This window comes from Amblyomma maculatum, chromosome 3, assembly GCF_055883805.1.
Source record: "Amblyomma maculatum isolate TAMU_Amacu chromosome 3, ASM5588380v1, whole genome shotgun sequence".
NCBI classification, from domain to species: Eukaryota; Metazoa; Arthropoda; class Arachnida; order Ixodida; family Ixodidae; genus Amblyomma; species Amblyomma maculatum.
Window position 1 is genome coordinate 147,970,202 of NC_139346.1, and position 144,179 is coordinate 148,114,380.

Genomic DNA, 144,179 nt, shown 5'->3' on the forward strand with positions numbered 1-144,179 from the left:
CCTTGTGATGCGCGATGTTAGTGCACGATAAAGAACCCCAGGTGGTCGAAATTTCCGGAGTCCTCCGCTACGGCGTCTCTCATAGCCTGAGTTGCTTTAGGACGTTAAACCCCACTAACCACAAACCAGAAATGACCTTGAACAGCCACGAAGAAGAAAAGAAGAACAACAACACTTGGTCACCTGCAGCTAATGCTTTCGCTTCATATTCTGTTCAGTAGCGTTAAACCCTTCTCATTTTTTATCCATGTTTTGCTTTTTGTTTAAGCTCAGTCCTGTTGTTTTATAGCTGAGCGAAATTTATTTCCTGCCAGGGGTCGTGAATTTATGCAGGAAAATCCGAAATCTGAGATCCGCTCTGTTTCATGCCGGTTCAGCCTGTGCAGTAAACCGGTATATCGAGTCTGGTATGAAATTTGAACACGATTTTTAAGTACCGATGTCGTGTGTCGCTTATAAATGCCGCAGATGACGTAATTCAGTTTACATAAATTGTGAATCAGCAAAGGTTCAGTATTTAGCTTTATTGATAAGTTTTATTGTAATTTTCCATCTTGAGTTGCGCAGTCTGAGCACTTTCCATGATATCAGTAGTTTAGCATGTCCTTTTTGCTCCGCGCGCCTTGTTTTCCCAACGTAGTGCATGACTATACAGCTGGCTCCAAAGCTTCGCCTCATAGTGGCGTATATCCACAACCTATATAATGGCTCAAACCCTCCTAACTGGTTGAAACAAACTGATCGAAAACAAACACGCTAAGCGCCCTAAAGCCAGCAATCTCGTACTGGCGAACCGCCTGAACACCTTGAATTCGTGTTAGTAGCAGCGCTCCCTCCGTTCTAGCCGCTCCATCATCACGAAAGCAGTTCCCAGCTGCAGCAAATTTTCGATGTCAAAATACATCTCAATATTAAGAGACCGTGCGCATGTGCCTGTTTTGATTTTTTTTTTGTTTTTTTTTTTCGTCCTCATCGATCTAAGTTCTACCGCGCTCTTTGTGTGGTGACTCCTACACACACGCGATACTCTCTCTTATGAGGAGGCTCTACTCGTGCTGCTCTGAATTGCAAAACTGTGGAGAAGAACTCTCGCTAGCATAACTACATTTTTCTACCGATTCTGATAGTGTGCTTTTATTGAATCAGTGGGCGTATACAGCGGAACATACTCCTGACGGCGCTGCTTTGTTCTGAAAACGAAACGAGCAACACATTCCACCCAAACTAATAAAGTGGGCATCACAAACTAGAATTTAGAAATTTTCTTACGGCCATAAGATTATATGATCTTGGGATAACTCGCTCATAGCGCAACTATGATGTTTTATTTTTATCTCCTATCTTTATCAGGCAGCACCGCAGGCATAAATATGAGCATTTGTTTGTTGCCTACGTACTTGCAGGTCTCTTCTCTGAATGGTTACAGTAACACATGAAGATTAAAGAAAGTGTTCGAGATTTTATTTTGGTTGTGTATTTTTATCGGAATTGGTCAGTAAGTCAGGCAAACACTTTTCTTGAGTGCAAGTGCCGAAATCAAAAACAGTAATAATTTTTCTCTTTTAGGCCCTTTCACACTTCCATTCATCGTAGAACGCTTCCTGGTAGATTTTTATCGATTGGCCTAGAAATGGGAGCCTAGACATAACTGAATTACGAACACTAGCTGCGTAGTGAACAATATAGTTACAATATGCCGAAAATAAGAGACTTGACAATGCACGTATGTGAAATGCTTCTTTTTGGATGGAAGTGATCAAAATCTAATATCTGTTGGAGTGATACAGCCGGAACACTGCGCTCCTCAAAAGTAGGATTTTTTTATGCTCTGAACTTAAGCCGGTCAATACGCCGGCGCCCGCGCATGCTATTTTTGTGAACAGACGGGGCATTTCGGTCCTCTGCTGTAGGGCGAAATTCGTTTATCGTGCTGTGTGAGGATTTCCTTCAGCTTAAAATAATTGTTTAATTGAAGCGGCAGTATTCAAGAGGGAATGTAACCTGTACGGCAGCCAGTCGGATAACACGAGAATCTTTCATGATTACGACAAACACCCAGCGGATAGCTGGTTTTCCAGGGGTATATAGGTCTTTTCAATGATCATTTGTCGAGGCACTTTAATAATTTATTAGTTCCAAAAGGATGTGGCATAGCTTGTCGCAATTTTTCTTCAAGTCATTCGCAAACTTTTACCTATCTGCCCTGTCTATTGGTTCTCTCCTAAATCGTAAAATTATTATAGGAAGTTTCTTGTTTGCACTCTATAGGCCGTGCTCCGGCCTTGTACCCCCTACATTTCACGGTGTTTTAAAAATCCTTCGCCTATGTAATGAGGTTTCATTGTTTCAAAACGTGTTCTACGATGTTCATATATATGATGAGGTGGCTTATCTATGCTTGCTAAAGAGTACGTGTCAGATATAGGCACAAATAAGGGACTACTGACTAAGTGTAGTGAAGTGCATGTACGGTATGGTACACTGTTCTAGGGAACGTGCAACGTGGCAAAGCGCTGCCGCCCACAACTGGAGAGAATGGGTGGCACCGTGTCGTGCTTGCCGCGCATGTGCTTTATACGATCGCTTGTCGGCGGCTCTCTCGGGAGTGCTTTGCAAAGCGCGCCTGTAGCGCAGTCTCATTTTATCTAACTTTGGACCATGCTCTAAGCAAACAATGATGTGCAAGGGTTTGGTCTATGGTGTTTAAAATCCCAAAGCGACTTATGCTATGAGACACGCAGTAATGGAGGGACACAAAAATTTCGACCACTTGAATTTTTTTTTACCGTGCACTGACATTGTACAGGACACCGGCGTCTTACTTTTCGCCTCAATCGAAAAATAGCTGCCGTGGCCGGGATCAGATCCCGCATGTTTGTTCATAATAGTCGAGCGCCCTAACCACTGCACCATTACGGCAGGCGATGCGCAAAGGGGAGCATGAGACAGGAATAAGGTGCGCTGGCGCAGCATAGTACGTCTTAAAGGCTCTGAGTAAATGCCCCCAAATTTTTATTTTGCTTAAATGGGCTGGCCTTCTCAAGTGCTTCAAGAATTATCGTGTTCGTTCACTGCTAATCTGAAATTCAATAGATTACTACTGAAAGATCCACTGCACTGCTTCCACATGTAGGACCTCAAAAATAGTGAATGCAGACACCACCAAAAAATAAAGGAATAAGTTTTTTTCCACAAAATACCATTACGTAAAAAGGTGTTTTTTTTTTTCTGTCTACAGTGCGTTTATGTTCTCAGTTATCCCCTGATGCAACTAAAAAACGAAAAGGCAAATGGTCCTCGAAAGAGGCCCTTTAGCAATGCGTAAACCGGCGTTTACAATTTACACAACTAATTCACTAGTTAGTGGCGAAGCTCCTTACATTTACCACACCATACAATATCACGCTACTAATTCTAAGCGGCCAGTAGCAAAGTATAGCGAATTTGCTGCTGTCTCAAAACTGAGCGTCGCTCAGAATCTGTAGGGTAGCCGAGCAAGCTTATGTTATCTCTCACTGGACTCTTGTTCTGGCTTGTGGTGGCCCAGGCCAGAAAGCGCATATGAGTCATTTTCTGATAGATTTTTCTAGCTTCGTGTGCCGGATCAGTTCAACTGTTTAGTAGCCCGGACACGACAAATGTTTTTGACACATTAGGTTCAGCAGCTGTCGCAGGGCTTTCTTTCGCCTCCGTTCGCTCCTCCAACGAAGAAGGCCTGGAGGCTCCAACCTCTGTCAAATAATCTGCGCTTGTACCCCATTCCAGTGTGACCTAAGTTAGCCTGACTAGCAACCCGTCAGGTAACGAGCCCAATCCTGCCACCTCCCGTTCTGCAGTTCTAAGGTCCTAAGGATCTACGAAGCCCAGAGGAATTGTCAGAGTTAATTAGTGGAATGATTTATGTTAGAAATATATGACAAAAAAATTTGTATACCCTCATGATTATTTTCGAGATTCGACTTGCGACACTGCAGCCACGGAATGTTGTGACTTGGGGAATCTTATCTGGTAGCGGCGCGAGCAATGCGCCTATGCGTCTCCTGTGTTGAAGGCGAGGGCGACCTTGTATTAGGCAGTGAATATGCTAAATTCCGAAGTAGCAAGGCTACAATTGCTGCCCGAATAACATACAGAAGAATATCTACAAATACCAGGAGAGCACGGAATTTAGGCAAGTAGTTTCAGAAGTTCGTCTTTATTACAGTGGGGCGACTAATAAGGACGTATGTCCTAATATTTAAGGGTGCCTGTGCTGACCTTGATTTCTCTTCACTGTAGCTTGTTAATTTGTAGAACTGAAGCTTAATGACAACAGTATTTTATTTTTGACTTCAAACTGCAGGCGCTACTTTCGACTGGTGGTGGCAATACACATTCTGCTTAGCTTGCATGGACGTAATATTGTAGACTGCATCGCTTCAAATTTTCATATGCAAAAATCTGACCATATAACATATTTTCTTGATTCCTATAAAGTTTAGTGGTCAGAGCCCAATGCATACTTGACATCGAATGATTAATTCCGACGAAGCTTTCAGCTGTAAAACAAAATTTACCAAAAAGCAATCTAATTAGGGTAGTGAACAGAACGACAATGCCTATATCGAAGGAGGCGAAGTTGCAAATCAGCTTGCATACTTCTAGAGCGTGAGGAGCAACCGCTGATTTGCTCTGGTCAGATCTATTGAAATGTTATCATGGCTTACATCTATTAAGTCACGACCTCTCTTGAGTGAGATAAATATCTTCACCGATATACAGGGCGGAGATTTCTTGAAATGTGAGGTAGCTGAAATCTACAAACCGGGGAACATTATTGTGTGAAGGTAAAATTTTGAAAACCACAGAAAGAGAATAATTATAACTTTCTGAATAGTCACATTTATTTACGAGAGAAATTTGCGGTATTGTGTAGCAGCCAGTTACGGACATATTCACGGGAACGGTCTATCTTCCAATGTGCAACAAAATAATGTATTGGAATTCTCTCCTACCTTGCTCTAGCAAGTAAGGTAGTGCTAGAGGGGGCAGTTTTTCCGAATAAATCGAAAAAGAGAACAAGAGTCCCGAGCGAAAGCTGCGGATATAGTAACCATGGTGCTACCTTTCGATTCGCCAAAAAATCAGTTCATAAACCCCTGTTTCCTGAAAAGCATTTCTTTTGCAGAGAATTACTTGGCTTGTTCTATAAATTTGCTTATTTGTCAAAACAGAAGCATTAATACCTGCATCCTTGGGCTTTGCCCGAGTGGCTGCGAGGCCTCTTGAGAGCAGACGCTCAAAATAAATACCTGCAGAAATTTACTTCCAACCAACTCCGAGACAGGGATCAGCTTCGCAGGCCGTTGGGTTAAACAGTTTGTCTTCCTCGCTTTGTGTTTCATCACAGTATTTTCTACAGTAAGCAATGTTTTATATGCCCAAACGTTGCACATACTATTACTAAAGCAATATAAAATCAAAGAAGTGAAGAATTCGGCAAATCTAAGCAACACTAAAAACAAAATAGGCACTGAAGTAGACGCCGATACGAGGGAGTGCTACCCCAGTTCAAGCTTAGCTCGGACATACACTTCTTTTAGGTGAACAATTATTAATGTTAAGTGTTCTTTTTCTGAAACAGCAGATTTCGCTGTGCACTATTGCGCCTTCTCCAGAGAGTATAGACGCAAATGGGAAAGAACATGTCTATCGCATCAACAACAAATGATAATGCGGTGAGATATTCTGTAGAGCTTGGTGTCAAATTAAGCCTGTTTTCAAATGTCTGTTGCAAAGCGCATTACAGAACAGTACTGCATTTTTGCAAATATTGAATCAAGGCGCAATCCTTTTTGGACTTCACAAAGGCGGCATCTTCTTGTAGCTACAAAAATGCCTTTTCTTTGTACGTACGTTTTTGTGTAGGTTGTAGAAAACAGCTTTGTACATGGAGACAGGGACATGGTACTTATGCTTAGGAGTAAGCTATGTCCCCGTAAACCAAAATGGACTGAGCGGTACAACTCTGCCGGCTCTGTAGCCGGTTTCTACACGTGCTGAATAGCTAGTCTTGCAGCTGCACTTCAAGTGCCACCGTCTTCACTGGCTTCACATTCTTTGACAAAGTGCACTAATGGCCTTATTTAAGCCTCCTTCACCGTAATAAGTGTCTCAAGCACACGTTAAATACTTAACTAAACAAAGCAAGACGACGGAAAGTAAAGCAAAATGAAAAAACACTTACATAAGCAACTACCAAATTTTGCTCCCGCAGTGTATTTGTGTTGAGGCAAGCTAAAGCACCGCTGAAAATTTTGCATGCTTTTGGTTCTGGAGAACATACATTATCCAAAAACAGAGATAGGCAGTGCCAGGGTGAACCAAGTCTACCATGCACTTCTTGCAAGCACACCAAGATGTCTGCTATGAAGGCGCGCTTCTGTACGGCTTTTATTTTTATATAAGCTAGATTAATGGATGATGTCTGTAGCCAAGATGGTGAGATATTATCAATGGCCTGCCAGCTGAATTTTGTTTGCACAAAGGAATGGCCTTTTCCGCAACCAAAGGAGCAATTTGGCAATGCATCAAGCTGTGAGAGAGAAATATCGCTGATTAGCACTGCGCCAAGTTGGTCTCCATTTCCGGATAAGGCAGCTGAATACTAATCGGGCCAAATACAGAAGTGCGCTCCTCGTACAACAAGAAGTCGCACTAAGAGAACTCTGGGCATCTTTGCATTCCGAGCCCCTGAGAAGCATTGCATTTCTTAACACTATTTTATCGCCTGTCGGTTCAAGCATCTTTTTTTTTTTTCTGTGATCACATATTTAGGTTTTGTTTCAGAGATGCGTTTTTGAGCATGCCTCATTATTTTGAGGCCGACCGTGGTGGCGCAGTGGTTACGGCGCTCGACTGCTGCAGGCAAGGATGCCGGATCGAATTCCGGGCACAGGGGCCATTTTTTGATGGTGGCGAAACCCAAGGGGTCTACTGTGCAATGTCACAGCACATTGAAGAACCCAGGAGGAAGAAAGTTCCGAAGCCCTCCACTACGACCTCTCTCATAACCTGAGGTGCTTTGACTTTAAACTCCACAAACCAAATCAAACTAAATTTGCACAGAAATTTGCACAGAAAAATTTGCACAGAAAAGACATTCCTTTATTTTTTTTTATTCCAAGACTTGCCGTGCGGCATAGAATGGGGCCGTCCTTAACTTTAAGTAAGTCGTGTAGATTAAATTAAGTTGTGTAGTCTATTAACTCGTGCTTGATTTTCCCTTCAAAGGCAGCGTACAGCCATTGATCGTATCATAGCTCAGTACTCGGTTCACTTGGAGAGTGGTTTTCAGCGAGGCGCTCCGGTGCAGCAACTATTTTATACATGTGCTCGGGCCACAAGTCTGTTACAAGAGCCAAAAATATTTCTTGAGAAGTCGGAGACTCCCTGGCTGCCGTTGCGTCCACACAGCGGCGTTGTCGCCGAATGCTCATAAGGCTATTCGAAACAAAGCTTTCCTTCAGCCTAAGGCCATGATATTTTTCTACTACATTTGAAGCGACACCGAGCTTTGATGCCTGTGGGAGATGAAGCAGGTATCTAATAAATAAATAGAGACATTGAAAGGCCCGGCCTGACAGTGATAACTATGATAATTATTGATTGATAGCACTACAAAGTATTCACTAGTGGAGATTATTGTTAAATATTCATTGCATGTATTGATGCAAATTGATAAGCAATAATGAGAGAGAGAGAGAAAGAAAGAGAAAAATTTATTAAAGATAATAATTCATAGAGATAAATGGTTGGAGCCCCTACTCCAGTGTTCCTTTGGCGGCAGCTCACTCGCAGATTAGCCGAATAATCAAAGGTCGCTGGTGCAGATTGCAGGTGATATGGGCCGGCTCCATGTGCTTGTCTGTCGACTGTAGGACTTCTAATTTTCTATCCGGTTTGTGCTGGCATTCCCAACAGTGATGGTAGAAAATAGAGCTTATAGCGCCCGCCGACGCTATGAAGCGGAGGCGCTGAGATCAGCGTTACCAGCCCGTGCTAGAGGAAAATAAAGATGTACAGCGCGTGCTCGGAGCGCAAGCTCGGCACGGGCTGTTCAGAAGGAGAAGCCTGCCACGCTGGTCATCTTGCTCTGGTACTCCGCTTCGACCCTGCAAATTTACAACAAGCTTACTCTGCATCAAGGACAGTAACTTGGGTATTCTGGGAGGCTAATCGTGTAAAATGTGAAGATTAGGAAATGTATTAGTCTCTAATCTCCTGCCGTCTGTAGCGCCCGAGGAGGATAGCTGTTTGTGTGGTAGTGAGATATGTCGTCTATCTAACCTAATGTGTTGTAGCCAGTCACCATACCGTCCACGGGTTGGATGGGGTAGGATGGTAATCCATGCATTTTGTGCTAGCATGGGTTATAGATAATTGGCAACCTCGCTTCCGCCAAGGTCTTTTCTTTCAAATGTCCGTGTTATGTCGTGTGAGTAGGAGAGTGTATTGAAAGGCGTGTTCACCTTTCCATGAGGTTTCCTGAAAAGCTAATCTTATCAGGCTTCTTGAGAGTCCTTTACTACGTTCGATGACTGATCCCTTTCGTCTAGAGGCTTTTGTTGATGGTTATGGCCAGTGATTCTACTTCCGCACGATACTTAGTATTGATCGAAGCCCGAATATCTGGCCTCTATTTCACTGTCGAGTGCAGGTATTGGGAACATGCCTGACTCGGCATAGGCCTGATTTCCACGTCCGCTTCCATGTCTTTGGACAGTTGGTTTCCAGAGCTTCTACTCTGGCGTTCTTTATACCTTTCTGCCGTTCGGTGTGCAAGTGTCTGCGTATGGGATTCACTTGAACCATTTCTCTTTCGGGTGTTAGCATTAGGGACTTGTCTTCATTATAGACATTAGTGACTGCCGTAGCCCCAGTCACGAAAGGATTTCCCTACCATCCTCCGTTGTTAGGCGGTGCTTTCGACTCAATAATACCCCCTACCTGAGCTCATCAAATGTGTTGAGTACGCCGAGTTGTTTAAACCATTCTATTGATGGTTTTGTGTGTTGGGGGGGGGGGGGGGGGGTGGTAGGTTTGTTTTACAGCTACCCTTATGGTAGTGTCACTGGCCCTCTGTATCAACGAAAGGCAATCTACAGGGATAGATAAGCAAGAAAAAAATAACTGTAAATACACATGTCGTACGCCCGCAGCATTGATAAAAGCTCAGCAAATTTAAACACACATGTTTTCAAATACCTTCAGTGAGTGTAGCTCACAGTCAATAAAGGTATTAAAGCTCCCATGAGCGTACAGCCTGCTTCTGGAGTGCTGCTAAATATATTTCCTTGTAATTTCTGTTCATGCTTTCAGAGGCTTTATTTAAAACACTGCCGTCCCCTCAAGCTCTTTTTTATCAAATAGAAAAGAGATTTACGAGTTAGTAGTTGTTTGCTCATGTGGTATCCTACTTTCCGCATACTGTGTCTCAAAGCTTAGTTGCGCGCGCCTCTGTTTCACGATAACAAAAATGACGCTACTGTTCTCTACCCAGACCTAACCCAATGGTGTTCTGTAGTAGGGACTTTCACTCAACGGCATAACCTAAATCATTTCAGTGTATGAATAAATATTTTCCCCTCATACGCCTCCTCGGGTAGGAGGCGCCTGGTGCTCACCGCGATTACAACAGAAATACCGTTCACGCCAATTTCGGTCCGCATCGTTAGCTATTTCGTTGACTATCACTGGACACGACATCTAAAGTAGATACTGATTGCCTGCCAATAAAAGTGCAAAGTAAAAGACAGTAATTGAGGTAAGTACGGAAGTAAGCAATAGCAGCAGTCAGGTAGGTAGGTAAGTATATCTGAGTTTGCCTGATTTCCATATATAGTTTTCTCAGGGCTAAGGTAGCCCTATTGAGATCGCATGTGTGCACTACACACCACATCAGTAAGCTTTCATGTATCGTCACTTTTACTTTTTATATGCTGCAAGGCTTTCTCCCCGCAAAAAGTGTTTGACCGCGGATAAATCACAAAGAAAATAAAGCCTATCCTACAAGCACATGCATGTCTTTGATTTCCCTTTATAGTGCTGGTAACCCTCTAGTATTCGTACTTTACTTTCCTTCGAAACCCTGCTCATTTGCTCTAGTTAAATTGCACATTTTTTAAACATAAGTGACTTTATATACGGATCATTTTCTAATTACGAGATGTATTTTCATTGTGTAGTTGTACTAAGCATACGTTAAAAACACAAGGCACACATGCAGATGATTGTGCATACATTTGCTAAAAGATCTAGAGGCAATTTCCGTCCGCAGGCATTTGACCTGCAGTACATAAGAAACTGTACTCAGGGGACACGATACTGCACTTACCACGGCCTAGCTGAACGAAATTGATACACCAAGCCGCAGCTTTAATATATACAGGCCTCCGATATTTTTTTCTTGGCGGGTAAACGCCCAACATGTTCTTGAGCCCATAAAAATCACTCAGGCGGATTGTCTTCGTTCAGGCACAATGATGAAGACCGCGGTAAGTGGGCACGAACCGTAATTTCGTCAGCAGTACCACCATTGTGTCATCAAAAAAGGCCGCGTGCTAATTTTGTCGGCCAGCATACCTACTCACCTCGACACCATACCTGTATCTTGGCCATTTGATTTTCTTATGTTCGCTGGCATGTCTGTTGATCACTGCGCTGTGAAATAAATAGAATTCTCCTTTTCGTGCTTCTCGCTCCTACACAGTCTTGCCAATGTGCTTACATTAAGTGCCTTGCTTTTCGCATTTTTTGTTCCATCTATGTCTTTCCCTAGAACGTTGATTTGAAGATGTCCTCCCTACCCTTTACGCAGTAAGTTCGGGACACCGATTAGAAATAATTCCGTTAGTTATGCCTTGTTTTAGTACACAGAGATGCCCCGTACTGCAATAGGAAGCACTCAAAGGGGTGGCCACGGCCCTAAAAGTCAGGATTGGATCCCACCGGAGTCAGGATTGGATCCCACCACACCACCCGCTCGCCACAGCTTTCATGCTCCTACTTTACCTCTCAATCGTTCATTTCCGAGGCGCATAGGCTGTGCTATAGGCCCGATCCGCTGGTGGTACATTAACACTGACCTGAAGGCATATATAACATACATAATTTTGTGTGTGGTTGGACAAACAAGACACCAAGGATGTACAGAAGGTGCGATTTACGTTGTTCCCCTTTCGCGTAGTGGCTCAAAAGCGGCAAACAAAACAGATGTGGTTTATTACGTGCTTTACCTTTCTGTAGTAATTGACTAAACCTCCTTCTCATGTCTTCTAGGCTGTTTGCTTCTATTCGCATTTTGGGTGGTGGGAAAATATCCGGATTTCAGCGTATAGAAATTGGATTATCATTTGTATTTTAGAGTGACCCATGTTTTCTAGTGTTTTTGTATCCATTTTTCAGTGCTTTCAATGGGAAATATAAATCTCTAATGGCATGTGGCGATAATACGTGACGACACACCACGCGAAAACACCAAGGGTATCGCTCATGTTGCGAATTTAGAGAAACTTTTGATCCTCGCTCGGAACCATCTCTCGAGAGTAGAAAATCCTGGAGGCCTTTGCCGGCAAATCACTAAAAATACAACTATTTTGTGTGCGGAGCTTCTTTTCCAGCATGGTAACGGTGAAGAAACTGCCAACGCTCACGTCATCTCAGGCTGGCTTTGTTCGGACCATTGTTTGATCCATGCACCGAGCTTGTCCGATGAAACCGTCTTAACAATAACAGAACAAGGAAGCCTGTTACGGCTACAAAGCATAAAAGAGTGCGGGGCGGAGGAGCACGAGAAAACGTTTATTTAAGCACTGAAATTAGGGAAAGATGTGGGGATGATTGCGTCCCTGCGTGGAAGAAGAAATTGACTTCTTGCAAGTCTCGGCCCTGCAAAATGTGGCACCCCTGCGCTACCTGTTTCGAATTGCAATGTATTGTCAGAAGCCCTGTCATCTCTGCTTTTTCGTGTTTCATAATCTTTAGGTTTAGAAGCTGGGAACTAGTAACGCTGATATATGGGTAAGTTGGTAGGAACAAATTGCTTACAAGAGTACGGAAATACAGATAGCTGAGAAAACTAAAGGGACACCCAACTGAAACAAAGCTAAACTAAGTGAAATGATGCGTACCGATGCGCTTCCGCACGCAACAGGAGCTCAGTTATAGCTAGACCATTTTCACCTAACGAAACACTGTGTATACTTTACAGACGGTATGTCGTAGAACGACCATAGATAGTTAGGTTTGAATAACTTTATTAAAATATCCGCAAACGACGTACGGTTTAACGCGTCGGGACTTTGGCCAAGCGTCGACCCGATATCCTTTCATCATCATCATCACCATCATCATCATCAGCCTGATTATACCCACTGCAGGGCGAAGGCCTCTCCCATATTTCTCCACTTAACCCGGTCCTGTGATAGCTGCATCCACTTGTTCCCTGCGAACTTCTTAATCTCATCCGCCCACCTAACTTTCTGCCGCCCCCTGCTACACTTTCCTTCCCTTGGAATCCAGTTCGTTACCCTCAGCGACCATCGGTTATCCTCTCTTCGCACTACATGTCCTGCCCATGTCCATTTCTTCTTCTTAATTTCCACTAAATTCCTTTACTTAATTAGTAAGCTTTCTAGGACAGCTGGTGTTCGGCGTCATTGCTTTTAATTTACATTTCTGTTAACATACCACTTTAAAACAGTTTATTCTCGTGTAAAATTAGCTACCGATGCCTCGTATGGGCGACAACAAATGAAAATATAAACAAAGTTACTGCTTTACCAAAAAAAAACGGTTCGTATGTAAGTCCCATATTTTTATCCCATCGCTGGTCTCTTTTCAGACGCATAATATTATATTAATAAAACCAATATATAACCATAGGCTGTGCTATAAATAAAAACTTGCAAAAATGAGAAATGATCGCACCCTGAATAAACTCGCTGGGTTAGAACAAAAATTGTGGCCAGCCAATGATGCAGCACACGTTCCTGGCACGCTTAAACGGACTGTACTGCCGTGATAATCTTGTTCTGCCATCAATAACGTTCAAGTAACTTCGCGAAACCTTCAAACTGTAGTTCTGGTAGCTATTGCCATTTTGCCTACTCGCGTCCCTTCATTGCTTGATTATCTCCACCCCCTAATCCGCTTGGGTATTCCTTTTGTATAATGTGTGTAACAGGGAGCAGGTGTATTCATCGTTCATTTTCTTGTTCAGCATATAAACGTACAATATCTATTTCCTCTACTAACCTACTTTTGTAGTCGTCAATGCTCCTTTGTAAAAAGTAAGTCGGGACCTGTCAAGCTGTTTATGCAGCTTTTTCTCTGGCCTCCTTGCAAATACTGGTTGCAAATAAATTTTGAGCCTTTAACCTATTTAAGAGTGATCGTCCTTCGGTAAGAAAAGTTCAAGGTAAAATGTTTGCACTGAAACTAGTTTAAGCATTATATCTCTGTATCATAAGAAAGCCTCTTTGATTTACTTTGAACGAGGTTCATTATTATATAGGCTACGTTAATATGAATGTGTTTAAAAGCTCGTATCTATGTCATGTGAGTTTAAAGCAAAGCGCTCTCTTCTACTGTTGTCGCAAATTCTGTTTTTAGTTTTATGGCGAATCCCAACTTCATTTTCTTATCAGCCAGTTTGTGATATGCAGCCTGGAACCCTATTTGCTTCCTCTCAAATTACCCTCTTTTTCATGGATATGCTTTCGCACCTGATCACCTGTTTACAAGTTTGGAATCAAAGTTTATATACATAAAATACATTCGTGGGCCGCAATAAACCCGAGCTTTATCTCACAGTGACCTTGATGCTCTGAAGTTTACAAACTTAAATGGCCTTCAAGTCACATCGCTTCAAATGGCATACATAACAGAATAAGCCTCCATTTAATAACAGTGAGGCCACCAAAACAGCTAATCCTGTAAGCTGAACTCAGAGGTTACATAGATAGGATTCAGTATGACCGAGGGTTCTTACCAATCATACACAAGGCACGTATCACATAGGCAGTGATGCAGGGCATGCGTAGGTGTACGAGCGGGTTGAAAAATTAAGTGTTAGTGCGCAATCAGGCGTTTCCCCTGACTTTAACCTTCGATGACGAAGAAATTTACGACTTTTTTTTTACACGTCACGACGCAGCGATGTTGCGCTATGCGAGCGTAGCAAAAATAAGAAGACCTCAATTCTCACTCGCTAGCAGGATTCGCTTTCAGAGGACAGGTTCCCTCTGTTGCCAGGCAAACTCAGCGTGGTATATTTATCACGTGGTCCATATATTTCAACAAGCACCCTCTGCTCTTTCTTATTCCCTGCTTGTCTAATTGAAGTGCAGAACGCGCGCTGTTCCACCTGTCTTTTTCAATACGCAAAGAAGATGTGTCTTCCCTTGCGATTATGGCAGTGCGGGTTTATTTTACTTATTTTGCGCAGGTGAAGTCGGGTGACTCTGCCAATGTAAGCGGATCCTATAAAACCCAGTAGAGATCAAGGGCGCGTAGCAGTTGAACCGACAGAAGCTCTGAGGTAGCCAGCCATGGTAAGTGATGGTTTTCTTGCGACTAATCTAAAAGAAATTTGTTGCGAATTTACTTTCAACTCGGTGCTTTGGCTGGTCGCTAACTATTGTAAAAGAAGGTATATAATTACAACAGGTTTTTTATAGCATTTCGGATATACGAGAAAACAAAACGCTTCTGCCTGAAGGAACACCTGAACTATTATGCGACATTGTGAAATCTTTAGTTATAAATTCGGACTTTTATTCATGCAAACAAATACGTACTTCTGCGTTAGAACTATTCACGTATTTACGAACTTGTGAGTGTGTTTAAAATCATAGCTTCTATAGCTCTCTTTATTATTGTTATCTATTTCTCGTCCTGTCCAGTTCTGAGTGAAGAAAAATTATTCCTAAACAATCTGCCGCTTCCCCCTTTCTTTCCCAGTTTCGCGCGTGCGTCTTTCTCGCACTGGCCAGTTCCTCACTTGCTGGCTACATTGGCGCTGGGTACGGCCTTGGCTACGGCATCAGCCACTTTGGCGTGGAGCATGGCATCGGCTATTCCGGCCTGACAGGCTTCGCCCACAGTATCGGATACGCACCACTGGCCACCTCTGGTTATGCTCTACTTCCCGTTGGCCCTGTGGCCACACTCGCTCCCAGCCCACTCGTCGCCGCCGCACCTATCGTCGCTGCACATCATGCTGTGGCTCCCGTCGCCACTGTCCACGCAGCGCCGGCTCTCACCACTATTGCTCATACCCCCGTTGTCGCTGCTCCACCAGCGGTGACCAAGGTGGCCACTTCCTACCATGTTGCTACCCCAGCTGCGCACGTGATAGCTGCACCAGCTGTTGCGTCTACCACCGTGCACCACGCTGCACCCGCCGTCGCTACTCTCGCGCCTGCAGCCCCATCCTACGGCTATGGGGTTGGAACACTTGGTTATGGCATCGGAAACCTCGGCTATGGCCATGGCCTTGGTATTTACGGCCTGAACTACGGATATGGTCTCGGCTCTGCTCTGGACTACAACACCCTTCTGCGAAGAAAGAAGTGTACGTATTCTTCGCTGTTTACTCAGTCGGATGTAATTGCTGCGGATCCAATAACAGAACATCATTTTACTGTCCAAAGATAGTGAGGAAACAAGTGAAGAGAAAAGAGTCTCGCTAAAGTCCAGAGCTAAGCAGGTTATTGTTCTCCGATTGTTTTATAATGTGAAAGCGCGTTAGGGTTGCCCAGAGCAGTGTGCTGATTACATAAAGGTTTGAAGAGCGACCGAGAAATTTTAACAATACTTCTGAGTAGTCTGTAAACTTTCATGAATGCGTAAATTACCATACCTTCTTCCAATTCAAACTAAGAAACCCGAAGGAAATGTATAGGATTAAACAAAAGAAAAAAAAAGCCTTCCGTTTTTAATCATCTGAAGCAGAACATAAAGTTGGCCATAGACAGGTATCGCTGAAATCGTGGTGAATGCTGGCTAAAATGATCCATTTTGAGCCATTTTGTTTAAAGTGGCTCTTCACTCAGTGTACCTTTGCGATTACAGTGATTGCAGTCATTACCTTGGTGGGAATTTATAGCGCAGTAAATTTATCCAGCAGATTTAAATGTTTTAATTTTTCGCTACGTAAACTGCGTCCCAAATGAACTTATTTCTGCTGCCCAGGAGATGTTTATATGAGTTCATCTCATTCTTATTGATTGGTAAGTATCAAATATTGAAATTTATGTTCGATGAATTTATCTGTAATTTCAGTTACATACTGTATCGCTTTAAGCATAAAAGTATTCATATTTTTCTAGTCCATTTTAAATTTACTTGCAGTTTTTTCCACGCGGTCAGAATGTTTCACGAAAAATGAAATCAAAATAACCACATTCTGAAAATGCGCCAGAGCTGGCCATTTCCGGCTGTGTGATATTTGTTTCCCATCTTGGAAGCTGCATGATGTGTCGAATTTTGCCTTAGGACAAAACGCGTATGCGACATTGAAACAGCCTTCTTTAAATCACAGACAGGGTTCTTCACATAAGACCTGAAGATATAAAATATTTTTGGAACGAACCTGGACTTTCAGAAGTCACATCCTTGTGTGACTTAATCTACTGTTTAAGTGAGCGTCACAGTATCTACAAAACTGCTTTCGGGGGGCTGATAAGCTTAATTGCAACATTCTTAATTCCAAACGTACCAGGAATTATATTGTTTTCTTTCAACGAGCCAAAGAAATACATTATTTTATTGTGGTAAGATGTAAAACTAAAAGCTCGCGTAACAGTGAACACCCAGTGTAAAATGCAAATCATTACTTCAGAGGTGCATTTCTCTTTGTGGTACCAAAGAATTCTGTGTACTTCCGACCATGATGTCTGGCATATATTTTTTAAGAGTTCCTTGTTAACAAAATATTCAACGCACAAAAATATACCTTCCAAATTAGAAATGTGTTCCTTCAACAAAGACAGGCGCAAATTTTTCCGTTTGTCTCCCTTTACACTACAAGCGTATAGAACAACCGGGTGCTTTAAACTTTTGAGAAGTTGTACACATTTTTTTACACCTGTCAAAACTTACAGTGGCGCCCACTAAGGTAGTGAGTAGGTATGTACTGATATGGCCCTGATAATTAGGGTACTCTCTTTCTGCCTTGACGCTGACCTCTGCTGCTTTCATTTCTCTTGCAGAGGCGCTCTTATCACCTGTATATATCACCATCGTGCCGAAGATGCCAACGTCTCTTTCATTTTTACACATCTCCTCCAGATTTCTGGAGTAATAAAAGAAAAAAACACTGATTGGTGGATTCTTACACACTTCCAACTTTTTGAGTGTGCCTTTTTTTGCAATGCATCTATCAGTAGATAGACTGATTTTACTGCAGAACGCATATTTGTATGTAGTAATTATTCACAGGCATACAAGACGCGGCCAAGTGCTTATTTGCGCAAGTTTCTTTTTGCAGTCTTGCAGTACCAACGGTAAGTTAAAAGCATCTAAATCAATGCTGTCATTCTTGTTTTCACATAAGTGCTCATCATCGGCCACGTATATATGCACCAAAGGAACTGTAAAATATATAATTGTCAACTGATCCGAATGGATGCTACATGCCTGCCAGATGCTAGAGCGCATGCATAGATGTGGCATTCTAGAGTACATTTGCAAGCTCAACAAAAAGATCGTAATAGCGGTAGTGAAAATGAGCGCATGTTTTTTTTTTTTTTTGCAATCGCGAAGAATAGCTTGGCAAATTTTAGGCTCGTATATGTGCTCTTGACGTATTGAAGGACGTATTGAAGTTAAGTAGCACCCGGTACATGAATACATAAAAAAGCACACTGTGATGTTTTTGTGTAATCTTTTCTGGCTAGCGAGATGCATACGTGTGTTACTTGTATATAGTGGACTCAGACACCGAATATCGAACCGTGGTTGAAGACGTGTCATGTGAGGAGAGGAGCCTGATCGGTTGTCCCCGCAGTCGTCAAATGCGCATACTGAAGATAACCACGGAGGCTACATACGAAACCACTGTACCAGGTTCCCCAACTTAGCCAATCTATTATGAATGATGGGGTGTCCTATCCCATTGAAACCAATGGAATTATCTTTGCACTCGAGCGGGCTTGTCACGAGTATGCTTTCGTTCTCAAGAGTTTTATATTCGGAAACACAAAATACATATGTTTACTAATTTTGCTTTAGGAGCAAAGTGTGAATTTGAAAATCTGGCAAGCATATTTAATTGTAGCCATCCACACAGCAATGTGCCATTTGGAAAGCAGTTTTAGTATCCAGCCGTAAAAGAAATTCTCAAGACTCAAAAGCTTTCACGTTACAGCGATTCCGCTTGTGCAGCTCAAGGTGCATGTCTAAGAAAAGCTCCGCTAAATTTTGCAAGCCTCTTTATGCGCCGTAGGCGTAAGATAGGTGCACTCCGAGCTGCTACCCAGACGGTTCTTTTTTGGACTGGCAAATAAATCTGTGTAAATCGCGCTTGAGTGATATATTTCAGCTGCCTGTTTTTCATAGGGTCAACAACTTCAAGATTGGCACTTTATGGGTAAAGACAGTATTATTAATCATTTTTTTAAACGAAAGCACAAGTGCTAAGAACTGTCCTTTATTGCCATCAACCAGATTATATAGACCCTATAGGTTCAAAACAACAAAACGAAGAACCAACACAACACATCATGCACCCGGGGCACTATTATCGTCATTGTCTCCAGTTCCTCCAATCTTTCATCTTATCATTAGCGTTCAGAAATGACATTATTTATTTTTTACTAAGGTGAGCAGAGCGGTTACTAACACATTTTTGTGCACGTTTTGAGATTCCCAGAGCCTCCCTTGCGGTGGTATCCTGGCACTTGCGAAGAATAGCTGTACTTTCAAGAGCAGGGTGCAGCCCTCACATTGGCTACAATGTAAAGCAAGTTCCCCGGAGTTTGAGTCTCTTAAGGTTCTTTTATATTCTTGCAATACTGTGTTAAGGCACCTCCCTGTGAAGCCTATGTAGGTATTGCCGCATGAGAGGGCAATCGAATGCACCATATCTTTTTCGCAATCTGCTAGACGCGGACGATGCATCGTCACTCAGTCTGGCTCACGTTCGGTGTCGGAATTTACACCTTTTCACAACTGATGCAGTTTCTTTGGGGCCGAGAAGAAAAATCAATCCCCGGTCGATTTTCTTTTCTTTTTTTTTCAGTTTGTGTGACACCGCATGTACGTATGGTATCACAGCTGCCTCTACCTTTGTTCGACATTAATTGTGGTGGGCCCCTTTCGTGATAGTTTAGGCTTGCTACCCGCAAGAACAATTAGGAGATGCGCTGATTGTCCAGCTTGTTCCAGGCGATGCACTTGGCTCTGAAAGGCTTCTTCTTTACGGTGTACACATGTCTTCTCAAGCGCGCCCGCGAAGCACGACTTGACAACGGCGCTCTTTACTAGCTACGAGTGCGCTGAGGCATACGGGAGGACTAGCTTGTTACCACTCAGCTCACAGGCACAACAACGTGTTCAAAGCCAAAGTAGAGTCCCAAATCTGCGAACTTAATATGGCCGTCGGCGTGACGCAAGTGTCCCCGTCAACGGTCAAATACACTCTGGAAACAGCAAAACTTTGTACACACGTGTGTTCACACAACCATTGTCGTCGTTCAGAATCCCGAAAAAATTTACAACAAACTGAAACACTTTGTTTATTGCAAAGCACTTGTGTTTGAATCCTTCTCGCCTCGTCCCTGTTACTGCTGCGTTGCAATCTCCAGTAGTCAGAAACTTCAAAACGTTAGACCGGACGGTTCAACAGCATTTAGTTCGCTGGTCTGTAGGTTTGGACACTTCGTCTTATTGGTCACCTTTAGCCAGGCAGGTCAATTGCAATATACACGCGAAGGTTCAGAATCTGTGAGCTCGTACGAGCTGCACATGCTAGACTCAACGGCAGCCATAGCAACGGGAAGAAGTTTTATTTTGTTGAGTGGTCCTGTGCAAGTTATTGAGTAATCACCAATAAACGCGAAACCTCCCTTCAGTATTTAAATCCCACCGGATGCACTCTACACTTTATCAAGCATTGTTAGCTGCCATAAAGTAAGTAACACTCAGTAAAATTTAAGAATGCATTGTGTTCCATCGACAATTGGCACATTGGAAGACTTGTTAAACCAAACGTTCCTGGAGATATGTGTTAGGCCTGCTATTTCCAAAACAAGCACAATATTTGGCCGGGGGTCGATGCTTCCTGGGTAGGTTAGCGCTGTGCACTGCTACTCTTTTCCTGACAATCCTTTCTTGAAGCTAAAACTCATAGCCGCTTCTTTGACGAAATGGAATGCTTGCACGCCTAAGAGAAATAATAACCTCAGATGGGTATGTGCTCACAACCAAACCTACTGTAAAACAAGAGAACAGGAAAAAGAAATACATGTTTAAAATCTTGAAATACATTTTTTGGGGGAGGGGAAGGGGCACTTCAGTTCCGCCGGCTACGGCGCGATAGTTTAAAACGCTACCATTCCCGGTTCCATTTGCGGGTTTTTTTTTTTTTCGCGAACTTGCTCTGGTGCTGCTCGCTTCATTGCTAATCCTTTAACATGTACCTCTATTATCTCCCATGTGCTGATTCTTTGAAAAGCGTTATTTGCCACATTATGCGAAATGCTAACCCCGCTTTAACAAAGTCGCACTAATGTATACCTGCGGGGCTGTAAAGTATCGTGCTGTTTTGGAATCCAAATGCCAGGGCGAGATTCCGATCTAACCTTCCCGTCTGACAAGAGCTACTCGAGATGGCAGCGCTTGCCAGCTCGGCAATGTATTGCTGTCTTTGAAATTGACACAACACTCTGATCCAGTGTGATCCAGTGTCTGGCCATGTAGCTAGCAATATGGCATGCCAGCCGCATGTTCTTCATTTCTCGCTCAAGACTCGGACTGTACTAATCGCCGGGAGTTCCGATTAACGCGAAATTTATCGCTGTCTTCCTACATATCTTTGCCAGGAACACAAACCAAAAATAAAGATTAAACACATAGAAACCGATAACCCAAAGCACAATACAAAGCACTTCTGGGCAGCTGCCATTCTGCTGAGCTGCTAAGCCGGATCGAACAGCAATACATAGGAATCTCCTGTTGTTTTGTCGAGGAACTCGTATACGTTCCGATCCCGCTAGGGTGGCGCAGTGGTTACGGCGCTCGACTACTGTTCCCAAGCGCTCGACTACAGTTCCCAAGGACGTGGGATCGAATCGCGGCCTCGGCGACCGCTTTTCGATGGAGGCGAAAAGCAAGGCGCCTGTGTGTTGTGCGATGTCAGTGCACGTTAAAGAGCCCCAGGTGGTCAAAGTTTCCGGAGTCCTCCACTACGGCGTCTCTTATAGCCTGAGTCGCTCTGGGACGTTAAACCTCACAAACCACATACGTTCCAGTGCTCTCTAGACTCGGGCAGTATCTGAGACGAATGGTCTTTAGTCTTTCCGGCAGCCGCAGCCTCATTTTGATGCGATATTAAACGGAAAAACCTTTTTGTTTAGGAAAATTTCACATTTTCCCCAAGAGAGAGAGAGAATAATATGGATGGAAAGAAGATTAAAAAAGCGCCCTTGATCGTCATGATGCGCCTTACATCAATAGTTTGTATCTTGACTAAAGCGAATGACACAAATATTAATGCTGGGCTGTTATCCAAGACTACTTCGGGATGCTAGATCCTGAAAACCATCAACCAGCCAAAGAGTCCCTTCGTTCGAAATGAATGCAGAAAAATGAGTAATCACTTTATTCTTACGCCTCGCCGCTATTGAGACATTCCAAACACTTGACTTGATTTTTTTGCACAGCTTTGGAACAATTCGGGGAACAGTGAGGCAATTCAAGACATTTCCAACGAAATAAAAACGCAAGCGTATGTCGCCGGTTTCGTCACAGTGTGGGACGTCAAGTATAAGTAACGCGTTCAAAGAGAATTACCAACAAGCTGTAGGTGCCGCTGTAGCAAACTGTATTGCTTGTGCTCGAACAGTCCTTGCACGAAAGGTAACATACTGGCAGTCAATAAAGTTTAAACTTTTGTTCAAATACTAGCCCACCTTCATAAGTACCGAAACTCGCTCGATGAGCCTAGGCATTCCTAGCCTTCAGTTGAGAGGACATTTTGCAAATGAGATCGTTAAACCAAGGAAATTAGCGCATTGTCCTTCCATGGCACGTCGGAGGAAAATTGTGCATTCTGATATTCCCGATATATGCCCGTTAGTGCGCAGGGAAAACGAAGAAAATGTGACATGAATATCGTACATTGAATCGCATTTTGTATGAGGAAAGCATCAAGCAGCACTGAAGGAAAATACACTGAGGGCAATAAATAAATATTCAGAAGCATGTAGAAAGGCACTATGTGAGATTGCCTGATTTTTGCTATGTCACAAGTACTACAGGTACAAACTAGGCAACAATTTAATTAGTTCATGGTACATATCGCTTATGATCTCCCTGCCTTTGCAAGACAGGACCGTTTAGAGTTAAACGGATGGTTCTGATGTCGCTGAATGACCATAGCCTTAGTTCTGATATACGCTTCATACTGAAGAGCCTTATGTTGTATCTTTTACAAATTTTGACAACAGTATAGCCATTGATTCATTCGGGGATTCAGTCATTACTGATTGCAAGTAGTTTTGTCCTCAGGTCTCTTTCCGGGCCTGTATAATGTTGCGTGAACACGGAAGATACCCCCTTCCCTCATTAATATCATGCGCTCTAACTGCTTCTTTCAGAAATTACTTCGAAAGTAAAAAGCAGCTGAGCCTGGTGGTACTACGCGCCGACGTCGCAGCATTCGTTGCGTTGTAAGGCTCCGACACTAAGTGGTCTGATAAGCTTGCGCAGCTTGGGTACGTCCGCAAGGATATTCTGAGCATGTAGCTATGACTGCACCGGTCCGGGCGGAGAATGCGAACGCCTTTCGCATAGAAATACACAGGCCGTTACTGAGCCTTCGTGTGTTCGTTCTCACTGATTTTCCATAATCGCTCACTTCATTTTATTTCACGCACACCCTTCTTCATTCTGCCGGTACTTGGCATTATTGCTTATTGAACTGCCATTCAGCGTTCTGGCAATGTTCCCTCCGTCGTAGAGCGAGCTGAAGTGAAATATGCGCCGCAGAGGAAGAAGTGGTTCGGTGCTGTGTCTTACAAATATATCCGGACTTTCCTTATTCAGCTCATAGTGGCCGAAACAGGACAGCGACGCCAGTGCGAGTTTCTGCCGCTCCGAAGCAGCCTGCACCGAGGTACGTTTGTACATAAGAACATGTCGAACATCCACGTAACCGTCTGTTGTTCGCTCCATTTCCGGCACTCAGACATATTCGGCGAAACCGGTTCAGTACAAGTCCATTCGCAGCCAAGGGCAGACGCAAGTCTATCATGGTGAGTAGGGTTTCATTCCTCCTGCGTTTGAATGTTTGCGGAGCGAAATGCCTTTTATTGTTGCAAAATACATTTTATTTGTTCCAGCACAAATTTCAGAATAGAATGAGGCCAGTGCTCTTAAAGAAATGAGTGAGAGGGTTGTTTGCTACTGTTTGCTAACCTCTGTGGTCTCGGTCACTGTTCATTGAAAGCGCCAAATTAAATTGGGAAGGCCAATATTAAATATGCATTTTTTTCTTGAAAGTTTAAGTAATTAGAAGAGTCCATGTAATACAGGGCAATCTAGTTTTGGTAAGGCTAATTCAAAATTCATGCAAATACTTGCTATGGTGAACTTCAATTCAGGGAACGCAGTGCACAAATTGGCAGAATTAATGACATTTACAATACTATGATTATCAGGGAAAACTATAAGAATTGAAGTCCCTTATATTGGATATTTATATTTTATAACAGAACTGCAGGTCTTTTTACTAGAAATTAATGCGCAAAAAAGAAAAAAGGAAGTTAGTCAGTGTAGACAACATGCATAAAAATGCCGCCTGCATGGGCATTGAGTTTTATCCTCGCTGAAAATCTGGATAGAGTACTCATGTGCAGGAAGCCGTTCACAAAAAATGAAAGAGAGTTATCGCTATATTTTCGCACCACAAAATTACAAATTAATGATCTGAGTTCGACAATCAGTTTTATTATATATATATTTCAGAAATGGCTCCCTAATGTCTTTAAACTCTCCGTAATTCCGTAACTAGTTATATAAGGCAAAATGTATTAACAAGCATGTATTAACAAGCATGTGAATATCGTTTTTTGGCACAAAGACTAGCCAATTTCTGCTTAGAACGGCAACCGGCATTCAATGTGGGGTTTACAAAAAAAGAAATAAAAGCAAATAGCACAAAATATGTCCAACTAAATCAGCACCACGGAAGCTATTCTTACCAAAATGTTTATTTCTCTTTTAAGCTCTCTCGGATATACTAAATAATAAATACTAAGTTGTTCAACCTTCGGAGAACTGGCTCATAGTTGAACAAAATACATCCCAAAAGAACAATGTTGCCAGTAATAATTTAGAGATGCTGTACTCATTCCTTCTTATAAATGAAAGCAAATATATCAGGATAAAAAATTACGCTGAAAGAACTGGGCACGTTTAGATGTCATTGCAAATAGCCCTTGTACTCTGCAATACTAATGCAAAATTATTCGAATTACAGTAATAAAAGTACTGTAATATATTTATTTTTTCGGTAAATTGTAATGTAATAAATTACTTTTTCGGTTTGGTAATTTAGTAATGCAATGAGTTACTTCTTGGTAGTAATTTCACATCAAAAGTAATTAATTCCTTTCGAGATTACTTTTACTAAAGTGCGCCACTACTCCGTCAATAGACAACAAAGTAGAGGGTCGCGAAAGCAGGAACTACATGCGGCAAGCCGAAGCCAGCGTAACGGATCGGCAAAAGGAAACAGAATTGAGCAGAACGGTGCGTCTGAGACCTCGTGTGTAGCAGGGTGACTTAGTGCGGCAACATTTGGCAACATTTATCCAAGCAGCAGGATACAAGGCGCCAAGAGAATGCCGAGAGGAAAGATGGTGGACGAATTCCGGAGTTGAAAGCTAGTTGGGAACGCGCGGCGCAGTGGCACTCCCTGTTGCGTCGGCTATGGCACAGTGGTGCTTGATTACACTCGTCACCACGGGGCGAGGGAAGATTGGGGTGATATAGGCGGAAGGGTCCATGGAGTGAGCCACCGTGGCTTGAGCGTTACTGAGCAGTGAGCACAAGGTGCCGACGTCGATTCTTGGGATTGCGGAAGCAATGAACAACTTAGCTTCTTCGGGCCTTCAAATGGCGGAGACAACTCCGGGCAAGCAAGACGCTGGGTTCGCAGGTCAATTCACGATCGTTCGACCATGCTTCTGCTTTTGTTGTTGTTGCTGTTTTGTTTTTATTTTTTTGCTATTGTCTTGTTTTGGTAATTCCAAGTGCTGTAGAAACGTGGAAAGGAATAGCTCTCTGGGATTGAATTTGGCGGGAAAACGAAAGTTTTTGCTTCGTGTCTGGAGAACAAGTTGCTGTTTCGTTTACTAGCTTTACCTAATTTTTGCATGGACGGAAACTAGAAAGTAATTTAAAAGTAATTGAATTATTCTGCAGAAGTTATTGTAATGCAATTTCATTACTTTTTGGGAGCAGTAATGAGTAATGTAATGTAATTACTTTCGGCGATTTTCTGCAAAGTAATTAGTAACGTAATTTAATTACTTTTCAAAAGTAATTCTGCCATGTATGGTCATAGCATAGCGTCCAAGCCAGAAGGTGCTCTGACAACACGAAGCACTGCAAAATTAAACGCTCTTCAAAGTACCCATCTTACTGGGGCTTCGTAAGTTCAAGCCGAACCCAAGCAGGAATAGTATCGCGTCTTCAAGCGCGTCCTGAATAGACAGCCTTTACTAATTTGCAGCTTTATGTGCCAGCCAATGCGCGAGCACTGGTATGCGCGCGGGAGTATAGAATTCTGCGCCTTTGACTGTCCTGTTGCAAATGCGGCGCTATGCTCAACGCGAGGCTGACTCCCATATTACATTGCAAATAGCGATGCCCGTGATTGTTTATGTTCTCTTGGACATTTGCAACAGATTACAATATAACAGTAACTCTAAGTGTGGTGCTTTACGAAAACCAAATAAGGTTATTCTTCCCGGTACAAAATGCGGGCAAATCTGCTAATGCTCGGCAATGGAAACAGCAGCGTTTACAATTCGACGATGAGAATGCCATAGAACTTATGCGCAGGAAAGACGAAGTGTCGACCTGCTGATGTGTAGGATGTGCAGGAAATTTGTCTTGGGAGTACCAAGTCCACCAATTTATATCTATGCAGGCACCCAACATATCATGTTCGCTTGTGGTCAGCGATACAATGAAAGTGACTGCCATGCGCATCATATAGAAGTGGCAAAAATCCGCGGTGCCACTACAGAAACCATGTTTAAAATGATTTTTCGTCGAAACTACATTATTAAACCATTACATTATTAAATAGGCGCTAAATAGAGATAAGAGCATTTGTACCGCACAGGGCGTAGTTTGGCTGATCGTTATGTTATACTGATGCTGATAGCATGAGAAAAGCACATTTTGAGCAAGGAATAAATAGCCCACGGCCGCGTTCTGCCAGCTGATGCTATATTTTACTCCCATTTACAGATTGCTACTACCTGCATACTGCTGTCCCTGGCTGCGAAAACCTTTGCCGGCTACATAGGCCCCAACTACGGCTTCGGCTACGGCATAAGCCACTTCGGGGAGAGCAAGGGTATCGGTTACTCCACTGTGACTGGATTCACCCACAGCATCGGGTACACACAGCCACACGGGTACTCTCTTGTGCCTGCAAGCCCAACTCATGTAGCAGCAGTACCGCTAGTCACCGCGCATGCTGTTCCTTCTGTGTCCTCCGTAGTCGTACCCGCGAGTGTGACCACGGTTACCACAACAATACATCCCACAGTTCCAGTCGCCACCATTGCTGCAGTGCCTCTGACCACTACGTACCACAATCCTGTGGTATCCGCGGATATACACGTGGCACCAGTCTACGGAAACAAGATCGTTACCCTCAGCTATGGCACTGGCCATTACGGCTACGGTTATGGCCTGGGAACATATGGCTTGAACTATGGTTATGGTCTCGGCACTCCAACAGAATACATCATACTCCTTCGCCGGAGAAAGTGTGAGTATACTATCCGCTGCAGCTAGGTTTCCAAATCAGAAAATGGCTCTGTGATAGAGCTTATTATAATGGCACGCGTCCTTCTCTCCCTGTTCTTTTTCTTTCTTCTCTACTTTCTCTCTTCTGTCCGCACGAGGCAGCGGAGGTGGCTCAGCTACAGTGTCAGTAGCAGGCCCGTGCATTTTATTTTCCTTCTTCCTACAGCCACAACAACAACAACAACTGAAATATGTAATGTATAGGTAAAAGTGGCTATCAGCGTAATTAGGTATTTAAAGTGATTTGAATGCATAGGAAGCGTGGTGCGTATAAAGACATTTATGTACTGCCGGGGACAAAAGGTTCTAGGATGCATCATGAGGAAACGAAGCCAATAGGTCTGCTCTGCTCTTAGCCGGTGTCCGGAGAACAGGCTTAACAGTCTGAAAACAACCTTCATGCTGTGACAGCCGCTAGAGAAATCAAGAGGTTTCCAAATAATGTGGCGCTTGCACGCCAAATTTTCTTTTCGTGCGCACTGGAATAATTAGTTCCCAGTAGTACATTTTCATTTTTTTTTATTTACGTATTTATAAATTCGCAACAGTTGACCTGGAAAAGATTGAGCAGCAAAGAAATCATTTTGCGGAACACGTGGCGTAAGCTCTCGTGAACACTTCGATACACTTACTTCGAACTAGCGTTCATGAATTTAGTATTTGCACCTCTACCCTATGCTACATTTCTCTACTAAGTACAGAGAGGAGCATACAAATATTTCCTTGTGAGCGGCAGCTCCAGCAGATTTTCTTACCATATGTATTTCTTCCCGAGAATATGCAAACGTTGCGTAGCAAGATGACCTTGTTCAACTCCAAAGCTTGATTTGCATTCACAAGCACTTATTTTGCAAATTCTTTGTCAAGGGGGACTTTCAGTACCTCTTGTGCATCACTTGTTGCTTTGTCATAACGTGAGGGTCGTGATTTGAAAAGGCAACGAACTAATTACTAAGGCTGGTTGGATATAGAGACGAAAAATTAGGAAATACTGTTAGCGAGATAAAATAAATTTGAAAGTGAGTCATTTAGCCACCAGCCACTGTGTTCTGCTCTACTTTATTGTTACTCAGGAGACATATTTACCTTCTTTCAAGCTGTCTTCCGTTTGCATTTGCACCAGAGACAAAGCCGAGGAAAGGAATTACTCCAAACATCACAAACAAATCTTAATCCGTAGAAAGCAGAGGTTTTAGTTCGCATGTTGAAGTGGTGGAATGACGTGACTCTGGCGCCGTTGGTGATGGGCGTCCGAAAAAAAATTGATGCATAGATTCTAGGTGAGGGATTAAATTATATTAGAAATTTATTACGAAATAGCATCCTGACTATGTTCTGGCAGAAGTCCGTTATTGAATTAAAAGGAAACGACAACAATTACCTAAGGATGAGATGGGCTGTACGGTAACGGTTTTTCAGCATTTACTGTACTTTCGCGTGAATAAATCTTACAAAGTGAGCATCCGAAGTTTCTTTAACAGGTGTATGCTAGTTTTGTTCTCTCTGACATCAGCCCTCATGCGCTATACAATTCATTTAGCTGTAGTAACGGACAAGCCACTTATGCATTATCAGCATCGTCATTCCCTGTTGAGGTGATCATATGTTATTTGCTATTGTTCTAGGATCATCGCCAAAAAAATACGTATTTATACATCAAGCGGATACGCATTAACATACTTATATGTATTCTTTTACAGAGGACTCCGGATGCCACCAGGACCAAAGGGAGTAACGATGGTTGTTTCACTGCTGAAGATTTTATTCGCAATACAAGTCGGTTTTATTTGACGGTTTGGCCGCACGGGAAAAGGGGACAAGGGGAAGAAGAGAGATAACAGGGGATATGCGCTTCTTGTTCATTTTCGAAAAGAAGAAGCAGAAATCTTGTTTACCCGTGCTTTTAAACCGGAAATAAATACCCACTTGCCTGAAATAAAGTGATAATTCAGGTCGGTATTTTTTCAGTACAATTTATTAAATAAACAGTTATCTAGTCAACGAAATCAATAGCAATGTTTAATTGCCTCCAATTGCCTACTTCCACAAAAGTGCAGGCGAAATACCGCAAGGGAAATAATTTGGCTTTCTCGTCAGTCCTCTTGATTAGCGTCGCTGCCTCACCGAGTCGAAAGAAATGCCAAATAAAAAATGAAGGCACTTTATGTTCGAACAGATTGCTAATAATATAGTATAGAGAACTGGAACCTTCCCACAATGCTCGAAAGGCGATTGGCGGTATCCCTGGAGACATAATTTTGGTATGTTGTGTAGAAAAAGAATGAATATATAAGAGCAGCTTTCTCAAAAAATCTCAACACAGGCGTAGGAACGCTCACGTTTTACACACTAAAGTCAAACTTCCGGAACGCTGAGAATTCACGTTATCAAGTTTTCTAACATGTCTGACGCATTTATTTTAAGAAACGATCTCTACAGGTTTGTTCGCGGGGGATGCACAAGTTTACCACAAGTCGAAGCTCTCTTATCTTATTCCCTAAAGCATTAAAAAATCAAGCGATTTGCAGAACGCATAGCGACCCTACAACATGCGCTTCTTTAGTATGCCATTTATGTAGTTACGACTGGCTTCAGAAAGGACACCTCTTAAACAACCCACAGCTTCCTGACCTTATCCAGTGTTACCTAACTCCTTACCCAGGTACATTTCGAGTTGGACGGAAATATTTGTTCTGCGAATAAAACCAAGGGATTCTTAATCAAACTTTAAATGATGCGAAGTGTTTCCTGTTCCTTTGCTGAAATGCTGATGCTCTTATCTGCAAGGAGGCTTCCTGCCTAATAAAAAGAGGTCAGATTTTTTTTTTTTGTCCCAGGTTGGATGCAAAATATTAACCATCCCACGTCCCAGACAATGGTGAGGGACGAAAACAGACAAAAACAGCGTCATATTGCCTCATCAGCGCGACAATAGTGACAGTTCAATAAATACGACAGGGAAAACAATTAGCTGTGGTTTAGCTCATGGTTAAACCTGGAGTTACGCCAGAGCTATCTGCATGGATACGTTTAGGTCCAGCTTGAAAGTAAAAAGGGAATTTTCCATAGTAGTTTACTCTATGGTTTCAGCTCTATTTACGCCATGATCACTAAGCTGCGATGAGGCGAAAGTCTCTATCACGCGGTGGTACGAAGCCCTCCACTACGGCACCTCTTTCTCTCTGTTTTCATTACCACCTTCGTGATGATGCGATAGCGTTAACTACCAGCCAACATATAAAGCTCTGCATTAACCGAGCCGTATGAACGTGCCTGCGTGGCCTAGGGATAACGTGAATGCAAGGGTTTTAGCAGGCTGATTGTGACATCAACCTCCCATATGAAAGGAGAGGCCCGAGTTGGTAGCTCCTACCAAACGTAATGTCCAGTTAGTGCTCGGCCATGTCAGCTGCCAGCTACCGCCTCCTACGACTTCTTCTTCTTCTTTGTTCTTTGGACTGGCACGAACAGGCACGTCGAAATGGTGAGACATGTGGGTAATGTAGCTCACGCTACAAAATGTCAGTGAGATGTCATTTAGAGAAGAACTAGAGAAACAACACTGGTAGCTCTCCAAAAACATCTAATAAGCCTAGAGCTGGGACCAGAGAATAGGGCGAGTTTTGTTTTCAACCTCTTTGAGTGCATCTTGATAAGCGCCATTAACACTTTGTAGACAGTTTTCACCCCAATAAAGAAAAATTAGCTGTGATTTAGCTTGTGGCTAAACATGGAGTCACGGGAGAGCTATCTGCATGTCAACGCTTAGGTCCAGCTTGATTAAAAAATTAGTTGTGGTTTAACTCTCGTTAACCCTAGTTGAATCAAAGGCGGAAGCTTCTTCTGTCTGCTACATTATTCCCCTATCACGCCCTATCAGTGTAAAGTGCTACATCATTGGGGCACTTAAGCTTATCCTTTAAGAGTATGACGCCAGAGCATAAGCTACCAGTCCACATATAAATGAGAAGGGTTCAATGCTGCTGAGCCGAATGTGGAGCGAAAGCATTACCTGCCGGTGACCGAGCGTTCTTCTTCTTCTACTTCTTCGCGGCTAATCAAGATCAAACGTGGCCCTTCCCGGGACGATGCGATGGGCCGAAGCCTGGCGCAGTATGGCTATCGCAATAAAACACATGGCTTTTGCACATGGTAGTTTACTCAATGGTTTCAGCTTTTTTTTATGCTATAGGGGGTACTTTTGACCACTAAAGTACGATGAAGCGAAAGCCTCTATCGGGCCGGGGTCCGAAGCCTTCCACTACGGCACCTCGTTCTCTGTTTTCCCTCCCACCTTCACGATGACCTCATATAAAGCCCCGCTTTAACCGATCCGTATGTACGTGTCTGCGTGGCCTATAGAAATAACGTGAATGCTAGAGTTTTGGCAGGCTGATTCTGATATCCCCCTCCCATATGAAAGGAGAGACCCGAGTTGGCAGCTCCTGCCAAACGTAATGTCAGGAAGCCCTATGTCCAGTTAGTGCTCGGCCATGTAAGCTGCCAGCTACCGCCTCCTACGACTTCTTGTTGTTCTTTCTTCGCTCTTCAGACAGGCACCGGAGAGGCACGGACAGGCACGGCGAAATGGCGAGACAGTGGCCAATGTAGTTCTCGCTACAAACCTTCGGTACGAGACACATTTGAAACCTTCGTTCTGGGTTAAGTTTTGATGCGAGATTCATTCCAAGAGCAATTTTATATGCTCTAAACATCGGTAGGTTTGAGCCACACGGCCGTGAAACTGCAAAGTGTGCGACCTGTTGTTGCGTTGACATCGGCATACCTTGTTTATAATGATGCAGCTGAAATGCACACTGTCTGTGCTTCCTTCGTTAGCGTGCAATCATTGCCTAATATTAAGAGACAAGAGAACTCTGTGCTGATCACCAAAATAAATGGGAACTAGGTCCTCTGTAATTTCCTGCGGAATCTCCACATAACTACGTTATTCACTGAAGGGAGCGACGAAATGAAATATATAGGTCGCACGACGTTAACCCGTAGTGGCACAGTAGAAGCAGAATTAAAAATCCTTGCGGCACTTAAGGCACCTTGAGAGCGATACGACCGTTGGAGCTGGTTCCACTGTTGCATTCTTTGAACTTAACCCCGCGGATCACACGGCGCAGGCCACAGGCTTCTTCCGTGCCGGATTCGAGGTGAGTAGTGCCACTTGGCGACGATGACGCGAGCTAGTTCCAGCGCATGGTCTTCGTAGCTAGCGGCAGATGCCGCTCACCACGCTCCTTCCTGGAGAACGGGGTGGAAGCGTCGTCGTCACGCTAGTGTTGCTTCTGCCGCCGGCGATCCGGTCGTTTCGGCGAAGACCGCTCCGGGCGGTATGAGAGAGCGCTGCGTGTGAGAGGAGCGCGATGAGCGCTAAGCAGAAAGCTGGGTGAACTGCCTCCGTGTCGCTTTGTGTCGTTTTAGCTCCTACACGCTTGACTAAATGTATTAAACCGATTCTGTTCATGAATACAGAGACACGTTTCCTATAAAAGCGGCCGTCGTCAGAGAAATTATGTATAAGAGGCAAAGCGCACTCAATGAAAGATACAGATTGCCGAAGAACTGACAAGAAACAGAAAGTAATTTACTAAACGTATTGGGTACTTTATTGAACGTCAAGCGGAGGTCCAATGACGAGTGCTTATCGTATCTGTATGATCCCACAAATTTTAATTATCGGATCCGCCAGTTTCTGCGGGTTGGACTGAAGTCCTCCAGCGACGCTTGGGCAATGTAAGGAAAAAAATATAAAGGAAAAAATTTAGATTGTGTAATTGATGGATTCAGCAATTTAAATATTTCTGAAATGAAGCGTTAGAAAAAAGGGGTTGAAAGGTGTCAAAATGCTCGGAATAAAAAGCCAACACATGGTGATACTAATTTAGAAAACGAAGTGTGCAATTGGTTAATTAACTGAAATAATTGAAGAAAGTAAAAATCCGAAAAAGGAGGTCGAAAGGTGTCCACATGCCCGGGATGAAAAGTCAATGCTAGCAGGTGCTAAACAAAAAAATTTAGAGTGTGTAATTGATCAAATAATTTTTTGAAATGACTGACTGTCTTGTGCTATTAGAAAAGGCGGTTCAAAGGGGCCAAAATTAGTTTGACATCGTTAAAGGCACATTTTTCATTCCACACAATCATTGAAACTTTTAGTTGGTCACTTTTAAACACTTTCATTTTTTCATTATCATCATCAGGCATTTACATTGTATTGTGTGTATTTGACCCCACTTCATAATTTTTCAATTTTTCCTTTAATTCAAATAAATAATCGATCAGTTTCACCCTCTAAATTTTTTTGATTAGTACATTCAGCATTGACTTTTCGTTCTATGCAGTTTAGCACTTTTAAACAGCATTTTTCTTTTTCTTTTTAATATTTCAATTACTTAATCAATTATACACTTTAAAATGTTCTTTATTAGATCGCCCAATATTGACTTTTCATTATGAGCATTTTGACACCCTTGAAACCCTGTTTTGAATTTTTAAAATTTTTTTTATAGATTTCACCTTATTAATTAGTCAATTACATAATCTAAATTTCCTATTAATATCATCATCATGCATCGAATTTTCTTTCTGAGCATTTTGACACCTTTCAACCCACCTTTATCCAATTCATTCATCTTTCTTTTTTTTAATTCATCAATTAATTACAATGATTTCTTTTCCTCGCCATCGCCATCACACACTACTCAAACATCAATCACCAGAACCCCGAATTACCATGGTATGAGTTCTTGTACGCAGCCCACGATTATTTCCGACAAGCTCTTCACAACTGAACGAAGCTACTGGTAAAAAAACAACAAAAAAAAAAAAACATATTTAGGACCTTAGAACGCTTGCTTTGCACGAAACAGTTGAAAAAATGACAACAAATTTTTCGCGGCAGTGAGGTATGGGAAATGTGCGTTGAGGTCCTGTGGAGCGGAGATTGCTTTGTTTAGCCTGACGTCTGCATATGCTGTATGGCTCTAGACATGGTTGTCTCTAACTGAAGTGGAGATTAAAGCAGCGCTACGCAAAACGGGACAAGATAGCAACAACGTATGCTTATGTTTGACCTTCTGTTGTCCAGTCTTGGGTAGCGCTGATTTAGCCTCCTCTTCAAAATGTACCAAGTAACTCATATTCGTCCTCTTCTAGTTTCTTACACCCGTTGTCACTCATTTACTTGTTTATGACTACTGAATTATTTGGTAGGCAAGTAATTATTAACCCTGAGGCTATCTGTTATTCACAGTTATGTCGGCCCAATGAACTCGCCTTGGAATGAAGAATGACAGTGGACTGGCATTCTCGTTTCCGGACTGTTCTTGCATTTCACCACTCTGGCAATCCGTCGGTTGGGCTGTGTTATTCTTTGCCCACAGTGTCGTTTACCTCCATGCAAATATTGAGCGCTTTCCTGGTTATGGTCCTTGCAAGTTAGCATGCTGTTAGCTGGCCCCTCAAAAAGTCGAATAAGTAAATTATTAGTGAAACTTTGATTTTGGAATTTTTATCCTACACGTCAACTACACGTAACAGTAAGCGGGTGAAGTTCAGAAGTTTGCCGCAGTCAAATGTATGCAGCTGGCCCAGGAGTGGGTTAATTGAGCAATATTGGAGGCCTTGTCCCTGTAGTAGCTTAGACCGGCTGATGGTGACAACGACGAGGATGATGATTATGATGATGATTGCAAACGGCTGAAGAGCGCAATCGCAAAATTGCCAAAGGCATATTGCGCCCTTAAATTATTTCTTCATAATTTGGAGCCATAGAAAATCTTCCGCGACACGTAGTGCATGTCAGAAATAACCGACCTGACTAATGTGTTATACTCACTGTTCAAACGTTTCTTTACAATCGTAGGTAAACGCTCTAAATCGTGAGATGTGTTCCTGATTGAAAGTTAAACTAAATATAAACTAAAGCTAAGAAATTTTTCTTTAAAAACGATAAATTTAAAGTATTCCTCTATCTTTCTAGCCTCGCTTTTAGGTTATTTTAAAAGCATCCTATTGCGGAAATTCATGTCAGCTATTAGCTGACAGGATTTCTTCCGAACTATAAAGGCTTTCCGCTAATGTCTAGGTAAAGGGCACAAAAAGTAGAAAAAGCAAGTAAGAGGAGTCCCACTACTAATCTGGCTCTTATCGATTTAACCAGCGTAGAACACGTGTACAATGCGGAGGCAATGAGCAGGAAGTGGTGAATTTTTCCTATTGTCAGGTAGAAAACTTATCCTTCCACATAAGAATAGTTATCGACATAGAAGAAAGGCAAGCTTCGCAATGTGTAGGGATACAATGTATCTTTTCTAATCGACCGAGTAATATCGACCACTTTAAAATTTTAGTAGGATTGGCTTCAAGGGTTTCACATTTACAACAAATTATTTATGACATTTCACAGAACCTTGAAAACAACACCACTCAGGGCCCACTTACATGTCACACAGCTAATGTCATGTGATACGTGCTGATACTTGAAAGTACTGCTTGAATGACGGGTCCAAACATCTGTGCTCAGTAATAGCTGCCTCAAAGCTGAAATCATATGTAAAAAAATTACAAATATAATGATAGATATTGCTCACCTGGATTACGTCATATATATTTCAGAAAAAGGACTCATTTGACCGAGACACCATATCAGAGCAGCAATATCTTATTAACAATCATTCTGCAAGTGACGCATGTGCTTTTCAAATCACATTGAGATATTTGCGTAATCGCCAAGCCAAATGTGTAATCTGGACTGCACTTTCAATCATTACTAACTTAAGTAAGCCGCATGCTTACCTCTACTTCGCATTTTATTATAACTGCAGCATTTCATGGTTTCCTTTACTGCACTCACATTAACTAAAAAACTGTACAGCTACTAACGTGTACAGCTACTAACGTGGCTGTACACGTTGAACTTCACTACCAATAAAAATTACTTGTCCTGGCAGGTAAGAAGGGTAGAACGTCATTTACATTCGGTGCATGTATCTGCGCTCCTGAAAGAATTGGGTCGAAAAGAGGATTGGTTACTATTATGTATTGATCTACAGAAGGCCTCCTTCCTCTCACAACATTTGCCACCAAACCAGTGTGCGCGCAGAATTAACTGAATGAGGAAAAAAAAGCAGTAAAATTCAGATAATCCGGCAGCTGATTTCGCCTTAGCCACCTTTTCAAGCCGCCTTTTATTCTTCAAAGTATAGCTCCACTTACCTACTTTCATCGCTCTTCTTAGTCATTTCTACGATTTCCTTCTCTGCTAGAGAGTTTAGTCGCTGTGGTCAAGATATTTCACATGCGAAAGGAATTGAAAAAAAAAAGTAAAGAATAAAGATGAGAACGTATTTTTAGTTATTACGTGAATTTACCTTACTGAGTAAGAAATTTCAGAATAGGTAATGACGCACACTAAGCTAGCTGAAGTGGATATCCATACACCCCCTTCCCCCAGTGCAGGGTAGCAAACCGGTTGCTTTTACGGGTTAACCTCCTGCCTTTCCTCCTCATCTTCCTCCTCCTCCTCCTAGCTGAAGTGGGATGAGTTCCAGTGTTTCATAAAACAGAAAATGCCTAACTGCAGCCTTCTTAACCCTTAAGAGCCAAGTGAGAGCTTCACTAGATGATCTGGCAGTTTGAAATACTGGCATTGAACTTTAGTTGGTTCTTCCAGAGCTGTTCTCTGGGATGGCGCTGAAAGGGAACAGTGAAACTTGATCAGAATAAGACAAATTAAGTGAAGTTTATGCAGTGAACTATACAACTTTACCGCAAGGTTAGACAAAGGACAACATGGGTCTAGTTAGATCGAACTAGTTGAATATTTAAACATCAAGCCATAGCTCCCAGCCCTCAAAAGAAAACTTGGGCTCCGTTTTAATGCCTCGGGACCGAGCCTACATTCGCATCATATCCAAATGCCGGAAATGACAACATGGTTCCTTTCTGGCTGCCTACCACTCTCCTTTAACTTTCATAAAGGTAGTAACGCTTTCAAAACGCTAGTGGCTGGAGCCGACATTCGGATGCTGAGTAAGAAAGTGATGGAGTAGGTACTGCAATCTCCATATCAAAAACAGGATATTGTATATTTCGGTACTTATTTACTCTGGCCCTTATCTTTTAATGCATCAAGGTGACCATCACCAAGTAAAAAAAAAAATGCATGACGGCGTCAGCGGTACTTGTCGGCCTTTTAAAGCTTCGTAACTAGATGCGTCACGAGCATGCATCTAGCAGGTGGTATACTGGCAAGTGACATCCTATACAGCGCAGGCTTCCAACAAGGACACTATCTCCCGCAATAAATGGTTAAAACGGAGTATTGACATTTCTGTTGTTTTTACGTAAGCGATTACAGCTCAAAAATTCCAACTTTTCAGTATGAAACACACATGCAAGTGCAGCCATATATGCAATCATTTGTGGCTGGGTCAATCATTTATGTGGCTGTAAATACCACAACTGAATTGCACGTCCTTGTCAATGCCACTGTCTATCGGCATGACCCACTGTCACAAAGCCAGTGTTGCCGACACACACATAGCAACAACATTTTACAGCAAATGAAAACCAGAGGTGCAGTGGAAAAGTAATGCGTAAAAGACCGACACAAGCGGGTGCCTATCAGGGAGGTGTGGCAGAAGAAAGCAAAGGGGATTCGGCGCTTTGAGCAAGATGCTTCTGTATTCGGCTGCTAATCTGAAGTTCGCCGCATAGTTCATCCTTGCCGTGCGGGTGTACTTTCTCCGAGGCGTAATGCAGAAAAGCTCCATTAGTTTTGCGATATTAGCGCGCACAAGAGACCCAAGGTGAGCCAAATGAATCCGCAACGCTGCGCTAATTCGTCTCTCAAAGCTGATGCCTCGCATTAGAATGTTAAACCCGAAATTCACAATTGACAACTTAAGCAAGAAACAAAAATGCCGGAACTGACATAAAAATTCAGAACGGATAACCGGAGTAAGGAAAACTACAAAACTTGCATCATAATTCCACTGGAGACGATTCAAATCAACCTGCCCAATTTGTATTGAAAAATCCGAAAATATATTTTCACTTGCATCCAGGTGCAACAGAGCGTTGTCTTAGGCACCTGGCCTTATTAAACTACCAAGTTCTAAGCATTCTACGGTCTGTTTCTTTCTTGCAATCATATAGGCATGAACAAATAAAAATTACAACTGCAGGCGTATAGCAGCGCGTACCAGTAATATTTATTTGGTAGAGGCGCTAACGGTCGTTCTAGAGATTATGCAGCGACATAGCATCCCCTGTCTCTTCGCCAGGCTACTCGTTTTTCATAACTAGCAGGATATCGCACAAGTCAATGAAACGCATTGTGCAAAATTCTACCTTCCTTTTTACCACTGTGGTAAGATTCAGGAAGGACCGCTGTTAAAAGCTATGCAAGGGGCTTTGACTTTTTGCAGGGCCGAAAATTAAACGGCCACTCCCAAATTACCCCAATCCTAAATCACCCTTTGCGAAGTATTTTCAATTTAAGACAAAGTATAGTAATCGTTTACTCCTAAAGTTCCTGCCGCGTTTGATCCGCATAGTTTATTTCACGGCGCTTAGTTTTGTCTGAATAATTTGTAGAGTTGTCTTTGCCATCTGCTCAAGGGTGTGATATAGGCTGGTGCGAACGTATGTGACGACCGCTTGAGCACTGACACAGGCCACCACCACTCGCCACCTTCGTCATGGGTGGAAAGGGTGGTCGTTACATGACGCCACCATACACTTCAAAACCGTTGTCAGAGGAAGAATATTATATCCGCCAAGCAATATCGTATGAATTACCTTCTGCAATGGATCTGTTTTTTTTTTCTTCTAGGCGGCAGCGACAATATCTACTTAATGATGCACATTACCGACGTCGTGTCTGCGACCTTAAGTCAACGTTTTTAAATAGCTATGATGGACGACGTGAACTACCTTAAATTCTCAAAGTTGTGCAACGTAACCGAGATCACACATTAGGGCCCTTATTTTTGTTCGCCTCAAAGTAGGCATATTCCAAATCCAGCAAATATCGCTTAGGACTAATTAACGCTTTGGTGCAAATGACTATTGGACGTTTTAATCATGATGTCGCTCAGCATAAGGTGTAGAAAAGCTGCCTTGTTTGCGAGGAACTGGCCTGTGTGGCCACTTTTATGTGTCTCCTGCGCATGTGTCCTAAAGAATTCTGCCTTTTCCGTAATGGAAAGAACTGTTCTAAGCGGAATTCACAAAGCAGATTCCAAAACCCCTATATACTTATTGCGAAGTCTAGTAGCTTAGTGGTCTAACGCAGCATACTGCTTTAACCACTTTGTATGGTAACGGCTCACGTACGCTGAGCGACAAGCATAATCTGAAGTATAAACATTGTAGCCTGTTTCGAAGATTTCTAGACTGAATACAGATTTCTTTAGGACTTTGATATGATTCAGCAAAATAGGGTCTCTCAGCGAGTACCTCAGCATTTAACGGCCGAGCACACTAAATATTGCCGCGAAACCTTCAAAATCGTATTTGTTGTTTTTTAACAGCCGCCGGCATACAGGCTTATCACTCTGATTCTGGACAGCGTATCAGTTCCGTAATCTTTGTTTGTTAATGCTCGATGTCGCGAGTCACACCTTTATCAGTTTCGTTGTAGCGCAAGATGCACCGAGATCTGTCTCGAAGGTCCCGGTCAATCGGGTGTCTCTCCACAATGTTCCAGCCCGTGCTGGTAGCTGTTTGCGACGTTATCTAGATTGTTCTGTGCAGCCTTTCAATTGAGCGTTGCCGAGTGTGACGGGCATTCTTCGTTCGACGATCGACGAGCACGTTTGCTTCTATCGCCGCCGCCGAGTTGCTTAGTTCTTCTGCGGGCGCAAGTCAGCCCAAATAAAGAGTTTCTTTAGTGCAATCATCGACCCCTTCATTTGTGTCGTCGACCTCGTCGCCACTACGTGACATCTGGTGGAGGTGCTGCATTTGACCCTTCAAGCGAAGACCCCAGCCGTGTTCCCGTCGCCCTGGAAGACCAGCCGACAGGTCACCGAGCCAGCCGCCGACTTCAAGGCCTACAACCCCAACACGGTCTGCTGCCTGACCCCATTCGATCTCGGAAGGCATCGACGCTGACAATGGCCCAGCCTACAGCACCGGTTGTTTTCGTTCAACCCCGTGAGCCCCCCTGCTTCCATGGACTACCAGATCAAGATGCGGGAGATTGGATGGACCTCTTCGACCGTGTGGCAGATTTCAACGGCTGGATCGACACTGCGAAACTCAGGCAGGTCTACTTTGTTCTTGAAGGACATGCCCGAATTTGGTTTGAAAATCACGAGACTTCTTTCAAGGGTTGGGAGATATTCAAAGCACAGTTCTTGATGGCCTTTACAAGTTCTGTCCGAAAAGAAAGAGCTCAGGCCCTCCTCCAATCAAGAATTCAACTACCAAACGAGCCCGTCCTGGTCTACGTAGAGGAGATGAAACGCCTGTTTCGCCGCGCCGACCCTAACATGGCCGAAGGTGAGAGAGTGGAATTCCTAATGCGAGGAGTTAAAGAGTCGCTTTTTGCGGGGCTTGTCCGGAACCCGCCGAAAACTGTGGAAAAATTTGAAAGTGAAGCATCTACCATCGAGAAGACGTTGGACACCCGGATGCGCCACTACGAGCGACCACTTCAACCAGACTACTCATGCCACTACCCCAGCGCATCTGCAAGCGGAGAGAACCTTCGGGACCTCATCCGGGAGATCGTGCGAGAGGAGCTCTGCCGAATGCTGCCATCATCGCAACAACCCCAGGTGGCGACGCTCGCGGACGTCGTCCGTGAAGAAGTTCAGCAGGCGCTGGGCGTTGCTAAAGCGACGACTCCGACGGCTCCAGTGCATGAATCAGCAGCGTTGGACTATGCAGCTGCATTATGTCGTCCTGCACCCCGACGCGACCTCCCAAGTCGAGCGACCTCCCAAGCCCTCGTCGCTACCGTCCTGTTCCTGAAAACCGCCCCTTGGCCCCCGTGCAGCGTGCAGAGGAAGTCCGACGACTCGCACAGCTGCGTATTATGGACCAACAGCGCACCGACAGCCGACGATACAATTTACGACGACGCCACGCAGAGTACAATCCAGGAGACCAAGTGTGGGTTTGGACACCAATTAGCCGTCGCGGATTAAGTGAAAAAGTTGTTGCGTCGATACATTGGGCCATACAAAATCCTTCGCCGCGTCGGACCACTGGACTAGGAAGTCATTCCCGACGGAACGTCAGCATCACAACGGCGACGCGCACGCCCAGAAATTGTACATGTTGTACGACTGAAGCCATATTGCGCGCGTTAAAGAATCTGTGGTGTTTAAACTTTGCAGTCTTTATGTTTGTGTTTCTTTGTTTTGGAACATCGAGGCGATGTTTTTTTAAGGGGGGAGTAATGCCGGAAACCTTCAAAACCGTATTTGTTGTTTTTTAACAGCCGCCGGCATACAGGCTTATCACTCTGATTCTGGACCGCGTATCAGTTCCGTAATTTTTGTTTGCTAATGCTCAATGTCGCGAGTCACACCTTTATCAGTTTCGTTGTAGCGCAAGATGAACCAAGATCTGTCTGGAAGGTTCCGGCCACTCGGGTGTCTTTCCACAATGTTCCAGACCGTGCTGGTAGCTGTTTGCGACGTTATCTAGATTGTTCTGTGCAGCCTTTAAATTGAGCGTTGCCGAGTGTGACGTGCATTCTTTGTTCGACGATCGACGAGCACGTTTGTTTCTATCGCCGCCGCCGAGTTGCTTAGTTCTTTTGCGGGCGCAAGTCAGCCCAAATAAAGAGTTTCTTTAGCGCAATCATCGACCCCTTCATTTGTGTCGTCGACCTCGTCACCACTACGTGACAATATTTATCAACATATCTAAACACGTGCGCAGATGAGCAGTCTTGTCAAGACGGATCAAGTTGACGGAACGAAAGCGGAGAACTTCAATCCACTCTGGTGCTCTCACAAGGTGAATCAATCTAACCGCCACAAAATGATGACATCATATGTGGTGAAACAGGGCAGTGGGACGCGAACAAAAAGTAGCAAAAAAAAGCTGCACTACGGCGTGATTAACAAACGATACTTTATTCGAATCGCCACATCTAAGTACATAATAGCGTCTTCCATGCTAAACAAAAAGGTAGTTAGAGACAAATCGCGAAACCCAGAAAGAAATACAGCTACACATTGACTTTTGGGCTGCATTTTCATCAAGGCATGCATAAGTTATGGCGACACGTATTTTCTTGATCGAAATATAGATATACGTTGCTGTAGTGAAAAGGCATGCAGAAGCAAAAAAGGCTTATGCCAAAATAATTTAATAAGTTCTATTTGTTCTGACACAACGGCACAAAAAGCGATCATAATCGAAAAACTCTCAAGTTTGTACTATTCTGGCTCTCATGGAAATTAAGTTACTGCTCTCACTAAACGGCTGTAGAAAGCAATTACCCTCTTGTAGAACCAGCCTGTGAAATCATACACAATCAAGAAAGCTACATATCAGGGACCTTTCTAGTTAATACTGATGAATAAAATCAAGGCGAAGTTAGATTAAAAACCCATTTAAATCTACAGATATCCCGATAGAAAGCACAGTTTTATGTAGATTGATATATTTTACCATTAGTTTAGCACGTTCTCCTATTTGATTTACTCTAAATTGAGAACCCTACTAAGGAGGGTTATTAATTCGAGATTACTGACAAACGTCGATAGCGTTTCATAAAACACTTCCTCAAAGTTAAATAGAACGGACAGCAGGCTGCAATTTCATCTTCGCCACCAGCTTTATCAACAGCCGTCACGCAAAACGGTTTGCCGGCATTAACACCGCAAGGAATTATTAAAATGGGCACTATATTAGTACGTTACGAAATTCGTAAAAGACATATATGGCTGGTTCTTTTAAAACAAAATTCGCAGCTTTTACAATACAATTCTCTATATTAAGCGTATTAATATGTCTTAGATCCGTATTTGTGGGCACTTTAAATTAGTTAGATGACGGCTTTGCGAAAGCTGCCAGTATATACACCTTTTTTTACTGGGTTTTCTACAGCAAATAAATTAACACAGCTAAAATTTAATTATTGGTTTGTTCGTCGGCCTCTAAAAACTATGACACATGCCCAATACAGTGCAATGGCCAACGCGCAGGAGATAGGTGGCACGAGATAGAAGCGTTTTGGAAAAAAATAAAAAATAATTTTTGCGAAAATATTTTAATAATAAGATTATTATTATTATTATTATTATTATTATTATTATTATTATTATTATTATTATTATTATTATTATTATTACTATTATTATTATTATTATTATTATTATTATTATTATTATTATTATTATTATTATTATTATTATTATTATTATTATTATTATTATTATTATTTCTTATCTTCAGAAGTTATTTCTCTATTCTCCTTCATTTCACTTAGACCTTCGTATGCGATCAGACTTCACGTTAGTTTATTGCGTTCGCAATTCCGTGGATCTTCTGGGGATAAGTTCGTAAGTGGTAGGAACCTTGCTTATTGGAAATATTTCAAGCCTTTTTAGGGGCCTCAAGGGCATAGTTCTGTACTTTTGCCCATCCAGTTTGGAAACTATGGGTCGGTGTTTGTGCAAAATGGTAGTGCATACTTTTTTCGATTTGGATCCCATCGTTGTGTGTTAGGAGTTACAACTCTCGATTGCTGATCTTAAAGACACAGGTTCTATCAAAGCCACGGCGGTCTCTTGAATGCATACGGAGGTCACGAGGCCAGTGCACTGTACAGTCCCGGCCATAATAATACGAAGCAAGCCTCGGCGATATATTATTTGTCACGCATAACCTAGCGAATATTAGGAAATACCTTGCCAATGCTTAAGCATATGCCACTGGTGCGCTCGCGTACGGATCCTAGTAACCATCGTGCCTTCTCTACAAAAGGCATGATAAATGTTATAACCCTAGAAGTGTGTTCATTATGCATAATATTATGGCCGTACCTGGACGCTGTCAGCACACATAAAGAACCCCTGGGGAACGAAATTATGTAGTCATTAACGGCAGCGTTCCCTATCACGTGAAGCAAGCAATCGTTGCTGTGAATCATCGGAAGCGGCCCGATGGCGGCGATATAACTTTGACTCACACGGTGTGATCCCTGGCTCCCTTTACATCATCGCGTGACAGCGATGAGCGAGCATGTGGTCGTCCGAGGCAGACTACGCGCAACGCTATCTGTTGGAATACAACCAGCGCCATCTACTGAATAGATACTGTGCTGATCTGGCATACCAACACTGCATCCAGATGAGGTGTTGTATATGCACCTTCGCTATATTCGATGTACTCCTTCTTCGTATTCGAGATGAACGCTGCGAGCCAAATTTAGACACCAATTTGTACAGCGCATATAGCGACGAGTCCTTTGATGCCATCCAGAAAGTTCTCCTGCAAGTGATTCGGCCGCAATGGCCGTTTGAAGATCCCCGGGGAGCATGGTTTGGGAGAGGAAAGGTCACCGGTGCGAGCCCCTTGCATAGACTAGCTCCGGATCAACAAGAATTTTTACACTCCGTGACCCGCTGAAACCTTTTACATCACTCCGGAACCTTCTGCGCCTAACGGTAGCCCACAAAGTTTGCAAAGGGAGGTGCAAAGGGATCCAACCTCGAAGCCCCTCAAACGAAAGCATGTCAAGTGCGCCGTTAGAGCACCGCCGCTACCTGTCCGTTCTTGTTTTGCATATCTCGTGTATTCACGTGGCATGGTGCCATTATGCTCGCGCGGTATATATACATTGTTGCTGTGGGGCGGCCACGCTAGTTTGCTATTTTCAATTTATGACTCGCATGACTTTAAATTGCGGAAAACATGACTAAGAAAAGTAATTTCTAGAGACTTCGCTCTAAAACACTGCGCGTTTTGGGAGCAGCTTTAGTTAGCTAAATATTTTGCCTATCTAAATTCGAAAACATGGACCGCAGTTCTTCGTCCGTGTAATTAGTGATAATCCAGCCAAATTGAGAGGCACCTATTATTTAAGCAGATATTTCTGACACACGCAAAAAAGCCGTTAAAGCTCATTCATTGCCTTTTGCAGACATCAGCCATAATTATATCTTGGAATACAGCTAACTAAAATGTAACAAACACTATTTGTGGATACCTTCACTTCAAGCGAGACGTAGTACCTAGTGGCCATGGCATCCCAATACAATTGTTATTTCCTGCTAAGTTACACGTGTGGGGATATCTGCATTTATATCGCTCCATACCGAGGCCCGTTCAGCTCCGAGAACTAGGTTACTCTACATGCAGTGCCTGTATGAATGCATAAAAGGTATGCAAAATTACTTTTGAATGTTTGTGAAAAGCAGGCATTGTTTGATTATTACTGGGTCATTCACAACGATGTCATTCACATCATGTGTATCACAAGTGACTAACGGAAGTTTTGCAAAACTTGTAAACGTGAATGAGTTCTCTGCATATGCTGCAGAAAAAACAACTTCGTTGCTTATTATCTCAAGTTGCTGCAAATGATAGCTGCTGAAAAACGGATCATGTTCGTTCGCAGCCTGCCAAGGTGTGACACAAAAATATCATAACTTATTGTACCCTAGACAATATAAAGAAGCCACCATTTACATAAATCTCATTTCTCGTGCTTTTCGCTTCATGAGAATTGATCAAAGCTGAAATTCTAGAAATTCGTAAGCGGTAAGTTTTGCAAATATTCGCCGAACTATAAACGTCTTTACACGTTATTTATTTTCATTACCTCGTACACCTTGAAAGAAATCACATAACCGATACACCAAGCATGCATAAAAAGATCTGGTTACTAATCTTATTAAAGCGACTCATGAGCTAAAACCAGATCTTAAAAGTGCATTTTTTTCCATTACCAGGAGTGCAGACTATTTGCAAGCCTATCGTGCAAATCATTATATTCGCCGTTACGTCACCGTTATATTCACCGTTACCGTTACATTTACTTTTCTTTTTTTTTCCTGATTCTGCAATGCATAAAGACTTTTGCGGCTTTCCTACTGGTGTGGCCGGCATGACTGGTCGTCTTGGCTTTAAACGCACAGTAAAAATTGCCTGTCCGGGTAAGGTATACGGGTGGAGTCTCATTTTAATTCGTCGCGTGTAGCTACTTAGCTCTGCACAATATGGTGAAAACAGGATTCTTGCCAATAAAGTGTTGAACTATACAGGACTTACTTCTTATCATACCTCTCTCCATCTACTCAGCATATTTCGTGAAGTGGTATAAAAAGGGCCGTAAAGTTTACTCAAACCAGCAATTTGTACTCCAGCAAGCAAACAGTCATGGTAAGCCGGTTTCTATTGTTGCAAAATATGGTCGCTCTATACGGCCGCAAACAGATATATTTCCATCCTAAAGAGTGTTCTGTATATTTACTTTATTTTGTTCAGACAGACCCAAGGTACCTCTTCGGCTGGTAGTACTGCCTCTCGAACTTTAGATATAAGGAGCACAGAACACACAATTTTTGGGCAGTTAAATTTACTTAGCGGATGAGCGAAGTCATTGCTTCGAAACACCTAAGAGAAAAATTTGTTTTAATTATGATTTAAGCTGACTGCAGTGCGTGTTTTCCTCTAATTGTCGCTTTATGAGAATTTTGGTATTTGCGTTATTAGGAAAAGGAATCTAAGAATTTAGTATTGGAGCGAACGCAGCACTCGCATGGCAATAACAGTTTTCTTATTTTCCACGCATTCTAATACCGCACACTAGAGGTTGCTAAAAATTGAGACCAATTTAGCAAAGACGACTAATCGCTCAGTTGGTGCGAAAGCTCGCCACTTATCATTTCGCTTCCGTTTTGAGACAAAAAAAAAAGATTTCAATGCCAAACTTCACGCAAAGATCGGTGAAATCGCTGACCGGACGTCTCACTCCTAGCCCACTCTGAACTCTCCGGGCCCTTGTGCACCTGAAGGAGGCAATGCAGCAGAGGTACATATGAATTTATTGCGCTTGAATGGAAGTCTGTGAAGACAACGACACAGCGCGAGAAAGTAGTTGGTAAACGAGCGGAATGATAAGGCGAGGTAATGGCTACGTTCCGTGTAACTTTCCACAATAAATTGCTGAGTTTGAATTTGCTGCGGCGTGTTTCTTTTTCTTTCTTGTTAATGTGTAAGGTCCAGACTGCAGTGCTTTGGCACTGAAAATACTCTTTTCACCTATACAGATCCGCGCCTGCATCGTCCTGGCTATGGCCACCAGCGCCTTCGCTGGATTCATTGGCACCTCCGGCTATGGCCTCGGACTGGCTGCCGCCCCAGCCGTGGCGAGCTATGCCGCTGCTCCAGCTGTGACTGCTGTTCACGCCGCCCCAGCTGTTGCCACCGTCGCTCACGCTGCCCCAGTCGCCACCTATGCCGCTGCCCCAGCTATCGCTGCCGTCCACGCCGCTCCAGTAGTTGCCACCGTTGCTCACGCTGCTCCAGTCGCCACGTACGCCGCCGCTCCAGCCCTCGCTGCTGTCCACGCTGCCCCTGCTGTTGCTACCACCACCGTCCACCACGCCCCAGCTGTGGCTACCGTTGCCCACGCTGCCCCAGCCCTCGCTGCCTACCACGCCGCCCCAGTCTACGGCTACGGCGTCGGCACTCTCGGCTATGGCGTCGGTCACTATGGCTACGGCCACGGTCTCCTCGGATACGGCCTGAACTATGGCTACGGTCTTGGCACTCCATTCCACTACGGTGCTCTCCTCCGCAAGAAGTGTAAGTACACTTGTCACAGATGGCTAGTATTACTAACATGAAAAAAAGATTTGAAGTGCACAAGGTAGGCTCAAAAACTGACTCCCACCAGGCGACATTTCTCCGTCAAGCGCATTGAGAATTTCTTGCGCATATTCTCTAAGGACTAAGTTGTCTATTTTTGGATGAGCAAATGCAAATTACAGCGTGATCATTGCATTGCTAACTTTAGTAGCTACATTCCATCGCATTAGTGTGTGGGAATATAAATGGTAGAGTGTCGAGAGGACGTACGTCACTATAAGCTAAAATAATGAGACAGCAGATCGGTTTTAATTGTGGTCTTGTGTTCAGGTTGATGCAATACGTCGTTAAGAACTGGAATTCGTATTTTTCTCTTTCAGAAATATATGTTCCTGTCTGAAGAGTATCACTCGAAAGTGCGGAAGAAGTTATGTCGAATTGTCTTTGGGATTCAACCGAAGATGGTGTTCACAACAAAATAAAAAAAAATAAACACTTCTGATTTGACACTTTGTCGATCATCATTATCTCAACATTTTGGCTTTCATTAGACAATGCAACGTCTTTTATATCCCGCCACTTGCATTATGGCGTTTTCTGCGGGTACTTTGTCGAGACGTATAAACTGCCCGTAAGAGAATCAAAAGGATGGCTCTGAGAGGGTGTGGTCCGCTATGCCATTTGACAATAAGTGGCGGCCAGCCCTGGACTAAAAAAGCACGGCCATCTAGCGATGTGGCTCAATCAATTCATCGGGAGTCGTATGAGCATTAAATGCGCAAAGACATTTTTCTTGTAAATAATAGTTGTTGCCGGTGCGCTTAGAGTCCAAGAAATGTTCTCATACACCTGCGTCTCTAAATTTTATTGAATAATTGCCCATGATACATTTCCAGTAGCTCCCTAAGTGATTTTTGTCTTTTTGTCAAAAGGATCAATATCTTTGTTGGCACACTTGTCTTTAACGTGATATGTAGGATCATTGCTCTAATGTCGCCTAAAGCAAAGAATGTAGTTAAAGACAGGCACCACGCATACCTTTATTGTCGGCGTTGCAATCGGGTTTGCTTTGTGTAAGAGCAGTCGCTTAGTTGCTGAGAATCAAACATGATTCCTTCAGCTATTGAACGCTGACATGCTGTGAATAATGGGAAAATAGGGTAGCGGGGATGTTATGGTCTCAGGTGTTCATCGGACGTGGGGTGACCCGGAAGCAATATCCGTATGCGTATATGGTGACAGTGATAGGCAATGCAGTGACCTTTTATTCTCGGATTCGCATGAGTAATCCTAGGTATTTGAGGTGAATGTCTCCTTTAGAGAGCAAATGATGATTTTAGAAGTTGAGGACTGCGACATTCTCAGTTGGGCCTGTCCTTCTACCCGTCCGGGCCACCTAGCAGCAAAGTTTCAACAAAAGCGCACGATATGACACCGTAAGGAACAAGGAATTTGTGATAAATTAAGAGCATTTGTCGCATTAGTAGGCCTCCTGTTCCTTTGTGTCTTAATTTAGTGTGGAAACCACAACTTGTTCCCTGTCGGAGCTTTCTATGTTATTTTGTCATCCTTTCGGAGCCCTTCCTCTTCCTTCCTTCTCGCCTTAGACACTCGGAAGAGTAAATTAAGATGAAAAGGCGGACTAGGAGAACAGGATCGGAGAGCACGCGTTTAGGGGTCGGCTCGCTGACGTGCATTGGGCCTTGAAAGAGGGCATCCTTGTAACATGCAGGTTTAAGGGATATGGGGTAAGGCACAAGAACGAGTGACTGCTCTGATTTCACATTATATGACAGGGTGACCAAGCAGCACATAGTTTTGATAATGTAGCCATTCTCTGTCATTTGAATAAGTACCGCTGCTTACGATGCATCAGAACAAAATGCATTTGTGTAGCGCAGAAGCGTTGATGCATGCACTACTGGTACACAAAGACAGTACTCTGAACGAAGGTACGAAAGTAGCTATAACTAAAACTCCAAGCGCAATCGGCACCGCAATCAATCTGGATAAGGATCAGAACTCACAAGAAAGAATACATCAGAAAAATGATTTCCGCAGCTTCGCTAGAGAAAGCAAGATTAGAGCCGGGCCATTTGTAAGCAAACCACAGACCTAACTTGTAGGAAGTCACCATATTCTCAATTAAAACCAATCTGAGGAAACATGTGCTCGCATGTTAGCATAACACAGTCAAATATCGGAACAATGTGCAGAAAAATGGATAATGGATGGATGGATGGATGGATGGATGGATGGATGGATGGATGGATGGATGGATGGATGGATGGATGGATGGATGGATGGATGGATGGACGGACGGACGGACGGACGGACGGACGGACGGGTTGATATGTGGATGAATGAATGAACGGGTGGGTTGATGTGTGGATGGAGTTGAATTATTATTAGCTAGTTCTATCGACAGCCCTGCGATACTTACACAATTGCTTCCCTGCGGTGAAGCATAAATATTAGTTGCCAGAGTTTTGCACCTAGCTCTGGCCCCTTTCTATGTGGCCTGCTTTCTCGCCAGAAAACAATGTCCTGAAGTGTTGTGTAGGCATCTTCCTTTTTCGAAGCAAGCGAGTATAGCACACCTCTCCACGTAGTAATTTGGGCAAAACATTAGGTAAATTTGCGATAAATAAGCAGCGAAGCGCAGATAACTAAGTGTCAATATCGCAGACATCAATCTACGCTGTAACCTTTGAGGAGACGATTTCCAAAGCGTCAGGATGTGAGAACGTTGAGCTGTAAAAAATTGCGCTGCGTATATGCCTCTCCCTCTCCTCCATTCCAACGTTTGCAGCTGTCCTGGAGAAGACCAGCCAAGCAAGGCTGAAGACAGTGCTATATTTGCTCCCAACGTATCTGAGCCCCACCATAAACGGTGAAATGAAGCATAAGCGCCACATCTCTCATGCATTGTATGTGCCGGGATTTAACGCAATACAAGCTTCAAGGGCTTCTTGCCCATGTTCACTTCAAGAACAGTTGTGTAGCGAAAATTACACTATGCTAACCTTGAGAATTTTGCCGGTGTAGGGTCCCTGAGAGTCTTGTTGCCTAGCAACCAGTTTCGCCAACTCGGGTCGCTCTTTTCATGGGGGAGTGCGACATTGGGATCAGCCTGCCGTGAACTTGAATTCAAGTTACCCTTATGCCCCGCAGGCATGTTCATACGGCTTAGTTAATGCGGGCTTTATGCGTTGGCTGGTAGCCTCCGCTACCACGTCATGCCCTTAAAGGCGCAGATTAGGTGTGAGCCATAATTTTGTAGCGAAAGGTACGGTTTCTACCCTTGAGCATTTCGTCGGTGCCTGAAAGAGTGTCCCGTTGACTAGCAACCGTTTCACCACTGTTGACGAGAAACAATAGCAAGAAGGGGAAGACAGAGAAACTGCTGGTAATAATAACAACCGAATGCGGTTGTTGTTAATGAATAAGTTTTGTACGGAATAAAAATGGATTGTGCCTACAACCCCGGTGAACTTTGATGCGTTCAAGGGAACACTGTTTGCGTTCAATGCAACGCTCTGTCGTCCGATGCCAAACCTCTCGCTCCACATTCTGTTCAGCCGCGTTGATCATCTCTATATTTTTTTGCAGAATGTGGAGACATTGCGCAAACCTTGTGCAAGTGGCGAGAAGCTCGCAGTCACCTGTACTGATGCGCCATTGCACGCGAGTGAGCATTTAGAAGAAAAATGGCAACAGGAGTGGTGTTGCAGCCTCTACTGGCTGAACACCCTCAAGTAGCAAATGGTGATGCGATAAAGGCGCGTCCTCCGCAAAGCATTTCCGATTGAGTATATAGGCAAGCACGATGCTCATCTGAATGCCTGTGTAAACGAAGCCTGGTCAGGTCATAAAGAAGACGCTTGAGGTTAGCACAGGAGTCATACGTGAGCCGCGATCTCTAATTCGATGCCGTATGTCCTAGCTACAGGCGAACCTGACAGCGATTGTGGCCGTGGGTGCCACACATGTGGAGGCAGCGTAGCAGCCGATCGCATCTTAAATTCGACAGGAGGTGGAATGATGATTTTGACGTAAGAGGCGATAAGGCATCTACTTACGCGTCGCGGCAAATGCATCCGCAAGTTACCTGATTTGGCCTAGCTAGGAACCTGGCAAACCACGTGAATTAATGACGGAAAAGACCCAATTTAGGAAGAAAACTCAGCCTAAGCATTATGTTAATGCTCACCCAACCCTTCAGTTTATCGAAGGTAACATCACCCCTCAGCTGTTACGACGACCATACATTTGTGAGGAAGGTGCTGAAGGAATAGTTCGCGAAGTAACGGGTGTGTCGCCGAGCAGTTGCTTCATGCGAATAAAGAACTTAGAAATACAGGGGTTGCTTAGAAAGTATAAGAAGAGGATGCGGGAAGGCAGAGATGTTAACCTGAAAAGGTGTTCTTATTAGCTACTCTGCACTGTGGAAGAAGAATGAAGAGAATAAGAAGAGGAAGGCAGAAGGTGCCCGGAACACAGACACAATTTCTCACTCATTACAGAGTCTCCGAAGAAACAAAACAGTGACTTGTAGGCTTTCAGAACAACCGAATTCTACGACCACGTGCCTACGATCATATCTTCTGTTAAAGGGCGAGAGCCGAGACGATGCAGAGCACAACACAGCGTTTGCCTTTCGCTCGCATAAGTAGAGCACTCTAAGAGGAGATGAACTATTGTCTCTTCGCAACCGGGCATCTTTCAAAAGTACGGCTGTCGGCCATCCCCATCCGGAAAGCACATTTGCTCGTAACAGCAACATCGAGCCCTAGACGGTGCAGAAATATTGTTTCACGATGAGCTACATTTTAAAGAAAACGAAATAACAGTGCAGGATCCAATGCCTTGGGTGATGGCCAAAAAAGCACTCCCGTGTTCTAAGCTGAAAGTGTGAACTACGACGCTAAAGTGTGCAGCTGACAGGCTGCGTCAATTCTAGACAGCAAGATGCTGACTTTACGTCCATCGTTGTAGAATAAATGGGCACTATCATCCGCCTCGTAATTTTCTTTAGTGTGGTAGTGTTCTGAGAGCCACAGAAAAATTATATAGGACCCTCTCAATGTGGCGGCACTGTACAACTTGAGGATCTCTGCAACGAGACGCTCATGCGACCCGTGCTGTAGTGCAGCTTTCAGGCGCTACAGGACATGCAGCTAATGAAAAATGTCCAGTCATGTGGATATTCTTGTATATTATCGTTTTTATCGTTTGTTGTATATTTCCTTCAATACCTAGATTATTGATTCTTCATCTGTTTATTGGAGCATCTTGGTATTATGAAAAAAAAAACTGTTTCTCTTTGTGGTCTATGTTCACCGACTCTTCAGCAAGGGAAGATGTTCACGGAGCTTGACGGTATCTTCTTCTTCCCTCAAAAGGGCCGTACTCCGGCGAAATTTGGAACGAAAACGTTAGGCACTTAAGCTATCTAACGATGTTAGGTGACAGCCTTATTAGCTCCCAACTGCAGCTCATCTTCTAGCTCCTCGTTCGTTACTTGTGTTGAAAAGTAGTGCCTTCACAGAGCGCACCAGCAGCCAACAGGATATTGTGCTGTAAAGGAAGAACATTTACAATCACGTACTTTTATAAAGGAATACAAAGGAGGCTATGTGTGCAATGAATGGTAAGCAGATAAATCTTTGACAAGTCGGGACATGCAAAAGGGTATTAGAATTCGCCTGCTGCGCCTTTTCGTCGTGTTTGCCTGGAAGACTTCCTCTCATTATCTATTTAGCTGACTGGTATGTTAGACAGTGAGCACAATGGTCACTGTGATATCCTTTTGCTTAAACTGGGGTAAGAGACCTGTTCTCTGAGCATATGACGCCATTGATCCAGAGTACTATGTTAAGAGAAGCTTGTCAACTATGTACCATCGGTGGATACCCGGCAGCACTGCGGATTGAACCCTGCACATTTCTCATTTTCCTTGGCTTTTTGTGAGTTTTGTTGTTATTTTTAATTCAGCGTTTCTGTTCTCGTTGGTCCATGGCGTAATTTTGGATTTGCTTTGCTTTCCAGGCGCTTGGAATTATTTAATGCGTGTTTTCGTTTTATTATTTCTTTATTTCTTTCTGAAAATACTCAAGGTTAGCATTGTTGTTTTAGTGCAGACTTTTGTGTGTGCTTTTTTCTGAATTTCAAGGTGTAAAATTTATTTCTCCAAGAGCAGTTTCTAAGACGCAGAAACCCTATATATTATTCCACTCTCAAAGACCTTCCGTCGATTGTTATGTATGAGCCATATATTATTATTCACGCAAGCTCGTGCAACTAGGCTTTGAAGTTGTTTCTGCTTACCGCAGTTGACAATGTGAATCCGTGAGATCTTAAATATATTTAGATGGACATAAAATAACCGCCAGCACACAGTTAGGAAAGTGTCCTCGGCCCAACTCGCAAGTAGGATATAGTCAATGTTGTTTCAATGCTTAAATAATGTCACATGAAGTGCTGACGACGACTGAAAGATGCGGAAAAAAAGTGCACAGGGATTCCATCCCTCGCGACACTTAGGTAAAACTAATGCGACCCTCATATTTTAAATGTGCTCTGACACGGGAGCCTTAGTTCTGTCTCCGGAAGTTACAATGGTAGTTGAAGGTGCTGCAGTAATTCGAGAGGCTGGACAACAATTGCAGTGTGTTTGTGAAAATTACGGAGTGTCAGATTCTCCCGTACAGACGCGGTACGTTCGCGACCCAATGCTCGCTGCACCTTGCTGCCTCCCGGCTAGAGGGACTTCCAAGCCACTATTGCACTGAAGAAAGCATAGCGAATATTGCAATCTCACGAAAGCTCCAGTAATGGAGATTAAAGGACCCTACTCTAGGCATATATTGAAATAAGTATTGTGAAAGAAGGCTAGGTTGAGACGGCAAGGTCGTGACGGCAAGGCCAGCGATGCCTTGTCTAGCGTTTTAATCCGGTGACAAAACCCAGGCGCGTGACGGAGCCGGCGCCGCGGGACGATGATGATGGTATGTACAAATGAAAGAGGAAGATCATGGCATATACAAATTAAAGAACATCCACGGAAGGCTCACACAATCTTCCCGGGGGGTCGGAAGCGGCCAGCCTGGCCGCTCCTACCTAACCGATGCATCGCGGCGCACAAACGGTTTCAGGCGAGACACATGAACAATTTCAGTTCCACGGTGGCGTCGATCAGCTGGGGGATCAACAGGCGTCACTTTGTAGTTCACTGGAGAAGTTTGGCTTATGACCTCATAGGGACCTACGTAGCGGTGGTGGAATTTGTCACTAAGGCCAGGGCTGCGCAATGGTGTGTAAAGAAGTACTACGTGACCAGGACGAAAAGAGACCACTCGATGTGCAGAATCATAGCGACTTTTGCGGACTTCCTGGCACGCTGCCGTGTTGACGCGGGCAAGATGACGGCATCTGGCCACACGAGATAAAAAATGGGTAGGTACTGATGTGGAGTAGTCGGACGTAGAGAAGAAGGAAGCATCGAGAATTGTAGTGGGAGGACGGCCGTAAACAAGGAAAAATGGAGAGTAACCGGTAGTTCGCTGTACTGCTGTATTATAGGCGAATGTGACGAATGGTAGAATAGTGTCCCAATTTCGATGATCTGGTGTGATGTACATTGATATCATGTCCGACAAGGTGCGATGAAATCGCTCAGTCAGACCGTTAGTCTGGGGATGGTAGCTTGAGGTTGTCTTATGAAGGGTGGATGAGGCGTGAAGAACTTCGGCAACGACTTTCGATAAGAAGGCTGTACCGCGGTCACTTAGGAGCACCCGAGGAGCGCCATGACGTAATAGAATTGATCGCAAAAAGAAATTTGCTACTTCTTCAGCGGAACCAGTCGGTACAGGTGCAGTCTCAGCGTAGCGTGTGAGGTGGTCGACAGCTGTTATAATCCAATGGTTACCCCCATAGGAGAGAGGTAGGGGACCATATAAGTCGATGCCGACTACGTCGAATGGCGTGGTGGGACAAGGAAGAGGTTGTAGAAGGCCAGCGGGTGAAGAAGTCAGCCGTTTGCGACGTGGGCACAGAGGGCAGGATGCGACGTATTTGGCAACGGTGGAAGATAAGCCAGGCCAAAAGAATCGTTTTCTCACGCGGTCGTAGGTTTTGTCAAAACCAAGGTGACCTGCAGTAGCGTCATCGTGGAGAGCCGCCAGTATACGTGGGCGAAGCACACGCGGCGCGACTGGGATCCGGCGAGTTCCATCAGGGCAATACACGTAGCGGACTAAGATGCCATCTTCGAGCTTGAAATTGCGAAGCTGTCGGCGAAGCCTAGCATTGGGAGGGTCCGAAGCGCCGATAAGGCGGTCGATGATAGGACGGCAGTAGGCATCGGCTAATTGCTGTGAGCGGAGAGCGTGCTTGTTCTCAGAGTTGTCAAAACAAACGGTTGTGATATAAGTCGGGCAAAGAGATGGTCGGCTCTGGTCAGAGGTGGAAATGAATTGGGAAGAAAAGCAGCAAGTGAATTCCGAAAGGGGACAGCGAGAGAGAGCGTCGGCGTCTTGGTGTTGGCGGCCAGATTTATAAGTGACGTCGAAATGGTATTCTTGCAGGCGTAGAATCCAGCGGCCAAGTCTGCCTGTCAAATGTTTGAATGAAGACAACCAGCAAAAAGCATGGTGGTCGGTCACAACTGTGAAGTGCCGACCGTATAGGTAAGAGCGAAATTTTTGGACAGCCCAGACGACAGCAAGACACTCCTGCTCGGTAATGGTGTAGTTTTTCTCAGCTGGAGTGAGAGTCCGACTGGCAAAGGCAATCACTTTCTCACGCGTTGTTGCATCACGCTGCAGAAGTACAGCGCCAAGACCGTGACCACTGGCATCGGTGTGCAGGATAGTTGGAGCGCTGTCACTGAAGTGGCCAAGAACAGGATCTGATGTGAGGGCGTGCTTGAGGTCATTAAAAGCAGTTTCGCACTGCTCAGTCCACACGAAAGGGCTGCGTGCTTTTAGTAGCTCATGAAGTGGTGCAGCAATAGTTGCAAAATGCCTTATAAAACGCCGGAAATAGGACGCGAGGCCTAGGAAACTGCGCAAATCTGTAGTCCGTTGTGGACGAGCAAAGTTCAAGACCGCGATAATTTTTTCAGGATCAGGGCGAATGCCGTCATGGCTGACCAGATGTCCTAATATTCTAATTTCCTTCTGTGCAAAGTGGCACTTCTTGGTGTCGAGCTGAAGGCCTGCCGAAGCGAGACAGGTGAGGACTTCATTCAGGCGCGTGAGATGGTCATTAAAGGTTGCCGAAAAGATAACAATGTCGTCCAAGTAACACAAACAGGTTCTCCATTTTAGGCCACGAAGTACAGTGTCGATCACTCTTTCAAATGTTTCTGGTGCGTTACAAAGTCCGAAAGGCATAACGTTAAATTCGTAAAGGCCATCGGGTGTTGCGAAAGCGGTTTTTTCTTTGTCGTCCTCGTGCATAGGTATTTGCCAATAACCTGAACGAAGGTCCAAGGTCGAAAAATATTCGGAGCCTTGGAGGAAGTCAAGGGCGTCATCAATTCGCGGCATCGGATATACATCTTTGCGGTTATGTTTGTTGAGTGCGCGGTAATCAACACAAAAGCGTACCGAGCCGTCCTTTTTTTTAACTAGCACTACTGGGGAGGACCATCGGCTTGTTGAAGGACGAATTATATTGCGATGGAGCATGTAATTTACATTTTCTTCAATTACTTTTCGTTCAGAGAGGGAAACCCGATAAGGCCGTCGGCGAATGATAGAGTTACCTTCAGTAATGATGCGATGGTGCGCAACACTAATCCGTCCCAGAGGTGTGGAAGTGGCATCAAAAATGGCTTGGTGGTGTCGAAGCAATGTCAGCAGTTCTTGGCGTTGGTTCGGCGGGAGTTTAGGATTGATAGTCTTTGCGAGAACAGAAAGAAAGACGTCTGTTGAAACACGTTGCTGAGGCGGAGGGGCGGTGAGCACCATCAGGGAAAAAGGTTGAGCATCCACCATACAATTCAGAGAAGTTCCTTTTGGGAGCACGAGGGTTTCACGTGAAGTCTTAGTGGCCACTACTGTCGCTGAGCCGTTGTGGAACCGGACAAGACTTGACGGGAAGGCGATGCCGCGTGGAAGATGACTATATGATGGTGCAATGAGTACGTCCCCGTCAGTGATGTGGTCAGAAACAACAGTAAGCAGTTTTTCGCACTGAGGAGGCAAAACAGTATCAGCGGCGGCAACGAGGGGATGATGTCGTTCAGAAAAGGCAGATGAAAAATCGCTTTCTGTCATATGGATAACACGGTCACCACAAGAAATTAACGCTGAAGCGGTTGACAAAAAATCCCATCCGAAAATCATGAGATGCGCACAAGGTGAGAGCACAGCAAACTGCACATGATGGCGGATACCGTCGATAACAACTCGTACGGTGCACTTCGCTGAAGGGCGCAAAGGGACGTCATTGGCTCCACGGAGTTCAGGTCCATCATATGGGGTTTTCATTTTTCGCAAACGGTAGCACAAATCAGCGTGAATGACAGAAATTGCAGCCCCTGTATCAATCAAGGCTTCAACCGGTAAACCTTCAGCGATAACAGCAATCACGTTATACGGGCGATCAGGAGGACTTTTAGTAAGTTCGCAGAGTGCAGTTTGACCTCCGGAAACTGCAACACTTAGTTTTGCGGATGGCGGACAGGGAGAACGGCTGCGGGGCGGAGAGGGGAAACTGAGCGGCGGTATGGGGATGTGGACCGGCGTCGGGATACTTGGTTCCCACGAGGCTCAGAGGAAGATACTGGAGGTGGGGAGGATCGTCGAGGTGGGCTTGGAATAGACCGGCGTTGATAATATGAGGTTGAAGGCATGTCGCATTCGAAGGTGTCGTAACCACGGCGCTCGTTCTGAAGGCGGCGACGACAGAAGCGGGATATATGTCCTCTAATACCACAGTAATAGCAGACTGGTCGGGGGGGACGCCAAGGTGCGTAATTGGGTTGTGTAGGTTGAGCCATCGCCATTGCATTGACGTGGTTGTATGTTGGTGCTGGTTAGGACGGGGGAACCAAAGAAGGGGAGGATGCAGCGACGTGCGCGTAGGTCGGCGCTCGGCGGTTTGCAGAAGGTTCGGTTGTCATAGGGCGGCTGATGGTAGCTAACTCTCCTTTAATCATGTTACGGAGAACGGCGTCATTAGGAGGTGCGGAAGAATGATCGCAGCCATGTCGACAGAAAGGATTGAGGGCTTGAAGCTCCTCGCGGATGATTGCTCGAATTATTGCCCGCAGATCAAGGTCAGCAGAGGTCGGACCAGTTGTGAAGCCGGGCTGTAATCGAGAGGACTGCAGCTGGTCGAGGCGTTGACAGGTCGCAATAATTGAATCAACACTTGAAGGATTCTAGGCAACTAAGGTGTGATATGCCATAGCATTGATCCCTTTTAAGACGTGGTGCACACGTTCAGGTTCCGTCATGGTGGGGCTAATGCGCCGACAAAGTGCAAGAACAGCCTCTATGTAAAACGCATATGATTCATCGGGACCTTGAAGGCGGGAAGCGAGCTTGTTTCTCGCGATCTCAGACCGAACTGCCGGGTCGGCGAAGTATTGGCAGAATTGCTGTTTGAAAGTGGTCCAGTTAGTAGTGGGGGGTTCGCGATTAATGAACCAGTTTCTGGCGACCTCAATTAGATAGAAGGAAACGTTGAGGAATTTTAAAGCATCGTCCCACCGGTTATAGGCACTGCAGCGTTCATATGTGTCAAGCCAGTCATCCACGTCTTCGTCACGACGACCAGCGAACAGCGGTGGGTCGCGTTGACGTGTGGGCAGAGTCGGAGGCATCGGTGCAGCTGAGGTAGAGGGTCCGGCCGGGTCGGGATTGCTCTCGGTGGACATGGTTATGGTGGTAGTTGCCAAACGGCGACCGGAACGTAGCTCCAGCGAGAGGCAGCAAGGGGATCGAATTCGACCTCCACCACTTGTGAAAGAAGGCTAGGTTGAGACGGCAAGGTCGTGACGGCAAGGCCAGCGATGCCTTGTCTAGCGTTTTAATCCGGTGACAAAACCCAGGCGCGTGCCGGAGCCGGCGCCGCGGGACGATGATGATGGTATGTACAAATGAAAGAGGAAGATCATGGCATATACAAATTAAAGAACATCCACGGCAGGCTCACAGTATTCTCATCTGAAGCGGAAGCTTATAAGGCAGCCAACTCGAGCTTTCAGCATCAGTGCTGGCAGGTGCCTGAAAGAGCGCCAACTCGGGTCTCTCCTTTCATGTGGGATGGTCACATCAGGATCATCCGGCCATGACATTCGAATGCACGCTACCCCCATGCCACGGACAGGAGCTGCCAACTCGGGTCGCTCTTAGGGTGATATCAGAATCAGCCTGCCGAAACCTTTGTATTCAACTTGCCCCTAGGATACACTGGCACGTTCATACGGCTTGGTTGAAGCAAGACTTTATATTTGGGCTGGTGGCTTACGCTCTCGCGTCATACCGTTGAAGGCCAAGTTTAAGTGTCTTTAATAATGCAGCGCCCTACATTGAAGGGCGTAATAGGGGAATAAGCTTGGTGGCAGGGAAAAGAAGCTTCCGCTTCTGTCTAAGTTTAACCAGAGCTATATCACAGTTAATTACTTTTAGGCCAGAATAAACAATTAAAGGCCACCTGACTGGCACCTTGGGCAACATAAAAAAGTTCGCACGCCACACGGTAACACAGGCATTCTACGTTAGCCGTTATGAAAACTAGCGTTGATGGTGAAATTTCTCAAAACTAGCAACACCAAACATAAATTCCCCCGAAAGTATAAGGCTCAAAAGCAATCGCCAATGCGCTGCTGCTCAAGTGCCAAATACACTATATACAGAGATCATGAGTTCGTAACTTGTAACTACGTGTGATTGATTTAATTCGATTGCGTTATAAGTCTGTTGTGGACTAAAATAATGGTGATTGCTCTGGCAGGTGCTAGTTGGCAGGTGACCGGGCTGAATTATGAGTGTTCAGTGCGGTGTGTGGCGTCACGGAACCACATGACATGGTAGGTGCTGCCAACGTAGGCATCGAAGTTGAAATAAGAGGCTGAGATGGGACTCAAACCTTCCAGCACTCTGCGTCAAGTTGTCATACCCGTTAATGCTACGCTACACAGAATTATCATTTTGGGTTGTTTAAAGCGAACTTCGTAGATATTCATGTGTGCTGGTTTTTCAGACATCTGTGCGGCCTGCGACTGCACGCTAATGAATATATACGAAAAGCAGAAATGAAGTATTCGAACGAAATAAGATCTCCGAAACAGCCCACACAAGGGCGACATAAAGGCATATCAAGTCATAACATTGAAAGCAGACCTTAGGAGTTGCCCAATATGTCTTTGTTTTCTACTGTTTTATCATCATCCTCATCGTCATCATCATCATCATCAGCCTGACTATACCCACTGCAGGGCGAAGGCCTCTCCCATATTTCTCCCTTAACCCGGTTCTGTGCTAGCGCATCCACTTGACCCCTGCGAACTTCTTAATCTCATCCGCCCACCTAACTTTCTGCCGCCCCCTGCTACGCTTTCCTTCCCTTGGAATCCTATTTGCTACCCTAAGCGACCATCGGTTATCCTCTTTTCGCATGTCCATTTCTTCTTCTTAATTTCCACTAGAATGTCGGTAACTTGAGTTATTTCTCTGACCCACTCTGCACGCTTCCTATCTCTTTATGTTGCCCCAACCATTTTTCGTTCCATAGCCCTCTGGGTTGTCCTCAACTTAAGGAGAACTCTCTTGGTTAGCCTCCTCGTTTCAGCCCCATAGGTGAGTACAGGTAAGATGCTTTTATAATTTATCCCTAATATGTAGGCACTACCTATTTCCCTATATAGTGAGCCCAAAAAACAGGAATGTGAACATTGTTTTCTGCTTTTTAATGTTTACTTTGACCGGTGGCTTCCTTAATGTGAGTAAAGAACAACTCTTGACTCTTTTTATTATCATTGTGTGCTCATTGTTAGGAGTCACATCTTGCATTAAGGCAGCATTAGCAGCCTCAAGGGGTACAAATGCGGCGTCAGCCGTCATTGTTTTGAGGGAAGTGATGGCAAAAGTCACAAGTTTCTGCGTACCTTCTTGATGTCTGTGTACTCACCACTAGACATTTTTTGCGGGAACATCCATCTGCCAGCTAGATATTATTTAAAGTTACCTGGCTGGGTGCCTACAGATGTGTGAAGGTCTGCAAATAAAATTGTGCCCGAATAGCACAAAGCTCGATGTGTACTGCGCGATAAGCTTCTCTGGTTGCTGCATGCTATTTCGTTGAAAACACACAAATGTAAATATATGTCAAGCAATGTTTTGTTAAGGATTCCACTATCATGCACAGGGGCTTTTCGTAGCATTTTAGCCACTACATCCCTGGAATGCTTAATATAATAATGATGAACTTTCTCGACCGTGATTGGAGATACCAAAGCAATTATGAGCTGCAAAATGCGGGCAAGATTTCAACAACATATTGTTTTCAGTCACAGTGATTCACGATATACATGCTAGATAACCATTTTCGCAATAAACGGTATCACTTTTCTTTCTGTCCTCAACTTTTTTCGAATCTGTGCTTTGAGTTTCCACTGAACACTTTTGTAATTTATTTTCCTCATTTTGTAAAGCACTAGGTACTAGGCGATATCACTTCATACCTAAAAAGTGAGGCTTCGAGATTCACTTTGAGCGTTTTTAGCCACGTGAGCTTGTCTTGGCGTGGTTCGAGTTTGTTGCGGACAACTACAGCAGCTCATGTGTAAGGCTTTTCGTTTGATTTTAATTGAGCGCAGCCGATAGTGGCGGTGATTTTCTTTGGACGACCATCGAGAAAATGTATTGTCGCCACCTCTTCGCGGTAGTTAAATTTTTGATAAGGCTTGCTTGCACAGAAATATCTGGCAGCACCACTCGCAACAAAGATATAGCAGCGTGCCTGCGCCTTTCATCGTGAAATATCACCAATGCTTAGTGATAACGTCAATTGCACTTATACCCTCTTATTGCGTTACACAAAATGAAACTGATTAGTCAGTTGTACTAATCAGCTCGTTATCAGTAAGGTTTGATCTATTTTAACACTGAGAAATGAAATAAGGCTAAAATGATAATTGTAAAATTAAGCTTACGAGACACAATATCTGATTTAAGGTGGCTGCCTTCAGCACCACGAATAGTGAAAGCCACCAGCGGCCAGTCGTAACCTACTGTTCAGGATAAGAATTAAAAGAAACTGCGAAACTATTTCTGAGCAATATGGGGCAATACAGTCAAGCAAACTTACTACAGCTGCTGTTATAACAGCTTGCTGCGAACGAAGGCGTTGCAAGAAATGTGTATTATGCGTATGATACTGCATGTGAGTCAAGAGCAGAAACTGTAGCCGAGCCTCTTGGATATACCAAAGGAGGAAGCATTGTGCACTCGCCCCACAGGAAAAACATGCGCACACTCCACACTCACACAGAGGCCAATAAGCGTCAAGAAGTTGTCCTGTTCCCTCTGAATAAAGGGCCTGTCGCCCCCCTTAACTCGTAATCCAAAACAAAAAACAACGCTACATTATTAGCTGCCTTCAGTTGACCACCAGGCTAGCGCATTCCGACAGGCTAAAAGATGAGCTAGTGTGTGCGCGCGTACAGGCTTTGAAAACGTTCGCACAGAACGGAATCAGCCTCGTCATAAGCGCGAGACGGGGACAGCGTTCGGTCCCGTTACTGAATCCATCGACGAGGAACCTTAGGCACTGAGCGTTTCTTAGTCAATTACGAGATATAACTTGCTGGCCCAGCCGGTCACATAGCGCGCGTTCCCTAGGCAGTGGAATCTCCATCGTTTGTCCAAATACTTCAGGCGAACAGAGAGCAAGCAGGAAATTGTTTTCATTCTATTTCACACAATATTGCGCTGCGGAAGCTTCACGGCACCGCTTTTTCCGTGGGTCGAAGAGGAGTATTCCTACCTACCACCAACTGTTGTGAACGCCTCAATTGCTACGACTAATTGGCTATTATCGCGTCAGTAAAGCGCCTTCTCCGCAACATGATCAGCTGCTCTGTTACATGCATATAGCCGCATTCGAGAGACTAGATACTAGGCGAACATATTACGCTTTGAAAAGAAAAAAAGAACCAAAATGGATGTTTTACAGAAAGGCTACATTTCTCATTGATTTGTTTAATGTAATAGGCGGAGGAGAGTTTTTACCGACAATGAATGAAACGAACTTTATCCGCCTAACTGTGAAGCCCGACTGTCTTCCTGTAGCTCCGTTTTGAAGATCCATGAGGAAATTGCGCACCAATTATATTACGTTTCTTGCTGCGCATGAGTTCGTCCTGCGAAGTGGAAAGAGCAAAATAGGCTCATGCGAGAAAAACGAGCTGAAGCCAGTCTGTTTGCAATAGCTTTTAACCTACTTCAAAAACCGTTTCGCCGTCTGTTAACGCTCACTAAAAAGGGCTGTCGCAAAATCGGTTGGCTTGCTGACGAAATTGCGTGACTAAACGATGCGCAATTCTTAATATTTTATTAGTGGGCAATTCGGACATTCAAGGCAAAATGATTCCAGTAAAATACACAGACGCAAACAACTTGCAATAAAAAATTGATTCCGCCTGGCAGTCTCGTTGGCATTTTATGGCTTTTAGGCCGTAGACAAAAATCATAGCCTGCCGGCTGAAAACATGATCCGGCCAGCAGTAATGCTGTAGATGACTCATTCGACAAACCGGGTCTCGAACACGCGTATTACTTTTTAAGCCATGAGTCCACTCTCATTTGCAAGTCTAGTGCACAATCCATAAAAAGCTTTGTAACATCCCTACGGCTCCAACAGAAAAGCCTTGCCTATAATTTTCCATTTATTTCTCGTTTAGTATCCACATCCTTTTTTCTTAGGGTACGAGTTCCGTCTTTGATTTTACCTGCTTGATTGGACTCCGTGAACTTCGACGCGTTAGGCAAGGAACTCGTCTTTGGCGTCTATAAGGGGGGAGCCTCATTTATGTTCGGCACGCGTAGCTCGCCGTCAGAAAGCGATGCGGTGCAAATAAAATTACTGGCTCTTAACGTATTGCGCCCTAAAGCAGCTCTTTCTCATTTTTTTATTCTACCTGCTAATATACGTATACTGAGCTTCAACTGAATCCGTATAAAAGGGAGAGGAAATTACCTACAGCCAGCAGTTGGTACTACAGCAGCTCTAAGTCACCATGGTAAGCCGCTTTTCTACCTTTCAACGTAATATCTATCTTATCGAAAGCAAATGGGCAGCTATAATTTATGTGGACACTTCTCAAAGTTTGTTTTCATTGCTATCTATCTCATCGGAAGAAAATGGGCAGCTATGAATTATGTGGACACTTCTCAAAGTTTCTTTTCATTGCTAGTGGGTGGAATGAGTTTGTCCACGACTACCCGAGAGTTGGAAACAGGGAACACAGGAAAATAATTTACAAAATATTGCGTTCTGTTAATTTAGCTGCGAACTTCATTATATCTTCCAAAATACCTCTCAAGCTAAATTTAGAAATATAGCCTCCTACAATGAATATTGCTCCTTTGTTCTATTATCTAAACACAAAACTTTTATATCAGCTTCTTTTACACTGAGAACCACCTACATTTTTCTGCCTTTGTCCGTACATGCGAGTGTTACTCACCCTTAAATTCAAGCAAAATCTCCAAACAACACTTTAGGTATAGCAGAAAACGCCTTTTGTAAGTTCAAGCAACATAAGGAAGACTGCCAGAAAGAAATCATTAAATGACACACAATATATTGAAGTTTTACATAAAAATCTTCAATAGTCACAGAGCTGCCAGAAAAGTAGGAAGAAATTGATGAAAGAAAAATTGTCTTGATCGTCGACAATTTACAGATCCGCGCCTGCATTGTCTTGGCTCTGGCCACCAGCGCCTTTGCTGGATTCGTTGGCACCGCCGGCTATGGCCTCGGTCTGGCTGCTGCCCCAGCCGTGGCCACCTACGCCGCTGCCCCAGCTGTGAGTGCTGTCCACGCCGCCCCAGCTGTTGCCACCGTCGCCCACGCTGCCCCAGTCGCCACCTACGCCGCTGCCCCAGCTATCGCTGCCGTCCACGCTGCCCCAGCTGTTGCCACCGTCGCCCACGCTGCCCCAGTCGCCACCTACGCCGCTGCTCCAGCTCTCGCTGCTGTTCACGCTGCCCCAGCTGTTGCCACCACCACTATCCACCACGCCCCAGCTGTGGCCACCGTTACCCACGCTGCTCCGGCCGTCGCTACCTACCACGCCGCCCCAGTCTACGGCTACGGTGTTGGCACCCTCGGCTACGGTGTCGGCCACTATGGGTATGGGCATGGTCTTCTCGGATACGGCCTGAACTACGGCTACGGTCTTGGCACCCCATACCATTACGGCGCTCTCCTTCGCAAAAAGTGTAAGTAAACCAGGGAAAGCATACTACCCAATTATATCCCACGATTATTCGCATGCAGGGTTTCAAGAGGACATTTCTGTATGCCGACTAGCGGGTTACATTTTTTAGTTGCCTATAGGTCTCGCAATGCTAAGAAATTTCCGTATCCTGTTACTCAGATGATTACAATAGCATATTCTTGACTTGGGAAAATTCTGCAATTACAAGAGATTGCAATTCTTTTAGAGCGGCCACACCATGAAATATTAAAGAAATCTCATTTTAGTGTCGCAAAAGTGTAGGTATAATTTAGAAATATAATGTTCGCTGGCTTGAATCAATTAAGTGATATTGATTACCTCTTTCGTTTGTGTCCATTTCAGAAACCACTCATCTGAGCGGCACTATTTAAGATGCTCTTTCGGGCGAAATTACCAGATATTTTCCTCGCTGGATCTCTACCGACGAAGAAAATCTATATTTGTACTAATAAACACGTGCAATAATTCGGCACCTATGCATGAACTGTCTTTATTTCACACCTGGCGTTTCCTTGAAACCTGTTCGTGAGTTCAATAGGAAAGGCCTCCTTGTGGCACTGTCTTCTTTTCGCATCTATTCATGCCCATGGCCTGCAGGCAACAATGCATTGAATAAGTTCCCAAAGTTACATTTTTCCTCCTAACTTTACAGAAGACTTCTGGTTCTCGACTTCATGGGATATGCAGAAGCTATTTCAAAAGAGTGGCGTTACATTGCGTTGCAAAATGTACACTGACTTAAGTGTGTCTGGGAATGGCTCCTGTGATGTCAATTTACTTGGAACGAATTCTGTCTCAAGATTGTCCTTAGACATTCTGAGAACTATATCTTGCATTGCGTACTTGCGCTGTGCTAAATCAGGAAAGTAGAGCTGCATTCCACCGCAGATATTTTAGCAGTTTAATATATGGTAGTGAGAGCGGCCTGCTTCGAGTAGTGTAAGAGTGGTCGACTAACAACGCGTAGATCGGCTGCATGGCAAGAAAAGAGTAGAGAAGAATCGAGAACAGAAGAGAGAAGCTACATGCCTATCCCTCCTAATTCCTTAGTTCACCAAACGGCGGCCGAGAGCCACCGCTTCCATTCGAATAAAGGCTTTATTGATTCATTCATTTTATAACCTAGATAAGGAACGTCGGCTCCATTTGCGCATGTTAGTTCTAGAGCAAAGTTGGTATCTTTTGCATGATGAAAATAAATATGTATAGATATTATTATTGAGAACTAATAATATATCTTTCTTTTCTTTTAAGAGGCTACATAGTGTATTGTAAAATCGGAGGTTATGGATTTAATTGCTGTGTCTCCTTTTTAGAACACAAGAACCAGATGGCGAAATATATGCCATTGAAATCCAGATCAGTTCACCTGCCGCAACGCATTTTTATTAAGCTACATCACATGCATTTTGAATGCAATAAATGCAGATGTTGATGTTCGGGAAGAAATTTACATGGTCTAGAAACAACACAATGCTCTGCAATAACAATATATAAGATTTAAAGTGGGAAAGCCAACAAACCAGCTTTCAAACATGTAAATTAGGCTTTTGACACTTCGAAGCATGTTATTAAGAAATCTTAAAGCCTGTGCTAACATTTAAGATTCGAGACCTCCGATTTTCCATTATACCAGATTCCGTTTAGAATCAAAATAACTAGTCTTTTTTTATGTTTCTTTAACTCTTTGCCTAATTACTGTAGTCTGTTATGAACCATAATGATAATTCCTTCATGCTGTGCAATCTTCTTTAAACAGTAATAGACCGACGCGGCAGTCTCAGATTTCAGGATGACGAATTTTAGCTGTTTGAAAAATCATCCGTTATATATTAAGAGGTTGTTTTTGTCCGGCTTGCTTTCACGCAGCGGTCATATTACTATCAAATTAACGAAAGAAAACTAAACATCAACAGTACGATGGCTCATCCATCTCTATTTACATTGATAGTCGCTTGAGCACTATCGTTGCATATGTAATTTCATTCATGCCAGCAGTACCTGCTGCAGCAACCAGAACAAGACCCCTCATGTATCCTCAAAACAATTTTTTTCGCGAATGTCTGGTAAGTTCTATCCTCAGTACAGTTCACCCCAAAAATGCAAGTTAGAATTTCAATTAAGAAAAGAGCACCTATTGTTGCTGGCGAGCAGTCTTCTACTTTTGAAGGCAGTCAGTTAGTGCAGCGGGAGAGAATCAAATGCCGTGTATAGTTTGTGCACATTTACCTTTATTTTGTTTCAATTAAGATCCCAAATGCTTCTTTGGGGTATGACATAAGGAATAGGCTGCTGCACTTTCTCCACGATTTTCTCCATGAATACCGTCACGTGTTCTGAAGGGATGTAGTAAAATGCTTCAGCAAGAATGCGATGGGAGTCTCGCCGTCTGAGCAAAGAAAGTGCGGACATAGAAAGTTTTGCATCTAGGTTGAAATAGACTGATTTGCTCTCAGTATGCCGGCAAGAAACACACTGAGTAAATTATAAAGGCACAGCTACAAGTGCAACCTGCAAAATGTGTGAAAAAAATACCGCCTATTTGCATACGTATTCAAATGAGAAGTAGTTGTGTTATCACTCCTCAGCTCTGCTATACTTTTGTATAACCATTTTTACGCTTTGTCAAAGGCACGGAAGCGCTTGAAGGCGAGCGCCCGTTAATGGGCGGAGGTGAGCGCAAGCTATTTCACTATGTAGCGTGTAACGCGTAATCGAGGTCTATGGAGCACCAAGCGTATATGCTTGCTGTCCGAGAAAGCCGAGAGGTTGCTAACATGAGGGAAGACAGGCCTTCAGAGGGCGCGAGTGATGCGCGACTGCTCAGTCTGGGGTAACAGGCGCTCTTAAAACACTGCGCCGGGACCGCCACGCCGGTTTCAACTGTGGCACACGAAGTTTCTCCTTTAGAAGATTTAGCATAGGGGGATCCTCCCGGTTAGGGAGATAGGGTAATTTCGGGTTGAAAATGCGCACTCGCGGAGTGCTGTGATGTGAGGACAAAGGGTACGGCTTTAATACTGGGCAAGCGTACTCTTGAGCCACGCCTCGCTAGTCCCCTATTTCCGTAACCGACAGGGCCCCCTATTCTAAAGCTCGCTATTGGTTCCAACTGTGTGGCCGCTCCGGCTCCTCTTTAGCTAAGCCGCACGCAGATCGTGCGGCTTGCAGTTTGCGGAGGAAGAGAGGGAAAGAGAAGGCTTCGAACAAACATCGGCGAACTCCCTGATTGCAGCTTGTAGTGCTAAGTACTAAACGCCATCGTATCGGTCAAGCTGCTCATGCCTTCGAACCGATGGTTAGAGGAAAACCTGACTCACACCCATCCTGTCATGTTCTTACTTGGGCATCTGCTTTATGTGCGTCTGCTCTTTGCCGTTCGTCCCAAAGGCTCTACACCAGTGGTTGGCATACTGACAAGATGCGACAGAGACCCTGACAGAAGACTTGGCCGACCATACCGACATGCAAAAGAACGCCTCGGTTCCACCTAACACCTGCCCTTCTGGGGGCTGGTTCATGTATGATTTTAAATAGACGACACGGAAAGAAGTAAGACGATCACAGCTCATCTCTGTCGCCAACTCCACCACCGCGGAGGTGACGGCTATCCACTGGGCCTAAGACATCCTAGAGCCTTTTCTGCCCAGCAAGATGCGGCAGTGCTAACGGACTCCAGGGTTACCCTGCAGATTCTGCGATACCCGCAGTGGCCACTGCCAATCTCTCGTAAATTTGCGGGCTGTTTCAACAGCCTCAGCTCACTGAGCCTTTCCATACAGCTCGTTTAGATCCCTCACCCCGTCCATGGTGATGAGGTTGCTGACACCCTGGTCACAGTAGCCCATAACAGCTCTACTTATTGCTGCACTTCCGGGGTTCCTCTCGACGTGGCAGGTGTCATCATGCAGCGCCAACTCCTCCTGGAACACAAGGAACCAAAGGTCGCTGGGGATCCCCCTCCCAGTAACTCCTCCTATGCAAGGGTCTCAGCCCCGGCTGTATAGATTCTTCCTACTGCGCTTCCGAGTGAGCTGCTCTAGGACTAGTACCCGTCTGCACAGAAAGGGGATGGCACCTACTGCTTGACTTCCTCTACTGCGAACATCCGGAGGAAACCGTCGACCACGTCCTCCAGGAACGCTCACACCTTTATTGGCCACCGAGAAAAGTTGACCGCGATTTACAGGGCCCTCGGTCTCGTTGCTTCTACCTACTGCGGCCACCTTTTTCCTGCTGGCCAATCAACTTAATTGGAATGCCCTCCATTACATCCTGACTTTCGTGGAAGACACGGGCAACCTCTAGGTCCCGAGTATGACCCGGCTACGTCTGTAGCTGCACGCGTATCTCCAGACACCTTTCTGCATCTCTGCCTCTCCTCCCTCAACTATCTGCACACCGTCAGTGAGGGCTGAGACCAAAGCCAGTCACAGTCCGTGCATCTTTCTTATTCGTTTCTTAAATTGTTTACACAGTACGGCAATTTCACAGTTCAGATTATATTCGGTGCCAGAATGAATACTTGATTAAAAGTAGTTGGAATGAATGACTTTTCAGCGTTACTTTGGAACGAGTCGATAGAATCAGAAAGATTTCACTGATTATAGACGCAAAGTGCGTATGCGTTTTGAAGGTTTAGACGACGGAGGATTACAAAGGTTAACGGGTTTAATAAAGACGCAATTCGCAGGTTACGGCGGGAACAATCAACCACGCAAAATCTTTCTATGTAATTTAAGAAATGTGGACCAATATATATCCGGACTAGAAAATGGAGACATCAAAATGTTTTTAAAGGTACCCTGCGGAAGTATCGGAATGAGAGGTATGTACTTATGTGAAAGAAAACTGTGTTTGGCGAAATTTGAATACCTGTGTAGCACAAAGTAGACTACAAGGTGCAGATCCCCTCTTAGTCAATTGTGGATAATCGGTGTCAGCCTCAATAAATTCAATGTGACATTTGCCATGTGGCGTTTGCCATGTGGCATTTGCCAAGAGGGTCCTTGTCCGCCTTAACTGGGCTTGCAGCGAACGCCCTAAAGTGTTCCATTACGGACCGTGAAGGCACCCATTGGGAGCCGTTTACATGCGGCTTGAGTTCCTTACTGTGGGTAGCCCTCCCAGTTCTGCCATCGGTTCTACTTTAGACACACGTTAGAAGGCCCCGTAGACGGAATTATGTTTTCTTCTTAGACGTACCCTTCCGAAATGACATAGAGCCAACGCGGGTTCTAAAAGGGAAGCCCGATCCGTGCTTGCGCAAATCTTTCCTGCAGAGTACTGATGTGTGTATGCTATGACAGTCTAACATGCACCCCATCACAACCTCAGATCATATCATGCAATGTTGCTCTCAAATATCAGCCTGGTACAGAATTATCTCAGTGCGCTTGAACACTATGGGTGCCCTTTATGAGACTACGGGGCTTGTAGTGCAGGAAACACGTTTTAGCTAAGCCATGCACATTCAGGAAAAGATTATTTTAGCGCTTAATATAACTGAAACCGGTGGTTTCTGGTGCAGGCTACCAATTTTTTCGACACCAGTGTAGGTGTTGGTCATTTGGACAGTCCACAGCAGCCTTGTAAATTATTTGAATAATTGCTGCGCATTATCTGATAATTAAGCGCAATTTACGTGGAATTCGGAGCCCAGAATTACAGTTATGACAGATCAAGGATGCTGAGACGTTTATAACGAATCGTCTATAACACTAAGTCATATATACACATTAAATATATAAACAAAGTGAAAAAATGCATGCTTAAAAGAAACGAAAGGGGCCTCAGTGGGGTTAGCTATGCCACAGCTGGTATGCCAGAATCTTCGGCATTGCGTCAGCCGCATGATTTGACCATACTGCGCTTTTGGTTTCTGTTTAGAGCCCGCATATTCACTTTATATCTGCTCTCATGTCCCCGAAAAGGGATAGACAGGGCCAGCAAATGGCTTTGCGATACTTCCAGTCCTGCAATTTCAGATTTAAATCCATAATTTTTTCGGCACCTCCATTTAAGCTTATGTTGCTATTTTTTGTAGAGTGCCCAGATTTATTGCGCACCTACCAACAAGTGCCCCACCAGAGTCCACTACGGAAATAATCAGGGCATTTCTAGCCCCATCATAGTCGATATGGAACTCCAGTCGATATGGAACTTGTGGTGGGTTTGTGTGGCGAGCCCCACTTGGGCTTCACGATGTATCCTCGCACAGAGCAGATATTAGTTTTGTACCCTCCCTTAGAAGGAGGAGCAGAAGAAGGAGGGTGAGAAAGAAAAAATAAAGGAACGTTAATAAGCAAAAAGAGCCGGTGTGCTGACAGTACTTAATTAGTGCCCTTGCAAGAACAAAATTTGGTCACGTTAGTTCTCCAGCCCCATCAAGATCAATGTTTGACCTAAGGCAGTCATTTTTGCAAGCCTATTCCGGCTAGTATATGCCTTTATGAGAAGAGCCAGCTGAGGACGAAAACTGTACAAATTCTGTTTATTCAACTATGGCAATATAATTAGGGGCAAGGCAAACACAGCTTGGTGACATGTACGTAGGAAAATCTGAAAGGCAATCGTCAAACTCGCGGTAAATGCGGATGAAAATGCAATTTCATTGCTCTGCCCCTTACACACCATGAATATAATTGCAATTGTCATCCAGCGATAATTACTATATTAAATAGATGACGTAACAGTTTGCTAAAATTATCTTTGGTCCTGTCGAAGCGCCTCCTTAGGTAAAAAAAATTTTAATAGGAAGTGTGCTTGGACGTAGCAGTCAGTGAGTGAAAGGTTCTGTCGTTGGAGGGGTAAATTTCCTAAAGATGAGGCGTTTAAGCTTTTAGTTATCGGATAATGCCTTTCAATATTGTTGTTTAGCCTTTCTAAAGTAGTGTTCAATCAAGGTGATATTCATTGCTTGGCATAAAATATGTACGTTTTTAACTTCATGCATTTTGTTTTTAAGGTTACCAGTTATTTGTGAAGAGGCAGTGCCGAACTTTGTTAGGCACAACGAACTAAGCTCACAGAACTTCATATTGACTCATGCGCACGCAATTACCATTTGTATTATAATGTTACACTATTTTGACAAGAATCTATATAATGGCTTGATTTTTACCTTCCTTTTCTTGTCCTTTTACACACCGTGAGCAAATGGCTGTCTCAACCGGTCGACATAATTTCGGAAATCAGTCAGACATATTCAAACTGATTCCATATTTCTCAGGGATATTCAGGATATTCATTCAGTGGAATTAATGAAGTTCAAAAGTTCAAATGAAAATAGAACTTGGTTGGTTTAAATGAGGTGGAAACTACGCCTAATATCTGGTTGATATGCAATTCATAGGCAAGAGAGTACGGTTGGTTCAAGCTCCTTAGAGGGGAACTATTGACTGGGCGATGCCTATTGAAGTGACCTAACAACACAATTTCGTTGAAGCTTTCGCACATGTATATACAAAGCCACAATACATTGTATAATTTCATCTTATTGTGAATGCGGAACATTCTCGCCATACATCTTCCGGTCATGTACCATGCTAGCGAAGAAGAGTGATTCCAGCGGACGACATAGTAAACACATTGAATTATTTGTATGCCCTCAACATGTCACATATTACGGCTCCCAGATGCCGAGTGAAGCACCGCTGTGTGCGTCGAATATGCAGGGGTGCACTCCGAATACAATACATGCATTAAAAACATACGCGCACTGAAATACTATATCTGAAACATTTAATCCATGGGACAGCAATGATTTTGCTTTGATTCATGTAAGCAGTCGTAAGGGCCTCCGCCAAATGCTTTAGCCGTCGCTGGAAACAGTAGCACCGTCTTCCGACGACACATAACGTTGGTGCCTTTCTATGCAGTGGCACAAAAAGTGATTTCACATTAAATCACTCTTGCGAGATAAAGGTCTGGCGATAATCAAAACAAATTTCGATTGACTCTACACTACTGAGGAGCATTATTCAGTGTGATAACAAGGCAAGAGCCTTCCTTGCCTCATGAATGGCGAGGCCAGAACGTGTGAGCAGGAAGTGCACACCGAACTGATTATGCAATAAAAATAAGAAAAGAAAATAAGATGTGGGCATCCGGGTCCGGTCAGCGGAATGCAGCCCCGGGGAGCTGCCGCACACCCACGACGCTTTCCTTTTTACTGCTTTACAATAATTGCAGTGCAACAAGCAAGTAATATATCTAGGGATGTGATGTGCCAAATATCTATTTTTACACAATGCTAAAGGTTCTTCAATGCCGTCAATTTGTCCAACAGGCTCAGCCATTCAGGCAACTCGGGCTGAGCCCTGAGAAGTGCGAAGCTACGTAAAGACTCGTCTTCTGAATGCACAGTTGCCTTAAAGACATTCACCGATCTGATTACAGAATAACAAAGGAGAATATTGTGGTCTATGTAGCACTTAGAACTCGTGCCATTGGTGTGCGAGACAGGGACGCTGCCACTCCGCAAAGATGCTTTTTTTTTTCTTTATTTCGTAGCTTTAACACAAAATACATCACAAAACGTGGCCCCGATTTCAACATAAATAGCACATGGCTGTGTATTCATTATAGTGGCATCATGATCAGCCAGTTTAGCCTGGCGTCGTGACAAACTCCCGCCACAACAAAAGCTCTACCCTTGAGAGTCAGTCTGGAGGTTCTGCAGCACCTTTCTTATGGCGATAAACCAGTGTACGATCTCACGAAAAAAATCCGGCCGGGTCTTGCATGCAAGTCAAGCGGTACCCTGCCATTTTCGAACGCAATATACACTGTAAATCCTTAGGCATAACTAAATCAAATGAAACACCTTCCTCATTATCTATGCATAAACATGGAATGCCGTGTGAGCCTAGTGAAACCTCCTTTATTGCTCGTTGCAATACAAACAAAAATAACCGTCTTCCCAACAATGTAAAAATAAGGTCTATTTTTTGCGTTTCTTTTTTTGCAGATTATATAATGCGTTCCTCACGGTAAAAAAAAAATCTCTTCTCTCCCAAACTTTCTTCACTAATAACATCCCGTTATGTAAATTAAAGAAATATGTCATAACTTGGCAGCACCTCCGTTTTTTTACCCCTCTCTAAGACGTTGCTGTCTAGGCCTCCCGTGTAGAAGGGCCTACACAAGGGTTTTGGGAATACGATAATGCGCAGATCGCGGTACAGCTTTACCCGCTTTGAGTTCGCCACGACTCTTCGACATTTGGAGTTGAGTAAAAGCACGTCTGAAGAATGCACAGTTGTTTTAAAAACATACTTGGTAGTTAAAAGCGCATGACGCAGTTGAACCAAGCTGGCGCAAAGCCCCACGCACAAACGTAGGCATTAGAAGAAGCGGCAGCAAAAGTTAGGCCGCCAAGCCAGAAAACGCACGCATATACGGTTTCGCATAATCGCACCTAAGGAGACTTGAGTGCCCTCCAGAAGTTCTGAGATGCTTCATATGGGGCTACCTCATACATTATAGTGCGGTGCGTGGAGTGGTGCGGTGTAATGACAAGTTGTTACGCGTGAAACTATCAAAGCAAAAGCACTGCTTCACCGTTGCCAAAAATGCCAATGTCATGCGCTTTCTGTGTCCCCGAAATGAATTCTATAATCCTAGTATTGACTCGCAAATTAGGGTGATGTCATAAAGCGGATGCATGACGCGAACAACAAATCGCGCATCTACTAAAACTCCCTTGTAGATGCACCCACGCCCGCCTTTGGCGAGGCCACTACGACTTTAGTTCGTCTGTATAGAATTGCAAATGGTGAACCTCCACGTGGCTGCAGTTTCTCAGTTTCAGATGAATTGTTTGATGCGAACGTTCAATTCCTCTTTGCATATAGCACACATCTACGAGCCAAGTATATAAAGCACGCTTTTCCGTTCAAATTGAAATCACGCCTTCCACACTAGAGATAAGAAAACAATATTTGTCCACGTGAAACGGCACTGGCGTCTAATATCGGTTTGCACCTAACACAACCGCGAGTTTCAATTATGTATCGCGTGAAAATAGTAGAATTAAAAAGCGTGCTCTGTAAACTTTTGTCTCGCACCAGTACGTGGAGAGCTCACGACAGGACTGAAATTGGCGACATATTTACGTACAATCCTTAGTTGTTGTCTTTTTTAAATTAAGGTTTTGGTGATTATGGCGCTTAGAATGGGCGTGAAGCATGGCATTCTACGCCTATTATAGAAACACATGCATGCACCAAATAGAATAGCAGAAACAATTGGTCTGGTGCATGTGGAAAATTACATTAGAGACCATTTCACTCACGGGACTGCAATGCTTTCGTATTATTACATGTAAGCAGCTTTATTTATTTGAAAATACCTTTGAAATTACGACCATTAGAGTACTGCTATAAACACTGCTAGAAATTACTACTACTAGGCAATACCGATTAGCACAACTAGTCGCCTCTACAAACCAGCACTGCTAAAGGGCACTTGTGCATAGTCCTACAGTGATACCTACCTAGCAATGGTAATTATAGCCATTAATTATAACTTATAAACGACACACAAATTCTTTCTGGAAATATTATCGCATCGAAATATAAGGGTACTTGATTCTTCACTTACGCTTATGAACTAGTGAAGGGTCATTATTGTGTTACTCCATCATGCTGCGTTACTTAGTCGTTCAGTTCAGTTCACTTCAGTTCAGTTCAGTCGATCGTTCAGTCGTGTCCGACTCTTCGTGACGCTATGGACCATACCGCCACGCTTTCCGGTCTCTCACTATCTTCCTGACATCACATAACTTCATCTGCAGCGCCTCGAGGATGCCATCTAACCATCGCGTTCGCTGCCTACCCCTTCTCCGGTGACCCTCAACCTTTCCCAACATCAAATCTTTCTCCAGCGACTCCTCTCTTCTCATGAGATGACCAAAGTAGCTGAGCTTTAACTTTAGGATTTGGCCCTCCAATGAGCAGTCAGGGTTTATGGTCGAAAATATCGACTGATTTGATCTTCTGGCCGTCCAAGGAACTCTCAAGATTCTCCGCCGGCACCACAATTCAAACGCGTCAATTCTTCAGCGGTCAGCCTTCTTCATAGTCCAACTCTCGCATCCATACATCACAACTGGAAATACCATAGCACGAGTTATACGGATCTTGGTTGGCAGATCCGTATAACTCATAATACGATATCGTTCACAATACGATAAAGCAAAAACATAATGTTTCAGCAAAAAATGTCCTAAAATCGAGTGGGTAAAAGGTGAGTTCAAGTTGCAAATGGACGCTATAATTGTTGTTGCTATGTAATTTTAAAGCCAATGGCAATGAATTATCCTCTACAACAATTGCATCACACTAAGCAGGCATGGAAAGGTCACGGAATAGAAAAGAATAATGCTCAATTGAATATAAATTTTTATATACCCCATTTGGCCTTTTATAACGCACCGCAAGAGGCGGCAGTGCAGGGAATAAAATGCGACGCATTTCCATAATGAATCTATGATTCATACTTGTGAGACCCACTCATTCTCCAGGTTATAAGCGCATCTACGCGGGTCATGGAGAATGGAGCCCAGAAGGCCGGAACCGGCATACCAAAGTTCATATTATGTGTAAAGTGGACGCAGCATGTTCATGAAGTTAACGGGGGGAGGGGGGGTGAGGGGTGACGACAGCTATCAAGATTAAACTTCCTGAAAAAGGTGATCTCAAATTCGTAACGTCGCAAAAAGCACACGAATGAGTTTCCAAAGTTTTATTCAAAACGACTCAAATCAACGCGTTCAGCTGGCTTTGTCATAAGGTATTTCGAGGTGTCCAACACCAAACGGCACTTTAAGCGTAGGGGCTAGACTCGCCATTCAACGATTTCAATTTCATTTCATCATCTGGCGTTCGCCGCTGTTTTTGCATGACGAAGCCATAGCTTTTAAACGTCGTGTGACGCGGCTGAAGCATTGATGCAATATCAATAGCGCTTCAGAACAGCTTATGTGACGCAACCAGAGGTTATCCAGCACGCGCGACTTGTTGCGATGACTATAGCCGAACCCGAGACCCGCTATCTTTTGGCTCCTATGCCTATCGACTCGCTGCTTTTGTCTGATGCAAATGTCAGGCTGATGTCCCTCCATGTGAATTGAAAAAATTGGGGCAGAAAACCTATGAAATTCGTTCTAGAGAAGCCGCATTACACAAGGATCCATATGCACTTTTGCTGACAGCCTTATTTATTTATCTTTGTTTTGGTGAAACCTTCCTAAAATTGCGCATTGAGCTGAATTTAACTCGCTGGGTCGATCTCAACCGTTTGCAATTTCGTTAACACAATCATTGTCATATTTACTGAGCCGAGTCACGGTATATAATAAAACATTATTACTGTTGAATCATATCATGTCAACAGGAGATAAATATTCCTTTCCTTGAAGAAACAACTCCCGTGCGAATTAAAATTTTGTCTAGACCTAGCTTAAGAATGCAGTGATACGTCTTTCGCTCTTGTCTGCAGGATGCAACTTTGTTGAAATATATATGTCAAAGCCGTTCTATTTTGTTTCGCATTTACATTGAGAACTTTTGTATGAAAGTAATGAAAAACGAACCATTATTGGGTTTAAGTTACAAACAACCGAGGTGAAGTTGTTGGCGTACGCGGACGATGTTGCTGTTCTTACGGTTGACCAAGAAACCGTATTGAGGCTGTCAAATGTGTCCGTGAGATTTCCCATGTTACCGGTAGTGGGGTGAACTGGGCCAAGTAACTTGGGCTATGGCATGGACAGTGGCCATCAAAGCCCGACCATTTTGGCAATGTGACGTGGGCTAAGAACCCGACTCAGTACTTAGGCATCGAGCTGGATATAGTTACCGCCAAAGCGAGCAGTATTGGAAAGGGAAGACGCAAGAACTACGGGAGAAAGCAGAGAAGTGGAAAGGCGCCAACATATCCATTTTCGCCAGAGCTACAGTATGTAATCTTTTTTTCATCAGCAATCAATGGTACTAGTGGCAAGTGTTGCGTTCTTCGCGGGTAAACTTACAAAAGCTTCACAACATTATGCCGTTTTGATTTGGGCGACGGAATGGGAACGCTGCAGTAGGCTGAATCTGCTCCTACGGGTTAAAGATGGGAGTCTGGGGCTCGGGTATCTCTTCTTACGCCAGGTGATTAACCATTTTTTTTTTTTCGCGACGCTTTCGACGCATTCTTGTGCGCTGTCTGCCAAATTAGGCTGCGGCGTCAGCTGCCTGAGTTTGTTGTCTCCACCGACGAAGTAGCGTGTGGGATTCACGGATATTACAGGGAGGTCATCGAGAGCGTTAGATTTCTTTCAGCGTTTCTCTATGAAATATTTCTTTGGTATAAAGAGAAAAAAGTTGAACCGCGATCTGTGTGATGTTGTCTTCCCTTGTACAGGGCCACATACAGTGGAGGCCCTGTCACAGATGTTTAAAAAAAAAAGTAAAGAAAATGCAAGTTCCGCCAGCAGCTAAGGCCTTTTTTTATATTGCATACCGAAACATTCTCAGTAAGGACATTTTTGGAGGGAAGGGGCTTTTTTTACCGGAGGGAGCACATTGTTTATTCTGTAAGCGGCCGGAATCAATAGATTATATTTTTTTTTTTACGTTTTTAGGAAGGGGTATATTTCTGGGATGTATTACGACCAACCATAAAGAAGTATTTTACACTGGACCCATGGCGTTCGATATTTAAGCGTAGATAATGAAGATGGGGTTCCATTTGACGTAATTATGCTTACGGGGCTCCACTCTATGTGGCGCTCCAGAATAGCAGGCTATATCACTGCGACAGGGATGCCAGACCTGCTCGAATTTATTTTTGAGAGAGTATGAAGAGGTTTACTGCCATCCAAAAAGTTCCTTCGGAACCTCCCGAATGGCTCTCAAAGGTAGCGTCTTTGTTGTCGCTGCGGGAGTTTTAATATGACGAGGCCAGTATAACACAGACTGATCACGACATTCATTATTGTATATTGCCTTGTGTGTCTTTTTTTTTGTGTTTTGATCGGAGTTTCGTGTTATGTCGTGTATCAAAGCTAGGCAATAAAGCAAAAACAAAAACATCTGGGGCGTGGCGCAGTTAGTGTCACAGTTGATAAATATTCAAACGAATATTTATCAACTGTGACACTAACTGCGCCACGCCTGGGGTGTTTTTGCGAAAGAAACTTTATACGAGGACTTGTGCGATGTCTTTCTCCCGATCCCATTGTACAGATAGTCGTACTATGCAGGTCTATGGAAGTCAGTCCTTAAACGAGTAATAAATATGGCTGTACCAGGGGGAGCAAAAAGTTTCTTTTTCAAGCCCTATAGCAATAGACTAGAAGTTAAGACTTATTTAGAAATGAAAGGTGTTTTGCTTTTGCTCCTTGGGGAAATCATTGTTTCATATGCCGCAAACCGGAAAGTATTGAACGCGTTTTCTTAGACTGTTGGGAAGCCTTTTTTCTTCTGGGACATTCTACAGCGCACAATTAGACGTTTTCTTAGACTGTTGGGAAGCCTTTTTTCTTCTGGGACATTCTACAGCGCACAATTAGAAAAAACCTACCCGTGGATGCATTCTGAATTTGATTTTTACCAATTGAAGATAATGATGGGCTACCGCTGGACATGATTATGTTAATGGGCCTACACAGTATCTAGCGATCCAGAATGGGTTTCAGGCATGCAGACGTTGATGCGAGGAAAATACGGCAGTATTTTCGTGAAGCGGTTGCTAGTGTTATTGAAGTTCTCGAGACACAAGACGAAGTGCCTGAGAGGTCTCCGAGAATAGAAGTGTTGCTGCAAATGACTGATTTGTAGTGATCACGCAGCCCAAATCGCGTGGTTTTAACCCATGTTGTGTATTTGTGGCGTAATATTCTGTGTGTGTGTTGTGTGTGTATGTGTGTGTTGTGTGTGTTGTGCGTGAAATGTTCTTCATATGTAAAATTTGTTAATAAATTAGGCAATAAAGAAAAAAAAAGCGTGGCGCAATTAGTAAAGTGCTGGGCTGGGGATCCAAGGGATGGAAGTTTCGATTCCCAGTGGAGAAAAGGTTTATTAAATTATTTTTAACAATCGCTCTCGAAGGCGTGACACCACTGCTGATAGCCTTGTGTGGACAACTTTTTCCCGATAACGATGGGGCATTAAAGGCTTTCGCCCTAAAAAATGTGGTGGCAAGCTTAACCTTGCCGGAAGCGGTAGTTACCTACCAGTCCAAGCCCCGTAGGGCCAGGAACAGCCCCACGGCGGCACTCACGATCCAACCGCAATTTATATAGCGCCGCTACGCGCGCCAGATGCCATCTCGCCTCCTACATCCCCAGCTGTGCGCCTAACAGCGCGGCGCACGGTTTCTCATCTCGAGCATCTCCGCTGCTCTCTTCGCCTTACGCTCATTTCTCTTCGCTGCTGCTGTGCGTTCTAATGTCCTGCGCAGCGCACTTGTTTTTCCTCTCCGGTTTCCGAGCATGTGCACTAGTGGCCTGTCTTACACACGGCGAAATGCTCTGGTCGTATACACGTTAGATGGCGAGGAGATGGTTGTCAGGCAGAGGTGGTACGAGCGGTGCAACCAAGGTGGAAATTGGTGCCAAGGCGAAATTGCTGCATTACGGACAATGTAGATTTAACTGCAAAAATTACAAACACATACCAGCCAGTAATAAGGGTAGATAATATTTAATCTTTCTAGTTCCTTTATTATCCTTACATTGCTTACTTTTGATATTTGGTGTATAGAAAGGACGCTTAGTGCCGTATACATGATAACGGTTAGTTGGTTTATTTGGATTAACGTCCCAAATCGACTCAAGGTATAAGAGACAATGCAGTGAAGGGCTCCAGAACTTTCGACCACTTGGGGTTATTAACATTCACTGACATCGAATAGCACCCGGGCCCTTTCCCTTCCACTTTCATCGAAAAGCGGCCACCGCGGACCGGATGCAATCACGTGTGTTTCGCCACAGCTGTCTAGTGTCCTTACCACTGCACTGCCAAGGTGGGTATTCCTTGATAACGCGGTACTGATTTATCAATTCAGTATTTTACCATCCTAACCTGAGGTCCTAATTTAACCCTGTACGACATGTTTCCACACGTTGCTTTCGAGGGACGTGTATTTTACTATTAGAGTGATATGTGGTTTCGGTGGCTTTTCTACCTAACTTGTACTGCCCCAAAATTTTGAGACACATTCTGTATGTGTGAAATTCACATATTTATAATATATCATAGGACATAAATAAATAATGACAGCTGAGTGACAACGGTAACATCCCGATAGCCTGCAATGAGCGCTTTCGAATGGTAAGAAGAGGATTTAAAATATTTTATTTTACTCTTATCCATACAACGAAAGAGAAGGATAAACGGGAGTACAATGTTGAACAATGTAATACTCGCTTTATGGATGCTGGGAGATAACATCTCAATTTGTTTAAAATGCCAACTCCCCGACAAAGATCGCTACGAAGGTGGTCCACACGCGCGTTCCAAGATAAATGCTCTTGAAATAGAATACCAAACAATGGAAACCGAGAACTGCAGCAGCTGAGTGTTTTGGAAGAATAAGTTTAGGTTATCTTGAGCTTTTATACATATTTCCCTAAATAGACTGTGTTTCTCCTACTTGAATATAATTACATCCTATTTGATTTCCACCATACACTTAAGCCTGTCAGCCAATAACTTGTATTTCAAGAGTGTAGGGGTCAATTCGAGAGCAAAATAGATTTTTATCCCCATGTACAGCGCAGCTTTCGCTGCCCAGTACTTATACAATGCAATTCAGGTGGGAGATAAAGGGTACAGGTCTAAGAGTAGATCCCTAGGGCAGTTCAGTTCAGTCGTTCAGTCGTGTCCGACTCTTCGTGACCCTATTGACCATGTCACGCCACACTTTCCGGTCTCTCACTATCTTCCTAACATCACATAACTTCATCTGCAGTGCCTCGAGGATGCCATCTAACCATCGCGTTCGCTGCTTATCCCTTCTCCGGCGACCCTCATCCTTTCCCAACATCAAATCTTTCTCCAGCGACTCCTCTCTTCTCATCAGATGACCAAAGTAGCTGAGCTTTAACTTTAGAATTTGACCCTCCAATGAGCAGTCAGGGTTTATGGTCGACAATATTGACTGATTTGATCTTCTCGCAGTCCAAGGAACTCTCAAGAGTCTTGGCCAGCACCTCATATTAAAATATCTTTACTTTTGGAACTGCATTATTAATGATGGTAAATTGCTTTCGTGGGAATAAATAGTTTTAATTAAAGTTAAAGACATGCCGTAAAATGACAGATTTCTTAATAGCAGGTCATTCTTAACACATTTCAATTCTTTCCTCAAGTAAGTCGAAAAAAATCCACTTGGTACGTGCCTTTTCTTTTGTGTTGCTTACACGTTTTCCTTTATCCTAGTGAGTGCAGTTTACACTGATCTCTCTTTCCTAAAGCCAAATTGCTCATTTTCTATGATATGTTCTGCATCCAGAAATTCGATGTCTTTTGTTGATAATTTGTTCAGCTATCTTTGCAAATGCTGATATGGCCTATACTATGTTAGTTCATTCCTGTGGCCATCCTTGTGTACGATATTGACTTTGACTGTTTCATTTTATCAGGAAAAACACATGTTGAAATAATAATATTTAATGCCACTTTGACTGCATATGCGCGTATTTCACACCATAAACACGAGAACCTTTAACTTGTGCTGCATTTATATGTAAAGATGGTGCAGGTTGGGCGATAATGGCCGTCTGAGTCGAGAGAGAGAGAGAAAGAGAAGCAGAGAATAAACTTCACTAATAAAGAGTATATATGCCAGTTATTCATCCTGCAACCTGAACATCACCGCCTGACATAAGTTTCGGGCTACTTTTGGTTCATGGCCTATCTTTAACTCAAAGCAATTGATAGCTCTTATGGCTTAGAGCTCATTTGCAAATGTGTCCTGAAAATGGGGACGATGTACAAATTTTTGCCGGACGTTTCCGCGTGCAATCTTAGACTTGCATCTGCGATTTGCACAGCAGCGCATTCATATCTTACTATACAAGGAGCAGATGTACAGTGCTTCCGAAGAATAAATATTCGTCCTGCCTACCTTGATGCTTCCCTTTTGCGGGAGAAATTGTCATAGTACGATTTAAGATTTCGACGGTTACAAAATAAAAAACCTGAACACGAATAGAATAATCTGCATTCGTTCGCCGCTACTACGTAAATTTTACAAACTTTAGAGCAATACCCCAAGGTTGAATAAATTACCCCATGTACTAGGAGGAATCTTTACTTTAACAGCGAAGTCCCAGAAAAAGGTTTACAACGTTCCTTTGCAGCCGTTTTGCCGTGCTTTGTTTGATGCCACCAAGTATAGTCTCTCCCTTATTACTATTTCCTGAACCTCAATGTCGGGGTCATGGCGAATTAGCTAAAGCCTCGTACCAAAACTGTCCGAATGTATAGTGGGTGGAACGGCGCGAAGACGTGAAACAAACAAGAACAGAAGCACAACAGATGAGCGGCGCTGTGCTTCTGTTCTTGTGTGTTTCGTGTCTTCGCGCTGCTCCATCCACTGTGCAATTGTACCAACTCGCCAAACGGTTCATCCTGCTTATATTTCCGAATGTACTGTTTTTTAAGTGTATAAATAAATTCGCGGTGAAGAGGTCTTTTCGTACATTTCGTTAAACTAATTTTAGCGAGTTAGACTGAAAGTGTGTAAAAATTGGCTTGCTTTCCTTTGCTTCAAACAATCTTTCCTTTTGGTTACTTAAGCTTTCTTGCAGTCTAGAGCCATCAGTCCTACAAAAAGATAATTCACAAGAAACGTGGATTTCATAGTACAGTTCCCTTAGCCTAAATGTAAATAGGGTCACATCCTTCTTTGTTTTTTACATATTTCTAGAGAAAAAGATCACCCGTAGGTTGAATCGGTACTCGAGGTTTAAGAATCTTGCAAACCTTTCACCGCCATGTGGTTGAGCGCCCGTCCGCAAAGGAAAATAAAATTTGTCTACACCTCCATATTGCGTGTAGCCTCATTAATCTTCGAGAAGCGTAGCTTAGGCAGAATTCAATGTGCAACCCGCTTGCGCTTCTTGAAGCTACTGGTTATGCTACATTCCCTCGCTCTTTGTAATCTAGAGGCACACGCGGCATAAATTTAGGCCAACTTGAAGAGGTATAAAAGCGGTTCGAAGCACCTAGCCCACCAGCAGTTTGCACAACAGCAGCTCTGACTTCACAATGGTAAGTGGTCTTTACTTGCAGCCTATGAAAGCGGATAGCCTATAAAATAAGAATGGCATATATTGTACGCGTTTCTAGAGAGAATATCACTTGACTGTATTGCTCATTCTTATTAACAATACTTTCGGGCACAGACTTAATCTTTTACAATGACAAGAGTGCGGATATTTAACATAACTGTAGAAATGAACAGAAATATCATTCCCATCCGTTTGACTAAAGCCCCATGTGTTGAGAGTACAGCCTTTATGTTCACCTCAATACTTCTCTGCAATAATGCCGGCACTTTATATTAGCATTTTCACTTAGACCTATTTCGTCTGCGCCCCCCGAAAAGCGTTTCATCGGCGTAAGACAGGTGACGATATGACCGAAACACCTGAAAAATGTACCGATCTTTTCCTTAGCGACCCAAAAATAGCTATTCCTATAAAATGAAATTAACAAGTAAAACAATCCGGTTTCCTTGGCAGTTGTTACCTTGTGCTTAACAGGTTTTTATGAGTCTTCTCCGCACATTAGTGCACCATACAGCCTTTCGACAGTGTCAGACTTACGAGTGTTGGACGCACAATTTATAAACAACCGACGTTTTATTCGTGGTCAAAAAATTTTTCATCGGAGTATAGACTTCAAGAATAATAAAATAACTCGCAAATTATATGAGAGTTCTAAATACTTAGGCGAGCTCGAACCATAAGGAGTAATCATACGGATGATTACAAAACAGGTACATTCCTTACAGGAGATGAATTCGCATTTAACCGTCGGTTCAAGTTTACAACTTCTGAAGTGTGAAAATAATATTCTCGAAGCAAATGAACTTGGGCATCTAAAGAGAAGGCCTATGTAAAGAGCTAATGAAATTACTGTTTTCCTATATGATTATTCTTATTCTTTTATATCAACTGCCAGATCCGCGCCTGCATCGTCCTTGCTCTGGCCACCAGCGCCTTCGCTGGATTCGTTGGCACTGCCGGCTATGGCATCGGCCTGGCTGCCGCTCCAGCTGTGGCTACCGTCGCCCATGCAGCGCCAGTCGCCACCATTGCCGCTGCCCCGGTCGCCACTTACGCCGCTGCTCCAGCTGTGACTAAGGTCTCCACCACCTACTCTGCTGCTCCGGCTATCGCCACTGTGGCCCACGCTGCTCCAGTTGCTACAGCTGTGGCCGCTCCAGCTGTCGCCACCTACGCTGCTGCCCCAGCTGTTGCCACCATTGCCCATGCTGCTCCAGTCGCCACTATCGCCGCTGCTCCAGCCGTGACTAGAGTTGCCACCACCTACGCCGCTGCCCCAGCTGTTGCCACCGTTGCCCACTCTGCTCCAGTCGCTACTATTGCTGCTGTCCCAGTCGCCACCTACGCCGCTGCTCCAGCTGTCGCTGCCGTTCAGGCCGCCCCAGCTGTTGCCACCACCACCGTTCATCATGCTCCAGCTGTGGCTACTGTCGCCCACGCTGCCCCAGCCCTCGCTGCCTACCATGCTGCCCCAGTCTACGGATACGGCATTGGCACCCTCGGCTACGGTGTCGGCCACTACGGCTACGGCCACGGTCTCCTCGGCTACGGCCTGAACTACGGCTACGGTCTTGGTACCCCATTCCACTACGGTGCTCTCCTTCGCAAGAAGTGTAAGTACCATTTATATTTTTTGCGATTAAGTGTGGCTGTTGCATGAAAGCTCTGACTCTTGGCTTGAGCATACAAATGCTCCAGAATTGTGAACACAAGGCTGGTGAATTGTCGTGCTCAGGGCAGCTGTTTACGTAGTGATGTAGCTGATATTTTCATACTTCGTCGGAAAAGGTATTCGTCAGAAGCAACTGCGCCTGTTGGTTGATTACTTCTCAAATATAGCATGCATGTAACTGTGGGAATGTTTAGTGCCATACTATCTAGATCGGGTATCTTATGATTCTCCTTTACAGTGTTGGCTTCCAACTTACGTAGACTTGGTGGAGAGAATGGTCTCGCCCTTTTGTGCAGTGCCTAATAATATAAACATTGTTAATGTCGCTGATAAGAAGCTTGCACTTGAGAGTATTGCAATTCCGACAAATGCTTATGCCTTTCTTTTTCTTCTACTTTACAGAAACGACCCTCCAGGACGCAGTCACTCTGTACACGAATTCGGACGAAATAATTCCCCTTTTCTATCGGCGTTAGTACAATGCTGATGGAAGCGAATGTCCTAATAAATTAACTTATTTATCTGAATATTCTTTACATGCTTTGCTTTATTCATCGCTGCCTAAGACGCCAAGCATAGCGGCGCTACTGTCGCCCGTAATAGAATCGCTTTATTACTTTCTTTCACTCACACGGTAATGGTTATTGTCCTGAAAGCTGTTTTACATTCGTGTCCATACGTTCTGACAATAAATTTCACTGAGCATCTCTCGCCAGATAACAAATTAGTATTACTGAAAAAGCACTATCTCCTGAAGAAGGCCTTCCTTGCTTTATTTAATATGTTAAGCTGGAACCTTAGACAACGCGTCTATAATGAAAATCGACTTGGTGTGCACGTCTAAGTAGATTGGTGCTATATATGACATAGAAGCAGTTATTTCTTAGTGATGGCAACACTATAGTCGTGATCCCGTTTTATAAAATAAATAACAGTAGTATAGTAGCACTGAGGCACTCTGAAACGTACCCCGACCATGATGCCTCGCTCTCATGTTTATCGTGATAATATATTGACAACATTCGCTGCAGTCTTTATTCAGCGTTAGGAACAATTCCAATCAAAAGAGAGTAATTACAAAATTCAGTAGTACAGCGGTCTCTATATTCTGCAGGCGCTGCTATTCTGCGGCAGCTATGTTCTGCAGCAGCTCGTTTCACTTGTAGCTGGACATGCTGCGTACGAGGGCCAGAACACTACAAGCCTTTAGAGGGACATTTTTTCACCTCTCACAAAGCGAATGTTTCGCGTAAGTGTTAATTAAACAACACAATAATGTGTCTCGTTTTATCATCACTATCCGTTATAAAGTGCTCCAACTCTCCTACTGAATGCACAGTTTTACGCTGTAAATTATGAACACTTCGTTTTACTAAACCAATGAACAGAGTCCGAAAACAGGTACCAAGGAATCTGTGAATATCTTCTCATCAAACTGAAAAACTGATGTCGAGAATTTCTACTAATTGGTAATGTCTTCCGTGGTCGCGAGTCTGTAATCCATCATAATGCGTGTGTGCAGTGAGCAGAGTTATGGAGTTAGAAAAACGTTGTACTAGTTTAAATCTGGTTAACCCTAGCTGAATTCTGATAGCAACGAGAGCGTACGTTACCAGTCTTCTTCTGCTCCTTCTCCTTCTCGGCTGGACAAGGTTAAGAGTGGCCTCCGGCGGGACCACGCGAAGGCTCAAAACCTGGCGCAGTATTGCTATCGCAATAAAAGCGCAGGTAAAACCCAAATAGCTGCATGCAGGGAGAAACGAGGTAATAGTATGCTTATCTTGCAATTTTTTGTTTGCTGATGATTGCTTCAGACCATTTAACCTATAGACATCGTTTATAAAATCAGACTGCAGAAAAACCAGAGAAGCGCAAAGTGCATAATGAAAAAGTAAATGAGGTCTCTGCATCTATTATTTTACAGCAATATTCATAATACAGTGTGATGCTTAACAGGTGGAATTCATCTTGCACGTGTAGCATAATTGTTTTACCAGCTGCCGCAGATGATAGCCCAGATTTACTTCAACATAGAAACGCCTTTACTCCCCGAAGAAAGCTTATTGGAAGTCTTGATTATCCTAAATTTATGATGAAAGTTTTTATCATCATAAATGCGTTTCACCATGTGGTGGGCGGAGTGGTTTCTGTTGGCTGTGTGCGCAAAAATGATTTTTTGAATGTGTTTTACATCATCGGAAAAAATTGGTTGCAAGTCCAGGGGTGTATCACTTCTTTACTTTTGTCCTGCGTCTGTTTTCGCTGGTTTCCTTACTATGCAATAGGAACCAGTTAAGCCAGCAGTTTATTCTCCTGAACTACGCCCTCTCTGTTCGGAGCTTTAGCACTCCAAGTATTTTGCTATCATCATCATCACCATCAGCCTGACTGTACCCACTGCAGAGAGAAGGCCGCTCCCATATTTCTCCAATTGACCCGGTTATGTGCTAGCTGCATCCACTTGACCGCTGCGAACCTCTTAACCTCATCTGCCCACCTAACTTTCTGCCGCCCCCTGCTACGCTTTCCTTCCCTTGGAATCCAGTTTGTTAGCCTAAGCGACAATCGGTAATCCTCTCTTCGCACTACATGTCCTGCCTATGCCCATTTTTTCTTCTTGATTTCCACCAGAATGTAAATAACTTGAGTTATATCTCTGTCCAAATCTGCACGCTTCCTATCTCTTAATGTTACCCCTACCATTTTTCGTTCCATAGCCCTCTCGGTTGTCCTCAACGTAAGTAGAACTCTCTTGGTTAGCCTCCATGTTTCAGCCCCGTAGATGAGTACAGGTAAGATGCAACTGTTGTATACTTTCCTCTTGAGCGATACTGGTAAGCTGCTAGTCATAATCTGCGAGTGCTTGCCAAACGCGCTCCATCCCAATCTTATTCTTGTCATTATTTCCTTTTCATGGTCCGGATCTGCAGTTACTACCTGTCCTAAGTAGACATATCCGCCTACTACTTCCAGTGCTTCGCTACCAACGTAAACTTCTGTTGCTTCCCGAGGCTGTTGAACGTTACCTTAGTCTTCTGCATATCGATTTTCAAGCCTAGGTTTCGACTTTTCCTGTAAGGAACGCTTAATCGTCGTCGTTAAGTATGCAGCTTTTCTCACTAGATATTTCGACTCGACGAATTTTGTTTGGGCATACTATTTTACCAGGTCCAAATGTTTTTCTTTTACACCCTCCATTTTGATTATCGACACAATCAGATAGGAAGCTTGCCTTGCTTCTAAGAGGTCTATGTTATACGCGCAGGAAAAAAAATACACTATATATTTTCGAGTAATCCATTTTATATATTTATGTACAATATCACAAAATTGCTTGTCTGGTTTGTTACATTCATATGCCAGCTGTCATGAGTTCTAAAGCTTTTAAATACCTTGTTCTCATTTCGTAGGATTTTTTAGGTGGAAAGAATCTTCGAGGGCATTATGTAAAGCCATATTGCGTGCGTGTATTCTTCGTACCGCACGTGGTTAACAGGCACATTCAATAATGAAAGCACTAGAGCACAAATTGATCCGACACTCGTTAAACATCATATTTGTGTGGAGGTTTGGATGGCGAAGCACACGTGTTTAATAGAGATGGTGGAGAACTACGAAATAAATTCGACAACATCTACTTAATTATAGCATAATTCCATAGCACACACAGAATAATGTTCGCATTCCGCCTTCATGAAAGCAAGTTCGCAGACAACGGGATTCGATCCTGCGTGTTTGACCTCAGGAGGCGAAGCCTGCAAAGTCAAATTTGGCGCACGGAGTTGCTGAATACGTTTTTCATTTTCCTTTTTTTTTTACGTAATGTATTTCGTTAGTATATTTTGTTGATGTGAAGTGGATGCCTCAGGCTGATGACAACTACTATGAAGAGGAATGGCTCTTACTCTGTCAACTGATTAAAAATCGCATTTCATTCCACGCTCAACACTTTTATTCAAGATGTAGCTGGTTTTGCTTGACGGTACCTCTCGGCTTTCTTGTTTAGTCCTGAATTTACCTTGCCTTATTTTTCATTGCTAAATATTTGTGCGAAAGAGAGGCGTCACTTCACACAGACTTTGAAAAGCGGAAAGTAAAATATCTACTTAGCGTTATCAATGACCTGAATTGAAACGTTATGTAGGTTTTTAAGGCTTCGTTAATTGCATCCACTTTCATATACTCCCATGCAATGTGCGTTTATTGCAGAAAAAATGTTCGGGCTTTGAGAAATGTTATACAGTTGACATGAAATAAGTCATAAGGCATGAGTAAGGCTGATTGCGACGGCGCTGGAAATTACTAAAGATGTTGCATCACAGCAGCTGAAAATAATAGGCATGACACCTGCAGTCCATGCTGTAGACTTCTTAGGAGTACCGTGAGAAATTCGTGCGTGGGAATTGACCATGTAAAAGGAAATATCACAATGGAGACCAGACCCAACCATCCGACTAAAAGAAGGTTCAGGAACAAAATTACTATAATATATTTAACAGCAGTATGACTCACATAGGCATGCAAAGCGGTCGAAAAAGAACAAAATTGTTTAAAAAAAAGCTGCGCTTAAGAGATTGATAATTAGGTATACCCGTTCTGTGCTGGACACACACTAGGAGCTACGAGAACATTTTTGATCGATAGGTATGTATGGGAAGGTAGAGCAGAACAAAAATAGAATAGAAAGAGATAGAGTTTGCATGCTGAAACGCTCCAATTTACAAATGATAAGACTAGTTTTCAAAAAAAAAAAACAAAAACATCTGGGTTTCGCGAATAACAGCAGGTATAAGGTATAGCAGGTGAAGCACCGACGTCAGAAAAAGCTACTCGTCCCAGGTCTTATCAGACTACTGGTTACGGTTCATTCTAGCTGTGAGTCCTTTACTGTAGTTTACCGCCCCCTACACGGTAGTATGAATGAGGTCCTTCGTGTTTTTGAAAACGAAATCAATATCGCGTGAGGTAATTTATTATCTTGTATAAAAGGTGAATTTAACATAAACATGAGTGCTAACAGCTCTGTGCAACACGAATTCAAAATATTGCTTCAAACCACTAGCTTCTACAATGTCATAAATAGCCCAACGCGCATTTCACTTTCAGTTTAGTCGTTCAGTCGTGTCCGACTCTTCGTGACCCTATGGACCATGTCACGCCATGCTTTCCGGTCTCTTACTATCTTCCTAACATCACATAACTTCATCTGCAGTGCCTCGAGGATGCCATCTAACCAACGAGTTCGCTGCCTACCCCTTCTCCGGCGACCCTCAACCTTTCCCAACATCAAATCTTTCTCCAGCGACTCCTCTCTTTTCATCAGATGACCAAAGTAGCTGAGCTTTAACTTTAAAATTTGACCCTCCAATGAGCAGTCAGGGTTTATGGTCGACAATATCGACTGATTTGATCTTCTGGCAGTCCAAGGAACTCTCAGGAGTCTTTGCCAGCACCACAATTCGAACGCGTCAATTCTTCGGCGGTCAGCCTTTTTCACAGTCCAACTCTCGCATCCATACATCACAACTGGAAAGACCATAGCACGAGTTATACGGATCTTGGTTGGCAGACTAATGTCTCTGCTCTTTACTAGGCGGTCAAGGCTAACCATTGCTCTCTTTCCCAGAAGCAGGCGTCTCCTAATTTCATGGCTGCAGTCTCCTTCCGAGGTAATCTTGGAGCCCAAGAAGAGAAAATCTGTCACAGCTTCTACTTCTTGTCCCTTGATGCTCCAGGACCTGATAAGGCGAGACGCCATGATCTTTGTCTTTTTAATGTTCAGTTTAAGCCCAAACTTCTCACTTTCTTCTTGTACGCGGATCAGAAGTCTCTTGAGTTCCACTTCACTTTCTGCCATTAAAGTGGTATCATCCGCATATCTAAGGTTGTTGATACGTTTTCCAGCAATCTTCACTCCAGCTGAAGACTCGTCCAGACCGGCCTTCCTCATGATGCACTCTGCATATAGGTTAAATAGGCAGGGCGACAGTATGCAGCCTTGCCTCACTCCTTTCTCGATCGGAAACCAATCAGTAAGACCATGCCCAGTTCTGACTGTGGCCTCTTGCCCTTCATACAGGTTCCTGAGGAGACAGATGAGGTGAATTGGAACTCCCATCTCTTGGAGAGCTTGCCACAATCTGCTGTGATCTACGCAGTCAAACGCTTTCGCATAATCAATCGCAATCAATCAATCAATCATAATCAATCATTAACGCGCATAACGCCTACATATTCTCTCATTATTGGCCTTTTCATCGCGGATTATAATATGTGCCTCTTCTCGCAGGGCGTTTTGAAGTAGACATTGGAGGCCGTCTACTTGTTTTTCTACGCAGTGATACAAATTCCAGGTTAACACATATCTTTAATCCCATTCGGTAGTTACTTCACAGAAAACGTTGAAACATTTAGGGGTCGTATAGAGCAAGGAGACTGGAAACCTTAAGTACCTACTCGGATGTTGCCTATAGAGCCTTCTTACGAATTTTTTTACCAGCATAGCATGAAATTTTTCCTATTATTAGAGCAAAAGTGGCCAAAAACTCGCATGCCGTGGATGTGCACACGGTTTCTACAACTTCTAATAAGCGCTCAATGTTCGCGAAATCTATTAGCACTACGGCTACCGCACTACTGGTGCGCTCTGAAGCATTTCGGAATTATTTAAAGAATGAAATCATGACAACAAGGATGACTTACCACAACAACCTCTTTATAAAGGACTCTAATAATCCTAAAGAGAACTGGAATAGCGTTATCCAGCTTTTAAATGGAATTACTCGCCCGAATAATAAGAAAAGATTAACAGTGGATGGCATTTACCTAAGTGGGTGTCATTTGGCCAATTCGTTTATTGAATGTTTTACTGCGGTTGGTAGTCGATCTCACTGCTCTGATTTCTCTAAATTTCTAGGTGACAGAGTTTTACAATCTTTCTATTTTGAACCTACAGATTTAAATTAGGTGTGGTGTATTCTAAAAGGCTTAAAATATATGACGAGCTTAGGCTCTTGCGATCTCCAACGTAGTTCAATATATTATGTTTTGCCTTAAATAGTGCCATGCTTAACGCACATGTATAACACTGCACTAATTACAGCAACTTTTTCTGGTGATATGAGACTTGCCGGGGTGGCAGTATTTTTCACAAACAGAGAGAGAAATAGTTTAAGTAATTACAGAATAATATCTGTCTTGTCGTTCATGTCCAAGACACTAGAATATATAATTCATTCTTCAGCGCATAATTTCCATCTAGAACACTATATTATACATCACTACCAGGTTTGGCAAGAAGAGGTCTACATAACACTCATTACGCATTAATCCCAGAAACTTACTCTTGGAATTTTTGTAGATTTCAGTACAGCGTTTTGATACACTTAATCATAATGCCCTCTCTGCTGAAATCAATCATTGTGGTATACGTGGTCATGCCCTTAACCTTCTCGAGTGATATGTGCGCTCGCGATCCCAACATCTTGTTATCAATAATTGTCGCTCCAATGCGCTAAAATTTCAAATTGCGTGCCACAGGGTAGCCTTCTGGGTCCTATGTTTCCCAACGTTTATATGAATGATGGATCACTGCCTTGTCGTGGCGGAGGGGGCTTGCGAAACTCGATGAAGTCGTGAGCTCTGCTGTGTAGGGCCACCCATGATAGACAGGTCACGGCAGAGAGTTCTGACAAAATGTGATTCACTGGAGAAGGTAATGGCAACCCACTCCAGTATTTCGTGCCAAGAAAACCCTATGGCCAGTCGCAATACCATTTATGATATGGCGCCGGAAGATGAGCCCCCCAGGTTGGAAGGCGTTCCACATGTTACTGGGGATGAACAAAGGGCGATTCCTAGTAGCTCCAGGACGAATGAAGCGGCTGGGATAAAGCCAAAAGGACGCTCAGTTGTGGATGTGTCGGGAAGCGACCGGAAAGTCCGATGTTGCAAGGAGATATATCACATAGCAACATGGAATGTAAGATCTATGACGCAAGGTAAACTGGATGTCGTCAAGCGAGAAATGGACAGATTGAACATTGATATCTTGGGTATCAGCGACCTCAAGTGGACCGGAATGGGAGAATTTAACTACGGCGACCATTATGTCTTTTATTGTGGGCACGAATCCAAGAGAAGGAATGGGGTCGCTCTCATAGTAAACAGAAGAATGGGCAAAGCAGTGCTAGGGTACAACCCCAAAAACGACCGAATGATTTCACTTCGGATCCAAGGTCACCCTTTCAACATAACAGTTATCCAAGTCTATGCACCGACCTCTACTGCTGAAGAAGCTGACGTTGAGAGATTTTATGCGGACCTACAATGCCTTTTAGACCGCACCCCATCATCAGACGTCGTTTTTCTCATAGGAGACTGGAATGCTAAGGTCGGGAGTGAAGAAATATCCGGAATTGTAGGCAAGTTCGGTCTTGGCGAGCCAAATGAAGCTGGGCAGAGGCTAGTAGAGTTTTGTCAAGAAAACAACCTGACCATAGCGAATACTCATTTTCAGCAGCACAAGAGGCGCCTGTACACATGGACTTCACCGGACGGTCTGAACAGGAATCAGATCGATCATTTTCTTTGCCGGCAGAGATGGACAAGTGCTATACAAGCAGTAAAAACAAGGCCTGGAGCTGATTGTGGCACCGATCATCAGCTCCTTGTTGCCAAAATTAAGCTTCGATATAGAAAAACGCAGAAAACTAGAAGGCCTTTCAGGTATGATCTGGATCAAATTCCATTAGAATATGCTGTGGAAGTGAGGAATCGATTTCAAGAATTAGATCTAGAAGACAGAGAGCCCAAAGAGATGTGGACTGATGTTCGTGATATAATACAAGAAGTTGCTACTAAGGTAGTTCCAAAGCAAAAGAAATGCAAGACAGCAAACTGGTTATCTGAAGAGGCTCTGCAAATAGCTGAGGAAAGGAGGATGGCAAAAGTTATGGGGGAAAGAGAAAGATACAAGGTTCTCAATGCGGATTTTCAGAAAATAGCAAGGAGAGATAAGAATGCCTTCCTGAACATACAGTGCCAAGCAGTTGAGGACAACAGCCAATTAAGAAACACAAGAGCTCTGTATAAGAAAATCAAAGATATCAAAGGAAGCTTCTGTGCTAAGTTGGGCGTGATAAAGGACAAACGAGGCAGGGACCTCACTGAAGCCTCAGAGATAAAGAAGAGGTGGCAGGAATACACAGAAGAACTGTACAAGAAGGACCCGAATGTGCAAACCCAGCATAAGACGGTTGTGATTACTGATCTCGAGCCGGGCATCCTGAAGAGTGAAGTTGAATGGGCCTTAGCCAGCCTTGCTAACAACAAAGCTAGCGGAATTGATGGCATTCCAGCTGAGTTGCTTCAAAACCTCAACCATGACGCTGTTAACATTCTGCATACATTATGTCAGAAGATTTGGAAAACCCTGCAGTGGCCACAGGATTGGAGGAGGTCAGTTTACATCCCCATTCCAAAGAAAGGCAGTGCCAAAGATTGTTCCAACTACCGCACGATCGCGCTTATTTCGCATGCTAGCAAGGTGATGTTGAAAATCCTCCAAGGTAGGCTGCAGCAGTATGTGGATCGGAAGCTTCCGGACGTGCAAGCTGGGTTTCGCAAGGGCAGAGGAACTAGAGACCAAATTGCCAACCTTCGCTGGATCATGGAAAAAGAAAGAGAGTTCCAGAAACCCCTCTACTTCTGCTTTATTGATTATGCGAAAGCATTTGACTGCGTAGATCACAGCAGATTGTGGCAAGCTCTCCAAGAGATGGGAGTTCCAATTCACCTCATCAGTCTCCTCAGGAACCTGTATGAAGGGCAAGAGGCCACAGTCAGAACTGGGCATGGTCTTACTGATTGGTTTCCGATCGAGAAAGGAGTGAGGCAAGGCTGCATACTGTCGCCCTGCCTATTTAACCTATATGCAGAGTGCATCATGAGGAAGGCCGGTCTGGACGAGTCTTCAGCTGGAGTGAAGATTGCTGGAAAACGTATCAACAACCTTAGATATGCGGATGATACCACTTTAATGGCAGAAAGTGAAGTGGAACTCAAGAGACTTCTGATGCGCGTACAAGAAGAGAGTGAGAAGTTTGGGCTTAAACTGAACATTAAAAAGACAAAGATCATGGCGTCTTGCCCTATCAAGTCCTGGAGCATCAATGGACAAGAAGTGGAAGCTGTGACAGATTTTCTCTTCTTGGGCTCCAAGATTACCTCAGAAGGAGACTGCAGCCATGAAATTAGGAGACGCCTGCTTCAGGGAAAAAGAGCAATGGTTAGCCTTGACCGCCTAGTAAAGAGCAGAGACATTAGTCTGCCAACCAAGATCCGTATAACTCATGCTATGGTCTTTCCAGTTGTGATGTATGGATGCGAGAGTTGGACTGTGAAAAAGGCTGACCGCCGAAGAATTGACGCATTTGAATTGTGGTGCTGGCGAAGACTCTTGGGAGTTCCTTGGACTGCCAGAAGATCAAATCAGTCGATATTGTCGACCATAAAACCTGAATGCTCATTGGAGGGTAAAATTCTAAAGTTAAAGCTCAGCTACTTTGGTCATCTGATGAGAAGAGAGGAGTCGCTGGAGAAAGATTTGATGTTGGGAAAGGTTGAGGGTCAGCGGAAAAGGGGTAGGCAGCGAACGCGGTGGTTAGATGGCATCCTCGAGGCACTGCAGATGAAGTTATGTGAGGTTAGGAAGATAGTGAGAGACCGGAAAGCGTGGCGTGACGTGGTCCATAGGGTCACGAACAGTCGGACACGACTGAACGATTCAACTGTGTCGAATATAAACAACAAGATATAATGTAATATTTACGCCGAAGACAATAGTTTATTCTGCTCTTCCACTGATAATAATAAACTAACGGATTCTGTGAACAAGGTATTCACTGCTTTGAAGGAATAGTAACCCTTATATTCTTTGAGAGTAAAGAAAAAAAAAGCAAAGGCAATAATCACTCATGCTAAAAGCAAGCAAGTAGGGAATGAGCACCTGTATTTTCCAGTGGCCCAAAAGAAGAATATTTCCAATAATTAACATAACTTGGCATATAATTTAAGCCTGCAATGTGATGGATGCTAGAGTAAACAAGGTCTGCGCTAAGCTTTCTATATTCATAGGTATAATATCTCGTGATTAATACATTATGCCAATACAAACTAATCTTGACCTCTACTATGCATTCTATTTCAAATATTTGGGGTGCAGCTATTCGGTATGGGAGTACCCTTATGTCCAATTTGCAAACTCTTTTTGTTCTCCGGAAGAAAATGCTACGCGTTATTCAAAATTCCCCCTATGACGCCCCAATACATCCCATAGTTTCAAATACAGTATTATTTCCAACATTTCAGCTGTTAGGGTACAGGTTTGATTGTTCTTATAGAGACCATACGGCTAGAAATCACCCATTTCTGTCCCTAATTGTATAGATGGGGCCACATAACACGCCCTATACTGCAAGACACCCTGAAATGGTTGAGGTACCCAGGTGTAGAACAAACTATGGCTGTTTTATGTCGAAATATATACTATCCAGTGTGTTTGAACATTTGTGTTTATGGCAACCTAAACAAAATGGCTTTTTCTTTCCTCTGAGAAATGTTCACTGACTAGGTTGTATTGATAAGAAATCTACCCATCTACCATTCATATTTTCATTTATTTTTTGCTTTTAATTGTTAGAATGTTTCTTCGGTATAACAGCACTATCTTCTTTTGTAACGGGCGATTTGTTCATTCTCTATTGAACAAAGTTTCGCTGCTGTCATCTTTGACTTTTATGGGTGGCGAAGCCCGTCAAGCGGTCATTTCAAAATGTTTTTATTTCGTTACCCATGCGTTATGTAAGACAAAAGCGGAACAAATACATTAATTCATTCATGAGGACATAGATAGGAGTAGCCTAAGCTACGGATAGTATACAAAGGGAGCAAAACATTTGCCGGCGATTACGTCACTTCCTAATGGAAACAGCTCATAAGCTGTTTCGCCTTTTCGATAGATTGAGGCAAAAATTTTGAGCAAGACTTGTATTTACAATTACAGACAACTTCTTAATATTTCACACACATTCCTTCCAGAAAACCTCCACTAACAGTGCTTGACTTTCATCAAGGATGCTTTGTAGTCAGAAAATGAAGCGAGCAGTTAAGTTATCAGAAGTTGCGGGAGGCAGCGCGTGTACCGATAAGAACGTTGCGCGGCGAAGAGAAAGCAGCGACTGACTGATGCCGCTGACCCCGCTAGCGAGTCAAGACAACGTAGCTCTGCTTTTGGGCTTTGTATGCACCCACCGTGATCCGCTGATAGCGAGCCGGTGCTTCAGTAACCGGAGAACACCGTCGCCGCCACGCAGGAAGAGGCGGGGGGTTGAGGTACACGCAGCGGCGAACGGCGGTGACAGAAGCGAGCTCAACAATCGGAGAACACACGCGGTCGCTGCCACGGAGGAAGAGGGAGCTGAGCTGGGGGACTGAGAAGGTGGTGGAGCTGGTTACGAGGCACAACATGACGCCTATGACGACGCAAAACCCAGGGACGGGCACTCTAAAAGCTGTGCTCTAAAAAGGGATCTAGTTGTAAAGAATCCTAGAGGTCATACAACCTACCTGATGAAACTAATCAAAGAAAGCGGGGAATCATTAGGATGCAAGGAGAAAATGCTGAGCAGGAAGACGATTTAAGATCAGTTAGGCGTGATAGTCGGGCAATCAGCCCGGATGTAGAAGTAGGATCAGAGAGCAACATATAGAAAGTGGGTTAAAACTACCACTCTTAACAGGAAAAAGGCGAAGACAACTATTTCTCTATGTACAGCCTTGAAGGGCGCCTAAAATTCTGCATGTGGTAATATTAAAAGGAAAAGAAGCCTTAGAGGTGGGGCTTTTGAATAATTGAGTCAAATTGGAAAGCCCAAATTTACATATAATGTTTAAATATTCTCCTTGTGGCCGCTCGCGGCTGACTGGGTGACACATCCTCGCGCACATTGCCCGCAAAGCTCGCATGTGACATGGCATCGACCTAATGGGCTTGCTCATTGGCACTATTAAGTGGCGCGGACGGCATGGAATGTATTGGAATGCCATTGTTACTTTTTTATTTCATCTTTTTTGCGCGGCAGCGAGGACTGAGTTGAGGGGAAGCAGAGGAGCATCAAGTTAGATCGTCCATATCTTCAGTGCCAATGGCAGTAGCTTAAATATTTTTGATTCGCCATGATAATTGATAGATACTCATTGCTCATCCTCGTTTTCTGGTTTTTGTAATCAACATTTTGTGGGCCATTTAAGGATCAAAGAAATTCGAAGGAATGCTAAATAATAAAAATTGTCCAAGAGGTAAGGAGACGTGAAAAGCATTGGAAACATTGATAGGCAATAAACAAGTTCCGAACAGCTTGCGACTGTATAAAACCAGCTTGATCCATAAAGGAAACGATGCCAGGAAGGACATTCAATACATTTGTCCCATCAGTACAGCTTAAGTCAGGTATCGGCTTGCAATGCAGGCAATTAATTACATATGGACGCATCGATAGCTACTAATAATGTACTGGGAGACGCGGAGCACACGTTCAGAAGTGGCAGCCACCCAGATGATACCATTTTCATGATAACCCAGTGCATATGAATTGCTGAGACGGAAACATCTCAATATCTAACTTTCTCAGCAGCGCCTATACGAAGAGCATAAATGATGGAACGTTTGTGGAACGTAGTGAAATCTGAAGACATCGGTGCAGAGTTAATTGAATTACTAGAGTAAATATACCGAGATAGTAAAGTTGAAATTACATGGGTGAGTTTACATCGACTGTCGAAGTATACAAATACCAGGGCAAGATTGAGAGCTTTCACTGTTGTTGTACAGGATACGGAAAACAGGCTGCAAGAGAGCAATCTTGGTCTCAATCTCGCGTATGAACTAGGTGAAACGAACGTAGAAGAATGGCTTCCTCGTTAACGTACGTAGAAGCCATCGTTCTATTAGACGACACCAAAGAAACAAGCATTGGTTGAGTGGAAACGAACGAGATTCTGTAGACTTCACCTTCAGCGCGAGAATTTCGGGTCTGATGGTATTCAGTGGTTCTACGAAAAAAAGCTTATAGTAAGACAGTGTGATACATCAAGACTGACAGGATATAAATATCTGAAAGCATGTATAACCGAAGGGAAGAGATAATTGAAAAAGCGTGAGCAGACCACAGGGACAAAGGGACAAAGAGATGAAACAGAGAGCCTAATGTGGATGCAAAATGTAAAATACTTAAATATATAGGTCACACTGGCAGCCGCAGCGGCAAGGAAAGAGCACTGTAGTAAGTAATAATTATCTGGCATTGCAGGCTGGTTGCAGATTTGTTTAATATCTATCTCCATTTGTGCTGCCAAAGTGTCGTCATACCTCTGGATAAGGAGTGTGCATGGTCTGGAATGCAACTGGAAAAAAATGGAGGTAAAAATAGATTGCAGTGGTGGTGTATCTACGTACTACACGGGAATGTGTGCAGGGGTTTCTGATGCCACAGTTAAGACAAATGAGGAGAGTATAGCAATGTGTGGCTCTGATGGCTTGCACACATGCAAAGGGTCATGCTCCACTGTTTGGTATTATTGGCAATGTCTCAGATGTATGGGATATTACTGGAGCCATGTTGAAATCCATTCAAAAAGATGGAATACATACTACCCCTCAAAGAAACAGTTGAAAGCCTTGCGACACCGTCCACTAACGCTAAGGCGAGCGATAACACGAATTAAAAAGTGTGAAAGTAGAGTAAAGGATCTATAGCTCAGAATAGCGAATGTCGAGGCCCAGGACAGGGAATTGTTGCAACTGAAAAATGAAGTAGAAAATCTAGATTTGCAAAGCCAGAAGCTTAACCTTGACTGTCACGACATTAAACCGGTACAAAACAAAAACTTGCTCCATGAAAGCAATAAGCTCACAGCGATGAACAACTTGCCTCAGCTTCTGGAAATTGATGTCGTGGCAACCCGTCGCCTCCCATCAAAGGCAAATAAGACAGCAGGAATAATCTGCCATTTTGGTAACATGGTATAGTCAGAGAAAAGTAGTGCCAAAACGGGAAAATCTGGCCAGGGAAAGCGACAGTTTTCTCGGTGTCTGAAAACTTGACTAAAAGGGCACTCACCTTGTTGGTTGAAACAAAGCTTTGGGTCAAGGCTAATACCTACAAGCACGTATCGAACTGCAATAACAGGAATTTATTGCAAAGAATTCACGGAGCGAACGCGGTGCTCATTCTCAACCCCAGTAAACCGCAATAAAATCAAGTCAGGCTTAATTGACTAGAAAGAACGAAATGGCAAGAGTACCCAATATGTCATATATGTTACTGCACACTCTTAACAGTCATGTAGGGTCAACATGTCTCAGAACTTTCAAGTATTTTCACCTGAACAAGTTTTCTTTTGCTAACAAGGTAATTGACCTACGACCGCTCTTTGAAAAAAACAAAGCCAATCATTTGATGTCATTATGCTGAAGGGGACGTAGAGTACTGGTGATGTTAATGTTTTCCAACTTCCATCATAAAATACTTTCAATCTCAATTGACCAACCGGTCTAGGCGGTGGGTGTGCACACTAACAGAAAACCCCTTGCGTGCGAAATAGTGGGCGACGTTTTTACAAATAACTTATTAATATGAAATGCTGTCAGTAAAACATAATAACACAGTGCCTTCTTTGCGACCGCCTGCCTAACGCCTCTTTCGCGCTTTTTCTAGAATATTTAAAGCATTTCTTTCCTTCATCAGCGATAAACAATTACACTTATTCTTTGGCACTGACATCAATATTAACACGATAAAAATGATTTTGCAAAGCTTAGGTTAGACATGCTATTAAAATATAATTCAGGTTGGTTGAAATACTATCTACAAGAGTGACAGAGCATTCGTCGTCTCTAATATATGTGTTCGATACAGATATAATTCTACATTTGATTAAATATTTGAATAAAGTCTGACCTGAGCGACCACACGCCCATATTGTCATGTTTCAAGGGGCACCAGTGGAATAAGAAGCCTTAGTCAGCAACATTTATTCAGTCAATGACACAACACAGTTTCTACCTTTTGTACTAAAATACTACGAACTTCCTGGGTTACTGTATATCAAATTGGAGACGTTAATGATGCTTATGAAGACTTCTTTAGTCCATTAAGAACTCTATAGAAGGCAATTTTTCGTTGAAATGCGTTAAACAAAAAAGAAAATACGCAAGTCGTGGATTTCCGCTGTGCTATCTCCTGGAAAAAAAAAAATGCTTTATATGGTGAATTTCTAAAGACAAAGGATCAACAACTTTTCCAGGGTTTTTAAAAAGTTAGGTATCGTTTGTGCAAACATATAAAAAGGGCGAGGCACGAATTCTTTATATATCCTCGCACAAATGATTCCTAACTTTTTAAAACCCTGAAAAAGTTGTGGATCCTTCGTCTTTATAAATTCATCATATAAAGCATCCTCTTTTCGTATTCCAGCAGATAGCTCAGCGCCCGAGTTCTTTTTCAGTACTTTTATTTCTTCAATTTCATGCTTGGATGTAATATAGAATAAATTTCCGTCTCTATTCATTACAATGTTCCTTCAGAAACAATACATAGCTCGAAAATAATGGTAATAAATTAAAGAGCAAAGTACTTGGAGACACCTGTTAGCGAACATATTGTTAATTTCATTATATGGTAATTATCTTAATTATCTAACTAAGTAATTATCTAGAGTGTATGTCGTGCACTTCTAGCTGTATATTTGTTTATCTGGCCCATGAAGCAGGAATAATTAGCACAATTATCACCCTGAAGAACAGTAGTGCCAAGGACATGGACGGTATTCAAATAAAACCTGTAGAATATGTTGCGGATCTTATATTTATGTCTTATGCACGCTTTTAACTTCTGTTTAAATCAAGGAACGCTTCCTCGTCGGATGCAAGTAGCTTGCGTCATTGCACTTTTTAAGAGAGGTGATAGAAAAGACTCGGAAATTAACGACTGTTATCATACTTCGTCTCTTTCCAAAGCTTTTTGAAAACGTAATCCTGAAACGGTTAACTCAGTTTGGCCAAAAGCATAATCTTCTGACTGAGAGTACGATTTCCGTAAGTGATGGGCACTCAGACTTCTTTGTTAGCAAAAAAAAAATAAAAAATACGTTCTTCAGCACTTTGATGATGGCAGAATTATGCCAGGCATCTTTTTTGACCAGTCAAAGGCATTTTATTGCATTAATCACTTTCTTTTAACTCAAACACTTGAATGCTATTGCATTCGTGGTAATGTCTTATATCTTATACGTTCATATCTTGATAATCGCAGACAAATAGCTCTTGTAATTTACTAATATTTTGATCTACTACCAATGTCCCCAGACAGGAAAACATCTTAGGGCCTTTTCTATTTAATATTTACACGAAAGATATTATCAATATAAATGCAACTCTAAACTGGTTATGTATGCTGACGTTACAAGCATATTACTTGGCGGCAAAACAGTTTACAACCTTTACGATGTAGTCAATTTAATTTTAGCAAACTTAGGCGAACGGACGAGCAGAAATAGTTTATGAATTAATGAACATAAAACAAAAGCTGCCATAACTAAAACTAAAAAGGAATATATATATCAATCAGCAGGTCTATCTCATTAAATCCCATTGAAATAATTTCCAAAGTTAAGACACTAGGCGTTTTTTCTCCCTAGAAAATGTGTCATGGGATGTCCCCGTGGACAACCTGCCGTTTATTATTTCACAGGTAATTGGGTTGACATACAGAAATCGTCATATACTTCCACTAAAAATCGTAATGTTAATTTATAATCCTTTGTTTTCCTCGAGACTAAACTACTGCCATTTCATCTCGGCTATCACAACAAATGGTAACTTACAAAGGCTTCACAAGCTGCAGAAAAGGTTTTTTTCAAGTACTAGGTTTGCCTTTTTATTTTCACAGGCAGCACATTTTTTACAAAGCAATGTTATACCGGCAACCAAACTGTTCGACTACATTGTATCCAAATCACTTGCAACTGAAAAGAAAAAAAACTACAGTTTTTTTTTTCTTAGAATGCTTAGCCAATTTATAGACAAATAGTACCACTCGCCAAACACGTAACACTGAGCCTGGGAAACTGACAACGTTTAGACCAACGTACGGTTTACAGACACTCCTGACTTACATGTCCAGCTTACAAGACATATTGCACCAAGAACATTTACAGCTTGAATACACCTCGATCAAAGAACTTCGACAGTAATAAAAAAAATGCTAGGTAGTTTTATTTCCCTCCCTTCCCTTCAAATTAATCCTCCCCGTTATTTCAAGTAGTGTGCCTTGTTAACGAAAAGCCTTCGTCTTTCTTTCTATCTTTCTGGCTTCACATCACAGTATTTACATCCTTATTACCTTGCCATTATTGCAGGTATTTTTATGATTTTTGCTGGAGAAGTGAAACAGCATTTTTTTAATATTTCTTTTTGCTGAAAAGCGCTGAGTATTTGTTCCTGCATGAATAACTATTATTTGTCTTACTGAATCAAATGTTCTGTACGCTAAATGAACTTTCAGAGAGCTTTTGTTTTCTTTCGGAGAGTTTTGTTTTCTTTCAGAGCGTAACCGCTCTTTACTTTAACAGAATGAATTTCCGGTATGTACGCGTATCGTTCTTTTTCCCCTAAACAATGCTGTTGTGAGGTTCTTCAGTGTATGGTGGCCTGTGGTTCGTCCAGGTGTTTTTAATGACAGGTTTTCCCGCAGAATTCCAGTGCCTTGTTTTCTTTATGGGACACAAATAAAGGCATTATTAATATAATTTTAAATAATAATTACGCATATTTCAATATCGCTTCCCTGCAGTACTTCTAGCTCTCGCTCCACACGGAGTAACTCGCCGCATCTTCCTTCCTTTAACTGCAGTCGGATTGGGGCAGATATCATTTTCTTGTACAAGCTCCTCCATGGCCACGTTATGTGCTCTGATGTCCTGGAGTGCAATTGTCCGCGAATTCCGCGGAAGATCATGAGGGAATTCAGATAATTTCAAGTTTTTCCACTTCTGCATTCTCACTCCCATCTGAAAAGAATGCAGAGGCTGTTTAATTCTCTTTCTGCTCATTTTGATGTGTTCGGCAACTCGCTTTCTTCCCTTTTATTGCAATTTAGTAGAGTCAGATTCCGAATGGCCAATTTACCACATATTACTTCCTCTTTCAAGTCATTTGCATTTACTTGAACTGTACTTTTCCTCCTGCTTATATATACCTATGTTCTCAAAATTGTTTTATTCTGCATTTTTGATACTCATTTTCGGACCGTCTAATCGTATGTGATCCTTTTCATTGCTTTCAATGCTTGTATGTATTGCCTTTGAATGTATTTTGTTCTCTCCTCTTTTGAACGCTTTATTGTGTCATGTTTTCAAGATAACTTCTCTGCTTGTTTTCATTCTCTACGTGATTCACTTTATGTAAATTACAAATAATGTTTTACTTCTTCCTTTTTTTGTCTTCTGTGTGTGTAAATCTTGCATGTACATTTTTATTCTTCATTGTGCTACAGCAAAGACCATGCTGTTGTTCCTGCGACATTAAAAAATGAAGATTGATTTTGGGTGATTTATTGATTGATTTGGCAAGCAAAAATGGAACAGGACGTGCCTACGCGAACGCTATTTGCTGCTTAAGGCTAGGAGTCAGGTCGTGCTTAGAAGTAAATAGGAAGCTGTGAAAAGATTTGAATTTAGGGTCCGCGGCAAAACTACGAACTAGGCAGTGCAAAGGAACATCGGCTGGAGATTTTTCGAAATGCCAGAAGCTCAGAGGTAAATACTGTACGGAGGGTGCGTCAAGAAAATTAATGGTAATAGGTGAGTAGCTAAGGTATTTAAATACAATAACAAAGGTACGTTGGCTCACTTGCCAGTAAGTATGTAGATGCGGATGGTGGAGAAATAAAGAACCTTAAATGACACTTAAAAAGCACAGTGGGTAAAAGAGGCTTATTCATTTCAGAAGATGTCCAATCTAGATTAGTATACAAACTAGGAAAAGCCAGTCAGAAGGTAAGTGTTTTAAGAAAACTCAGCTCCGTGACATTTTATTCGAAGCTAAACCGTAGTATTTACAACAGGAACCAAAATTATATTACCAAAAAAATGAATCATGTACCCTGTGTGGCAGCAGCGCCGTGAGAATTGAACGTCTTGTACTTCACTGTGGCAGTATCCATCCAGATGTAAAAGCAGACGGAGTCACTCCACCGTGGCCCTAGAATTTAAATAACAAAGGACAAGTAAATTAATTTGTGATAGATGCTAGCAAGAGGCATTCGAAGACCGATCGCTAAATAGCAGGGCGGGGAGGCAAGGTTGCAACATCAGCATAAAAGAGGTATTTAAATATGTAAAGGTGCAGTGTAGGAATGACTGCAACCACATCATTTCAAAGATGTTCTTAAGTTGCATTCGTCCTACTATCCATCTAAGCACTCATCCATCCGTCCGTCCGTCCGTCCGTCCGTCCATCCATCCATCCATCCATCCATCCATCCATCCATCCATCCATCCATCCATCCATCCATCCATCCATCCATCCATCCATCCATCCATCCATCCATCCATCCATCCATTCGTAAGTCCGTCCGTCCATCCATCCATCCATCCATTCATCCATCTATCCGTCGATCCATCCATCCATCCATCCATCCATCCATCCATCCATCCATCCATCCATCCATCCATCCATCCGTCCGTCCGTCCTTCCGTCCGTCCATCCATCCATCCATCCATCCATCCATCCATCCATCCATCCATCCATCCATCCATCCATCCATCCATCCATCCATCCATCCATCCATCCATCCATCCATCCATCCATCCATCAGTACATATCGTCTGTCCGTCCGTCCCTAAATGCATTTATCACTCATCGCGTTCTCGGCACTCAAGCGCCACCACTTTAAAGTGTCTGATTTTATATTTCGTATCAGACGTCGTTTTTCTCATAGGAGACTGGAATGCTAAGGTAGGGAGTGAAGAAATATACGGAATTACAGGCAAGTTCGGTCTTGGTGAGCCAAATAAAGCTGGGCAGAGGCTAGTAGAGTTTTGTCAAGAAAACAACGTGACCATAGCGAATACTCATTTTCAACAGCACAAGAGGCGCCTGTACACATGGACTTCACCGGACGGTCTGTACAGGAATCAGATCGATTATATTATTTGCCGACAGAGATGGAGAAGCGCTATACAAGCAGTAAAAACAAGGCCTGGGGCCGATTGTGGCACCGATCATCAGCTTCTTGTTGCCAAGATTAAGCTTCGATTGAGGAAAACGCAGAAAACTAGAAGGCATTTCAGGTATAATATGGATCAAGTTCCATTAGAATATGCTGTGGAAGTGAGGAATCGATTTCAAGAATTAGATCTAGAAGACAAAGAGCCCGAAGAGATGTGGACTGATGTTCGTGATATAATACAAGAAGTTGCTACTAAGATAGTTCCAAAGCAAAAGATATGCAAGAAAGCAAACTGGTTATCTGAAGAGGCTTTGCAAATAGCTGAGGAAAGGAGGATGGCAAAAGTTATGGGGGAAAAAGAAAGATACAAGGTTCTCAATGCGGATTTTCAGAAAATAGCAAGGAGAGATAAGAATGCCTTCCTGAACATACAGTGCCAAGCAGTTGAGGACAACAGCCAATTAAGGAACACAAGAGCTTTGTATAAGACAATCAAAGATACCAAAGGAAGCTTCTGTGCTAAGATGGGCGTGATAAAGGACAAACGAGGCAAGGACCTCACTGAAGTTGCAGAGATAAAGAAGAGGTGGCAGGAATACACAGAAGAACTGTACAAGAACGACCCGAATGTGCAAACCCAACATAAGACGGTTGTGGTCACTGATCTCGAGCCGGGCATCCTGAAGAGTGAAGTTGAATGGGCCTTAGCCAGCCTTGCTAAGAACAAAGCCAGCGGAGTTGATAGCATTCCAGCTGAGTTGCTTCAAAACCTCAACCATGACGCTGTTAACATTCTGCATACATTATGTCAGAAGATTTGGACAACCCTGCAGTGGCCACAGGATTGGAGGAGGTCAGTTTACATCCCCATTTAAAAGAAAGGCAGTGCGAAAGATTGTTCCAACTACCGCGCGATCGCGCTTATTTCGCATGCTAGCAAGGTGATGTTGAAAATCCTCCAAGGTAGGCTGCAGCAGTATGTGGATCGGGAGCTTCCGGACGTGCAAGCTGGGTTTCGCAAGGGGAGAGGAACTAGAGACCAAGTTGCCAACCTTCGCTGGATCATGGAAAAAGCAAGAGAGTTCCAGAAACACATCTACTTCTGCTTTACTGATTATGCGAAAGCGTTTGACTGCGTAGATCACAGCAGATTGTGGCAAGCTCTCCAAGAGATGGGAGTTCCAATTCACCTCATCTGTCTCCTCAGGACCCTGTATGAAGGGCAAGAGGCCACAGTCAGAACTGGGCATGGTCTTACTGATTGGTTTCCGATTGAGAAAGGAGTGAGGCAAGGCTGCATACTGTCGCCATGCCTATTTAACCTATATGCAGAGTGCATCATGAGGAAGGCTTGTCTGGACGAGTCTTCAGCTGGAGTGAAGATTGCTGGAAAACGTATCAACAACCTTAGATATGCGGATGATACCACTTTAATGGCAGAAAGTGAAGCGGAACTCAAGAGACTTCTGATGCGCGTACAAGAAGAGAGTGAGAAGTTTGGGCTTAAACTGAACATTAAAAAGACAAAGATAATGGCGTCTTGCCCTATCAAGTCCTGGAGCATCAAGGGACAAGAAGTGGAAGCTGTGACAGATTTTCTCTTCTTAGGCTCCAAGATTACCTCGGAAGGAGACTGCAGCCATGAAATTAGGAGACGCCTGCTTCTGGGAAAGAGAGCAATGGTTAGTCTTGACCGCCTAGTAAAGAGCAGAGACATTAGTCTGCCAACCAAGATCCGTATAACTCGTGCTATGGTCTTTCCAGTTGTGATGTCTGGATGCGAAAGTTGGACTGTGAAAAAGGCTGACCGCCGAAGAATTGACGCGTTTGAATTGTGGTGCTGGCGAAGACTCTTGAGAGTTCCTTGGACTGCCAGAAGATCAAATCAGTCAATATTGTCGACCATAAACCCTGACTGCTCATTGGAGGGTCAAATTCTAAAGTTAAAGCTCAGCTACTTTGGTCATCTGATGAGAAGAGAGGAGTCGCTGGAGAAAGATTTGATGTTGGGAAATGTTGAGGGTCGCCGGAGAAGGGGTAGGCAGCGAACGCGATGGTTAGATGGCATCCTCGAGGCACTGCAGATGAAGTTATGTGATGTTAGGAGGATAGTGAGAGACCGGAAAGCGTGGCGTGACATGGTCAATAGGGTCACGAAGAGTCGGACACGACTGAACGACTGAACTGAACTGATACCTCATCTTATTGCCCCAGGCAAGCTTAAGCAAACGCTAGAGTGTTTCAATCGTTTCAATTGGATAATAATCAGTGGTTTTTGCATCATGAACATAAAAATGTTTTTCTTTAAAGCCAATACTTTCCTTGAAGCCGAAGTTCGCTTCATATTCAGGTCTGTTGAAGTTAGGTTTCGGAAGAAAAAGGCACTATAACTGGTTGCACGACTATTACACCCTTGAATTGCGTTTTTTGCCTAGTAGATTCTTTAGGGTGACATATATTTTGACGTCCGGTATTAGTCAGTATCTACAACAGTGCGGGTGGTGCATATTCATGAGGAAAATGCGATGTTCACTTTCCTATTGGTGCCGCTATAGCCGGCTAGTAGTTGATAGCACCTACTTGTCTGTACTATGTTTCTATTCGACAGCTTATTTCTTTCGTTCGGCTCTATAGTGAATTTTTACCTAAGTTTCGATTGTGCAAATAAATAACTTTTAAGCTCTAAGTATACGTGTATTATAAAGTAAGATTCCACTCAGAAATAAACAAAAAAGTTCAACCCGCAAACTTATATACTCGTATTATTTCCCCTGTACCATGCCAGGGAGTGCAGTTTTCACAAGTCACAAACTTTCACTCCGTCTTTTCTGCGTACTTATACTACAAGACCAGCAGTTTATGTCTACTGCCATGCTGCAATAGTAAGTACTCTATAAGTTTAGTATTCAGCAAACGCTTTCTACTTTTCTCCTGACTTTCAATGCTCACCTCCGTTTAGATCCTAACGTATGCCACGATCAAGCGGGGTTATCAGCGTCGTGTTCGCGGCGCCTTCCAATCTCCTCCACTTCGGCAGTGCCAAAACGCAGCTATATACGAGCGTTTTTTTTCTTCGCTGCTCTCTAAATTGAAGCTGCAGGAAAAATATTAAAGCACGTTGGCGGATTTTTTTCTCTTAAATACATGTTTCAGGCATATTTATATGTGTCATTGCTGCCTACTTCACGTTGATAGGCTCATTGAACAGTCTCGGCGAACCTATCGTCATGTTTTTGCTCACAAAGCGAATGGTTTACCCTGCAGATATTCATTCACCACTTTTCTTTTTGTAAATTTAAAATTCAAAATCTCTCCGCAGCTGAAAAACTCACCGTCATTATCAGCCGGGCTATGTCTCGCTGCAGATCGAAGGCCTCTTCCATATTCCTCCAATTAACCTAGTCCTGCAGTAGCTGCATTCATTTGACCTCTCTGAACTCTTTAACCTTTTCCGCTCACCTAGCTTTCTGTCGTACACCACTACGCTTTCCTTCCCATAGAATGAAGTTTGCTACCCTTAGCTACCATCAGTTAATAACTTTTCTCAAGGACACAGGGTTGATCGAGACCCTTTAAACTTCATCTGTGTGTAATTATGTGTGTATGGAAAGAGTGCGACAGTCGTCTCAGTATGTGTCCGCTTCACCCAGTGACGGGCTACTCAGTATTGAGTACATCAAGAGTGCGGTGACGAATGAGAGGAGCTTCGATGTGCTCGTAAACACCGGAAGCGCAGCCTGCACGATAAGGGCAACTGAAGCATTGAGTCGTTGCTCTTGCTTCGAGAAAGACAACCTGGAGCTATATGAATATGGCCATAGTCCCGTCAAATGTTTTTCAAGATTAAAAGCAATTGAGAAGGATGGTGTAAAAGATCAAGATGTCGTGCTTAATGTCGTACCGGACACAGCACAACACTTTTCTGTCATCATTGGGCGCACCAAGACGGATTTGTCTAACGTCGTATATGTCAAGGTCCATGACACGTTCAAACTTTTTTGACAAAATAGACGTAGCATTCAAGCATCTTGAACACTTCACCCAAAATCTGAACAGCATAAATCATGACAATGAACTAGGCCGCCCTCGAGCCACGTTTATCACAAATACAAAAGTCAAAGGAGCGGCTGACGTCCTGTGTCAACGAAAGTGTATGATGACTGAAGCGTCTTTCTTGTTGCCAATAAACAGCCCAGCGTACCTGTGGAAGGCACTTCTATCTGCGTGAACGTTTCCTAGACAGGAATAAGCCTGAGGCGGAAACTGGAAATGGAGACAACTGAGCTTTGCTCAACGAGCCAGACAACGCGTCCAAGGATGTCATGCGGTGCTTCGAGTCAAAAAAAGCTTGCAGCAACAGGTGACAGCGTGCAAATGAGGAACGTTAGGCACTGTCGAAACTCGCGGATTCGACAACACACACTCGCACAAACGGTGAAGTTGACACGGTCAGTCGGAACTTCGTCCCAACAGTCCTGGCAACCGTGGACCATGAAAATGAACAGCGAGAATGGAACAATAAGTTGAAAAATGTTGAAGCCTTCTTGAACACACATCTAGCAAACGCACCGGGAAGGCTTCATTTCAAGTGCTCTATGGGTACAACCGTGAATTCCACGACGGGGTGTTGCACGAGATCTCGGAGAAAAAAGACAATGTCACCTGGACGGATCCGAAACAACCCCAGGCTGAAATGCGACCGAGCATACTGGACCTTCAGGCAACTTGCACGGAATGATTCGACATGAATTAATGCAGTGGTGACCCCCTTCTGAATGATGGTAACGTAGTCGTCATGCGATATGTTCCTGAGCACGCCAGTGAACAAAGTCTCGCTACAAACGGCAGCTGGGCGTCACCAAAGTAAAGCAAAACGACGCCAATTTAGTGGTGACACTAAAGGGGGCACGAAGCAGGCACTCCGACACTGCAATGCCCATCAGTTCTCTAAAAACATGGTACACGTAGTAGATGTTCAAGACTTCGGATAACCTTCAGACGAAAGTGAGGAGGCTGCCGAGGTTACAATGGCCGAATGCTAGCGAGCCGCCACAACGCGATGTGAAGCAAGCGAGCTCAGAGGAAAAAAAGAATAGTCGTGTAGCCACCCTGGCGAAGAAGGAGGAACTCTGGAGGAGGAAGGTAACCGAAGAAAGAAGAGAGATGGACTACGATCCTTACGGACGCATGTAACCTCGGGTTATAGTTTAATTATTATCAACAGTTTGCACAAGCAGTAAAAAAATATCCGAATTCAATATCCCTAGCATCAAATAATCAAAATCGCCTACAATTCTACACTGCAGTTTTTTGTTAAATGAATCAGAATCGCCAATAACGAATATATATTTAGTAGGCTTTCACAAGGTGTATTCTGAATATTCAGCAGCAAAAATATATTAACGAGGAATATACTTCATACCAGACACGGAGCAAGTTTTTTCAGGCAACCTGAAAGACGAGACGATAAATCTATTACAAAGGTTTCGCGCTTGATACTGCTTTTATTTCAAGTGACACTAACAGTAAAAAGTTACCATGCAGCTAACACCTCCTAACTTTTACAGCAGGGCTCGGTATGCATGTGGTTGCTAAAAAGTGTAAGATACTTTCTCTTTTTTTATAGTCACATGATGGGGCAAAAACTCAATGACTTAATCTTGAAGCGTGACAGGCCTCGACAATCGCAAATTAGAAGCTTCAACATGCGAACAAAAGACTAAATTATTGAGATTTCCGTTGTACTTACCCTCCTTTCTTTTATTCTTCTATTTCAAGGGTAAAAAACGCAGTAAACCTCTCAAAGTTTGCCGGTACTCACTTAACCAGATTCTGCCCCTCTCTACATCATTGTGTAATTTAGCGAGCATTTCTGAGAACACAAAGAAACTTCTCCACAGTCATAAATATTCGACGCCGCCTCATCTTGTTCCCATATGCGTTCCTTACCTGTCCGTTCAGAAGTAGGACTCGGCTAGCCCTAGGTCAAGCTACTGGTCATGCAACATTCTCTTGCTTGTGCCGTCTAGTGCATCGCACTGAATAAATTAAAGGCTTTTTCAGCTCGTATAAAAGGCGCTCGAGAGACATCCAACCACAGCAGTTGGCTTCTGTTGCAGCGCTAAGTCATCATGGTAAGCCACCTTTCTTTCTTGGCCCAGAGGACATTAATTACCACGCTTGCCCTTTCAACAACGTCACTTTTTGGCTGTTAACTTGATTCAGGGAATGTGATCATGATCAATGCCTGCTTTCTGTGTGTATTTCTATAAATTCAGCATGACGATATATATAATAACTTGCTGAAGAAGAAAAGCGGAGCTTTTGCAATCAGAACTGCATTATCAATTATTTTAGAGTAGACATTGGGCGATCAGAAGGATAAGGGAAGACCAGAGGATTCTGTAAACAGCAGACTTTTCCCAATAATACTACTGATTAAATGCATATATTTTGAGGCTCACTGGGCTCATTTTATCAATAACGTCTTCTTATAAATGTCATATGCAAGAACTTTCAAATGTGTTTTGACTAAAATTGGCAGACCTATTTTGAGATTTACTGCCATCCTGATTTAATTCCTATTCGCCAAGTATATATTACTGCTAGAACGTTTTATTTGACTGTGCAAAATTGGACTGTATGAAAAACAACTTGTAATTTTCTCATTTTCTTTGCAGTATTTAAATAGAGATTTTAGCTTTTAGAGAGCAAGGGTATCTTCAAGACCATACATAAATTTGATTTGTGCATGCCATAACAAAGTTTACGAAAATTGCCAAGGCTTGAGAACTTCGCTTGCAATATCTTAACGTGGATGGAAACATCACGACAAGATTCCGAAAGTACCAACTAATAAGCGTGAGATTACACGGAGGCCATCTACATTGCGCTCCCGATTTGAATACGAAACACCTTTTATAAACATGCCTGAAAGAGGGGTATTAGTCTAATTTATTGGTTGTTTGTACACTAAGGAGAAACTGAACTATTATACAAAAAGTGCAGAAATGAAGTCAAAATGAAATAAGCAGAGAACAAGAACATTGTAGCTAACATCAAAAAACAGTCTGCAGAAGATAGCTTAGGGGAAAAAAGAAGTTCACTTGAACTTAGTGTTAAAAATCACATTGAGCAGCAGGAGGTAATTGAATATGAATGACCAAGAACAGTTTATCAAGACTGGGACATAATTTGTATCTCCGCACGCTATATGCAAGCCAGTTAAAACAGTTGTAACATGGAATTATTTATTTCACATCAAAGATGACGACAGGATTCATAGATCTTCACTGAACCCATCCTTGCTGAGCCAGACGATATTTTTACAATACAGATCCGTGCCTTCATCGTTCTGGCTCTGGCCACCAGCGCCTTCGCTGGCTTCATTGGCACTACCGGCTACAGCCTCGGTCTGGCTGCTGCCCCCGCTGTGGCCACCTACGCCGCGGCCCCAGCTGTGACTGCCGTCCATGCCGCCCCAGCTGTTGCCACCATCGCACACGCTGCCCCACTCGCCACTTATTCCGCTGCTCCAGCTGTGACCAAGGTTTCTACCACTTACGCTGCTGCCCCAGCTATCGCCACTGTGGCCCACGCTGCTCCAGTTGCTACCGCTGTTGCCGCTCCAGCAGTCGCCACCTACGCTGCTGCCCCAGCTGTTGCTACCGTCGCCCATGCTGCTCCAGTCGCCACCTACGCCGCTGCTCCAGCTGTCGCTGCAATTCACGCCGCGCCAGCGGTTGCCACCACCACCGTCCACCATGCCCCAGCTGTGGCCACCGTTGCCCACGCTGCCCCAGCCCTCGCTGCCTATCACACTGCCCCAGTCTACGGCTATGGTATTGGCACCCTCGGCTACGGTGTTGGTCACTATGGTTACGGCCATGGTCTCCTCGGCTACGGTCTGAACTACGGCTACGGCCTCGGCACTCCATTCCACTATGGCGCTCTCCTTCGCAAGAAGTGTAAGTACATGACTTCGCTTGCTCTGCCTAATGAGGCGCAATTTTGTAGTGAAGAAAAAACAACTTACGTCCCACAAGTCTCACTGTTTGGTAGCAGCAAGCAACAGAATATGCTTACAAAGTTTTTCTGCGCCTTTCAGATGATAGACATGATACGGAAATTTACCTGCATCTCCTAAATAATTTTTTGCTCTGAAGGTACCATGAATATATATTTACCTTATTGATAACAAAAAAGTCGACTACGTAATGTCCAGCTCTTTCGACATTTCAATTTCGTTGCATGACGAGGCTATCTGTTCTCTTCATAAATCTCTGAAGAGAGAGGTGTGATAGACGTCATAGATTACTGGAATACTCCCTTGAGAGCCATTGTTAATACTATGAACCTAGAATCGAAGTACTTGATTTGTGATTTATCACAAGGATTAGGGGACTGAAGTGATGCTGGAATGTTTCTAGAGGTTGTTTTAACATCAAGGTGTTTCAAGGTCGTCTGCTCTTTTCATAAATCTCTAATGAGATAGCCCTCTTCAAGTTAACAGACTGCTGAAGCACCCCCCCCCCCCCCCCCTGTCGTATTTCGGCGTTAACGTGTGCCTGATATTTCCTCTTGCAGAAACTGTCAACTTAGAAGCGAAGACAGACGCCGGTACGAACGAAATCACTGCCATTTTTCTTCGACATTTATCCAACGTCGATGTAAGGCTTCGTCAATAGAAATAAAAATATTTATTCGGTCTATACTGTGTCCTTGGAGTGCCTATTTGAAAACCGCTCAAGGAGGTTTTACGACACGCAAATTTACTACAGGCAGATTAAATGGATGTGTGAAAATGATTGGATGCGAACACAACGCAAATGAAGAACCATCAAAGGGAGCCTCAGTCATCTAAGCAACCATCCGACAAGGATTTGCCCTTGTCTGAAAAGAAGAGCAGAAAGCTGGGCAAGTAGGTCGTATACATGGCTGGCGAAGCGTGAAAAGAAACGCGGACGACAAAAACAAAACGGACAAGCGCTAACTAACAAGTCAAGTTTATTCGAGAAAGACCCAATAAATAAACAGGAACACGAAGAAAAAAATTGAAACACCAAACAAAGTCGGCAACCTTCATCAAACATCCACGCAAAAGAGCCAAAAGAGCTCCAGGTTACCTTCTAAAGGCATGCTATGCGGGCAAAACTTCACGGAAATGAATTGCCTTAAAATGCAAGCCTCTTGTATGAACATTATTCTGCACTGTGTAGTGCCTTTTTTGTTGGCTGTTTGTACAGCGCAAAATAATACACAGCTTTATGAGGTATAGGCGAAAGCTGTAAATATGCGTATCTTCTAAAACACAGGCCACTTCTGTTGGCGACACTTAAACCATATCCCACCAGCCTACTAACCTCGGCCAATGCAGCTGGAGCATTGATTTTTATTGTACAGCTGGCTTATTAACCAACCACGTATTAGATGACAAAAGTGGTTTATACGGACGTTCCCACCTCCTGTTGTGCTGGAGAAGCTGCCCGTGGTTGACACTCTAAAACTTAATGCAAGGAGAAAGCAAACTTGAGGGAATTGGAAAAGATTCATATTTTTCAGAGCGAATTATTCGGTTGCAAAATGTAGAATCAATACTTTAAACGACACATTTTGCGCCGCAATAAATGGCTACAACGCTGAAGATTCCAGAGGCGCGCTCATAGCTTAGTTGAAAGGACACTGTATTACAGCAATATATATATATATATATATATATATATATATATATATATATATATATATATATATATATATATATATATATATATATATATATATATATATACATTCTCAATTCTACCTTGAAGAAGAACGGTCCACCGTTCGAAACTGTTAGAATAAAATAGATAATCGGGAAAGTTGTGTGACATCCTGTTTGAATTTAACTCTGGCCCATTAGTAACAAGTAAACCATATATATATATATATATATATATATATATATATATATATATATATATATATATATATATATATATATATATATATATATATATATATATATATATATATTTGTTATCAACTGAGACCATTTTTAGGCTGCAGATAATATTAACAAAGTTTCGTTTTCTATGGAAGGCTCACGATTTGATAACATTTAAATACTCGTGAGTACACACTACAAAGCAGAAAACGTTACCTGGCGTCATTGAATGCCGGCACAAAAAAGAAACAAACAAAATACTTTAATGATACCATGGATTCTGAAGCAAATAGTTCTATGAATCTGTGTAAGCAAAAAGATGAATGACTTTCTGAAGGTAAAATATATTTTTGCGTGATGTCAGCAGTCAGTTGATCGTAAGTGTCAGCGAAGTCATCTTGAAATGCGACTTTATATTTGTAATTGGCAGACACACCCGCCCCTACAGTGCTTGCTGAAATTATCATCCAGCTTGACCTAGATCTCCATGTACCACTTTGGTTGACTAGGACATCTGGCCGGAGAATTTATGAAAGTGTGATCATACTTCGTGGCCATTAACAGTGCAAGAGGCAAAAAATCAAGAATGAATAAATGTTACACGCATTGATCAGGACCGAGTGCAAATGCTTGCCATCGACCATTATCAGTCGTACGCACTGGGTGCTCTGTTATTTTCGAATGACGTGGGATTTATTTTAGGTACCGTAAGGAACGTCCGATTTCCGCGGAAACTGCTTCGTCTCTCATTGTTCCATGGTCACTCGCATCTAGTTGGTAGCATAGTCAAGACGGTTCATTCATAAGCCGCGGAGCATAGTACCTCATATTTCTTGGGTTCTAAAAGGCCAATTGTCACCGGTGTTCTGCCGCCCAATTATATCTCAAGGTATACGTAGCGCTTCTAGAAGCATTTTTGTCCCCGGAGTCTAAACTGTCATTGTAAACTCGGCGATAAGAAAGAGTCTTCCAAATATTTTCCAATTCACACGTAATCACTCTCAAAGCTGTCCTCACAAGAACTGTACCGTCAAGAATTTTGTAATAGGATGGTCTCGCTCTGGGTAGTTCCTCCAAAACGCCAAAAGATATATTAATTCTAGCGGCGGAGTCCTCCTGCTTCCTTTTGGTCTGAAGGGACGACGCCAGTTCTCTCTGTGGCAAAAATAATGGTAAATTAATATCCAAACGATAGCATTAGAAGAACTTAGAATGGCAATACGAAGGAAGCCTAAATGACACGCAGGATAAGGCATCAGGAGACCACCTTGAGAATGCGCGCATTCCAAGGCTAGAATAACCAAGACCAGTTTGAGGACATGCAGTTCGCAAAAAGTGACAAAATTATTATTTACAAGTTCTAAAACTTTATATATATATATATATATATATATATATATCCTTTGATCAGCTAGTTATTATTTTTACTAAGATATAAATCATTCTAACGCTCTTAAGCATATCTGTGGAAGCGCTGCTTAAGCCAATGGCCCAAGTGGTCCATAAAATGTAGCATTCATGTCCCACGCAGAAAGCAACAAAACAAGGAAAGAAGATTTATATATATATATATATATATATATATACCGGGTGTCCCAACTAACTTGAACCAAGGGTTAAAAAATAAAATATTTGACGTAGGCCAGAAAAACCAGTTTCATACAACTGCCAACCGACACCGACTTGCGCGCCACAGGCAATTTTTGTTTTCTGCACGTACCTTTTAGCTAACTATGTTAGTATTTCTATTTTACTGAATATTGACTTTGACAATGCATGTGAATTTGAAAGTTGAAAAGCACCTACAGAAAACCCCATTCCATTAATTGATATAAAGAAATTCCAACGTGTATTCTTTTTTCCAGGTACAAACGAAAGCCCGCGAAATACAAATAAAATCACGTGACTACAGAATTTGAGCGCCATGATTGCGGTGGTCTCAGTCATGGTTTGAGCGAACGAAATCAGCTGCGGCCGTCACTCGAATGTGCCGTTGCAGTGACACATTCGACATGTTGGCGATTGTTAGAGCGAGCTTGCCCGCCACCACCGACATCTTGACAAGGCCTGCGCACCCCCACCCCAGCAGCTACATCACGACAGGCGGGTGGTGATAAAGTACCAGCAAATAAATGTGCGAGCGCGAATTTGAGTCGAGTCACATGATGTCGTATCGCCCCATTACCCAAGCCTCTACGCGCAGGTTCAGTGGCTGATCCTTTATTGCTCATCCGCTTCTCATGACGTTCGCTGATGGAAGAGAAGCTGATGCAAAGACCTTGTTAGAATCTCGGTGGCGACGGCTCGCCGCGCCCGCTGCTACTTGCACCGTCACCTGCGCCGGCTGTTTGACGCGTGCGAAGAAGCTACCGCAAGCATAACGGCCTGACCCTGCAACCAGGCCGCAGAGACACGGCCGCAGCTGATTTCGTTCAATCAACCCACTACTGAGAGCACCATAATAGTTGCGCTCGGTAGCGCTAGTCGCGTGATTTTATTTGTATTTCGCGGGTTTTCTTTTGAGCTTGGAAAAAAAGATACACGTAACGCTTTTTTTGCAAGAGTGGAAGCGTGGGCGAGTTGGTGATGGCTCGATTTGATTTTTTAGCGCTATGCACCAATCGGACGCTTTTTTTATCGCAATTAAGGTAATAGGAGTTTCTGAAGGTGCTCTCCAACTTTCCAATTCCCGTTTATGGTCTTAAGTCGTTATTAAATTATACAAATTAACATGATTACCTAATTAAGTCATTTCAAAACAAAAAGTTGCCTCTGGTGCACAAGGCAGCTGACAGTTGTGCGCAAATGGTTTCCCTGGCCCACCTCACATAGCTTTTTTTTAAACCTTGGTTCGAGTTAGCTGGGACACCCTGTATATATAAATGTGTGTGTGTGTGTGTGTGCGTGCGTGCGTGCGCGTGCGCGTGCGCTTGTGTGTGTGTGTGTGTGTGTGTGTGTGTGTGTGTGTGTGTGTGTGTGTGTGTGTGTGCGTGTGTGTGTGTGTGTGTGTGTGTGTGTGTGTGTGTGTGTGTGTGTGTGTGTGTGTGTGTGTGTGTGTGTGTGTGTGTGTGTGTGTGTGTGTGTGTGTGTGTGTGTGTGTGTGTGTGTGTGTGTGTGTGTGTGTGTGTGTGTGTGTGTGTGTGTGTGTGTGTGTGTGTGTGTGTGTGTGTGTGTGTGTGTGTGTGTGTGTGTGTGTGTGTGTGTGTGTGTGTGTGTGTGTGTGTGTGTGTGTGTGTGTGTTGTCACGCTACTGACGATGATGAAGTATTGGAGGGGGGGAAGAGAAGGAAGAGGCGTTGGAAATTTGGGGGGCTAGTAGGCCTTACCTTGTACCGCCTTGTAGCATAAATACCTTAAGCAAACCGCACCAAACAAGAAAAGAATAATATATATACATATATATCGATGGTAATTTAATTGATTTGCGTGTCGTGCACTTCAAGCCGTAATCACTATCGAATTTGTGTTTACCTCTGTAAAGAGCACCTTCTATGCGAACCTCAATCAGGGACTCAATGAGAATACCACAATCACCTCTTTGTTAAACGAAATTAAAGAAAAGGTACAAAAGGAAGAACATATTGAATAAAAAACCGACAAAAATGTAATAAACACTAGATACGAAAGTGATTTTGTTTGTAAGAGGAACAAAACGTTCAGCGTCGAGAGATAAGGTAGCAGGCCGGACAGTCGTTCTCTAAGCTCGGTCGAACTTCGAACTCTGCTTGTTTCTTGTCACAGTGCTGTTTTGCCTTATTAATGAACAAATAGCTGAATTCTGTTTTTCCGACTTTGCTTGTACGCAAGCAAGTATATTACTAGACAAAATAATCTTTTGTGCTAGAATTACCTAATGAACATTACAGACAAAATAGTAAAAAAAAGACACACGAGGTACGAAGAAGACAAGCTGTCACTCAAAAAACAATCTATTTAAACTGGCGCACACAACGATCCTCATTAATATCCTTGCGTTTGAACTTGACAGCTGTAGATTCCATAAAAAAAGTTTCAACCAAACATTCGCTACACTCGATCGCGGACGAAAATATGCTTGCAACTTTTAGCATACAACAGAACACAAAATAAATGGAAATGCTGCTACAGAACTCATTTATTTTAAGGGAAAAAACAAACAGCTTGGATTCTGTAGAAGAACCGAAGAAAACACCTTCATTATAAACAAATGCCGTACTCGACAACCAGCGACACAGATGCGAAACATAAAGCTTAAAGAAGGTCAAAATAAGTGTCCGTTTTTTATGGCAAATATCCTTTCCTTCCCACTTAAATGCACTAAAACTACAATTGTCGTCTTTGTCTGCTCAAATTTGCTGGACCCAAAATAGGCGTGCGAGGAAAAACACTTTAACATATGCATAAGAAAAAGCGCGAAATAAATTAGTAGCTGTCGTCTCTGTGCGGTGCAATGACAAAGACAAAAATGATCTTTATGTTAGTGAAAAGGCTAGCAGTATTAATTATTATTGAAACATATGAATATATCTTACACTCAATATGATCGCAAGCCTTCCATTTCTTTATTTGAAAATAGGAATACAGGAATACGAAATGAAACATAAAGAACTCTACAAAAACAATTGGAGTTGCAGTTGCAAGTTGCGGTATTCACCCGGAAATACGTTTCAGACAAAAATGGCTTCTCGCAGTAGCGCCGGGATCAGATACCTAGCTTGAAGTTTATTCAAGAAGACACAGCGACTGAAAGTGAAGTGCGTATGAACAGACAATAAAAAGCGATAAAGTAGGATAATGATAGCTGTCCTTCAACAAAACAAAAACAAAACATATAGACTAAAATATTTTACTATCGATATGTTCTACCCTTATCCAGGGAGAGGGAAAAATATAATTCAGGCAGTATATTTTTTCCAGACAGATATTAAGCACTAGAAGTCAGTACGCAAAACAAGAAACAATTTACAGCATTACTTCACTCTTTAAAATCTGAGCAAGTTAAGTCGGAAGCCGCATAGGTATCATTCACTCCCCAAGCACGTACATAGCGCGACACGCTGGCTGCGTCAAGTGCCAGCTCTATGACCGTACATGCTCCCGATGTTTAGTATTCTGGAAGCGCCATACACTTTCTGACTTGCACTGCTCGAGCTCGTTTCGGTCGATAACGCATATGCCACGATCCAGAGGAGAGGAGTCTCCAGATTTGTATTCAGTGCTTCTTCCAAGTGCTTCAACCCAGTCGGGCGAAAACGCATGTATACGGGAGCGTTTTGTTCTTCAGCTGATCTTCAAATTTATGTTGGAGGAAACAAACAATAGTTTGTTATCTGCTTAAAGCTGAGTTAGTTATTGTTCTACGCCTACGACCTTAACAACTAGTTCAGGGCTCCATTCCATAGCGTTGTGGCCCGAGGTTACGGACGCGACCTCTCTCTCTTTACTCGCAACCTTTGTCTCTTTACGCACAAGAGCTTGTCAGAGCCTTGCCAACGTATATACCGTACCAACCGCTACGTGTCAGAGGCGTGTTTTTAATAACTGAGTCTTCGCTCGCGTTGACAGTGGCTACAAGGCCGACGCCAGGTTTACCGCAGGTTTTCCGTTTTCTAGCAATCTGTCACTGCAATCAGTTTCATGAAGGCAGTTATTTCCCGTGATACCTAGCACCAATATCATGTGGACAGCCTCCATCTGTCCGTAACCATATTTCAGCATTCGTTTGTAAGTGCGAACGCACTAGTCCAGATGTTTAGTGCGTATACCCAAATCGGCTAAAACTTGTGCCGTCAATCTGAGTGGCTGAACTGTTTTTTGAAGTCACAATCACATTGCCTCACGCTGGTAATGCGACCTATGTCCTGTATAGAGGCTCAAACACCGGTGTCTATTTTAGCTTCGCAACAGGGAGAGTGATCGAGCCTATTATTGACCAATTGCCTGACGATGACCTGTTGTAGCTACGCCGTGAAGAGGCGTAGCTACGGTCTCCTCATAAAAAAATCATCCTGCCATGGCAATTGAATTCACGTTACCCTTATTGCACCGGTAGGAGCTGCAACTCGCGTTGTTCTTTTCATTTGGGTAGCTGATATCAGAATCAGCCTGCAGAACAGTTTTCATTTTCGTTACCCCTACGACACGCAGGTACGTCTATACGGCCTAATTGAAGCGTGAGTTTATATGTGGGCTGGTAGCTTACACTTCGCGTCATACCCTTAAAGGATGAGCTTAAGTGTCCCCAATAATTTAGCACCTTACACTGATAAGGCGTGATAGGAGAATAGTGTAGCAGGCAAAAGAAGCTTCCACCGTTGCTTTGCCAATTAAACTAGGGCTATACCACAACGAATGTTTTTTTTTTGATAAGGTCACAAAAGATACTCTTGATAATGTGCTGCCGTACGCTATGCTCACGCAGTGTACGCGAAACCCTTCTCCCAGCATCATTTAGTGGGTTAGCTTGGGCTTCCCAGCTCTACTGTAAATTAAAAGGCATTATTAAAATTCAAACTCGCCGAGTTTTCTATCAACAGGCTTCTGAATTGGTGACTCGCCCATAGAGGCGCAAGAAAGCTGAACGGTGCAAATTCAACCAGAACCATATCATTAAACCCGCAAGATTGGCTTTTCTTTGCCCAAGCCTCGATGCGTGCTTCTTATGATAGCTATCGTCTATATGCTATGACCGTTATGTGAAGCCATGCGAGGAGCTCTAAGCCGGAAAAAAAGAGTTCATTACTCATTTTGTCTTCTAGGGCACATTAGCTTTGCAGTCATGTCTCTCATTAGGGAATGGCACTTCTAGAGTGATATCTGGGCATTCTGCATGAATGAACGTGGTGCTCGCTTTGCGGGAATTCTAAGATAGAAAACAAAAAGGCAACTCGTCTAGCATGCGTGTCTGGAGCAGCCTGATTACTCTTGGCGGGCAGTCTCTGCAAGTCTGCTCCGTGCAGCCGAGTCATGTCTAAGTTATCCAGTTATTCAAGATTTTCTCACCTACGATCAGATCTCCCCACAGGATACCAGTAAGGGGAAAAGTATATAAGCGTCGTGAAGATCTACGCAAATCAGCAATTGGTCCAAACCAGCCTTACCGTCACAGTGATTATTGATAAGCTACCCCGGCTGCCGTTCCCAGCACGATTTATATCTATATCGAAAAGCCTGATGCATTTGCATTAGCTCGTTTTGTGGTTGCAAATTAAATACGCGCCATATATAAGGTGCACAATGGGAGAAATAAGTGGCACTTGGCAACTTACAATAAAAGTATCGTAATTTACGCTTCATATGAGTATAGCTTGGTATTTTTCAGTTGTGAGTCAGCGCTCGTCTTGTGTTTCTTTGCTCTGGTGCTTATCTTTTCCGCTGTTTTTCCATCCAATTGATATTTGCGCAAGCTCCTGTGTTGTCAGGTTGCCGTCAGTGGTTTAGAACATTTTTCAGAAGCTGCTGGTTTCGGATCCCTTGAAAGGAGGATATTTTTCAAGGCAGGTTTTCATCTTAAAGTCAGTTTTGCAGTTATCCTTATTGGGTTTAGTCAGATGCACAGAGCAGATAAAAATACGAAGGCGGTGGTTCCTATACACGCTCCAGTGTGCAGATTTGTTTACGTTGTGCTTTTACCAAAGCGCTTACATACACGCCAGAGTGTGCAGCATGATTTTTCTTTATCGCAGCCATACAGTCAGGCTGAATGGTAAACGTATACACTGTCTATAAACAAACAGGTATAATTTACCAGTAGTCTTAGCTGAAGTGATAAAATGATAAGTGCAATACAGAATGATATGCTACGTGGGATGCAACGTCCAGCAGCCTGCCTAGGACGAACACCGTGAATCTGAAGATCATTAATCTCGCCTGAGATCGTACAGTTTTCTGGCACCTTAAGTATTTCGCCTTTATTCGAAACGTGGCCGCCATGGCCAGGCTGCACCCCGGGTGCCTCAGCTCAGTTGCCGATGAGGGCTAAATGAGTCTAGGCATATGAATATTATAGCATCACACACTTTTGAAACACTTGTTCAGCTGAGAAGCTAGTCAAATTTTCAAGGTTCAAAGCAATCATGCACGAAAAACACATTTATTTCTACAAATACATTATCCGACCGAGCGTACGGCAACTTTTTCAAATGCGGATCAGTTGGAGAACCTCTGCAGACTTCTATGCCTTCAGGTGGGCTCTTCAAAGCTTCAGGGCACTTTTCAGTTGAGCAACCTTTTGAAGGATTAATAAAGAAGACGCAAATTTACAGCTGCATGAGTCTTCTAGCTGTCCTATCGGTGCAAGCACTTTGCCCTCATAGAGAAACAATCGATCTGCTCCGTTGTTGCCAAGCTCAGAAATGGCGGCTTGCCAACTCAAGCGGTTGATCTGCTCGAGGCGCAGCATTTCAGAGAGCACCACGATGCTTTTTAATTATCTGTCTGGACGGTTCGTGAGCACAATCTGCGGTGTATCATGGCACAATGGCTGCGCAGGAACTTCGCACGACAGGTAGCGAGGGATCACCAAAGGCTGCCTTAAACGTCTGCCCTGAACACGCTGCATTTTTGTCTAGCACTGTGCACTCACTGCAATAATAATGAATTGGAAAGCCTTCCCCAAGTGGGGAAGAAGCAAGCAAAAACTGACACCTTCTGTTTTTATAAAGCAATTTATGTGCCGTGTATGAGTCACGTGCATCGCTAATAGAATCAGGACAACCATAGACTGCAACCAAGCAAAGGCCCAAGATGGTTTTCGGAAAGAGTACTCTACTATCGATCATATCCATATCATCAACCAGGTGATAGAAAAGTGCTCGTAATATAACCAGCCCTTATACATAGCATTAAGAAAAGGAATTTTACTAAGTAGAAACATCAGCGGTTATGCACGCATTGCGAAATCAGGGTGTAGAAAGCGCTGGGTGTTAGGCAAGGAGACACAATCTCCCCAGTACTACCCACAGCTTTCTTAGAAGAAGTATTCAGAGACTTGGAATAGGAGCAGTTAGGGATAAGGGTAGATCGAGGACACCTCAGTGATCTGCTATCTGCTGATCACATTGCCTTGCTATGTAACAGAGTGGATGAACTGCAAAGAATGATTTATGACCTAGACAGGAAGAGTAGAAAGGTAAGCTTGAAAATCAATATGCAGAAGACTAAGGTAATGTTCAAAAGCCTCGGAAAGAGACAGCAGTTTACGCTAGGTAGCGAAGCACTGGAAGTATTAGGCGAACATATCTACTTAGGAAAGGTAGTAACCGCATTTCGGGATCATTAAAGGGAAGTAACAAGGAGAATAACATTGGGAGGGAGCGCATTTGGCAAGCACTCGCAGATACCGGTATCGCTCAAGAGGAAAGTATGCAACAGTTGCATCTTACCTGTACTCACCTACGTGGCTGAAACGTGGAGGCTAAGAAAGAGGGTTCTACTTAAGTTGAGGACAACGCAGAGGGCTACGAAACAAAAATTGTAGGGGTAACATTAAGATATAGGAAACGTGCAGAGTGGGTCAGAGAAATAACTCAAGTTACTGACATTATAGTGGACATCAAGAAGAAATGGGCATGAACAGAACATATAGTGCGAAGAGAGGATAACCGAGGGTCGCCTAGGGTGACAAACTGAATTCCAACGGAAAGAAAGGGCAGAAAGTTAGGTGGGCGGATTAGGTTAAGAAGTTCGCAGAGGTCAAGTGAACGCCGCTTGCACAGGAGCGGGTTATAGCATATGGGAGACTTCTTCGCCCTGCAGTGGGTATAGTCAGGCTGCTGATTATGATGATCATGATGTGCCATGTACATGACACGTATTTGATTGTCGCACGCGATGTGTTTCGCGTAAAGTGTTGTTTTGATATGCGTTCAGGCTCCCTATATACTTATTTTTTAGAAAGAAAAATAAGTACTCCAGAGCTCGTTATGACGATACGCTCTGATCATATGATGTTGTTAGTTGACATTTTGTGTTGATTGCTTTTTTTTTTAATACAGCCAGAAAAAATATTATTTTATTTATTTGCATTTTACCGCTTGAAAAGTAAGGAACAGGCGCGTGCAGCACCGCCTTCATACCACAATTTCCTCAGTCGTCTCTCACTTTCTTTCCTTATTGTATGCTTATCCCCATCTGCACTTGTACGGTAGCCTTCTCACAAGTAGCGTGCGCACGTGCATGTGTGCGTGTGTGCGTGTGCGCGCGCGTGTGTCTGCGTGCATGCGTCCGTGCGCGTGCATGCATGCCTGCGTGTGTGCATGTGTAGCTGGTCATAACGGTATAGCTGGTCATAATGGTGGTGTTGCTTGTCATGACGGTAGCTGGTCATAACGCGGCTGTTCGAAAAAGTTGGGCAGCACAGCCAATGTCTAATAGTAATTGATACTTCCAGACTGCGAGTGTTGTCCTTGCACATGGACCATATCGCCGGCGCGGGCCCTCTTTGTCAGCGCTGGAGCTACTTCGGAAATCTGTCTATTCCTTCCATTTACGAAGAGATCCTTAAATCCTTTAGTTCCTGCATTAAAAGCCGTTGATAAGTGAACGCGAGAGGTCATCGGCATTATGAAAAGCAATGCTATTCTCTGCTCCCATTTTGTACCAGTCCACTGCGAATATTCATTTGCAGTTCTTGCTCTTCAGTTCAAATTTGCGCAGCCTTTCCGTGTGTAGCTGCTGCCGAATATCCGACCGCAAGCATGTCATGACACACTGAGATCGCAACGTCACAACATATTTCACTAGCCTTCACAGCAACCCGAGGATTTCGAATCGCGCAATGCACCTCAGCGGTTCGGTTTATGGAGCATCCTCGTTTTTCACACTTGGCGCCAATACATATAAGCAGACGACAGCGCCTTTTTTCTATCTCTTTTTTTCTCTTTTTCTTCAGAATGCACAACCCAATTCTGTGCTTACGTAACGTGGCACCGGTCTACTGCACACGTCACGCGTGCGTCAGAATTTGAAAAAAAAGCCGAATTGTCAAAAATAGGGCCAACAAATAAAATGTAGAAGCCACGAAATCATACAGACTTCACACCTTCACGCACGGCTTAGCCGAAAGCAACTATCGTATGCAAATTTGTTCACCGTGATTTTCATGATAGTAGGGAGGTCGTTACAATATCACAACTAGAAATTCAATCAAAGAAACAAGTGCAACATAGCTAGAATCATTCGTAATAATATTCACCTGGGATTATAGAATCAGGCTAAACAGCCCAAAATAAAAACAACAATCTCGCCGGTCTCTGTAACTGTGACGTTGAAAGCCGGTGTGCCCCACGCGTTATACAAGGGATATTTGCACTACGCAGTTGAGGCTCGCGAACGATGATACTGCAGTGCACGCGGCCCACGCATGAAAGCATGCAGTGCCATAAAACTTGCGCCGGCCACCATAGGTGCACGTAGCTTAAAATAACCGCTCGTGACTATTCACAATGTTGGCCTACTTGAAAATAAACAGTGATGATACTGCGTGAAGATTGAGCCAGTGTCTAAATACGCGCATTAAAACCACAACGGGACAGAGTAAGACATTTTTACATGTACGCTGTGTCGATTCCTGACATCGCGAACACGAAACTTCAAGCGAAACAGAAGACGTGGTAGAAAACGTACTGGGGCTTATTGAAAACAAGAAAGGACCTACACTGGGTGAAAGACGAGCAGTACAAGCCGCGCTGCGGCTCAAATGTGACTATGAAAATTCTAATCGAGATATTCGTGACAGCTTCCCCGGTATCAAGAAAGCACGCATACGTGACGACATGAAGATGACGCTACCGCCTCACCGAGCCAAGATGCCGACCGGAAGCTATAGCAGCGGTGTTGCCAGACCACCAAGCCGTTTCGTATATCACCGGTTAATGCCTTTATGATATTCGCCAAAACTTTCTTTTTGATGAGGCAGTGTTGCGCCAGTGTTGCCATAGTATGTAATCTGGGTGCACAAAATATCTTTAAATATTCTAAATTCAATCATAGTCATTGTCCACCCATTCAATAAACTGCAGCTACAAGGTCCAATGGATCGGTCTGTAACGTGTGCATGCTACAATGTACGAAACAAAATCGGTACCGCTAGGTTTAGCAGCGCAGCGCATCAATTTATTTCAGCTGATTGGCATTTGCCGCCGATGGGCTGCTGCAAGCTATCAGATTTATACCGGGAGCTCAGACAGCAGGTTTTGCTTTATGTAAGGGCTGTTTCTACAGTGACCGAGTGGAGCACTCCGGAAAATGGTTAGCGCTTGCGGACCATACAGATCACGTCGACGCACACCGCGAGAACCAGTGGCTGTTCAACACCTGGGATATCAATCTACGGTGGTACATGGTGACCGAACAATACGATGGCCGAATCTACGGTGGCCGAACAATACATGGAGAACAAATGCTCCGAAATAATCTTCCAAGATTACTGAATATTCTTGATAAAGAAGACACTGACCAATTCAAAACCCCAGCTCAAATATTTACTAAAGCTTTGCATGCTCATTCATTCCCATTTCTGTGAATATACGCAACCATTATCCCTCATTTATTTTCTGTGTTTTTTTCATTCAATTCAATTCAATTTTATTATATCCGTTCAGTACATTCCAGCTTATACATAAAGAAGGAGGTCCCAGAGCCAGCGACTGTATCGGGACCTCCGATAAATGAAAAATAAAGATTAACATACAAGACAGCGATAATTCACAGTAAGATAAATTGAACGTAGACAATAAATAAGTTGATAATAAAAATAACATTATTTTGCAACCAAAAATAAACTGAGCAAGCAAGTTAAACACCCAATCAAACAATAATAAAATACATGCATAAAAAGGCATGACAGTAGACTTTGAATATGTTAAACCACATAAAAATACATACCACGCAAAGCTGATAACATAGTCATTATTCAGTATCAGGTTTCTGTTGTTACAAAGAACCCTTTAACTTCGTATGCAAATCTGTTTTTGGTAACGGATTTGTCGATGGATGGTAACGCGTTCCAGACCATGATAGCAGAAAACTGAAAAGTTTGTTTCCCATAATTTCTACGTACTCTAGGAAGTCATAAATTTTTGTTTCTTGCGAATGGCGTTTTGTTATCATTTATTAGTGAAATTTGTGGGATAAGTGATACTGGAAGTTCGTCGTTTAGTAACTTGTAGAATAATGTGCATAGGTTGTATTTAACGAGTTCAGCAACTGCCAGGATTCCATGATTACGAAGTAAATGCTTAGCGCTAGAGTCATTGAAGGTGTAAGTATTATTCTAAATGCCCGATTTTGAATCGTTTTTAGAGAAATTAAATGCGTGTTATAGGTGTTTTCCTAGGCTACAATGGCGTAGGTGATGTGGGAATGTATGAATGGATAATACAAAGACATCAGTGTAGAATGTGAAAAGAAGGCTCGTGCTCTGAGTAGTATGCGTATGCCATATGCTAGTTTAGTTTTTACGTGGGCAATATGCAGATCAAATTTTAAATTTGAATCTAACTTCACGCCCAAGTAGATGCAGTAATTGCTTGGTGTAATTATCTGCTGACCAATTCGAATACACGATGGGGATGCAATAGTTATGTGGCTTGAGTTGAATAAAAGGAAAGAAGTTTTTGAAGGATTAATTTGAAGCATATTAAGTTCACACCAGTTTGAAATATGAGCAAGTTCCTTATTAAGATTACTAACTACAGTCGATACGAATTTGTCTGAAGTGAAGATTGTAGTATCATCGGCATATAAGACGCATTTTGATGAAGTCAGGCGGTTAGGCAGGTCATTATATAGACAATAAACAGAAGTGGGCCTAGTATTGAGCCTTGTGGTACGCCTATATTAGTAGTTTTTTCATCGGAATAAATGCCTGAAATACTTACTAGCTGGCTGCGGTCTTTTAAGGAATTTTTAATCGGTTGAAATGGTGGGTCTGTTATTCCTACCGCTCCTAGTTTCATGAAAGGAATTGAGTGGTTAATAGAATCGAATGCTTTAGTGAGGTCTATAAATACTGCACCACCGCAGTTTCCTGCGTCTATTTCTTTTTTTAAGTTTCTCTGGTAAATATAAAATTGCTAGGTCAGTAGAGTAGCCTGGGCGAAATTCATATTGAAAAGGAGAAAGGACATTAAATTTATTGAAATATTTGATCAAGCGTTTTTCAATTAACTTTTCATTTACTTTGCTGAAAAAGGGGAGTACACAGATTGGTCTATAATTTGTTAGCAAGGAGAGGGTCACCTTTTTTAAACACCGTAGTGATGCTGCCATGCTTTAGTTCATGAGGAAAGATTCCGGTCTTAAACATACTATTGATGATATTAGGAAGAACAAGAGATATGGGTTGAACGATTCGTTTTATATAGCTAGGGTGAACACCATTGAGACCTGCGCTTGTTATTTTTAGACAGGAAATGATGGAAACAACCTCGTCAGGACTTGTTGGGAATAAGAAAAATGAATAAGGTGGATTATTTGTGCCGAACTCGTAATGGGATGCTGGCACTGAGTTATGAAGCGAGGAGTAATTACAGAAAGCATCGGCAATTTCTCGAGGACTAGAATAAACAACATTGTCGTCGGTTACAGTCATCGGCGCCTGTTGTGTATCTTTATTTAGGAATGAGTTAATTACTTCCCACATTTTTTTAGTGTTTCTACCCCATTCGTTAATTCGCTGCTCAAAAAAACGTCTTTTAGCATTCTTTAATTGCATGGATAGGCAATTGCAGAATCTTTTGTAGCGAGCGCGAAGCTTGATATTAAACGGTGTTTTTCTTTGTCTTTTTGTAAAGGTTGTCGCGCGTGCGCATTGCCTTTAGGAGTTTGTCGGTTAGCCATGGGTTTTGGGGGGACGCAATAACTTTCTTGCATTTACGTCTCTGGGAGTTAGCATGAATGAAAGATATCAGGAGCGTTAAGAAACGCGAAAAGGCTTGTTGTGGGTCGTTCGCCAAGTTTAGTAAAGACCAATCTGCGTTAGTAACTGCAACGACGAACTTTTCTTTATCAAGCACAAGTTTGGTATACAAGATGGCGCTGTGTTCAGGATGGGAATGGAAGCGCATGAAAACTGGGTAGTGATCAGTAATGTCAATGTTCAGAATGCCATAACATAGTAATAACATCGTGATGTGTGGTGTGATAGCGGTACAATTGCATTGTGTTTTAGATATGTTCAAATGCGCTTTTTTTATTTATCCTGTTTGTATGCCCGAGGTCCAACAAATAGTGTTTTCTTTTCACATTGTAAAAACAAACTTTTACTGTCCCGCGCCTTAAGGGGCCCGAGGTCTTCTCTAGCCGCAGGTACACTGCTTTTCCCTCGGCCTCCTTCCACCCCTTCGTGTAAAAATAATTTATGTATGTATGTATGTATGTATGTATGTATGTATGTATGTATGTATGTATGTATGTATGTATGTATGTATGTATGTATGTATGTATGTATGTATGTATGTATGTATGTATGTATGTATGTATGTATGTATGTATGTATGTATGTATGTATGTATGTATGTATGTATGTATGTATGTATGTATGTATGTATGTATGTATGTATGTATGTATGTATGTATGTATGTATGTATGTATGTATGTATGTATGTATGTATGTATGTATGTATGTATGTATGTATGTATGTATGTATGCATGTACGTGTGTATGTATGTAAAATAACCTTTTGAGCACTTTGGGCGCTTCGCCTTCACTGCGCATATTTTTTTTTCGGGAGTTCTAAGTTGTGTTTAGAGCGCGATGCCGCTAAAAGTTCATTTCTATACGTTATTATCGTCAAAAAAAGCGATAGAAGTGAAAGCTTCAGTGTGAACATCTGTCTGGCGTTGTGGTCTAAAGTAGCTTGTAAGCTTTTCGAAAACTAGACTAAATGCTCAGTCCTGAGCAGCATCAGACGATGGTGTGATATCTAGTATTCTATCTCTCCACTGCATCAAGTGGCACTGCAATTTCAGCTGGAGGCATTAAAAATGCGCGCACATTTTCGAATCGAGCGGCACACAAGTAGACTTTACGGACACAGCGTAGATGCAAGCCAAAAGGTAGCCACTTTGCATACAAATGCAGCCTAATAAAAATAGAAAGAATCATATTTATTCACAATTCATTCCAGCACCGCAGAATCATGGCAATATTTATGAAGGTGTCTGCAAGAGAGATTAAAAAGGCGTGGATGTGATGAAGTTCGAACCTGAGATAAAAGATCCTAGTTTGGCTCGGTAGAAGGGACAATGAGAGCTGCAATGGGGAGATTTATTGCATGAGCTCTGCAGCCCCTTTCCAAGAAGTCAGCATGCGTGCTCAGAATTATTCTTTACCTCGGAATGCTGTAGAAACGCATGCTCACAGCTTCAGGCTTTTTAGGGGTAAGAAAACAGGAGTTTCTTCGATCTCTGCGCTGTCAGTTTCTTCAGTACTTGGCTATTCATTATGGTGCAGCTTGGTGCTGCTCGCTTTCCAACATATATATATATATATATATATATATATATATATATATATATATATATATATATATATATATATCCTATCGGACTTGGCACTCGTGATAACATGAAAGTGGCGCATAATTTTCAAGATAAAACCTGAAAATATTCACCCGAAACGCAGAGCTCTTTTTCATAATTTCCCTCACCATTTCTTATTACCTTGTTCCCAGGTACGTTCCGTCGATGTCCGTAAACAGATTGCAAGGAGAATACAAAGCAAGCTTTTTTATCATCAATTAAAGAAAAAAAGGAGAATACAATGAATAAAAATGAGGCTTGGGCCTTAGCCTAGGCTGAGGCAGGTGGTTCGTTTTAAACTCACTGCTTAAAATAGGTACACGCTTCCTCAGGTCAGGTGCCCGGCTATGTTCAGGATGTGCTTTTTGGAGAGGCACTGCAAACGCCGCCGTAATTCATCAAGAGGAAACCATTCTTTGAACACGCCAATGCAAAGGTGACTAGTGCACCGGGTTCGGCCGGGCGTTCAACTTCGTACGCTCCCAACAGCGTTTCATACGCGATAACTGTCACGTATACTGAGTTTATTTCGGAGTGCCAGAGCAGTTCCGGAGAAATCCAGATTAACTTACGGCTGCCTTACCAGGCACTTTAAAAAAATGCGTTTGTAAAACACTTTTTCTTGTCCTTCATCGACTAACCGCACGCACATTATTTTTAAGGCTTGGTAAGTTTAAGCGATTTTTTGTTTGTCAGAGTTCCATTCAATATGCCGGAATTCAATGACTCCTGTGGGTGTTGCTGAGCGTATATAATAATTCTTATATATATTATTGTCAGGCCACGGTGCCTGACTACGTCATAAGGAATGCAGTGCCAAAGTCCTACGGCGCCAAGAAAAAATTGAACGGCTCATGGCGGAGGTGCGGACCATAATGTGTGCAATCGGGTTACTGTGGCTGAATCGTATAAGGACGCTGGGGGGGTCTGTAAAAGGATGCCTTGACGAACGCGAAACGTGAGACTTATAGTCATAGCCGTGTAATTGAGTGGCGAAATGTGAGCGTTGAAAGGCCGATGCATTGTTTTAGGGAAGTTAACCGGATGTTCGTTGAGCATTGCAATGTGATGAAATGGGCAGCTCCGTATTGCTAAGCTTCAAGATCTGGGGAAAGTTGCGCTTCAGAAAGATGCAGACAGATGAAGTGTATTTTAGTTTCGGGCGTCAGGTATTTGTATACGCTAACGCATTAACTTCAGGTAATGCAGATTCTAGACTGCGGGGGAGAAATCCAAATGTGTGCGGTGCTTAAGAACAGACGGTGCAAATGTGTGTCGCCCCTGATAATGATGCTCTAATGTGCACTCTTATTTATTTAGAGGATGACATTTTACTGATGGTGACTGATATGGATTGGATTGGATTATATTGGTACTGAGGCTTCCCTTTTCTACCAGGTGGACCAGACAGGTCCTAGCCAAGTCAATTCCCTACTGTGACGGAGTCTGCCCGCCGTGGCGCAACGCCACCAACACTATTTATCTAGTATGCCTTATCCAGTTCTCAAGGCGTCGTTTGGTTGTCTCCACAGCCACAGCCCTCTCATCCCGCTGTGTCGCATCACTGTCCGCCGCAGCGTCTCCTTGCGGCTGTATGATGCTGTGTTGTCGATTGCGATCCGTCTGTGGGAGAATGGCACAGATTGGCAATGGTCTAGATTACGGAGCCTGTAAAATTTACCGCGCCACCTTGATATAGATTTTTAGCTCTTCTTGGTGTGAGGACTAATCATAAGCGATGAACGTATACTGATCTAAATAATAACGCATAGATCTAAGAACAGACATAGTGCTTATATTATGCATTATAATCGGCATGCCATTTATGTACGAATGCATACAACGAAGTAACACACAAGGACAGAAGAGAAAGGCGCCAATACAGGCGTTGACTATTATTGTTTATTGGATTGAACTACGGCCTATATGGCACCAGTGCCAAGACAGTATAAGAAAAAACGAACACAACAAAGCAACTCACGCAACGGTAGCACGATTAACATGTCGCTCCAGCGCCTTCCATTCGATTTTTAACGTGTTCACAAAACTAAAACTCTTTGACACTAAGGTGCACGGATGGTGAGCTGACAAACTTATCAAAGCATTTTGCAATGACATGAGCTTCTGATAACACATTTGTTGTGGTGTCACTTCACTTGCGCAGAACAGCTGTTCTTTCAAAGGCATGTATGCAGATCATACACTTGCTGCAGTGTTTGCTGAGCTCACCCGAGTTTACACCTTTCAGATTTCTCTTGTGCTCCTGCAAGTTCGTGTCAAGGCACCTTCCAGTTTGGCCGATATAGATATTGCCACATTACAGAAGTTTTAAATACACGTTTTTTTTTTTTTTTTTTCAGTTTGCAAGATGCTGACATTTTTAGGTTACGAAGTCAGGCCTAAAATTGTTTTCAGAATCAGCCTCTTTGCTCAGAAAACAATATGTTTGGCGAGTTGGTATCGAAAATTCATAATAACAGCGTACTTTACGGCACAAACGTGTAGAGGTAAGTACACAACAGCGCAGCTCAAGTGGTGAACTTTCTTTGGCGCCGAGTAGAAGGCTTCAATTCCTGTTCTTTTTCTTATCTTTGTAGGTTTTCTGATACAGCATGCAGGTAGGGAACCACAGACCTCCTTTCACTTTCGTGTGCTCCTGGTTGCTTCTTTTCTTTTCTCCTGCAGAAATTAGAGAGAAGGGGCTGGGGTGACATGTCAACCGTGCCATGGTAGCGTGCGTTGTTGTTTATTGTTAGTTTTTCCTTCTATCGTCTTGGGACTGGCGTTTTATAAGTCAGTTCATGTTAATACACAATGTTGTTAACGCCTGTATTTGGGTTCGTCTCTCTTGCTCATGTTTGTAACTCGCTGTATATATAATTCGAGACGGGGGCAACTTATAATTGTTATTATTTTTATTATTATTATTATATCATCTACAAAGTGGCAATAAACATTATTATTATTAGTAGTAGTATTAGTATGAATAATATTATTATTATAATACTATTAATGTACTATTATTGTAATCATAATAGCAACAAAAAACGACGTCTGAGTCGCAATGTAGTCCTCCCCCCCCCCCCCAAATCCCTCCTCGAAAAAAAAAATTCACACAACTGAAATGGCCACTGCTTGGATACAAAATATACAGGAAAGGGCGCCGCCTTCCACTCTTAGAGGTACAGTCATTAAAAACCGAAAACCGCGACTATATATAGAAGTATGTATTAGGTTGTGAGAGTGGCGAAGGATGTTGATTGCTTCCTTCCTTCAGATTCTTTCAGCCCTTGACCCAATGTCTCAGTACAGCCGTTATTACACTGAGCGCGTTAGATGTTCAGCAAAATTTAAAAATCCAGGAACCTGAAATTCACTGTGTCGTCGACCTTATATACTACCGGTAATTTGAAACTGCATTCGCTAATTGAAGAAGTGGTGCACGGGGCTGTGAAAAAGGAAAAGAAAACCACCGACGACAGAAGCATGGTTCGTCGCGTTGGGCACCTTGTGGAGATGCTGCGTGCCCCGGAGGTAAAGAACGCAGTGGCGAGAGCGAGCAGAAGAGATTTCGTTATCGTTTTAAGTGTTGCGAGGCAAGTGGTCTGAATACAAAATTGTTCAAAGACATAAAGAACGTGTTTAAAACTTCATGGATTATAGATTAAATCGAGAAATGTAAAATTTATTCGATTGGCAGCAAGGTAGTCGCGAGATAGAATGCAAAATAGAAAAAGTTCAAGAAATAGAATTCAGTGAGCTGTCCTCCATATTCTTGGTGCCCTCCCACTATTGTAAGTAGCTGCTCTGTCAAAAAAAAGAGGTTATTGTTATTGAAAGACATGATAGAAAAACAAAGCAGCAATGAGGTGAGTTTAGAGTGAAATCGGAATCAGTAGTTTCAAGGGAGAGACAGCGTTGTTTTTATGAAGTGTGTCTCATCCAAACGCATTTTACAGCTGCAGAGAAAAATCAGTTTGAAGCTACCTGGCCATTACGATTGTAGAGCTGTGTTTTTACGTAATAAAGAGACCTTCTCGATCATTTGAGGAACACTAAATGGCATACATGAGGGTTTAAGCATTATTTCCACCGCCAGGGCTATTTAACTTCGACTGGCGTCATACAGTAGATGGGTGGCATGTAGTTATATCTGTTAGAACGAAGCGATCGAAACCAGTGACTGCATAAAGCGACACCTCGTCACAACTGCCTGGCTTCCGAAGCAACCTTTTGCCCAGGAGAAAAGCTGCATAGATGTAAAACGAGGAACAGAACTTAATGTTGTGGCTGTAGGAAGAAGGAAAAGAAAAGGCACGGGCCTGCTACTGGCTCTGTAGCTGAGCCACCTCCGCTGCCTCGTGCTGACAGAAGAGAAAACAGAGAAGAAAGATAAAGAAGAGGGAGAGAGAGACGCGCGCTTTATTAACAGCCGTCGTCCACCAGCAAAGCAGTCGCGGGTGCAATGACGGCCTACAACAGATAAAAATCAGGTGGCTGGCTAACCCCCGCCGCAAGCGGCGGTGACCTACCTATCCCAGCCCCATCAGGGTCAGGAACAGCCACCTCTCTGCCAGAACAGAGCCCCATCAGGGCCAGGAACAGCCACCTCTCCGCCAGAACAGAACTTTACAGTGGAACTACAGAACAAGGTAACATTTTTTTTGCCGCCGCGCATTGAAGCACTATTGCAACGCGGAAGTTCTTAATCCATTATAAGACAACAGAAATCCTCGCGCTCAACATTCAAATGCTTCTTTCCTTTTAAGAGCGGATGTCTAAAAAAATTACTTATGGTAGGTAACTAATATGAAAAAGGGTGCCTTCATAGCTCTTGAATTATGCTTGACCTCAAAATGAGAACTAGGATGCGCATAGTAATTTCCATCTGCTATCGATCAATTGTAATTGTTTAAGCAAATCACAATTTGAATACACCCAGGAAGCTCGGGATCATGCGGTAGACGGAACGGAGAAAAAAACATGTACTTGAAAGAAATTGGCCTTTCATAATGCAAAAACATATATATTTGCTCTTCGACTTTGACCCCAAAGAAGAATATTGCCTAATTTTGACATGTCACAAGAGGGAAAACGCACGAAGTTACGCAAAATATTTCTAACCACTAGAAGAGTTCGCTTTCAGATTGAGTTTAAACTAAATCTGAAAGCAAAATAAATTCGAAGTCAATTTATATTCTTAAAGTTTGATAAAAAAATATCTGCGTAAATTAAGGCATATGTTGAGGTCAACTAGCACGCATATTTTCCCTGTGGCTAGCTTCATAAAGCAGCAGTACCTATAGAACAGTATTTTTATATATCATCACATGCCCAGCCTGCCAGCACTCTCTATTCCATGGTGCTTCGGTAGCAGCGCCGGTGTTCAGGATGGTGGCAACCCTTGCAAAGGGCCGTGCCAGCCGTTCGCTGAAAACAGGCCCTAAGCTGCCATACAACGTAAACGTTTAAAACATGAAAGAAGGCGGTGTCATTAAAGCTTGTCGTTAACAACAATACCAGCCGCGCACAACTGACCGCGACGGCGAGACTATGAGACGGTCGTACCAAGATGGCGGCTCCGCCCGACGTGTCACCACCGTGAACGGAGAGACGCGGAAATTTCGAGGCACCTTATCGTACTCTCGAATCCATTAGCCATCTGTCGCGTGCAGACAGCCAGGGGACTGCGAATTGCGTGGGCATCATGACCATGCGTGTTTGTAAGCAAGCGTTCTTCATTTGAGCTAATCATCGATAAGGTAGCTGGCTTGTTTAACCAAAGTAATATTGGTCAAGTTTTAAGTGCTTTGTAGGTTTTGAATAACGTATCTCATAACGGTAATCATTGGGGTATGTGCTAAGAAGATCTCGAGGGCAGCGACGGTGATATACCTCTATTGGCTAGAGTCATGTCTACTGAAACTACATTTTAAGCTTTCGAACAGAAGTGGCCATTTTTAACCAAGAAAGCGACTATGACAGGATCTCGTTTGTGTAGTTCAACATTCTGGACCATATTTCAGCGCTTGGCGAAAGTACCAACTTGCAGTGCTCGAGCCAGGTCTGGTAGTCTCTCCCTAGGAAGAAATAGGGCCGATAAAAAAAAATAAGAAACCACTTCTTTGTTGTGCGTATGATGAAAATCACTCCCACTGCCATTCAGATGTGATGTTAGATGAATTTTATAAATCTGTAAGTGTATTCAATAACGTAATAAGCAGAAGAAATTGTCTTGCATTCGTTCAGTTGTTTTTTTTCTGCGGGTCTAAATTTTTCCAGCAATATGGGTTTCTAGGCCAATATAATCGACATAGGGTATACATCAGAAAACAAGATTGGGTGTTAATTCAGCTCAATTCACCTACACCTACGGCGCGGAGCTTTTGTAAGTTTTGGAGAACAAGGAGCAAAGCGCGAAGCTTTTACAGCGCTTCCTTACTGTAATGCACTGTAAGCTGCTCAGGGCATGTTCAAAAAAATGATAAGTCGAAACTTTTTCAATAAAACAACACAGGTTTTCGGCAGTGCAGAGCAGGGCACACTTTCTATAGGGACATCTTGCATCAGTGGATAAGTGACTTTGGCGTTTAGTTACTGACCTATACTAAGCAGGTTTTCTATTCGGATTCTTATATACGAACTGACCCAACTTCTGGAAGCAGCTTTCGTAGGAGGCACAACTGGACGAATTCCTTAACGACATACTACAGTACCTATATAACCTTGTCCAGATCGCTGCCATCTTTCGGGAACTTTCTAAAGCATTTGATCGTGTTGCGCACAGCGATTCACAGGCCGGTTCACACGACAGACGAGCAGTCCGCGGACGGACCACAATGCCATCCGCCGTCCCTGCTTCCTCCTCATTCGCGAGCTGTGGACGACGGCGAAGACTGAATCCGCCAAAGGCCGAGGACGCACAACCCCACAGCTCCACCAACGCAGATGAAATTGGCAGGCGTCGACATTCCAAGCCAACCACGTCGCATTGTTTAGGGTACCTCAATGGCCAGGGAGGCGAGAGCATCGATGCACCCTATTGTTCACTTTACAAAAGCGCCCCCATTACATTTAAAAAAGAAACGAAAATCTCATTGTGGCTCTACGTAGAAATTGTAGTTCTGCTAGAAAAATAGCAGACCTTCACCTATGTTTGACAGAGGAAACACGCGCGCCTGTTTTTGGCTTGCGAAGGCTTTGCCATCCGCGGACGAGGAGGAGCCAGGGACGTCGTGTCAAGTGGTGCCTGTCCACTCACATTCTCCAGCAATTCCATCCGTCGTATAAACTGGCCTTGTGCAGAAAAATGTGCTCTCCTGGCTGGTATAATTACTAAAAAGACGCAAGGATCGATGAAGAGGTTGCACTGATTATCTTAATATTGGCACTGCAATTTTCTACATGAAGCAGCCGATTACCTCGCTTTTTATTTTTACCCCACAAAAAAAGCTGTTGACTGGCTAACAAATACTGCGCAGCCCATGCTGCATCTCTAAGCTTAATGATAGCGGTTTCCAGCTTGCTCTAGCACTCCCGGCAATGGCTTTGATACATGTGTGCTTCTTTTGAAAGAGTGCTAGAAGAGGGGACGTATGGAAGGTATTTTTTCTTGTTCGTAAGAGCGTACTGTACTGCAAAGTTTAGAAACGTTACACTTAATAATACAATTTGCGGTTGCCTAGATGCATGCGCTAACTTGCGCTTCATATATGTCAGTTGCATCACTCGGACAGAAGAGTTGCATCCGGTTTATAGGGCATCAGGCAGCTGCGCCTTGCCTTACAAGGCATTACGCCGGCCCATTGTTCAGTGATAGTATGACGAATGCATGCGAGTGCACGAAAGTAAGGCGCACTTAAAAAAATGATTACATCCGACCCAGTAAACCTCCTTATCCCACCCTCTCGGGTGAAAAAAAAAAACGCAAAACAATATATGTTATTGAAGTAGAATTCTCTTGTGAATTCTGATAACGAATCTATCGTAACATGTAATAATTCTGTAATAACGAAGGTTCTGGGTAGTTATAAAAGTAAAGTACTGCTGAAAAGATTACAGAGCTACAGCAAAGTGGCTACATTACTACAGAGAATTATATCCTATTTTTCACATGGTTCTCGAGGTTTTTAGACTGGGCACAATAAAGAAAGCACTCGATGATCTCAATAAGGAATATACAAAGAAAAGTGCAATGAAATAAAATAAGCAGCTCACTATACGCAATGCGCAGAATCAACTGCCCCTTAAGATTTCATTAAAAGCCACAAAGAAGGGTGAATGAAAAAGACACGAACGTTCATATATTTACAATTCAAGACAGCTTCTACGTTAGGCTCGATGAAGACCCCCTCCAAGGGGAGCTGTTTACCCGATATTGCAGGTGGTAGAAGTTAGCTGAGTGTATAGTGTATTTTGCAATATGACAATACTGCTTTCCATTCACAATCGGCGACGTGTTAATAAAATGGAAACAGAAAATTATCATGTATTATTTCAGTGACCAGCGTCGACATTTCCTAGTCCACATTCCCTGCAGCGGAAAAAAAAAAAACTCGCTTGAATGGTTTTTCGGTATCACAACAAATATTTAAGTACACATGGACTGCAGCTTTTCCATTCATTTAAATCTGTAGCAAGATATCCTTATTTTTTGCGAGAGCCAGGCAAACGAAAACCAGTAATGCTTTCTGTTTAATTATTTACTATATGTGCTAATGTACAGCAGAGCTGAGTAAATTCCTCAATCTACCCACGTCCAATGCAATTTTCGCAGCACTTGCAAAGTTCTTTCATGGGATTCCCTTTTCTTTCAAGCAGCTTGAGCCACAGCTGCCCGCTGCGGTGGCTCAGTGATTGATGCTCCTAAGTACACGTCCGAGGCAGCAGGTTC

General features: G+C 43.2%; 4 protein-coding genes across 4 annotated transcripts; all 4 read left to right on the top strand.

Moving 5' to 3' along the window:
- The first annotated feature begins 14,551 nt into the window (after positions 1 to 14,551).
- LOC146196352 (uncharacterized) lies at positions 14,552 to 17,387 on the top strand. The gene is made up of 3 exons (XM_084598178.1): positions 14,552 to 14,594; positions 15,004 to 15,616; positions 17,256 to 17,387. Coding segments are annotated over exons 1-3 (618 nt in total). The 5' UTR covers positions 14,552 to 14,591; the 3' UTR covers positions 17,258 to 17,387.
- A 5,805-nt stretch (positions 17,388 to 23,192) lies between these two features.
- LOC146196353 (uncharacterized) lies at positions 23,193 to 29,255 on the top strand. Its single transcript, XM_084598182.1, has 4 exons — positions 23,193 to 23,380; positions 23,453 to 23,519; positions 26,749 to 27,277; positions 29,016 to 29,255. Coding segments are annotated over exons 2-4 (534 nt in total). The 5' UTR covers positions 23,193 to 23,380; positions 23,453 to 23,516; the 3' UTR covers positions 29,018 to 29,255.
- An 18,325-nt stretch (positions 29,256 to 47,580) lies between these two features.
- Positions 47,581 to 117,566, top strand: LOC146196354 (uncharacterized). The gene is made up of 6 exons (XM_084596970.1): positions 47,581 to 48,114; positions 49,850 to 49,865; positions 50,930 to 50,987; positions 86,791 to 87,508; positions 116,174 to 116,824; positions 117,444 to 117,566. Coding segments are annotated over exons 1-6 (1,959 nt in total). The 5' UTR covers positions 47,581 to 47,600; the 3' UTR covers positions 117,446 to 117,566.
- Positions 65,291 to 67,076, top strand: LOC146196355 (uncharacterized). The gene is made up of 3 exons (XM_084598181.1): positions 65,291 to 65,380; positions 66,047 to 66,584; positions 66,947 to 67,076. Coding segments are annotated over exons 1-3 (543 nt in total). The 5' UTR covers positions 65,291 to 65,377; the 3' UTR covers positions 66,949 to 67,076.
- Positions 117,567 to 144,179: the final 26,613 nt, after the last annotated feature.

Bases quoted from the DNA above. Each gene is read 5' to 3' on its own strand.
- LOC146196354 (XM_084596970.1), top strand. From the start codon at position 47,601: ATGGCCACCAGCGCCTTCGCTGGATTCATTGGCACCTCCGGCTATGGC. The intron at 50,988-86,790 runs GTATCTGAGCCC...ATCAACTGCCAG, and splicing joins GTGCTATATTTGCTCCCAAC to ATCCGCGCCTGCATCGTCCT. The intron at 87,509-116,173 runs GTAAGTACCATT...TTGCTGAGCCAG, and splicing joins TGCTCTCCTTCGCAAGAAGT to ACGATATTTTTACAATACAG.